The 144,179-nt window shown below is 47.3% G+C and overlaps 1 protein-coding gene across 1 annotated transcript; it reads left to right on the top strand.

Moving 5' to 3' along the window:
- The first annotated feature begins 26,140 nt into the window (after window positions 1-26,140).
- On the top strand, window positions 26,141-92,139 carry LOC141072622 (uncharacterized). The gene is made up of 5 exons (XM_073559910.1): window positions 26,141-26,353; window positions 58,176-58,381; window positions 70,488-71,340; window positions 71,982-72,162; window positions 90,964-92,139. The coding sequence occupies exons 2-5, from the start codon at window positions 58,336-58,338 to the stop codon at window positions 91,165-91,167; spliced, it is 1,284 nt and encodes a 427-aa protein (XP_073416011.1). The 5' UTR covers window positions 26,141-26,353; window positions 58,176-58,335; the 3' UTR covers window positions 91,168-92,139.
- Window positions 92,140-144,179: the final 52,040 nt, after the last annotated feature.

The raw sequence follows: 144,179 nt of genomic DNA, 5'->3' as shown, positions 1-144,179 counted from the left end.
AAGGTGGGAGAGACAGACCCCAAAAGACTGCAGAGAAAGGAGAGAGAGACAGACCCCAAAAGACTGCAGAGGAAGGTGGGAGAGACAGACCCCAAAAGACTGCAGAGAAAGGAGAGAGAGACAGACCCCAAAAGACTGCAGAGAAAGGTGGGAGAGACAGACCCCAAAAGACTGCAGAGAAAGGTGGGAGAGACAGACCCCAAAAGACTGCAGAGAAAGGAGAGAGAGACAGACCCCAAAAGACTGCAGAGAAAGGAGGGAGAGACAGACCCCAAAAGACTGCAGAGAAAGGTGGGAGAGACAGACCCCAAAAGACTGCAGAGAAAGGTGGGAGAGACAGACCCCAAAAGACTGCAGAGAAAGGAGGGAGAGACAGACCCCAAAAGACTGCAGAGAAAGGAGAGAGAGACAGACCCCAAAAGACTGCAGAGAAAGGTGGGAGAGACAGACCCCAAAAGACTGCAGAGAAAGGTGGGAGAGACAGACCCCAAAAGACTGCAGAGAAAGGAGAGAGAGACAGACCCCAAAAGACTGCAGAGGAAGGTGGGAGAGACAGACCCCAAAAGACTGCAGAGAAAGGTGGGAGAGACAGACCCCAAAAGACTGCAGAGAAAGGAGGGAGAGACAGACCCCAAAAGACTGCAGAGAAAGGAGAGAGAGACAGACCCCAAAAGACTGCAGAGAAAGGTGGGAGAGACAGACCCCAAAAGACTGCAGAGAAAGGTGTTAGAGTCAGACCCCAAAAGACTGCAGAGAAAGGAGGGAGAGACAGACCCCAAAAGACTGCAGAGAAAGGTGGGAGAGACAGACCCCAAAAGACTGCAGAGAAAGGTGGGAGAGACAGACCCCAAAAGACTGCAGAGAAAGGTGGGAGAGACAGACCCCAAAAGACTGCAGAGAAAGGAGGGAGAGACAGACCCCAAAAGACTGCAGAGAAAGGAGGGAGAGACAGACCCCAAAAGACTGCAGAGAAAGGTGGGAGAGACAGACCCCAAAAGACTGCAGAGAAAGGGGGAGAGACAGAGCCCAAAAGTCTGCAGAGAAAGGTGGGAGAGACAGACCCCAAAAGACTGCAGAGAAAGGTGTTAGAGACAGACCCCAAAAGACTGCAGAGAAAGGGGGAGAGACAGACCCCAAAAGACTGCAGAGAAAGGAGGGAGAGACAGACCCCAAAAGACTGCAGAGAAAGGTGGGAGAGACAGACCCCAAAAGACTGCAGAGAAAGGAGGGAGAGACAGACCCCAAAAGACTGCAGAGAAAGGTGAGAGAGACAGACCCCAAAAGACTGCAGAGAAAGGTGAGAGAGACAGACCCCAAAAGACTGCAGAGAAAGGTGGGAGAGACAGACCCCAAAAGACTGCAGAGAAAGGAGAGAGACAGACCCCAAAAGACTGCAGAGAAAGGTGAGAGAGACAGACCCCAAAAGACTGCAGAGAAAGGTGGGAGAGACAGACCCCAAAAGACTGCAGAGAAAGGTGGGAGAGACAGACCCCAAAAGACTGCAGAGAAAGGTGGGAGAGACAGACCCCAAAAGACTGCAGAGAAAGGTGGGAGAGACAGACCCCAAAAGACTGCAGAGAAAGGTGGGAGAGACAGACCCCAAAAGACTGCAGAGAAAGGAGAGAGACAGACTCCAAAAGACTGCAGAGAAAGGTGAGAGAGACAGACCCCAAAAGACTGCAGAGAAAGGTGGGAGAGACAGACCCCAAAAGACTGCAGAGAAAGGTGTTAGAGACAGACCCCAAAAGACTGCAGAGAAAGGGGGAGAGACAGACCCCCAAAGACTGCAGAGAAAGGTGGGAGAGACAGACCCCAAAAGACTGCAGAGAAAGGTGTTAGAGACAGACCCCAAAAGACTGCAGAGAAAGGGGGAGAGACAGACCCCAAAAGACTGCAGAGAAAGGAGGGAGAGACAGACCCCAAAAGACTGCAGAGAAAGGTGGGAGAGACAGACCCCAAAAGACTGCAGAGAAAGGCGTTAGAGACAGACCCCAAAAGACTGCAGAGAAAGGTGGGAGAGACAGACCCCAAAAGACTGCAGAGAAAGGTGGGAGAGACAGACCCCAAAAGACTGCAGAGAAAGGAGAGAGAGAAAGACCCCAAAACACTGCAGAGAAAGGAGGGAGAGACAGACCCCAAAAGACTGCAGAGAAAGGTGGGAGAGACAGACCCCAAAAGACTGCAGAGAAAGGAGGGAGAGACAGACCCCAAAAGACTGCAGAGAAAGGTGGGAGAGACAGACCCCAAAAGACTGCAGAGAAAGGAGAGAGACAGACTCCAAAAGACTGCAGAGAAAGGTGAGAGAGACAGACCCCAAAAGACTGCAGAGAAAGGTGTTAGAGACAGACCCCAAAAGACTGCAGAGAAAGGTGTTAGAGACAGACCCCAAAAGACTGCAGAGAAAGGGGGAGAGACAGACCCCAAAAGACTGCAGAGAAAGGAGGGAGAGACAGACCCCAAAAGACTGCAGAGAAAGGTGGGAGAGACAGACCCCAAAAGACTGCAGAGAAAGGAGAGAGACAGACTCCAAAAGACTGCAGAGAAAGGTGAGAGAGACAGACCCCAAAAGACTGCAGAGAAAGGTGTTAGAGACAGACCCCAAAAGACTGCAGAGAAAGGTGGGAGAGACAGACCCCAAAAGACTGCAGAGAAAGGTGGGAGAGACAGACCCCAAAAGACTGCAGAGAAAGGTGGGAGAGACAGACCCCAAAAGACTGTAGAGAAAGGTGGAGAGACAGACCCCAAAAGACTGCAGAGAAAGGAGGGAGAGACAGACCCCAAAAGACTGCAGAGAAAGGTGGGAGAGACAGACCCCAAAAGACTGCAGAGAAAGGAGGGAGAGACAGACCCCAAAAGACTGCAGAGAAAGGTGAGAGAGACAGACCCCAAAAGACTGCAGAGAAAGGTGAGAGAGACAGACCCCAAAAGACTGCAGAGAAAGGTGGGAGAGACAGACCCCAAAAGACTGCAGAGAAAGGAGAGAGACAGACTCCAAAAGACTGCAGAGAAAGGTGAGAGAGACAGACCCCAAAAGACTGCAGAGAAAGGTGGGAGAGACAGACCCCAAAAGACTGCAGAGAAAGGTGGGAGAGACAGACCCCAAAAGACTGCAGAGAAAGGTGGGAGAGACAGACCCCAAAAGACTGCAGGGAAAGGTTGGAGAGACAGACCCCAAAAGACTGCAGAGAAAGGTGTTAGAGACAGACCCCAAAAGACTGCAGAGAAAGGAGGGAGAGACAGACCCCAAAAGACTGCAGAGAAAGGTGGGAGAGACAGACCCCAAAAGACTGCAGAGAAAGGTGGGAGAGACAGACCCCAAAAGACTGCAGAGAAAGGTGTTAGAGACAGACCCCAAAAGACTGCAGAGAAAGGTGGGAGAGACAGACCCCAAAAGACTGCAGAGAAAGGAGGGAGAGACAGACCCCAAAAGACTGCAGAGAAAGGTGGGAGAGACAGACCCCAAAAGACTGCAGAGAAAGGTGTTAGAGACAGACCCCAAAAGACTGCAGAGAAAGGTGGGAGAGACAGACCCCAAAAGACTGCAGCAGTAATTGAGGTAAAAGCATTAAAGTACTGACTCAGAGGAACTGAAACCAATGCACAATTTTTCAGGCCCATTTACATTTTTCACTTTTTGTTTCATTGCAGCCATTTGGTAAATTCAACAAAGTTCATTTTTTTCTCATTAATGTATTGTACACTCTGCACCCATCTTCACTGAAGAAGCAGAAATGTAGACATTTTTGTAAATTTATTGATTACCTGATATCTACAATGAGGCCAAGTACATCACCTTCAGCATGCTGCTCTTCTGCAGCGTCTGGATCTGTGCTATCCCAGCGCATCTGAGCAGTACGGGGAAGAACATGGTCATGGTACAGATATTCTCTATATTGGGCTGTATATTCTTCCCCAAATGCTCCAATATTATCATGAGGCCGGAGATGAACAGTAGGAGACAGTTCCTGGAGAAACACTCCTTCATGGACGGATCATACGTAGGTCATTCTTAACAACATTGATTTATCATCTTATATTGTATCCTATACAAATACATGAATTATATAGAGCAGAATCCAGAATATTAGAAAGTGGTTAAGTTTTGTGTATTCCAGTAAATGGGGCGGCTTGGGTGAAATTGGAAAATCAGAAGTTACTGAGGCACATAAGCATCAGAAGTGGTGGTGCTCCATGCTGAGAAGGTGATGTATTGCTTAGTAGATGAGGGACCTTTTCTTGTCTAATTAACTTGCCACATTATCTCCTTTCTCTTCCTATCTCCTCCGCTGCCGGGGTGGGCCGTGTACTGGGTGCTATAGAAAGGATTAGCGGCACATTTTCCCAATATGTCGTCTGCAAAAGAAATATATAGAAAGATAAGTGAATGAATGATTGAATACATGCATTTTGGAAAACGTCTGGCTGTCCGCTTTACATTTCTCACCTGTGTTTGGAAAGGCTCCTAATAAAGTGATAATTCGAAGATCCAGTCTGTGATTCTGATATGTGAATTGTTAATACTGAGCTCCACCAGTTGATCATTGTCAGCCTTTTGCGGTTATTATTCCGCCTCTAGAACGTAGCGCCAACTATTTCTTTGTATGGAATTATATTTTAAAAAATATGACAGGGCTGTGCAGTCCGCATCCAACTGCAGCTACGCCGCCTCTTCCTCCTCTTCCTCCATTTCATTCTCCACCACCACTTCTCCCGATTATCCAACATTTGTAGCCTTGAATTTCAGCAGGTTGCGTTGCCACAAATTAGGTATTGGTCTCTTCGTTCATTCTGTTTTTGCTGACCCCTGAAGATGAGCATTGCCGCGTAAGATTAGTTAGTGTGATCAGACACTATACTGGCCATTGCCACTACCTTCCTCGAGTGGGGGTATATTTCATAAAGAATTGTTGCTCAATTCACAGGACATGCGCTATGAAAGGAGTGTGAGCTCAGCGCACCTGGAGCAACGCTGCAGAAAGCGTGTTTGCATCGTGTGCCAGGGTTGTCGTCGTCTATGTCGGGTCTTTCTGCGTGTAGCCGGTGCCGCTTCATCCGGGGCGCTCTGCAGTGTATTATTGGAGTGTGACAATGGTACGTCTGGACAAGAGATGGGGGAGACGGGAGCTACAGATGAATGTAGATTGTCCATGAGATGCTGGGTGTTAAAGGGAACCTGTCAGCAGGATTGTGCTCAGTGACTACAGACAGTGTCAGCTCGGCGCCGTTACACTGATTACACTGATACCTGGTGAATATATACGCCTTTTGGTTGTTGTTTAAATTTTATTTTCCATTTTCACTTAATCAGATTCTCATGCTTAGCTGCGGGGTTGTGGGCGGGGTTGTAGGTGGGGCTGTGGGTGGGGCTTTATGTGATTCTGCTTACATATTCATGTGTATGTCTTCTGACAGGTCACTGATCCCTCACTGACCTGCCCCCTTTTTTACATAATGAATATTATATATATTGAAAAAAAAATCACCTGCAGCAGGTAGGCGCCTGCACTGCAGTATGATCGCATGTGTAATGTGCAGCTAATGCTTTTATTTCATGATATAAATAAATTCATTAAAAAAAGTGTCTCAAGATGCCACCAGCCACGCCTGCGCAGTAGAAGTTATCGACGATCCGACAGCTGCTACAGTGCAGGAGCCAGTGGAGCCCTCTTGATAGAGAAAAAAAAAAGCCTCCTTCAAGAGGGCAACGCCGGCACCTGAGCAGCAGCAATTCATGATAGATGCTAGTGCACAGGCGCCGGTGTTATGATTGAGTCACCGAGGAGGAAAAAACAAAACACAAGCTCAGCCCAGAAAATTAGAGAGGTTGGAAACTAGCGGATTGTAGACCCCTAATCCTATCACACAACTAGCAGTAGCCGTGGAGTGTTCCTACGGTGATCCTAGACATCTCATCACAGCCGGAGATCTAAATAAGCCTAAAGAGAGAAAAGAGAAAAACTGACTGCCCCAGAGCAGAACCGAAAGCAATAGGCAGCCCCCAACATATAATGATGGTGAAACTAGATGAAAACACTAACACAGATAGAAAGATAGGTTGAGCAAACGATGGGGTCCAAGCTAACTAAAAAGGACAGGACTGAAAAGCTGCTGTCTGCAATCCGAGAAAACCCTGCTAAAAATATTACCAACACAACTGATAAGCAAAAAGGACCCTGAAGTCACTAGACTTCAAACCCTATATCAGCACTCAGAATATTCTGAAAGCAGAGCAAAAGAGAACACTGATCAAGGAATAAGAATCCAGCACACCCCCGGCTGGGGATGGCTGAACTCAAAAAAACAAGGTAAACAAAACCAAAACTAATAAGTTCAATAGCAGAGCAAAAACTTATCTTTGGGAAGCAGGAATCAGACTGGTCTCCAAGAATCCAGCTGAAAAATCACCAGCCACTCAGAAGGGCGTCGGCTGCCTTGTATCCAGTCTGAAGTTCCTGTTACCCAGTCACAATCCACCTGATCAGGTGTTTGGTTTCTTTCATCCAAATCAGCCTCACTACCTTCCTTCACCAGAAGAGGGAGATCCTCGGACACAAAAGGTGAATGAACAGATGAGCTCACAACACGCCGACATATAAATTAGAGTTAGGACTGTCCAAACTATGGTCACCGTGAAGTGGTGGGAAGACTTTTGCACTTTTTAATCAAAAAGCATGTTAACTAAGTACTGTATATTATTTTCATGCAGTATGCTATTTATTTGCTGCAGGGTATTTTATTATTATGTTTCTTTCTTTTTTTCTGTTCAGTAGTCAGTGTGAATGTGCTCGTACACGCTGCATGCACACCAGTTTATATCACAGTTCATACCATTGGTTTTTTTCAGTCTGTTTGATCGTGCACATATAAAGCTGTGACCTGCCTTTCCTTGAGCTGAGCATGATATTGATGTGGTCTCCCATGGCTGTGTCCAGTAGTTGGGCCCAATCCCTCTCAGCTCTTATCCACATGCATGTCAATTGACAAACGGTAAGGTTTTTAATATTAGAGTTAGGACTGTCCAAACTATGGTCACCGTGATGGAGTGCGATAGCTTTTGCATTTTTTTTTATCAAAAAACATGTTGATCAAATACTGTATATTATTTTCATGCACAATACTATTTATTTACTACAGAGTAGTTAATCATTATGCTTCAGTCTTTGTTTTTTCTGTTCAGTGGCCAGTGTGAACTTTAAATTACATGCACACCAGTTTGTATCCCAGTTCATACATTTGGGTTTTTTTCAGTTTGTTTGCATCATGTGAACATAAAGCTGTGGCCTGCCTTTCCTTGATGTCATGATCCCAGTGCAGGTTTTTGAGCTGCACGTCAGGGGTTAATGTCTGGAGCTCAGTGCAGGTTTTGACCTGCACACCTGGGGTTAATGATTGTGGCCTCGCTTTCGTTCAGGGAGAGCTTCTTAAACCGCTGGGAAGCTCCAATCCTGTCAGTTATACTTCTGCCTTTGGCCTAGTGTTTTGACCCCGTGTGCCTGTTGTCTTATTGCTTGCTTATATGGTTCTGACCCGGTTCTGTCCCCCGTTGTGAGTTTACCTGTTGATTCTGTACTGTATATCTGCTTCTCTGGTTTCTGACTTCTTGGCTACGTCTTGACTATCTGTTCTGTCTAGCCCTTTGGTAATTTTCCTGCTATCTCGTGCTTTGACCCCGGCCTGATCTGGTTTAGTTTTCTGTTTATGCCTATTAGTAACTTTATTCCGTAGTTACCATTTTCCTGCAGCTCCTAGCTCTCTGAGGTTTAGGCCACGCCCCCAGCAGTCATGTGCTTCAGGTCCTGCGGGTCTGAAGCACGCATCTTCTCTGCTGCTGCCCACTCCACAGGTATCTCTGAGCACAGTTTGTCTTACTCAGGACACGCGCACTGGCACAGTGAGCAAGTGCAGAGCGGTGTTCCTGACATTATAACTGACCGTAAACTTTTTTTTCTCACTTCTGCAGCATGGACCCAATGCATGCCTTATCTGAGCAGGTGAAATGCTTGACTCAGTTGCTGCAGAAGCTTAGTTTGGAACACCAATCTCTGGCCCAGTCCCAACGGCAGGTTGCGAACTCAGTTCAGGGGGCGCTTTCCGCAGGCGGGGAATAGAGATGTCATTTTAGCCCCACCCGAACCCCTGGTTAAGTTACCAGATACATTTACTGGTGACAAAAATGAATTTAAAGAGGGCTGTAAACTCTTTTTCTCCTTGAGACCCCGCTCCTCTGGGGATGAGAAACAGAGGGTGGGGGTGGTTATGTCCCTGCTTAGGGGGTCCCCACAAGTCTGGGCATTTTCTCTTTCCTCTTCTGCCCCAGAAAGAATGACTGTGGATGCATTTTTTGAGGCCTTAGGGCTTATTTACGATGTGCCAGATAGAGTGCGTTTGGCTGAGGACAAGGTGATGAGTGTCTGTCAGGGGAAGCACTCGGCAGAGTGGTTCTGTTCTGAATTTAGACGTTGGGCAGCTGAGATTTCTTGGAGTGATGCAGCCCTACGGGGGCTGTTCTGTAGAGTCCTGTGTGAACGTCTGAAGGATGCCCTGGCACTCCATCCTCTACCTGACTCCCTGGAGGATGCCATGACCCAAGCGGTTCGCATGGATCGCAGACTGCGGGCAAGAGGTGTTATGCAACTTGAAACATCATTATTCTCCAGTGGACTTGAGACCCGGACTCCTCCAGTGACTATGGAGGTGAGCGCTGTCACCTGTGATGAGAAGGAAAGAAGACGCCGCTGGGAGAAGCAGTTGTGCTTCTATTGTGGGGAATCTGGACATTGGAAGAAGGACTGCCCCTCCTGTCCGTCATCCAAGGTGGCGGGAAATGACTAGGTCTGGGTAGTAGTCGAGAAGGCTACCCAGACCTTCAGGTACCTTTTTCCTCACTTGCAAAAATTGTGCTTCGGGTGGAACTGGAACTTGGTGATGGTCTTGTTCAGACTACCGCTTTTGTTGACTGTGCCTCTGCTGTTAACCTGATTGATGCCCGGATGATGACTCTCAATAAGATAGGGACAGTCAGGCTTCAGGATCCTGTTAAACTTGTGGCAATTAACTCGTCTTCTCTTACCCAGGACGGTATCTGTTTCAGGTCTGAACTTTTTTCTCTGAAAGTGGGTTCCAATCATGTGGAAAAATTAACTTGTATTGTGTTAGATAACTTGCCTGCAGGACTGGTACTGGGGATGCCTTGGCTACAACGCCATAATCCTACCATTGATTGGGTGACGGGAGAGATCACTCAATGGGGATGTAAAGATAAATGTTGTAACCTGGGGCCTCTTGTTAACTCTGTTAAAACCGTGTCTGTGTCGTCTGTCGGTCTGGAAGGTGTTCCGGAGTACCTGAAGTATTTCGAAGACGTATTTTCCAAAAGTGAGGCTGAGGCGCTGCCACCACATAGACCCTACGATTGTGCCATTGATTTAGCACCCGGAGCCAAGTTACCTAAGGCTCGATTTTTCAATTTGTCCGGGCCTTAGCGCCAAGCCATGAAGGAGTACATAGCTGAGAGTCTCCGCAAAGGGCATATCAGGCCTCCTGTGTCACCCGTGGCAGCAAGATTCTTCTTTGTGAAGAAGAAAGATGGTGGTTTGCGGCCGTGCCTCGACTTTCGGGAACTGAACAAGATAACGGGTAGGAACACTTATCCACTTCCCCTCATCCCAGACCTATGTAACCAGTTATCTGGGGCCCAATGGTTCTCCAAATTAGATCTCCAGGGGGCCTACAACCTGATAAGGGTTCGGGAAGGGGACGAGTGGAAAACTGCGTTCCTCACATCAGAAGGACTCTTTGAAAACCTGGTTATGCCATTTGGGTTAACTAATGCACCCGCTATTTTCCAGAACTTTATCAATGTTGTGTTTTCAGACCTGAGAGGCCATTTTGTTGTCATTTATTTGGATGACATTTTGGTGTATTCCCCAGACAGTCAGTCTCACTTACAACATCTACAGACAGTTCTCCAGAGACTCAGGGAGAACCACTTGTTTGCTAAATTGGAAAAATGTTCATTTTTTGCACAGGAACTGTCTTTCTTGGGGCTGATTGTATCTTGTGAGGGGTTTCGTATGGACCCTAAGAAGGTGCTGGCGATCACAGACTGGGTTCAGCCTTGTGATCTCAAGGGGCTCCAGCGCTTCTTGGGATTTGCGAATTATTACCGGAGATTCATTAAAGGTTTCTCTCAAGTGGTTAAACCACTCACAGTTCTTACCCAGAAGGGGGCTGATGTAAAAAATTGGTTGGAACTCGCTAAGGAGTCCTTCTCAGCTCTTAAGAAATGTTTCATGTCCGCCCCGATGTTGGTCCAGCCAGACCCATCCAAACCATTTATTGTGGAGGTGGATGCTTCCGAAGTAGGGGTGGGGGCAGTGTTGTCCCATGGTCCAGCCACCCTTACTAATCTCAAACCCTGTGCCTTCTTCTCCAAGAAGTTCTCATCCGCCGAGAGAAACTATGATGTAGGCAATAGAGAACTTCTTGCGGTCAAGCTGGCATTCGAAGAATGGAGGCACTTTTTGGAAGGGGCAGCTCACCCTATCACTGTTATCACTGATCACAAAAATTTGGCATACCTGGAATCTGCTAAGAGGCTTACTCCTAGACAAGCCCGTTGGTCACTTTTTTTTTCTCGCTTTCCGTTCTCCATTACTTTTCGACCAGGGTCCAAAAATGTTAAAGCGGATGCCCTGTCCAGAAGTTTTGACCTGGTGTCTCCCCCCGAGCCGCCGTCCTCCATTCTTCCCCCAGGGGTGGTAGTGGCGGGGTTCTCATCAGAGTTGGAACAAGAAATTTTGAGGGCTCAGGCCCTAGCTCCGACGACTAGGCCAGGGGATAAATTGTTTGTTCCAGATTTATTGCGGCCTAGACTTCTGCAGGAGTTTCATGAGTCTAGGCTGAGTGCTCATCCCGGTATCACGGCCACTAGAGAGGCAGTAGCCAGGGTTTTTTGGTGGCCTTCAATGGGGTCCGATGTCAAGAAATTCACTGCTGCTTGTGGAGTTTGTGCCCGCTCCAAAAGCTCACATAAACGGCCGGCTGGGGAACTCATACCTTTACCGGTTCCTGATAGGCCATGGACTCATCTCTCCATGGATTTTATTACCTGTCTTCCACCTTCCAGGGGCAATACCGTGATCTGGGTGGTGGTGGATAGGTTTTCAAAACAGGCCCATTTAATTCCCTTGGCAGCATTACCCTCAGCAGAAACATTGTCATGGTTGTTTGTGCAGCATGTGGTTCGGTTGCATGGGGTACCCCTGAATGTGGTGTCTGACAGAGGTGTGCAGTTTGTGGCCAAATTTTGGAGGGCATTCTGTATGAAATTGGGCATCTCACTCTCCTTCTCGTCGGCATATCACCCGAAGAGTAATGGTCAGACAGAATGCAACAATCAATCCCTGGAACAAATTCTCAGGTGTCTGACCTCCGCCAGACAGGAGGATTGGTGTGATGCGTTACCGTTGGCGGAATTCGCTTTTAACAACCGGGTGAGTCAGTCCACCAACATGTCCCCATTCCTAATCAATTATGGGTTTAATCCTCATTTTGGGGAGTTTTCACGGGTGGATTCCGGTTGTCCAGGGGCAGAGGGGTCCGTCCAACGGTTAAAAAACCTCTGGGCTGAAGTCCAGTGTAATATCTCTTGGGCCCAGGGGAGGTACAAATATTTTGCTGACAAAAAGAGGGCCCCGGGACACATGTTTCTGGTGGGGGAGAAGGTTTGGCTTTCCACACGTAACATCAACTTGAAGGTACTGTCAGCTAAATTGGGACCAAAGTTCATTGGTCCGTACGAGATTGTGGAGATAGTCAACCCAGTGGCATATAGGTTGCGTCTTCCCGCCTCCTTAAAGATATCCAATGTGTTCCATAAATCTCTGCTGAAACCCGTGGGGTCTGTCAAGGAGGACTCCGAGTCTGTTGTTCCTCCAGTGTTGGTGGAGGGTCACTTGGAGTATGAGGTCGGACATATTGTGGACTCTCGGCGGGTGCGCCGCTCTTTGCAGTACCTGGTCCACTGGAAGGGATATGGACCGGAGGATCTCTCATGGGTCCCTGCTCACTCTGTACATGCAGATAGCCTGGTTCGGGCTTTCCATGCCAAGTACCCGGGGAAGCCTGGGGGCCAAGAGGCCCCCCGTTGAGAGGAGGGTACTGTCATGATCCCAGTGCAGGTTTTTGAGCTGCACGTCAAGGGTTAATGTCTGGAGTTCAGTGCAAGTCTTGACCTGCACACCTGGGGTTAATGATTGTGGCCTCGCTTTGGTTCAGGGAGAGCTTCTAATACCCCTGGAAACTCCAATCCCTGTCAGTTATACTTTTGCCTTTGGCCAAGTGTGGTGACCTCTGTGTGCCTGTTCGTTGTTATAGCTTGTTTATATGTTTCTGATCCGGTTCTGTCCCCCGTTGTGAGTTTACCTGTTGATTCTGTACTGTATATCTGCTTCTCTGGTTTCTGACTTCTTGGCTATGTCTTGACTATCCGTTCTGTCTAGTCCTTTGGTAATTTTCCTGCTATCTCGTGCTTTGACCCCGGCCTGATCTGGTTTAGTTTTCTGTTTATGCCTATTAGTAACTTTGTTCCGTAGTTACCATTCTAGGAGCAGCTCCTAGGTCTCTGGATTTTAGGCCACGCCCCCAGCAGTCACGTGCTTCAGGTCCTGCGGGTCTGAAGCACGCATCTTCTCTGCTGCTGCCCGCTCCACAGGTATCTCTGAGCACAGTTTGTCTTACTCAGGACACGCGCACTGGCACAGTGAGCAAGTGCAGAGCAGTGTTCCTGACACTTGAGCTGTGCATTATATTGATGTGGTTTCTCATGGCTGTGTGTCCACTAGTTGGGCCCAGTCCCTCTCAGCCTTTATCTACATTCTTGTTACTTGTCAAACGGTAAGGTTTTTAATATTAGAGTTAGGCTTGTCCCAATTACGGTCACCGTGAAGTGGTGGGATAGCTTTTGCAATTTTTTTTTAATCAAAAAACATGTTGACTAAGTACTGTATATTATTTTCATGCACAATGCTATTTATTTATTGCAGGTTCATTAATCATTCTGCTTCTTTTTTTGTTTGTTTCTGTTCAGTGGCCGGTGTGAACGTACGATTACATGCTGCATGCACACCAGTTTATATCGCAGTTCATAGCTTTGTTTTTTTGCTGTTGGGATCAGTGATCTGTCAGAAGCCATACAGATGTGTACCTAAGCACCACATAAAGACCCCCCACAGGCCCACCACGAAGCACGAGCAGATCATTAACTCAAAACTGTAAATAAAGATTTAACAACAACCACAAGACGGATTTAATCAATAAAGGTATCATTTTAATCAGTGTAATGGCATCAAACTGACAATACTCGGCACAATCCTGCTTAGGCTACTTTCACACATCAGGTTTTCGGCGTCAGGCGCGATCCGGCGTCGTGCCGGAACGCCGGATCCGGCAAATGTTTTGTAAAACCTGATGTGCCGGATCCGGTTTTCTCCCGGATCCGTCTTGTTCTTGACAGACAAAACCGGATCCGTCTCATCCGGTTCATCCGTTTTTCTATACATTTTTCGACGGATTACGCCGGATCTGGTTTTTAAAATTGACCCTTGTGGCCTTCCGAACGGGATTGGCTACTGGAAAACTATATATAGCGTGTTCCTACAGCCCTTCTTTGACAGGTTGTAGAGGAGAAAGTGCAGGTTGGAGAGAAGAGCAAGTTACTGGCGAAGATGGATGTTGTCATTGGAAATATTTTGAAGAATTTGGCGGATTTTATAGCGGAGGCGAATCGTTTGAGGGTGATTGTTCTGGAGAAGGAGAGAGCGAGACAGCAGCGCATCAGGCATCGTAGACGACGTTTGTGGATCCACCCCATCACAGCCAAGAGAATGACGCGTGGGGTCTATTCTACACTCTGCATGGACCTTCGACGAAACCCGGAGAAATTTTTTGGATATGTTCGGATGAAAATGGAGAATTTTGATTACTTGGTGGAGCGCATTGCACACCTCATAAGAAAAGCGGACACCTATTGCCGCTTCTCTGTTTCACCCGCAGAGCGTCTGATGGTGACTTTAAGGTAAGCCACATTTATTGGATGTGATCGCATCAGAGCACACTTTCACTGCAATCTTGTTGGTGGTAGTTTGTATCTCCAAGTGTTATAGCTCAGTTTTGGTATGTAATGCTGTGATTTAAAACTATTTATTGTTTTTTAATTCCCCACAGATTTCTTGCAACTGGAGAATCCCTTTCGTCACTGCATTTCCAGTACAGACTTGGGATTTCCACCATATCTGGAATAGTGAAGTACACATGCCGTGCACTGTGGGACTCCTTAGCTGAAGAGTTTTTACCAGAGCCCACAACAGAGAGGTGGATTGAAATTGCTGACAAGTTTCAACAGATATGTCAGTTTCCCAACTGATTGGGCGCTGTGGACGGGAAACATATCCGCATTGTAAAGCCAGCCGGATCGGGATCGGAATAATTCAATTACAAGAAATATTTTTCCATTGTCCTCATGGCCATCGCTGACGCGGAATACAAATTTATTGCGGTTGATATTGGGGCCTATGGCCGCTCCAATGACTCTCAAGTTTTCAAACTGTCTGCCATGGGGCGTAAACTGTATGGAAACACCTTCCAGTTCCCACCACCTAGACCGCTGCCGCAAACAGCTGGCCCACCTATGCCATTTGTCTGTGTAGGGGATGAAGCCTTCCAGCTGTCAGAACACCTTTTGAAACCGTACTCTAGCAGAGGATTGACAAGAACAAAACGCATTTTTAATTACCGCCTCACAAGAGCAAGAAGAATGGTTGAATGTACCTTTGGTATTCTGACAGCCAAATGGCGGGTCCTATTGACTGCGATCAACCTCAAGACAGAAACTGTGGACGAGGTGATCAAAGCGTGCGTGGTACTCCACAATTTTGTTATCTGCAAGGAACCCATTTCCATTGAGGACACCTCTGAAGAAACCACCTTGCAAGATTACCATGACATTACCACTAGAAGTTCTGTGACGGTTTCAGTAATGAGGGACAATTTTGCACTATACTTTATGTCACCTCAAGGCAGAGTACACTGGCAGGATGACAGAGTGTGAAAGATTTGTGCCCTAACCAAACTTCTGTACCAACAGCAGGCCCGGATTGGCAATATAACCAACCGGGCATTTTCCCGCTGGGCCGCGGGTGGCCGCTTGCCAGCTGCTGCGGCCACTGTTGCTCCACCGCCGGCCCTCTGCGGGCATGGCGGTGATAGTTTCAAGTTCCTCCCGCACTGCAGGGAGATAAGCCGCCACGCCCCCCCCGGCCTTAGCATGAGATGAGACCCCCCCCCCAGCGTCGCACTCGCTTGCCTGCTCGCTCTGTTCCCAGGACCTGTGATGAGGTCACATGAGGGGAGGAGTCAGGGGTCACATGATCAGGAGCCTTTGTCTAGACCCCCGATCATGTCACCCCTGACTCCGCCCCTCCTGTGACCTCATCACAGGTCCTGTGCGCTCAGCCTTGCCTCTACCGTCTGCAAGACTCTGCTTTGCTGTTGTCATGGTGCTGGTTGAGGTAAGTATGTGTGGGGTCAGGATTTACAGTGTGGATGTAGCAGAGCTGTGTGTATGAGGTGTACGGAGCGGAGCCGTGTGTGTACGAGGTGTACGGAGCAGAGCCGTGTGTGTATGAGGTGTACGGAGCGGAGCCGTGTGTGTACGAGGTGTACGGAGCGGAGCCGTGTGTGTACGAGGTGTACGGAGCGGAGCCGTGTGTGTACGAGGTGTACGGAGCGGAGCCGTGTGTGTACGAGGTGTACGGAGCGGAGCAGTGTGTGTACGAGGTGTACGGAGCGGAGCCGTGTGTGTACGAGGTGTACGGAACGGAGCCGTGCGTACGAGGTGTACGGAACGGAGCCGTGTGTGTACGAGGTGTACGGAGCGGAGCCGTGTGTGTACGGGGTGTACGGAGCGGAGCCGTGTGTATGAGGTGTACGGAGCGGAGCCGTGTGTACGAGGTGTACGGAGCGGAGCCGTGTGTACGGAGCGGAGCCGTGTGTACGAGGTGTACGGAGAGGAGCCGCGCGTGTACGAGGTGTACGTAGCGGAGCCGTATGTACGAGGTGTACGGAGCGGAGCCGCGTGTGTATGGGGTATACGGAGCGGAGCCGTGTGTGTACGGAGTGGAGCCATATGTGTACGGGATGTACGGAGCGGAGCCAAGTGTGTACAAAGCATACAAAGCGGGCTTTTCCCACGGACACAGGAGTACACGGCGGAGCCCCGAGGAGTGATGTGCTGGAAGCTGACCGGAAATGAGATAATTTCTTGAGGAGATTGTGACGGAACTAGGAATGCTTCAGATCCATCACCGTGTCCTCCTCCGACAGCGCAGACAGCAGGATCGCCTTGGAATCGGGGATGCCGGCCATGTGAGCGGATCATGATAGGTCCTGCACCGGGAGGCTCAGGTGGGCACTACAATGGGAGCCGGGCTGCTATAGTATCTTTGTAGAATCTTTCTTTATTTCTTTCTCTCTTTTTCTTTCTTTCTCTGTTCTTTCATTCTCTGTTCTGTCTTTCCCTCATTTTCTTTCTCTCTCTGTTCTTTCTTTCTCTCTCTGTTCTTTCTTCCCCTCTTTCTTTCTTTTTCTTTCCTCTCTTTCTCTCTGTTCTTTCTTTTCTTTACTTCTTTCTTTCTCTCTGTTCTTTCTCTGTCTCTCTCTGTTCTTTCTTTGTCTCTCACTGTTCTTTCTTTCTTTCCCCTTTCTTTCTCGTTCTCTCTGTTATCTTTTTTCTCTCTCTCTCTCTGTTTTCTCTCTTCCTTAGTGCCAGTCAGTGTGCCCATAATGCCAGCCACTGTGCCCTCAGTACCAGTCAGTGTGATCAGCAGTGCTAAATGGGTGCGATTAGGTGTGGACATGGGTGTGACTAGTTGTGAAATGGGTGTGGCTGGGCGTGGCCAAAATTTGCAGCGGCGCGCTGTGCGCGCCGCAGTCTTTGTCCATCTTTCCCTTCTTCAAAAGTTGGGAGGTATGATAGGGGCAGCTATGACCAGGGGGTCTGGTTGCCCAATGGATAGCAGTTCTGCCAGGAATTCTGTAATCATGCATACAAAAGGGGACAGAGCTTTGGGAGGAGTACTGCAACTAAAAGCAATAAATAGGACTGAACTGAAATACTGGGCACAGCTGTGACTACGTTATATAGTCGTGTTAATCTCTCACTTCTTGTAACCTACAAGTGTACAAAGATATTATATAGTCACCATGTGACTAGTGGGCCTGTGTAACTTCAAATGCCAGGGCTGAATTTTAGTCCCAGTCCGGCCCTGACCAACAGTATATACCTTTGCCAACCAAAGTTGGCTATCTTGTCATGGTCTCTATTTTTAGCTTTAGGCCACAGGTGTGTACCTGGTTGTGTTTTATGCAAAGTATTTCACCTTTTAACAATAGTTGTGTACATTGTTAGGAAATCACCAACAATAAACACAACTTTTTCGGTGAAATACTTTGCTTCAAACACAACCAGGAACACAACTGTGGCAAAAAGCTAAAATTTACCCACAGTTATATACCTGGTTTTGAGAACCTTTTTACCTTTGAAATACCCTGTATTTAACCTTTTTATTAAACATATTTCGCAGCAGAAAGAAATGACAGACAACCAGTGTAAACAATAATTTAACTTTTATTTAAAATATTTTTTTTTTGTAAACTGTTTTAAAAGTTAAAAAAACTTTTTTAATAAAGGTTTGAAACCAACTGGGCATTTTTATTACAAAACACATCAAAAATCTGTGTACTGTGGGGTGGAAATACTGCTGGAGGGGCTGCGGGACACTTCGACACTGGGAGTGTGGAGAGAGGACTGGGATCGTGGTGGGGAAGGAACAGTTAGAGGTGAAGGTGTGGAAAAAACTACAGAATGGGTGGACATGTGGGAGGCAGAAGAGGTGGTGGGAGGTGGAGTGGAGGGTTGGGCAGGGACTGTAGGAGCAGATGATGTTGATGGCAAGTTGTACGGGGAAGGAGTTTGGTACGGGGCAGGTTGCTGGAAGTGGGCAGGTTGCTGGTACTGGGGAGGTGGATGGTATGTAATAGGAGGGGGAGGATGGAAAGTGGCTGGAGGGGGTGCAGATGTAATAGGAGGGGGAGGATGGAAAGTGGCTGGAGGGGGTGCAGATGTAATAGGAGGGGGAGGATGGAAAGTGGCTGGAGGGGGTGCAGATGTAATAGGAGGGGGAGGATGGAAAGTGGCTGGAGGGGGTGCAGATGTAATAGGAGGGGGAGGATGGAAAGTGGCTGGAGGGGGTGCAGATGTAATAGGAGGGGGAGGATGGAAGGTGGCTGGAGGGGGTGCAGATGTAATAGGAGGGGGAGGATGGAAAGTGGCTGGAGGGGGTGCAGATGTAATAGGAGGGGGAGGATGGAAAGTGGCTGGAGGGGGTGCAGATGTAATAGGAGGGGGAGGATGGAAAGTGGCTGGAGGGGGTGCAGATGTAATAGGAGGGGGAGGATGGAAAGTGGCTGGAGGGGGTGCAGATGTAATAGGAGGGGGAGGATGGAAGGTGGCTGGAGGGGGTGCAGATGTAATAGGAGGGGGAGGATGGAAAGTGGCTGGAGGGGGTGCAGATGTAATAGGAGGGGGAGGATGGAAAGTGGCTGGAGGGGGTGCAGATGTAATAGGAGGGGGAGGATGGAAAGTGGCTGGAGGGGGTGCAGATGTAATAGGAGGGGGAGGATGGAAAGTGGCTGGAGGGGGTGCAGGTGGAGGAACTACTGTGGTGGGAGGTGGAGGTTGGGAGGTAACGTGCTGGAGAGCAGCGTGGCATGAATGCATTACATGCATCTGCTGGGCAGGAGAGAGCGTTTCCATGCGCTCCACAACAGACCTGAAAAAGGTGTGGTTTGGCGAAGATCTTGCTTCTGAATGCATGGTTTACAGAAGTGTCTTCACCTCCAGAATGCTGGAGTTGATCTGCTGATAGCCTGCGGAGATTTGCTCTGACAAGACTTTTAGACAGTTCTGGAAAGATGCATTCAGATGCAATAACTCTGGCGCATAAGTCTTTTCCTGACCCCTCTGCCGCTGCCGCCCAGTACCCGCAGGTGTACTAGAGGTGGCAGGAGCAGAAGGGTGGGGTAAAGGGAAAGCGATCTCCTCACCAGCAGCTTCATGTAATGTAGGCGGCCACGATGCTCCTGTGCTGGTGGATGGGACAGATGGGTCGAATGTGTGGGAAGGCTGGGAAGGTGCAGATGTACCGGGGCGGTCGAAGTGTCCCTCGGTGCCGGTCTCCTCAGGGATCGCCTCAGAAGGGTCCAATCGTGCAGGCTCCCGAGTGCTGCTCACCGTGCTGTGGAATAAAGAGAAAAAAAAACAATTAAAATACTGACATGGTATGGCCCTGGCTGAAAAAAAAAAGTTACATCTAACATTTTTTTCACATGTGGTGTGTAATATTTACCTTCTGGTGACCATTGTTTCCCGGAGGAACGACAGGGCTTGTGCGTACTTGTACTTGCTCCTGCGTCCTCCAGATCCACTCGGGCCCCGCATCTCTTTATTGAACTCCTTCTTGAAACGATCCCTCACAGACCGCCACCGATTCACAATTCTGTTCCCTGAAACGAGAAAGGACAAAGTGGTTAGTATACAACATCAGTGTTTCCCAAACTCCAGTCCTCATGGTCCCCAGGGGTCATGTTTTCAGGATTTCCATAGTAAATAGAAATCCTGAACACATGATCCGTGGGGACCACGAGGACTGGAGTTCAGGAAACACTGGTTTAAATCAAGCAACCGGTACTGTATATACTTACGCTCTTTAATCTGGGCCCGAACATCGAGGTCCTCCCAGCGGCCCACAAGGAGCGAACAGATTTCCTCCCAGAGTCGTCGGGTAACGATCAGGTCAGCGTGGCGGCGGTCAGCCATATTCCAGAGCGGCTCCCTTTCTCTGACGAGATCGATGAGGTGGTCCACATCAGTCCCTCCATCCTCACCGTCAGAGTCGGGAGCACGCTGTGAAGGCTGTTAAAGAAAAAGACAAAAATAACATAATTAGCCTCCACAAAAGAAATGAAATAAAAAGTGCAAAAAAACAAAGCAAAAATATTTATACTTACACGCTGGTGACCGCCGCGTTGCTGTCGCCGACGACCCCGGGAGGCACTGCGAGGACCTCTTGGCCGAGCACCAGATTGGGAAGACTAGAGAAGAAAACAAAAAATGTTATGTCTTTGGATGTAGGCATTTGTTTGCTGTGTGTGGTCTGCAGAACATTGTTTTCTATGTGTTGTGTGTAGTGTGATGTTGTGTTTGTGCGTTTGATGCAAAAAACTTACCAATTGTGAGCCCACTCCAGGCATCTGTCCACCCCTTCCTTCTTCTTCTGGGAGCTCCTCTTCATCTTGTGATTCCTGTTTTGAAATAAAAGCCAATGAATAGACATATATTACAGAGATGATGGATTTTTTAAATAAAAACTTACCGTCAAACGCTGACGATGCGAGGGAGGGCTCCCAGAAGAAGATGTGCTGTCTTCCTGATGGCCAGACTCCATGCCTGTGGGTGGTGTTCCTGCTGCTGCTGCTGCTGCTGCATCTATTGGGCGGCTGTTGAATAAAGAGAAACAAAGGGCCAATGAATATCTTGATATTCCATGGCCCTAGTTTGGAGGAATGGGGGATTTGATAATTACCGTCTCTCATCTGCTGCTGGACTCCCCTCCCGTTGTTCAGCATGCTGCTCCATTTGGGGTGGTGCTGATGGTGCTGCTGCAGATGTCTCCTGCCTTCTCCTGCTCCTGGTTCTTGGCTTGGGTGGCATGTTGGGTGTGGCTGAGGGTCCCACTGTCTTGCTTTTATATATGTCTTGTGGGCAGAGCTACTGAGCATGCTCAGACCAAAAAAAACGGATCCGGCCACCGGATACGGCTGTCGCCGGATCAGGCGCATTGCGGCGCTCATAGGCTTTCATTGTATGAAAAAGCCGGACACGCCGGATCCGGCGTGTCCGGCTTTTTCGCCGGAGACAAAAAACGTTACAGTAGCCGTTTTTTCCAGACGCCGGATCGCGTCACATTGCCGAATCCGGCGAAAATCGGATGAAACGCATGGCCATCCGGCTCGATCCGGCTCTAATGCAAGTCAATGGGGGGGTAACCGGATCCGGCATTGCATTTCGCCGGATCCGGTTTCTGTCAAAAGCGCCGGATCGCGCCTGACGGCGAAAACCTGATGTGTGAAAGAGGCCTTACAGGTTCTCTTTAATGGTATATGTGTTTCTATCAGTGTGGTAAGTGGGTTGTCCCGGGTGAGGATGTGATGGAAATACATGAAACATATAGATTTCACTTGTATGTATACTAACAACTGTAACAACCCTGCTGGCATCACTGCATGGCCTCCTATCCCCCGCACACCAACTTACTCACTGCTCCAGGCCATGCTGTGAATTCTGTCTGTTGCCAGCCCTGTGCTCTGTGCCTCTGCTCTCCTGTATGTTTCCTGACTGTGTGTATAGGGGGCGGCGCCAGAACTCTCTGGTTCTTATGCAGTCAGGGTGCACCTGTGTAATCTGTCCCTGACCAATCACCTAGAGCCATTGACTATTTAGTTCCACCACTCCCACTAACCCTTGCCTGTGCAATGTCTATACTCAGTATCTTGCTGCTGAGGAAGCCAGGCCCTGTTCTGTGTATCTCCTTCTCTGGAGGTATACTCCTAGCCTTGCTTTGTGTTCTTTGTCTGCCCTCCAGGAGGCTGCATATCCTGGTCTCTGTGTCTTGGTCCTAGCTTTGTGTTTGCTTGTCCTTCCACCTGCCAGGAGGCAGAATATCCTGGTCCTTGAGTCTTTGTCCCTGTACCTTGTCTGAACTCTGTCCTACCCCTGCCTCCTTGTCTTTGGCTTCCTTCCCTGCTGTGTCTTTCCTTGTGTCCTCCCTGTCTGTGCCACTCCACCCTTGCAGCTCTGCCTGCTCCTCTCCTGCTGCTGCAGAACCTCTTGCTGCAGCATCTCTCCACAGACCTTGTGGTTCAGCTTTGCTCCACTCCTGCTGCCGCTGCAGAACCTCTTGCTGCAGCTTCTCTCCACAGACCTTGTGGTTCAGCTTTGCTCCACTCCTGCTGCCACTGCAGAACCTCTTGCTGCAGCTTGTCCTCAAATACCTTGTGGTTCAGCTTTGCTCTGCTGCTACAGAACCTCTTGCTGCAGCTTCTCTCTGCAGACCTTGTGGTTCAGCTTACTCCACACTCCTGCGGCTCCGCCAATTCCACTCCTTCCTGCCTGTATCCATACCTGCACCTCCTGTGTGAACAAGTCCAAACCTGTTCCTTCATATTCCACTCCTTCCTGTCTGTGTCAGTACTGGTACCCGCTGTGTGAACAGGTCTCTACCTGTTCCCTCATATACCGTGCCTGCTTGCCCTGTGTCTCTAAGCCGTGCCTGCTTGCCCTGTGTCTCTAAGCTGTGCCTGCTTGCCCTGTGTCTCCAAGCCGTGCCTGCTGGCCCTGTGTCTCCAAGCCGTGCCTGCTGGCCCTGTGTCTCCAAGCCGTGCCTGCTGGCCCTGTGTCTCCAAGCCGTGCCTGCTTGCCCTGTGTCTCCAATCCGTGCCTGCTTGCCCTGTGTCTCCAAGCCGTGCCTGCTTGCCCTGTGTCTCCAAGCCGTGCCTGCTTGCCCTGTGTCTCCAAGCCGTGCCTGCTTGCCCTGTGTCTCCAATCCGTGCCTGCTTGCCCTGTGTCTCCAAGCTGTGCCTGCTTGCCCTGTGTCTCCAAGCCGTGCCTGCTTGCCCTGTGTCTCCAAGCCGTGCCTGCTTGCCCTGTGTCTCAGCCTGCCTGTTAGTCACACCTATCCAAGTGACTTGTCCCTGAGTGGGATCAGCAGTCACAGTCAGACACCCCCCTGGAGTGGCACCCGACAGCTATCTGCCGCACAAGCTTGACCTCACCATCAGAGGCTCCAGCGAAGACCGAGGTAGCCGTCATAGTCACGCCCCTTCCAGGGTAGTCTGGTTTGTGGCACAGTGGGGCCACAACCCCACGGCTCACGCCATTCAGCCAAGGCGCCAGCGTGACAACAGCTAATATGTACACTATAATCCAGGGGTCCTCAAACTACGGCCAGCGGGCCACATGCGGCCCACCAAGGACTTTTATCCGGCCCCCCAGCCAGGCCGACATTGAACTCATGAACTGCACTGCCCTGTAATCGCGGGTGGGACCAGGCGCCGAGGAAAGGTGTTACGCAGCCTTCCGTATGCAGCAGAGCACAGTGACATCATGCCGCATGTGTGCCTGTGTATAAAGAAGACTGAGACGAGCGGGCGCCTCTTCAGTGCAGCGGGGGACGTAGGTGAGTACTTTTTTTTCTTTTTTTTTAACGCCGGGTCCTATTGGGGACATTTACCTGCCTAATGGCGACATTTACCTGCCTAATTGGGACCTGTGCTGCCTAATGGGGACATTTACCTGCCTAATTGGGACCTGTGCTGCCTAATGGGGACCTGTGCTGCCTAATGGGGACCTGTGCTGCCTAATGGGGACCTGTGCTGCCTAATGAGGACATTTACCTGCCTATTGGGGACCTGTGCTGCCTAATGGGGACATTTACCTGCCTAATGGGGACCTGTGCTGCCTAATGGGGACCTGTGCTGCCTAATGGGGACATTTACCTGCCTATTGGGGACCTGTGCTGCCTAATGGGGACATTTACCTGCCTAATGGGGACCTGTGCTGCCTATTGGGGACATTTACCTGCCTATTGGAGACCTGTGCTGCCTAATGGGGACTTGTGCTGCCTAATGGGGACATTTACCTGCCTAATGGGGACCTGCGCTGCCTAATAGGGACCTGTGCTGCCTAATGGGGACATTTACCTGCCTATTGGGGACCTGTGCTGCCTAATGGGGACCTGTGTTGCCTATTGGGGACATTTACCTGCTAATGGGGACCTGTGCTGCCTAATGGGGACCTGTGCTGCCTATTGGGGACATTTACCTGCCTATTGGGGACATTTACCTGCCTAATAGGGACCTGTGCTGCCTAATGGGGACCTGTGCTGCCTATTGGGGACACTTACCTGCCTATTGGGGACTTGTGCTGCCTAATGGGGACCTGTGCTGCCTAATGGGGACTTGTGCTGCCTAATGGGGACATTTACCTGCCTAATGGGGACATTTACCTGCCTAATGGGGACATTTACCTGCCTAATGGGGACCTGTGCTGCCTAATGGGGACCTGTGCTGCCTAATGGGGACCTGTGCTGCCTAATGGGGACCTGTGCTGCCTAATGAGGACATTTACCTGCCTATTGGGGACCTGTGCTGCCTAATGGGGACATTTACCTGCCTAATGGGGACCTGTGCTGCCTAATGGGGACCTGTGCTGCCTAATGGGGACATTTACCTGCCTATTGGGGACCTGTGCTGCCTAATGGGGACATTTACCTGCCTAATGGGGACCTGTGCTGCCTATTGGGGACATTTACCTGCCTATTGGAGACCTGTGCTGCCTAATGGGGACTTGTGCTGCCTAATGGGGACATTTACCTGCCTAATGGGGACCTGCGCTGCCTAATAGGGACCTGTGCTGCCTAATGGGGACATTTACCTGCCTATTGGGGACCTGTGCTGCCTAATGGGGACCTGTGTTGCCTATTGGGGACATTTACCTGCTAATGGGGACCTGTGCTGCCTAATGGGGACCTGTGCTGCCTATTGGGGACATTTACCTGCCTATTGGGGACATTTACCTGCCTAATAGGGACCTGTGCTGCCTAATGGGGACCTGTGCTGCCTATTGGGGACACTTACCTGCCTATTGGGGACTTGTGCTGCCTAATGGGGACCTGTGCTGCCTAATGGGGACTTGTGCTGCCTAATGGGGACATTTACCTGCCTAATGGGGACATTTACCTGCCTAATGGGGACATTTACCTGCCTAATGGGGACCTGTGCTGCCTAATGGGGACTTATGCTGCCTAATGGGGACTTGTGCTGCCTAATGGGGACCAGTGCTGCCTATTGGGGACATTTACCTGCCTATTGGGGACCTATGCTGCCTATTGGGGACATTTACCTGCCTATTGGGGACCTATGCTGCCTATTTGGGACATTTACCTGTTTATTGGGGACCTGTGCTATCTATTGGGGACATTTACCTGCCTTTTAGAGACCAATGCTGCCTATTGGGGATTCTTGCACCACATCAGTCTGAGCTTGAGGTAAAAGTGGAGTTCCACCAATATGGGCACTGGTGAGGCAGCATTGATGGGCGCTGATCAGGCTGCATTGATGGGCACTGGTCAGGCTGCGTTGATGGGCACTGATCAGGCTGCATTGATGGGCACTGATCAGGCTGCATTGATGGGCACTGATCAGGCTGCATTGATGGGCACTGATCAGGCTGCATTGATGGGCACTGCTCAGACTGCATTGATGGGCACTGATCAGGCTGCATTGATGGGCACTGATCAGGCTGCATTGATGGTCAGTGCAGTCTGTATGTCTCTGTGTGGGCAATTTTATTGCTGGTATATTGTTTTTGTAGCGCTGTATATATGTTGTTATTTTACTAATAGCAATTTTGAATCCCTAGTAAACAATGATGTCAAGAAAGAGAAAAAATTGACTGACACAAGTGTAGGATATTCGAAGAACCCAAAAAATCGTCAAGTTTTATGATTTAACTTTACTTCTTCATTTTTAATATTGTATTTGTTCCTATTTTGTTTTACTACTTCTAAATAACATATGTGCAGTGTGCACAGGAATTTGTTCATAATTTTTTTTAAACTATATTCCGGCCCTCCAATGGTCCGAGGGACCGTGATCTGGCCCCCTGTTTAAAAAGTTTGAGGACCCCTGCTATAATCGATAGCTTAAGATGACTGTCACAGACCAGACAACGCCTTGGGACTTCTCAGAGGTGAAGAGGAACCGAAAACAAGATGTCTCAACTTGCAGAAAAGGCGACAGTAATACATTAATTGCTTAATCAGCCTGGTGCTATTCCTTAATCAAAATATTCCATGTATTTAGGTAACTAATAACAGAGAAGCTTGACCATGTGATCATTAAGTGTCCTCCCCTTCTATATAAAACTATAAAAACCTAATAAAGCCTCAGTATTGATGGAATGTTCTTCTGTCACCTTGGTGTGCGGTGTCATTCTTGAGCGCTCCAATACTTAGCCTAATTGGGAACGGACGCAGCACATACGGGGATAGACTGCCCCATCTGACGCCTGAACGTGGGGCTGTGGGCGAAACACACGGGGACCCTGCTGACCGGAGAGACGGGGTGTCGGTCGTGGTCTCGGCTCACGGGACGGAGACTGCAGCTCCATCATAAGGTAAGAAAATTCTGTAATCTTGCCCGAATGTCTCCTGTGACCATCCCAGGTTTATACCTCTTGCCGGTCAGGTGTGGTCACCACCGCATTCCCAGGTAGTGAGATTGCTCAGCTTCTAGGGAGAGTCTTTGGGCCTCTTGATAGCACGAAAGCCCTTTTCAGGGCTACCAGCGGTGTATACTAGGTCAGAGTAGAGTAGGGAGAGTGAGGTACTCGAGCAGGGACAGTTTACAGGAGCCGTCACTAGCTCCATAATACCACCAAAAACATGGCTCTTTCCAAAGCTGAAGACACACAACAAAGTCACAGTGCCGGGCGGGAGAGATTGTGTATTAGGTAGGGAGAGGTGAAAGTGATCTTCCAGTGTCCATCTTAGGCTAGATTCACATTAGCGTTTTTTTGCGCAGCGCATCGGGCGCATAAAAAACGCAAAGAAAAACGCAAAACAAACTCGTTCCCATAGGCTTCAATGTGTTGTTTTTGCGCATTCCGTGCGCAAGCGTTTTTTTGCCGAGACAGGGCGCACCAAAAAATGCAACGTGTTATGTCTGGCGCGCCTGGCGCGAAAGACAAAAAAACGCATGCGCACGAAAACGCAAGTGTGCGCAAGACCATGCGCATGTCATGTTAAACATAGGTGCGCAGTGCGCATGCGCACAGGTGCGCACGATGCGCTGCGCACAAAAGCGCTAATGTGAAACCAGCCTAAAAACAGTTCTTGTTAGAGGCAAAGCAATATTTTTCCAGCACTCAGAGTACTAGCATTCTGTGCCTTTTTTTAAAGCATCGGTCTATTTTCCCCGCTGTTTTTGGGTTAGTGCCCTACACAAAGCAGTAGTTCAAGCATTTCCTACTGCCTGCTACCAATCACGCACCAGGCCATTTTCCCCGCTGTTTTTGTGGTCTCAGCCTACTTTCTGCAGTCCACATTAGTCCACTCAAAAAGGCGGAAGCAGAAGTCCATACATTATCAGAGGTAATTTACAAAGAAGAGAGAAGATATAGGCCACACATTGGGGATCACCCAACATAGGATTTAGCAAAAATTGTAACAATCTTTATTTAGACACACAAACCAAAACACCCAGTCGTTAAAAACATTAAAATGGGTCACACATGTGACATGAAAATCTAGGCTCAAAATAGAGCCAAACCCTCATGGCTCCACATTCCGCATGAAATAACTCAATAGAGAACCAAATGTGCATATAGATAGCATACCACAATATAAAGGCTTTGCATAAAGACTAGTTCATAAGAATGAATGAATGCACATACCATAAATACAAATGATGACAAATGGTCACAAATGAGTTAAACAGCATGTATTGTGCATACAGATAAAGATGATATAACCCCTTCCTGACATCCGACGTACTATCCCGTCCACAGTACCCGGGCCCGTATGACCGTGGACGGGATAATACGTCGGGCCCTTTAATGCGATACCGCGACTTAAGTCGCGGTGATCGCATTAAAATTCCAACGCCATCTCACCTTACAGAAGATGGCGTCGGCATCCCGAGCTGCGATCCCGCCCCCCCCGGCATCCAGATCGCTGTGATTGGCTGTTCAATTCTGAACAGCCAATCGCAGCGTTTCTCATTGTTTCAGCCAATCAGCTTGGCTGAAACAATGATGCCCTAGGCTGGGATCGAGTACCGATGTACTCGATACCGGCAAAAAGCACCCGGATTGGCGCGATCGCCTATCTAATCGATCTCGCCAATCGCAGTGCACAGCGGCGCTGTATCGCCGCTGTGCCCTGCCAGTACCGGCCCGGATCGGTGCTATATTAGCACCAATCCTAGGCTGGAGACTGCAGGAGCTGGCTGGCGCGATCGATTAGATCGGCGATCGCGCCAACCACAGGGCACAGCTGCGGTCACCATGTGACCGCTCTGTGCCCTGCTGGTGACCTGGACATGACCTGCCTAGTAATTGGAGCTGTGAGCTCCGATTCTAGGCAGTTGCCATGGTTACCAGGCAGATCAGGGATTGGTGGATCAATGTAATCATTCGATCCCACCAATGACAGGTCACAGCAGCGATGTGACCCCTCTGTGACCTGCCCCTGACCTGCCTCTGACCTGTCTGACCTGTCTGCAGGGGTCCTCACTCTAGCTGAGGATTCCTGCAGAGAGGTCGGACGCAGCAAGAGCTCCTGTGCTGGGTATTGTGGTGCCACAGCTTGTAGCATCACAATCCCTACAGAATAGAAAGAAAAAACCGCCAACAGTAAGTGTTCCTGATCCCTGATCCCCTGCCCAATCTATCTTCACCCCCCGATCTATCTTCATCACCCCCATCCCTCCACCCTAATCCCCCATCCCCCTTCCCCCTATTTTTACCCCCCTCCACCCCACTTTTGCGCTACCTCCGTGCGCAGCCGCCGAGCGTTGATTGGTGACGCCGTTCACCGATCAACACTTGAGCTCGCTTTTTTTTCCTTAGCCCCTCCGTACACACATCCCGCAGCCGCAAAACTTGGATAAGTGACACAGTTCACTTATCAGAGTTTGTGCCTGCCGTTTTCCTTTTTTTTTTTTCCACCCCCCCTTGCGCCACCCCGTGCGCACATCCAGCAGCCTAGTTTTGATAAGTGACACTTATCAGCTAGGGCCTGCTGTTTTAGACTTTTTTCCACAGCTTTTTCTTTACAGAAAGTTTTTACACCAATCACTCCCCCCCTCACGTACACATACAGTTTTCAATAAAGTGTACACCCAAGCACCATATTTACACAAAAATGTCATCAAATTCATCCCAACAGCGCTATTCAATGGAGGAGGCATATGCTATACTTGCCTCCGACACTGATAGCAATTTGGATGAGGATCCGACTTTTCTTTATTTTTCGGATTCTTCATCCTCTTCTTCTTCCTCTTCCCCCTCCTCATCTTCCTCCTCGGGTCCTGCGGAACCGCCACGCAGACGCTCCAGGACAGAAGATGAGGCAGTGCCCACCATGCCCGCAGCTGACTCAGTGCTCCCCGTATGGACCTCGCCCCCCGAAAATTACGAGCCACTGATTCCTGATTTTGTGGCAGAATCAGGAATCAAGTTTGACACCACCGGCCTCACAGAAATTGACTTTTTCAAAGTCTTTTTCTCTGAGGATTTTGTTAACCTCATGGTGGAGCAAACTAATTTGTACGCTCGTCAATTTTTGGAGCAAAACCCGCGTTCAACATTTTCAAACTGGTCTCCTGTAGACGCAGTTGAAATGACGCAGTTTTGGGGCCTGGTCCTCCATATGGGGATACTGAAGAAGCCGGAAATTCGGCAATATTGGAGTGTTGATTTTTTATACAATACTCCAGTGTTCCGAATGGTCATGGCCCGGACGCGTTTTGAGGCCATCCACAAATTTCTGCATTATACTGATAATGCACAGTGTCCTGCACGAGATGACCCCAACTTTGACCATCTTTTCAAAATTCGGCCGGTCATCGAACACTTCAACAAAAAGTTTGCTGACGTGTACGTGCCCCAAAGGGACATCTGCGTGGATGAGTCCTTGGTTCACTTCAAGGGAAGGCTGCGATTCCGTCAATACCTGCCCAGTAAGAGGGCCAGGTATGGAATCAAACTCTATAAGTTGTGTGAGAGTATCTCAGGGTACATCCACAAGTTTAGAGTTTACGAAGGGAAGGCGCCCGGATTGAACCCCTCTGAGTGTCCTCCTTTCCTGGCAGTGAGTGGGAAAATTGTGTGGGATTTGGTGCACCCACTGCTGGATAAAGGTTATCACCTCTACACTGAAAACTTTTATACCAGCATCCCACTCTACAAATCCCTCTCTGAGCGACGTACCACAGCCTGCGGTACTGTCCGCAAAAATCATAGAGGCCTCCCGAAGACGCTACTTGGGCAGATGCTCCAAAAAGGTGAGAGCAGAGCCCAATGTAGCGACCACCTGCTGGTGGTCAAGTACAAGGACAAGAGAGATGTCCATCTCTTGACCACCATACACGGTGATGGCAGTACCCTCTGCACTGTACGGGGTACCTCCACACAGGTCCGCAAACCGACATGTGTAGTGGGGTACAACAACAACATGGGGGGCGTTGATCTCTCCGATCAACTCCAACTGTACAATGCATTGAGGAAGGCCAAGGTGTGGTATAAAAAGCTGGCCGTGCACATCGTCCAAATGGCAATGCTCAACGCATTCCTGCTGTCACAATGTGCATGCCCCAGCGATACGTCGTACCTTCAGTTCCAGGAGGTAGTGGTTAAGGCCCTGATGTTTGGCGCTCAGGAAGGAGCGGGCCCCAGTACTTCTGGAACTGAAGGTGCTCGTATTGTCCCAGGAATACGCAGGGACACCACTTATCAATGCGACACCTGCCCCGAAAAACCTGGCCTATGTATGAAGTATTCCTTCAAATTGTACCACACCTCCATGCACTACTAATTTACATTAGATTAGTTGGGGGCACATCTAGATTTGTTCTTTGGGGATCTAGTATCCAAAATGATGTCACATGTGGGTTTTTTTCCTGTTTAGGCACATCAGGGGCTCTGCAAACGGAACATGACGCCAGCAGACCGTCAAAGTCTGCATTCCAAAATAACACTACTTCTCTTTCGAGGCCCGACGTGTGCCTAAACAGTTTTTTCCCACATGTGGGGTACCAGAGTACCCAGGACAAATTGGATAACGACTTTTGGGGTCCAATTTCTCCTGTTACTCTTGGGAAAATTAAAAATTGGGGACTAAATGATCATTTATGTGGGACCAAAACAGGAATTATATTTTCACGCCCGGGCATTATAATCTTTAGTGAAACACTTGGGGGTTCAAAGTGCTCACCACACATCTAGATAAGTTCCTTAGGGGATCTAGTTTCCAAAATGGGGTCACTTATGGGGGGTTTCTACTGTTTAGGAACATCAAGGGCTCTGCAAATGGAACATGACGCCCGCAGACCATTCCATCAAAGTCTGCTTTCCAAAATGTCATTACTTCCCTTTCGAGCCCTAACGTGTGTCCATACAGTAGTTTTCTCCCACACGTGGGGTATCAGGGTACTCAGGACAAATTGGACAACAACTTTTGGGGTCCAATTTCTCCTGTTACTCTTGGGAAAATTAAAAATTGGGGACTAAATGATCATTTATGTGGGAACAAAACAGGATTTTATATTTTCACGCCCGGGCATTATAATCTTTAGCGAAACACCTGGGGGTTCAAAGTGCTCACCACACATCTAAATAAGTTCCTTAGGGGGTCTAGTTTCCAAAATGGGGTCACTTGTGGGGAGTTTCCACTGTTTGGGCACATCAGACGCTCGTCAAACGCGACATGGCGTCCGATCTCAATTCCAGCCAATTTTAGGCTGAAAAAGTCAAACGGGGCTCCTTCCCTTCTGAGCCCTGTCATGTGCCCAAACAGTGGTTCACCCCCACATATTGGGTATCAGCGTACTCAGGACAAATTTGATAACAACCTTTGGGGTCCAATTTCTCCTGTTACCCTTGGGAAAACAAAATATTGGGGACTAAATGATCATGTTTGTGGAAAAAATATGATTTTTTATTTTCACGCCCGGGCGTTATAAACTTCTGTGAAGCTCATGGGGGTTCAAAGTGCTCACCACACATCTAGATAAGTTCCTTAGGGGGTCTAGTTTCCAAAATGGGGTCACTTGTGGGGAGTTTCCACTGTTTAGGCACATCAGACGCTTGTCAAACGCGACATGGCATCTGATCTCAATTCCAGCCAATTTTAGGTTGAAAAAGTCAAACGGTGCTCCCTCCCTTCTGAGCCCTGTCATGTGCCCAAACAGTGGTTCCCCCCCACATATTGGGTATCAGCGTACTCAGAACAAATTGGACAACAACTTTTGGGGTCCAATTTTTCCTGTTACCCTTGGGAAAATAAAAAAATTGTTGCTAAAATATTATTTTTGTGACTAAAAAGTTAAATGTTCATTTTTTCCTTCCATGTTGCTTCTGCTCCTGTGAAGCACCTGAAGGGTTAATAATCTTCTTGAATGTGGTGTTGAGCACCTTGAGGGGTGCAGTTTTTAGAATGGTGTCACTTTTGGGTATTTTCTGCCATTTAGACCCCTCAAAGTGACTTCAAATGTGAGGTGGTCCCTAAAAAAATGGTTTTGTAAGTTTTGTTGTAAAAATTAGAAATCGCTGGTCAACTTTTAACCCTTATAACTTCATAACAAAAAAATGTTGTTTCCCAAATTGTGCTGATGTAAAGTAAACATGTGGGAAATGTTATTTAGTAACTATTTTGTGTCACATATTTCTCTGTTTTAAGGGCATAAAAATTCAAAGTTTGAAAATTGCAAAATTTTCGCCATATTTCTGTTCTTTTCATAAATAAACGCAAGTTACAGCGAAAAATTTTTACCACTAAAGTGAAGTACAATATGTCACGAGAAAACAGTCCCAGAATCGCCTATATCCGTTGAAGCGTTCCCATGTCGCACTGTAGATGGCGATGTCGTCCAGGTAGGCACAAGCATAGTCCTGGAGACCATCCAGAAGCCGGTCAGCCAGCCTTTGGAAGGTCTCCGGGGCATTCTTCATCCCGAATGGCATAACTCGAAACTGGAATAAGCCGAACGGGGTGACAAATGCCGACTTGGGAATAGCGTCAGGCCTAAGGGGAATCTGTCAGTAGCCTTTGCATAGATCTATGGTGGTCAAATACTTTGCCCCCGCCAGCCGGTCTAACAACTCATCCACACGCGGCATGGGGTATGCATCCGTCACTGTTTTCTCATTGAGCTTACGATAGTCTACACAAAAACGTGTAGTCCCATCCTTCTTGGGCACTAACACTACGGGGGATGCCCAGGGACTATCTGACTCTTCAATGACCCCTAAATGCAGCATCTCTTGTATCTCTTGTCGCATCCCCGCTCGTACAGACTCAGGGACGCGGAAGGGGTTTTGTCACAGGGGGATCTGATCCTGGGTCTCAACCTTGTGTTGTGCCAGGCGAGTGTACCCCGGTCTCCCCGAAAGCATCCTCTGTCGCTGCCTCAACAACTCCTCCGCCTGCTGTCTCTCCCAGGGGCCTAGGTCTTCACCCAAGTGTACCTGGTCCCATGTTTTAGACTGAGTCCTTTCCCCTAAGATATCCGGCAAGGGAAGTCCGGCTATATCCTCTGCTTCAGGTGCACAGATGGCCACTACCTCTTCAGGGCTCTCCGGGTAGGGCTTCAGCATATTCACGTGGAACATGCGGATAACCCTGGGGTCATCACAATCGGCGACATTATAGGTTTTGTCGGTTATTTTCACCACTACCTGGTAGGGCCCCTGCCATGCAGCTTGGAACTTGTTCTGCTTAGTGGGCTCTAACACCAGGACCTTCTGTCCTATTTCCAAGGTGCGCTCTCTGGCCCTCCGATGGTACCATACGCGCTGGCGCCGCTGGGTCGCCTGCATGTTCTCACGTACAGCCTGGGTCAGCTCCTGTAGGCGGTCCCGGAATTCCAGCAAATAGGGTACAATAGGTACCCCTTCTATGAGGCCCTCCCCTTCCCAGTGTTCTAGCACTAAGTCTAGGGGTCCCCTTACCCGTCTCCCATATACCAGCTCGAATGGGGAGAACCCCGTGGTTTCTTGGGGCACCTCCCGATAGGCAAACAGGAGGTGTGGCAAGAATTTCTCCCAGTCCCTGTAGGTCCTGGTAAAAGTCCTAATGAGCTGTTTTAATGTCCCATTAAAGCGTTCACACAACCCATTGGTTTGCGGGTGGTACGGGGCCCTTCTAATGGACTTTACACCGCACAGCTTCCACACTTGGTTGGTCACCTCTGCTGTAAACTGGGTACCCTGGTCCGAGATAATCTCCCGGGGAAATCCAACCCGTGAGAAAACCTGGAGCAGGGCGGCCGACACCGTCTCTGCCAGTATGTTAGGTAACGCAACCGCCTCTGGATACCGTGTGACATAAATCTACCACTGTCAATATATACTTTTTCCCTGACGGACTGGGTTTGGCTAACGGCCCTATCAGATCGACCGCTACTCGGCTAAATGGTTCCTCCACAATGGGGAGGGGGCGTAATTTGGCCTTGCATCGATCCCCCCTCTTGCCAATGCGCTGGCAACTGTCACAGGTCTGGCAGTACTGACGAACATCATAGGTTACCCCCAGCCAAAAGAAGTTTTGTGTCAGACGATGCCTGGTGCGACTGACGCCGAAGTGCCCGGCCAAGGGTATGTCATGAGAGATTCGCAGTAACTCCTGCCTATACTTCTTGGGAACTACCAGCTGTCGTTTTATAGTGGAGCTCGTCCCTGTGTGGTGCTGCTCTGTGATCCGGTAGAGGAGTCCCTGCTTCCATACAAACTGTTCCCCTTCCAGTACCCCTCTCCCCTCCTGTGCCTTTCCACGATATCCCTCCAATGAAGGATCCTCAAGTAACTCCCTCTTAAATTCATCTGGGGTGGCCCAAGAAATGTGTCTGGCTATGGGAATACGTGTAGGGCTGGGATGTCTTACCTGGGCCTCCTCTGAGTGTGATTCTGCCTCCACAGCTCGAGCTTGTCTCCGGGTGGTCACAGGATATGTCTCAGCCAGAGGGGCAACCGAGAATGCAGACAACATAGGCCCCAAGTCGTTTCCCAGCAAGACGTCTGCAGGCAAATCCTCCATCAAGCCGACCTCAACAAGGCCATCCCCGACTCCCCAGTTCAGGTGAATCCTGGCAGTGGGTAGTCGATGTATAGCTCCCCCTGCTACACGGACTGCCACTCTCCGGTCCGACTTCTCTTGGTCCCGGACGAGATGAGGCTTCACAAGGGTCAAAGTTGCCCCGGAATCTCTTGGTCCCTGCATACGCTTCCCATTGACCCACACGACCTGTCGATGCTGTTGTCGATTATCTGCCCGGGCTGCCTGCACGGGGACTACTTCATGCAGCACTTCCTCCATCTCTTCCACCCCTTGGTTAGTCGTAGCCCCCAATGCCGGGTCAGCTTTGCCTTGGTAGCAGTGTACAGCAGTCCGACTGAAGGTAGCTGTTCCCGCCTTTGGCCACTGGGTATGCTGAGTCCGGTTGGGACATTGTCTTTGCAGGTGGCCCAGCTGACGGCAGGTGTGGCATCGCGCCCCAGGGGGACTGTGGTGGGCCGGGTTTCTAGCTGGTCCCCCTTCAATCTTCGGTGGTTTGGGGCCCTCCAGGTCCATTGGCGGGCCCCTAGTAACCATCTTTGATCCGGACAACTGAGGCCTCCTGGCATCATGATGTTCATCGGCCAGACGAGCGGCTTCCTCCAGAGTCGTTGGCCGCCTGTCCCGAAGCCATTCCTGAGTCTCGGGGGTTAGTCCATTAAAGAATCGTTCTAACAAGAAGAGCTGGAAGACGTCCTCCTTAGTGGTTGCTTGGCTCCCTTGTACCCACTGTAGCAGTGACCACCGTAATTTACAGGCCCATTCAGCGTGGGTATCGGTTACGCGTTTTATAAGTCCACGGAACTTTTGGCGGTATGCCTCTGGTGTCAGCGCATACCGGGCCAAGATCACTTCTTTGATCTGCTCATAGTCCATACAATCCTCATCAGGTACCGTGCGATAGGCGTCCGCTGCCCGGCCTGTCAGCTTGCTGGCCAGAATCTGAACCCGTTCCTCTGGCTTTACTTGATGAAGGGCACACTGCCGCTCAAAGTCCTGCAGAAAGCCATCAATGTCTTCCTCTGCCTACCCCAACTGTCGGAAGGCATTATACTAGATCTTTTTGTGGCTTACTGTTGAAGGTACCTGGTCGAAGGCCAGAGCCCCCCTGCTCGCTGACTCTCCTCTCTCCGCTCTGCCATCTCCATCTTGGCCAGCTCCACTTTGGTCCGCTCTGCCATCTCCATCTTGGCTAGCTCTATCCTGGTCCGCTCGGCCATCTTTTCCTTCAGATCAGTACGCACAACAGCCATCACCTCTCGTATGATCTCTACTGCAGGGTTCGGGCCATAGAACGCCAGTCTGTTCTTTACCTCCCTCTGGAATTCAGTCTCCTCCATGTTCACATTGGGGGGCGCTGCACTGTCGTGTTCCATGATGGCTGCTATCAAATCCGCCTTTGTTTTGTTGCTGGCTATCAACCCTCGGGCTTCCACCAGATCTTTTAATGTAGTCCTCTTTAACTTCTGGTAGTTGTTTTCCATTCATTCCTTTCCTCCTGTAGAAGGGGTATCATATCCCGCTGACTGCCACCAGTGTAACGGGATCTTCCTATCTCGGTTAACTCTTTCAGTACCACCCCGTGTTTCCGGAGGTCCACTCTGCTTTGGCTGGAGTCGGAATGAAGGACGCTGGCTGGAATTCCTTGGTTACATGGGTGCATATAAAAGATCACTGCTTCTCCATTTCCAGTCTGACAATACTTTACTCACAGGACACAGAATATATCACACAGATACAGAGGGCAGGCAATAGAAAAGCGGCAGGCCAGACATACATTACAATAGCCGCAGGTGGCCGGAGACTGCCGATATTTACTGTGGGAATTACAAAGGTGGGGGGGGGGCGGCTGGACACAGTCTGTGGGCTGATGCATTAGGGACAAGAATCTTCCATGGAACCTATTATACATACATATAACTGCACAACATATGCTGGGTGCTGAGTGGTTCCGTAACACGTAACAAGCGGCTTACCGGCTGTAGGCCTCAGCTCCTCCCTTCTCGCGCGCTGTCATCTCTTCCCGCGCGGCACTTCACTTCCTTGCGCTCTTTGGCAGGCTCCGCCCACGATGGCCCGCCGCTTTGGTTTCCCACGCGCGCCAATCAGCGGGATAATGGCGGCAATGGCGCCAACAGTCCACAGTACACAAAACAGTCTCTGGCACACAGGACCCGGGGATACCGGGCTCCGTAATCCTGTTAGTGACGCCAAAATGGGTCGCCCTCCCAGGGCTGTGGGGTACTCGGTACTGGGCCGGTCTCTCAGAGGGAGGTGTCACAGCAGCAGTGACCCGATCCGTGGCCCTGGGCACCCATGTAAAAGGGGCATGAGTGGTGAAATAAGGTTTATGAGTGATTCGTTACGCGACCTGTGGTGTTATGAATGGGTCACTGAGGAGAAAAAGACAAAACAAGCTAAGCCATAGAAAACCACAGTGGTTGGTAACTATGCAGATTGCAGAACCCTGATCTTACCACACAACTAGCAGTAGCCGTGGAGCGTGCCTACGATGACCTAGACGCCTCGTCACAGCCGGAGAACTACATAAGCCTAAAGCAAGAAAAGGGAAAACTAACTGCCCCAGAGCAGACCCCAAAGGAATAGATAGCCCCCACACATGTATTGACGGTAAAACAAGATGAAGGCACAAACACAGGCAGGAAAATAGGCTGAGCAAATGATGGGGCCCAAACTAACTAGACAGGAAAGGGAAGACAAGTCACTGTCTGCAACCTGCAAAAAACCCTACAAAAATAATGTCCAAAACTTCTGATAGCAAAATTAACCCTGAAGTCACTAGACTTCTCCCACTATATCAGCACTCTGAAATATTCTGAGACAGAGCAAAAAGAGACTGAACTAGTAAGGGACAAAAAGCCAATTGGCAAAATACTGATAAATAAGAGTGGAAATTCAGCTCAGCCCCCAGCCGGGGCTGGCAGACCACACAAAAAACTGAATAGACCAACAAAATCAAGTGTGAACATTAGCAGAAAAACTTAGCTTTAGATGACTGGAACAGAGCTGAAAACCAAGAGCTGACAAGCCAGAAGGAATCACCAGCAACTGAATAGGGCGTCGGCTGTCTTAAAGGGACGGTGCCATCCCAAAAAAAATTTTTCAGCAATTGAAAAAATGTAAAGAATTAATGTTTACATTTTCTTAAAAAATATTATCATTTGTTTTTAATTTTGTAAAATATGAAAAATAATTTTAAAAAGTTTGGCATTTCCACTTGTTAACACTAGGGGGAGCAGATACTGAAATTTGGCACAAAAACCTAGTGTACAACTAGCTCACATTACTGTCCTGCAGTAATTATGGGCATACAGTGTCCATGATGTTTGATTTTGATATATGACCATGCCCTAAAATGGACACTGTATGGGCGGAATCTGCTGACATGGGTGTGGTGTCACTCCTCTCCTCCCCTTCTGGGTGTTTACTAAGGGAAAAGAGAGCATGACATTTAGGAACACAGTGAGCAGCCATTTCGATGGGGCCTGCAAAGTTACTGACTGTCTTTTCATGTAAAGTCTGGATCAGAACAGGTCACCAATCAGCAGAAATGTTTCCTGGATTTCTGTGGAGCAGACAAGCAGATGGTCCATCCATGTGTATAAAACACAGCACTCTATGTACAATCCCTGGCACTGAACAGGGTGCCCCCCCATAACCCAGCACACTGCTCTCCTGAAATAATCTGTGCTGCTGTCACCCTGCTCCTTCCTCCATATATCAGGCCCCTGTCGCCTCGCTTTCACACATCGCCAGGACAGGATCTGAGGAGAGGAATGGGGTCTTCGGTCACCGAGGATGGCAGGCAGCAAGGATTCTGGGAGCAGGGTGACAGCAGCACACAGTATTTCAGGAGAGCAGTGCGCTGGTCTATGGGGGGCACACAGAGAGATATATGGTAGAGGGAGCAGAGTGACAGCAGCACAGAGTATTTCAGGAGAGCAGTGTGCTGGTCTATGGGGGGCACAGAGGGAGATATATGGGGGAGGAGCAGAGTGACAGCAGCACAGAGTGTTTCAGGAGAGCAGTGCGCTGGTCTATGGGGGGCACAGAGAGAGATATATGGTAGAGGGAGCAGAGTGACAGCAGCACAGAGTATTTCAGGAGAGCAGTGCGCTGGTCTATGGGGGGCACACAGAGAGATATATGGTAGAGGGAGCAGAGTGACAGCAGCACAGAGTATTTCAGGAGAGCAGTGTGCTGGTCTATGGGGGGCACAGAGGGAGATATATGGGGGAGGAGCAGAGTGACAGCAGCACAGAGTATTTCAGGAGAGCAGTGCGCTGGTCTATGGGGGTCACAGAGGGAGATATATGGTGGAGGAGCAGGGAGACAGCAGCACAGAGTATTTCAGGAGAGCAGTGCGCTGGTCTATGGGGGGGTCACAGAGGGAGATATATGGGGGAGGAGCAGGGTGACAGCAGCACAGAGTATTTCAGGAGAGCAGTGTGCTGGTCTATGGGGGGCACAGAGGGAGATGTATGGGGGAGGAGCAGGGTGACAGCAGCACAGAGTATTTCAGGAGAGCAGTGTGCTGGTCTATGGGGGGCACAGGGGGAGATATATGGGGGAGGAGCAGGGTGACAGCAGCACAGAGTATTTCAGGAGAGCAGTGTGTTGGTCTATGGGGGGCACAGAGGGAGATGTATGGGGGAGGAGCAGGGTGACAGCAGCACAGAGTATTTCAGGAGAGCAGTGTGCTGGTCTATGGGAAGCACAGAGGGAGATGTATGGGGGAGGAGCAGAGAGACAGCAGCACAGAAATCCAGGAAATATTTCTGCTGATTGATGGCCTGTTCTGATCCAGACTTTGCATGCAAAGACCCCATTCCCCTCCTCAGATCCTGTCCTGGCGATGTGTGAAAGCGAGGCGACAGGCGCAGTCCGGGGTGACACTGGGAAGCAGGCTGGGGGGGAATGAAGCCATACAGTAACTATAAAAATGAGACCCCTCTCTTCAGCTGCCTCACCAGCCCTCCAGAACCAGAACCACCCTAGAATGGGTCCCCTTTTAGCAGATCACAAATAATACCGCCATATACTTCACAGACAATGCCACCATATAGATCATACACAATACCACCATGTAGATCACACATAAAACCAGCAGGGTGACAGCAGCACAGAGTATTTCAGGAGAGCAGTATCACACGGCAGAGAATTAGATACACGGCTCAGCAGACAGTATCACACAGGAGAGGATTAGATACATGGCTCAGCAGACAGTATCACACAGGAGAGGATTAGATACACGGTTCATCAGTCAGTATCACACAGGAGAGGATTAGATACACAGCTCAGCAGTCAGTATCACACAGGATAGGATTAGATACATGGCTCAGCAGACAGTATCACACAGGAGAGGATTAGATACACGGCTCAGCAGTCAGTATCACACAGGAGAGGATTAGATACACGGCTCAGCAGTCAGTATCACACAGGAGAGGATTAGATACACGGCTCAGCAGACAGTATCACACAGGAGAGGATTAGATACACGGCTCAGCAGACAGTATCACACAGGAGAGGATTAGATACACAGCTCAGCAGATGGTATCACACAGGAGAGGATTAGATACACGGCTCAGCAGTCAGTATCACACAGGAGAGGATTAGATACACGGCTCAGCAGGCAGTATCACAGGAGAGGATTAGATGCACGGCTCAGCAGTCAGTATCACACAGGAGAGGATTAGATACATGGCTCAGCAGTCAGTATCACACAGGAGAGGATTAGATACACGGCTCAGCAGGCAGTATCACACAGGAGAGGATTAGATACACGGCTCAGCAGGCAGTATCACACAGGAGAGGATTAGATACACAGCTCAGCAGATGGTATCACACAGGAGAGGATTAGATACATGGCTCAGCAGTGAATATCACACAGGAGAGGATTAGATACACGGCTCAGCAGGCAGTATCACACAGGAGAGGATTAGATGCACGGCTCAGCAGTCAGTATCACACAGGAGAGGATTAGATGCACGGCTCAGCAGTCAGTATCACACAGGAGAGGATTAGATACACGGCTCAGCAGTCAGTATCACACAGGAGAGGATTAGATACACGGCTCAGCAGTCAGTATCACACAGGAGAGGATTAGATGCACGGCTCAGCAGTCAGTATCACACAGGAGAGGATTAGATACACGGCTCAGCAGTCAGTATCACACAGGAGAGGATTAGATACATGGCTCAGCAGGCAGTATCACACAGGAGAGGATTAGATACACGGCTCAGCAGGCAGTATCACACAGGAGAGGATTAGATGCACGGCTCAGCAGTCAGTATCACACAGGAGAGGATTAGATACACGGCTCAGCAGTCAGTATCACACAGGAGAGGATTAGATACATGGCTCAGCAGGCAGTATCACACAGGAGAGGATTAGATACACGGCTCAGCAGGCAGTATCACAGGAGAGGATTAGATACACAGCTCAGCAGTCAGTATCACACAGGAGGGGATTAGATACACGGCTCAGCGGGCAGTATCACAGGAGACAGTATTACAGATATGCCCACACTGGTGAAACTTCCAGCCCCCCCATTATACACTAGACTATGGCTGTATATGTCACTGTCCTCAGACAGCCATAAAAGCAAAGGTGTCAGATTACCGGAGATCACTGGGGCTGTGAGTGAGGAGGCAGAGACAGAGCAGGAGGACAGTGGAGCTGGAGCAGGAAGCACGGTGCAGAAAGTGGAGCTCAGCAGATAGCACTGGGCTACAGTAAAATGGCGCCCAGCCACACCTACAGCAGTGAATGGTGCAGCCCACAGGGGGTGCCCAGTTCACTGCTAATGAGGCTGCAATGTGGGGTCGGGAGCCGTCCGCAGTCTCCTATGTCCAGGGACGGCCATATTCGCAGACTGTATGAGTCCTCCACAGATCTGCAAATCAAGATGGCAGCACCCAGTGGCTACATTAAAACATTATTACAAACAAACCATAAATCCTAGTTAGTACAAGATTTGCTGAAGCAACATGTTTTGTTACTTACTCTTTTTTTGCAAATTATATAAAATTGCGGCACCTTCCCTTTAAATCCAATCTGAGAATCCTGAGATCTAATCGTCATCCTCATTCTCAGGTGGCAGATCTCCACCGATCAAACCAGCCGCACCGCCTCCCGACACCACCAGAGGGAGCCCAGAAGGGGAACCAGGGAAAGAACTCACAACACTGTGGTGTTCGGCAATGAAGGTGTTAAGCCAACGCTGCAGACAGATCCTCTGGGACAGATGGTGTAGTGCAGCATAGATGGTGTAGCTCCCCACAGGCAGGGCTGTTGGTCCCTGGGCAGTGTAGATAGATGTTGGGGAAGACGGTGCAGTGTCTGGCACAGAGATGTAGCAGTGCTGAAGAAGGTGTAGGAAGACGGCAAGGACACAGCGGAATGTAGTTTCTTTACCTTTACTTGTAAGTGCAGTCCAGGGTGCAGATTACAGATGGCACAGGAGCTGATTAGTCTGGAAGCAACTTAGGAATCTCTCTGTCAGATAGGTTGTGTAGTCTCCTCTATAGCGCTTCCTTGAGGTACATGCAGTACTGTATTACCCTGACGTTCCTCCTTCTTCCCTTTTGGGTCTACCTCGTATGGCAGACAGATGTAGCCCTCTATCTCTCTTGGCTCACACGTCGCTGTTGTGCCTCCGAGTCTTAGTTGGGAATCGAGCATTTACAGCTTCCTGTTCCTCTGGATTCTGTTGCAGGACCTTCAGTATCCATACAACTGTGGAGACCAGGCTCCAGAGCATGCGCTATCACTGGGAGGGAGCTCTCTATCCTCAGCTCAACCTCCAGCTTCTCTTCACATGTTTACACTCATTGCCCTCCTCACACTAACTGACTAATTTCCCTTCCTGGCCCTCAGAGAGCACTCCTCCCCCAATTCTGGTTCAGAGCTCCCTCTGCTGGCCTGGAATGGGAACTGTGTTGCATGACATGGTTAACTGCTAGAGAGACCCTTCATCGCTTCCAAGCCTGACATCACCCTCCCTGGAGGAAGGCAATGCCAGTGTGGCGACCATACTCCTGGGGGCGCCACAGCACCAATCCCGTGAGCGGTGATCAGGCTATTATCGCTATGTTACTATGCTACTATTAGCGTAACCATCCCAATGCTGTGTCTCTTGAAACAATCACTGCATAATCTTTGAGTGCCCGGTATGGTGGTATGGAGCCAGATTTCACAATGGGTGATACTAATGCTACAGTGGGGACACCTAACCCAAGTTTCATGTCTGTGCAGTCTGGATGGGCTGGAGAGGAGGAGGTGGAGGAGGAGGAGGCGAGTCAGCATGAGGAGAGGATGGGTACTGTTCCTACTGTTGTAGACACAGAACATTTACCTTTTTGCAGCTTGGCTCACATGGCACAATTCATGTGTAAGTGTCTGTGGCAAGACCCTTGCGTGATACACATTTTAAATAACGGTCCCAATAACTTTCTGGAGCGCCCTCACTCGCCAGGGCCGTGGGGTATTCGATACCGTGCAGGTTGTTCTTCTCAACGGGAGTTGTCACGGCAGCAGTGACCCGGTCCGTGGCCCTGGGGCTCCATTGCAAAAGGGGTTGTTTCAGTGTGCTTATGGTGGTGAAAGTTTATAAGCGATTCGTGACGCCACCTGTGGTGTTTGGCAAATGTTAAGGCGACGCTGCAGACAGATCCTCTGGGACAGATGGTGTGGTGCAGCAATGATGTTATAGCCCTCCACAGGCAGGGCTGTAGTCCCAGGGCAGTGTAGGTGAAGTGACACTTAGATGGTGTAGTGTCAGGCGCAGGAGGGATGTAGCAGTGTCAGGCAGGCTGGCGCAGGAATAAGTGGAGGACACCAGGGCATGTAATTCCAAAGCTTCACTCACAGTCTGTTGTGGTACAGGTGCCCGCATCCGTGCCGTGTCCTCCGGGTCTGGAGCTCAGCCAACTTCCAGGCAAGATGAAGTTCTCCTTTCCAACACTCCGCCAACATATGTGCCTTTTCTGAACGTCTCCCTCTTAGCACCTTTTAGTGAAGTACTCACAGTACTGAATTACACTGGAGTTCCTCCTGTCAGATGTTCCTATGAACTCTACTTGTACGGCAGACAGCTGTAGCCCGCTTCGGGGACTCCTTGCTACTAAGTCCCGGCTCACACACGTTGCTGTTGTGCCCCCAAGTCTGGTGTGGGAATAAAGTGGTCACTACTTCTATTTCTCCGGTGTCTGCTGCAGGACCATTAGTATCCATACAACCTCGGGGACCGGACCCCGGCCTTGCGCTTAGAACTTGGGAAGGGTTCTCCTCTAACCCTGGTCCTTGTTTTCTTATTCTCCTCACGTTCCGTATCAATCCTTTCTTTCTTATGGAGAGTCAGGCTTTCTATCAATGTTCCTTTCTCGTGCCAGCGGACCCAGATTAATGAGGTCGGCTGCAGCACTTCCTTCATCCATCTCACTCAGGGGATCTCCTTTCCCAGACTGACCTCGTCAGACTCCTGTGACTAACTAACTCAATCCTATCCTTTTCCCGCTCTTTTAGTGCAAACTAAACTCCACCCGCCTCCCAGCACGCTTCGTGTTCCAAGCAGGGAGCCACCAAAGGGTGCTTAGCTACACTACTGTGTTGTGTGGGATGCAGGTGTTGGAGTGTGGTCAGGTGTCTCCACCTTACCTGGATAGTGGGGCACCACACCTAAGGGGGAGGTGCAGTACCTCTGTGGCAACTGAACCCTCAGGGGCGCCACATTTCTATCACAGCCCCTACACTCCGTTCACTCTCACTTTGCTGAAACTATACTCTCCCTATGCTGTCTCCAGCTGCAATGTGCACAAGATGGCACCGGCAGCTTTTAAATATTCCTTATGACCCTAGAAGGCCAGCCAATCACAGTAATGCCACACCAAAGATGCCGCCGACATTACTGTGATTGGCAAGCCAGCCCAGCATGTTCATTGGCTGCAAATAAAGCGACTTGGGGATCCTAGTTAATGATAAACTTACCTGGAGCAGCCAGTGCCAGGCAGCGGCTGCCAAGGCAAACAGGATCATGGGGTGCATTAAAAGAGATACACATGATGAGAGCATTATACTGCCTCTGTACAAATCCCTGGTTAGACCACACATGGAGGACTGTGTACAGTTTTGGGTACCGGTGCTCAGGAAGGATATAATGGAACTAGAGCTGGTACAAAGGAGGCAACAAAATTAATAAAGGGGATGGGGGAGCTACAATACCCAGAGAGATTAGCAAAATTAGGATTATTTAGTGTAGAAAAAAGACGACTGAGGGGCGATCTAATAACAATGTATAAGTATATAAGGGGCCAATACAAATATCTCTCCGAGGATCTGTTTATACCAAGGAAGGTGATGGTCACAAGGGGGCATTCTCTGCGTCTGGAGGAGAAAAGGTTTCTCCACCAACATAGAAGAGGATTCTTTACTGTTAGGGCAGTGAGAATCTGGAATTCCCTGCCTGAGGAGGTGGTGATGGCGAACTCAGTCGAAGGGTTCAAGAGAGGCCTGGATGTCTTCCTGGAGCGTAACAATATTGTATCTTACAGTTATTGTTAGGTTCTTTAGAAGGACGTAGATCTGGGGATTTTATTCTGACAGAATTTTATAGGCTGAACTGGATGGACACGTGGCTTTTTTCGGCCTTACTAACTATGTTACTATGTCAACATGCTGGGCGCGTCACTCGAATATACCGAGGCGAATACCTAATTACTCACCGAGTAACGAATAGTCCGAATACCATACTATTCGTGCGAGCAGCAACTAGTGCCAAATGTATTCGCTCATCAGTAGTATTTATCCATCTTTCTGTGCGTGTATTTTATCTGCTATGTGTGAACATCATCATCCCATTTTGCAAGATTTTTGTTTGGTATTGATATTGTTCCTGTTTTTTTTCTTTTTTTTTTAAATGTTCTAAGCTTTCTCTTTCACTTCTGTTTTATGGTCTCTCTGTTTAACATAGGGTTGTTTATCTTGCATAGTAATGCCTGCTCTGGTCTTGTGCTAATTGCCTAATTATTCAATGAGTCCAATTGGTGCTAGACCCTAGCACAGACTTCCTATATATTCAGATATGGCAAGGGAAAGCATGTGTGCTAGGTCACGTGTGCAATACATTTTTAAGTGCATCTTCAGTTATACGTGGCAGTTATATGTGGCAGTTATACATGGCAGTTATACATGTCAGTTACGTGTATCTGCCAAGTATAACTGACATGTATAACTGTCACGGATAACTGATATGGATAACTGCCATGTGTAACTGCCATGGATAACTCTCACGTATAAATGCCATGTATAACTACATGCACTACTGACCCCATTCCCTCACATCTCCTCCAGTCTCTCTCTCCAGTTGTCACTACTCACCTAACTACAATCTTCAATCTCTCCCTCTCCTCTGGCATTTTCCCCTCCTCCTTCAAACACTATCACTACTCTATTATTGAAAAAACAATCTCCCGATCCATCCTACATAAATAACTACAGACCAGTCTTCCCTTCATCTCTAAACTCTTGGAATGTCTGGTCTGCTCCCGCCTTACCCTTTACCTCTCCAGTCACTTCCTCCTAGATCCCTCACAATCCGGCTTCCGCCCGCTACATTCAACAGAAACTGCACTCAAAGTGACCAATGACCTTCTGACAGGAAAATGTAACAATGACTACTCTCTGCTCATTCTTCTCAACCTCTCTGCAGCTTTCGACACTGTTGACCACCATCTCCTACTCTCTAGGCTCCAGTCAATAGGCATAAAGGACACTGCTCTCTCCTGGTTCTCTTCCTATCTCTCCGACCGCTCCTTCAGTGTTCTGTTTTCTGGCTCCACTTCATCTCCTCTTCCTCTCGCTGTCGGGGTACCTCAGGGCTCAGTCCTTGGCCCCCTTCTCTTCTCTCTCTACACGGCCCCAATTGGACAGACCATCAGCAGATTTGGCTTTCAGTACCATCTTTATGCTGATGACACACAACTATATACGTCATTCCCCGACCTTACCCCTGCAGTACTACAGAACGCCAGTGACTGTCTGTCCGCAGTCTCCAACATCATGTCTACTCTGTGTTTGAAAATCAACCTCTCCAAAACTGAACTTCTTCTGCTCCCACCATCTACTAACCTCCCTAAATCTGACATTTCCCTCTCCATTGGTGGCATCTAGGGATGAGTGAGCACTGAAGTATTAGGACTCGCTATACTCGTACCGAGTATACCCTAATACTCGAGTATTCGGTAAGAATAGCGAGTCCAATGATAGTCAATGGAAAATGCGAGTAATTGTCTGCTGGACCCGTCAAAGCGGTCTGGGGGCTGAGGAAAACTCTAAAAAATGTGTAAATGTTTAAAAATGTATGCTGTAAACAAATGTATATAACATGGGGGCACCTGGTCAGGGGCTGCACGAGTGGTTTTACATCACTGCTTCACTAGAATGCACAAGCACTATTTGAAGTCCTTTGATTTTTTTGCCGGAAGAGCGGGACTCGTACGCCACTTACGCAGTGCCAGTGATATATCAGAAGAAGTACCGTAAGAGCGAGTGATGATGGAGGCAATCTACTGACAGCTAAGTGTGTAAGTGGTGTAAGGAGAGCAATCTGCCCTAGGGGCTGTGTTATGGTTAACGCAGGAAGAAGCCACCCATCATCATCATCACAAGGGATTCACAATTATAAAGCTTGGACTACTGTCCTTGTTGTGCCACTGCCCAATGTGTAGGCATAGACATAGTGTCTTCAAAACATTAGCCTTAGGGGCTGTATCATAGTTGATGAAGGAAGCAAGGCAGGTCTGAAGGGCCAAACCATTATGATAAAGCCAGGACTAGTAGCATAGAGGTGGCCGTGCCCACTGTCCAGGCATAGCAATAGTGTCTCCAAAAATTAGCCCAAGGGGCTGTATCATGGTTGATGAAGGAAGCAAGGCAGGTCTGTAGGGCCAAACAATTATGATAAAGCCAGGACTACTAGCATAGAGGTGCCCGTGCCCAGTGTCCAGGCATAGCCATGGTGTCTCCAAAAATTAGCCCTAGGGGCTGTATTTGGATGAAGGAAGCAAGGCAGGTCTGAAGGGCCAAACCATTATGATAAAGCCAGGACTACTAGCATAGAGGCAGCCGTGCCCAGTGTCCTGGCATAGCAATAGTGTCTCCAAAAATTAGCCCAAGGGGCATGATACCATGGTTGATGAAGGAAGAAGGGTCTCACTCTCATCACAAGTGCCTCCTATGGGAAATATTAATTAAAGTAAAATTGTTTTTACCTTATTGACCATGAGGTACATGTGTCAGAAGCAGGTTTTGAAAACGTGTAAGAAGAGGAAAAGGGGCTTGTATGGGAAGGGAATGGGTTGGATGTGATCACCAATTTAAAAAAAACCTGTTGGGTGACTTTAGGTTGGGATACTGTCATCTGGAGGGCTTGTTGCGAAATCCAGTCCTTGTTAAATTTTATCAGAGTCAGCCTGTCTTCATTCTCTGTAGTCAACCGTGTGCGTGTATCTCTGATGATTGCCCCAGCGGCACTGAAAACACGCTCTGACATCACACTAGCAGCAGGGCAGGCCAGCACCTCCAAGGCATAGAAGGAGACAGGGTCGGTCTGGCCAACTATGCAGCTTGGATACCAAGTAATTAAATAGAACAGAGCATCAAGAAAGATGCAAGTATGGTCACTTAGATAGTCGCTGACCATCTTGTTCAACTTCTCCCTCCTTGACATTGCTACTGTTCCAGCTAGTCCTTGCTGATGAGCTGGTTTATTGAAGATGGCCCAGTTTGTGGACTTTTTACCACCACCTCTTTTGGACATGCTTGGTGTATCTCTCCCCATTAATGCATGCTGCTGCATAGAGCTGGTATCTCTGCTAGCAGTAGTGTCTGAGGGTGCTGTTGTCATCAAATTATCGACAATGGCCTTCTTGAAGGATTCCATTGTGAAACCCCTTGGTGACTGCAACAGTAGCGAAGGAAATTTGTCCTTGTACCGTGGATCTAGAAAGGTGACCGACCAGTATAGGTTGCTATTGAAAATGTGGATTACACGAGAGTCTTGGCACAGACAGATATGAAGTGTGCCATGTGTGCCAAGCTGCAAAGAGGCAAATGTTCTGTGACCCCAGAAGGAGGAACAATACCCATCCTCTCCTCACACTGACTCTTCTCCTCCACCTCCTCCTCTTCAGCCCACCCATGCTGGACAGACATGAAGCTGGGGTTGGGATTCCCCTCTGTAGCATGAGGTGTCCCCTCAGTGCCATTGAAAAAGAAGTACTCTCCCTCCTCATTTTCATGATGATCTTCATCCCCAATGTTACCTGATCATATTGGCTGGGCTGGGTAGGATCACCAATTGTGAAATCTTGCTCCATACCCAGCTGCTGGGCACGCAAAGATTCCATTTTTTGATTCTGCAGCAATTTTTTTCAGCAGACATAGCATAGGGATGGTTACGCTGATAATAGCCTGATCACCGCTCACAAGCTTGGTGCAGTACTAAGTTATCAAGCACCTCACAAATATCAGCGATCCACACCCACTCGACAGTTTTTATGTGTCTTGGCTGAGTCTCAGTGTGACAGGCATGTTTAAGCTGGTATTCAGAAAGTGCCCTTTGTTGCTCACTTACCCTTGCCAACATATGATACGTTGAGATCCACCATGTTGGCAGGTCGCAAATGAGTCTGTGGTTTGGCAAATTAAATTGCTTTTGAAGCGCTGCAAGACCGGCAACAGCGGTTGAGGAGTGGCGGAAATGGGCGCAAATACGGTGCACCTTCTCAAGTAGGTACGGCAAGTCAGGGTATGTTTTTCTAAATTTCTGCACCACCAGGTTCAGCACCTGAGCCATGCATGGCACGTGTACCAGCTTCCCGAGCTTTAAAGCCGCCACCAGGTTACGCCTATTGTCGCAGACAACCAGACCAGGTTGGAGTTGCAGTGGGGAGAGCCACTGATCGGTCTGTTGTTTTAGTCCTTGCCACAGCTCTCTGCTGTAATGTGTGGTGTTTTACCTAAGCAGATCAGCTTCAGCAGAGCGTGTTGCCACTTTGCCGATGCGCTGCTGCACAGCTCCCAACTTGGGAGTGATGTGGAGGGTTATTCAGCATAGGATGACGAGGAGGAGGAGGAGGAGGAAGAGGGGAGACTGGATGTATACGATGAGGCGGAAACCCTGATTGAGGTTGGGCCCGCTATTCGTGACGTGGGTAGGATATGTGTTGATGGTCCAGTTTGAGACTTTGGTGAGAGTACGCTTTAGATTGTTTAAGACATGCTGGTGTAACGCGGAGAGGGCACACCGGGAAAAATAGTGCCAGCTGGGAACCAAGTATAGTGGGGCAGCCAAAGCCAAAACATCACGGAAAGACTGTGTCCCCACAAACTTCAACGGCAACATCTCCACGGCTAGCAACTTGGCAATGTGTGCGTTCAGTATTTGTGCTTGTGAGTGCGTGGCTTGGTATTTACGCTTCCTTTCATACATCTGGGGCATGGACAATTGGACACTTTCCTGGGGACAAACAAGTGGATGAGCTTGTTGTGGCCTGTGTCTGTGCAACCGCAGCTTGTGAGCAAGAGGTATGTTGATCACCTGCTTCCTGCCCAGCAGATTGGAAAGGACATATCACAGGTGACATGGTGGTTTGACCTGCAGTCGCAGACACTGATTTGGTACCATGTTGTTCATCCAACCGACTAGGGTGCTTGGCTGCCTTGTGTTTCTGCATACTGGTGGTGCTTTGGTTGCCTTTGCCCTGGCCCCTGCTCAGCTTTGTATGGCAAATGCTACAGATGGCAACATTTGGTTCAGAAGGACTATCGGAAAAAATTTCCAGACAGCGGCTGAACCCACCCTTGCCTTGACTTGGGGCACAGAGGGATTGCTCTTGGCATCAGTTGACACACTTTGCACTCTGCTCAAACCAGTAGCCCTTGGTGCCTTTGTTGGTGCTACGTATCCACCTTCTTCCTCTGTGCTGCTGTGCTGGCTATGCATGCCAGCGGTTCAGGTCGGATCAGTGGTCTCATCATCGACCACCTCGCCATCCATTTCTTCCTCCTTCCATGTTCATATTCATGACTGGCCAAACAGCAACTATGTGTCATCACCATCATGCTCCCTTCCAACACTCCGCCAACATATATGCCTTTTCTGAACATCTCCTCTATAGCGCCTTTAAGTGTGAAGATCTCCTAGTACTGAGTTACACTGGAGTTCCTCCTGACAGATGTTCCCAAGAACTCTACTTGTATGGCAGACAGCTGTAGTCCCGGCTCTCTATCCAAGTTGCTGTTGTGCACCCAAGTCTTAGATGGGAGTAGTGCATTTACAGCCCACCGGTGTCTGCTGCAGAACCATTAGTGTCCAAACAACCTCGGGGATCGGGCCCCGGCCTTGCGCTTAGAACTTCTAGGCAGGATTCTTCCTCTAACCCACGTCCTCTCTGTTCCCTTTGACTCCTTCGTTCCGTACTCTCTCCTATGGAAGATCAGGTTTCAGTTCAATGTCTTTCTCCTTCTTTCCTTTCCCGTGCCAGCTGGCTCAGATCACTGAGGCAGCTGCAGCACTCCTTCCTCCATCCCTCTTCCAGGGATCCCCACTCCTCTCCGAGTGGCTTCCTCTCTCCGACTCTCCCAGTCACTGACTGACCGACTGACTGAAATTCTAAACCTTCCCGCTCTTTTATGTATTCTCAACTCCACCCACCGCCCAGCACGTTTAGTGTTCCAAGCAGAGAACCACCAAAGGTGCTCTGCTACTCTCTAAGCAAGGAGCCGCAATGTGGCTTTGCTGAACTACTCTGTTGTGTGGGATGCGAGTGTTGGAGCGTGGTCAGGAGCCTCCAACTTACCTGGATGGTGGGGCACCACACCTCAGGAGGAGGTGCAGTACCTCTGTGGCGACTGAGCCTCAGGGGCACCACAATAGGATGACCCAGCGTTCTCTGCATTGACAGTAGACTGTTTTGTCATGGACGAGTGGGTGCTTCTAGAACATTTTGTTGAGGCCTTTTCAGCCATCCAAGACAGTATCTGCTCTTGTCCTTCTGGCTTCCAGACCCGTTTATGTTCCAGACCGGGAAATTTCACCAGGAACCTAGATGCATCAACCTTCTTCAATCTCCCAGACTCTGTGCCTTGTTGGGCACCAGCGACCCCACGTCCACGTCCCTGTCCTTGCACAGCAGCCTTTTTACGAATTTTGGATTTTTCTGCAATAGTTGCAGATGTTCAGATGCAGATATTGCGAACAAGGAGCAGTTAGTGCTTTGTAGAAGGTAGCACTACAGCCTAGCACTGCTTTGTGTTATACAAACAGCACCACAGCAGCACAAAAATATTGCTCTGATGTTTATGGTGAGATTACGCACCCAGTAACCACACAAGACAGCGGTGCTGCCACCAAAAAATTGCCCTGAGGCTTAAGGCGAGATTACGCACCCCAGTCACCACACAAGACAGCGGTGCCGGCTGTGTGTCAGTTGTGCAGTACCGTGCGGGCGTCCTATTCGCTGTGAACACAGCACCGCAACAGCACAAAAAACCTGCTCTGCAGGGGTAAATGAGACCCCAAAAATATCTGGGAAAACGGTCACTACTCAGTCCCACCCTGACCTTATACTTTCAGCTCTGAAAAGAGCTTTTGGGTTTTACAGAGGATTTCTGGATAATTTGCACAAACAAACCCAACTCTCCCTACACTAGCTGTGTTCTGCATGCAATGTGCAGAAAATGGCGGCAGCAGGGCTTAGATGGAACCAGGCTATGACTCACAGGCTATGATGCTGGGCGGCCAGCCAATCATAATGCTGTCCACAACCAAGAAGGCTGCAGCATTACTGTGATTGGCAAATGCTGGGCGGGAGATCCGACTAGTGCGAGGCGAGTAGTGAAATACTCGCTATGTTCCGAGTACGGCGAGTACTGAATACCCACGAATATGCTCGCTCATCCCTAAGGGTGAGTAATATCCGGTCCACATCCGGTGGTGGTGGCTAACTGGCTGGAAGCATTATCCGCTATCCAACAACCGTTTCACACTACTCTGGATTCAATAGTGTTATGGTGCGGTCACCTAGAAACTGGGACAGGAAGGTCGAGCGCGCAGATGTGGGTCTTTGCTGTGGCCCACTTTCTGCTTGACCACGGCCTCATCCTCTTCATGCACCATCAGCATCACGTCCACTGCCCCATCCCTTGCCCCTTGCCTTGCCCATTTTAAAAGGACTACTGAAAGATTTCAAAACCTCAATACAAATGAATTTCTTGTGAGAAAAATTAGATGTGATCAATATGCCTGCAAAGCAAACAATGTTCCACCACAGATACACCAGGCCTCAGCCTGAGATAACAGACAGTATTCAAGTTTTATCATTTCTTGGATACAAAAGACTGCTGGATATAAAAACTGTGACAGTCAGGCCCAAAATAGTAAACCAATGTTAAATGGCCAAACTTTCACCACGCACAGATAACAGCTGGCATGAAGATACCAAACCAAAAAATGGGTGGCCTTTTTTTTTGGCCTAAATACTGCTTGATTGAAGCAAAACTAACAGCCAGGCAGAAAAGAGAAAAAAGCTGTAAAATGGCCAAAATTTCAGCATGCACAGATGGGTCGCCCCGCGGCTCGCCCAGGGCAGTGGGGTACTCGGTACCGGGCCGGTGTCAGGGGGATGGTGTGTCATAGCAGCAGTGACCCGGTCCGTGGCCCTGGGCCCCAATATCAATGGCGGTGGTGTTTGTTTGTAATGTAAAGTTCGTGACGCCATGGTATTTGGCAAGTGAGATGTTAGCCAACGCTGCGTGCAGATCCGCTGGGGCTGATGGTGTGATGCAGCTTAGATGGTGTAGCTCCCCACAGGTGAAGCTGTAACCCCAGGGCAGTGTATAAGTGATGGGCACGGTGATGTAGCAGTGCCGACAGGATATGAAGCAGACACAACACAGCGGGGTGCAATTTCAGTACCTTTACTTGGTAACTGCAGTCCAGGGTCCTGATTACAGATGGTATTGGAGCAGGCTAGCCTGGAAGCAACTCAGGGATTCTCTCTCACAGACGGGCTGTGCAGTCTCCTTAATGGCGCTGTGTGTGTGAAGTACTCCAGTCCTTAGTTACTCTGAAGTTCCTCCTGTCAGATGTTCCTAGAACTCTCCTTGCATGGCAGACAGCCGTAGTCTCTCTCTCTCTCTGGGACTCCTCTCACTCTCTGAATCCCTGGCTCTCCATCCGTTTCGCTGTTGTGCCTCAAGTCTTTGCTGGGAGCAGGGCATCTACAGCCTCCTACTCCTCGGGTATCTGTGGCAGGGCCGTTAGTACCCGTACCACCATGGAGACCAGACTCCAGTTCTGTGCGCTCTCAAGCTGAGGGAGCTCACCTGGTGCAGCTCAACCTCCAGCTTCGTATTCTCCCGTCTGCACACTTCACCCTCCGCAGACTAACTAACTCTACTTCCTCCTGGCACTCAGGGATCACTCCTCCCCTCAAACCTGGGTCAGAGCTCCCCCTGCTGGTCAGGAGTGAAACTGTGTTGTATGCATGGATTGACTGTGAGAGAGTCCCATCATTGCCTCCAAGCCTGGCATTACCCTCCCCTGGAGGAAGGCAAAGCCAGTGTGGCGACCGTACTGCTGGGGGCGCCACACAGATATGATATATGCAATGCTCTATATACACACATACAGTGCCTGCAGGCCTTGCACTGATGTGTGTACACTCCCCTGCCTGCCTAACACTGGAACCTATATACTTCGGAATTTGTCCTTACAAGGACTGTTGGTTTAGCTGGATGTCAGCGTTTAGGATGGTAGACCCACACTAACTAATAAATCTCCAATTCTGACCCTATCATGGCAGCCGCTCTCCCTACAGTCTCTCAATTCTGAGCTGAATGCGCCGAGCAGGGCGGCGTCCGGTCTCTTATACCCCTGATGATGCTGTGTGGCCAGCCAATCACTGCACGACCACAACAAAGATGGCTGCAGCATTTCATGGCCTGGCAGACAATCCCTGCAGTGTGATTGGGTCTCTTAAGTCTCTAAAGTGCTGGGTGGAGACCCGAGTTCCCGCCGAGTAATCCCGGAAATGCTCGGTGCTCGCCGAGTACACCGAGTACAGTGATACTAGGGCGAGTAACGAGTAGTGGCGAGCACGTTCACTCATCACTATTTCTTGCTTCATATCTCGAACTTCTTCAATCAGCAGGTCTAAGGCTTTAGAGATGGTTTTCTGGATAAAAGAGTGCAAGATTGAGAGTGAGTCTTGGGTAATGGTGTCTTGATCGCTGACATTTTAGTCATATGAGATCCCTTTTGTTGCTTTGCTGGGTTCTTTTGAAGAAACTAAGGTCTTGTTGGATGTGGCGGAGTGTGCAGCAGGGACTTTTTTTGATAAACTTCTCAAATTTTCCTCTAATTTTTTGTAGGTTAGTGATGGCTTCTTTGGAAGAACCACCTCTGATTTTGACCATTTTGTGAAAAGATCGTAGATATGTTGCATATGACTGAGTTCCTAGTAGAGTTGTGAGAAATCACATGGTACTATTAGTATTAAGCAGTATCACTGTGGAGGGGTTGATATCCGAGATTCTCTACGATAATTAAAGAAGCACTGCCGTGAAAATTTTTATCCTCTTAATCTATTGCAACCATCATATTATATGGCACTATGTACTTGTGAGTGAAGAAAGGCATCCCCTTTAATGTCACCTCCCTTTAAGAAGTGCTAAAGAAAATATGTAATGATTCTTGGTACTGCTACACTTAATGTATTACCACTGCTTGCTTTATTGGTACTGCCACATCATAAATGTGTTACCATGCTGTAAGATTGTAATATAAAATATTGTATAATGTTCGGCATATTTATGTACAGATTAGGGTAAGCTGTGCGTCCTTTGGGTTCCATAGAGGAGGGCATATTAGTATAGAGTTCCTAGATATGGGTAAGTGTAGTTCTGTAGTTGGCCACTAGATGGGGGCATACTAGTGGGCCTAGTTAGGTATAGCTGATAGGAAGTTCATAGAGGGTTAATTGTAGGAGGAGCTGCTATGGGTTAAGTAAGTGTAGGAGATAGGAACAGGTTAGAAGGGCAAGGACGCCCAAAGTGTCCACAAGGGCTTTAGACCCAGGATGACATAGCAGCTACGAAACTTTCTGTTGGAAGAGAAGTGCACGGGCACAGTCAGGTGGGTGCTGGATGAGACCCAGGCACCCCGAGAGTTACGGTATTCCACGGCAGCAAGGAAAGGAGAGAATTACGTGGTCCAAAAGTCGTGCCGGGCGCAGAAGTTTCACAATGTGGCAGATCTTAAATAGGGCTGAAGTTTGTAAGTCTGGGGCGAAATGGATGAACGGGATCCCTATGACTTGAGGTCCTACAGAAGTGATGCTGCGGTACCGCCTAGGGCGCTACTACCCCATAATGTGTGTGAGGACAAAGAAAGCAGGAAAGGGAAAGTGCAGGACGAATGCTGTGTGGACTGTGATGTTACTGATGTGCCCGGGACCGTTGGAAAAGTAAAATCGCTTGTTTGGCATCTGAACCGGTATCTGTGTCCGCTCTTTCCACCCTGTGCAGTGAAACTGAGTGTACAGGAGCTGTGCAACACCGCAGTGGAATCCCTGACGATGAACTGGAACCCCAAACAGGTACGCCGGTAGAAGCTGATAATTTTCCTGTGAGAGGAGGCCAGGACACCAAGGCCCTGGTGTCCTCGGCCACGACTACCGTCCTGGCCCCTTCATACATACTTATAATTCAGGTGTGATGCTCACCTGGTACCGTCTCTGGTGAGCAGGAGTAGAGAGCAATGGCAGCCACTATGCTGCTTTTCTTTAAGATGGTGGCAGATAGACTGTGACATCCTGAAAGACTGGCCAGCGTTACACTCTCCGAGAGAGAGTTTGGCCGGAGAGGGAACGCCCCACGTTGCTCTCAATACATAGAGCGGCTGTGTGAGTGGAGCTGCACCTTCACGCTCAGTTCTCTTTGAGCGGTGCCACATGGTGGTATGACTGCGAAGCCCAATAATTCTGTGACTCTCTAGAACTCAGCGAGGGCGATTTCTCTGGGTCAGCTTTTGGGCGCCCATTTTGGTCGAGCTCCAGATGAATGTGGATCCATGAGCAGGTATGCAGAAAGACTGCGCAAAAAGTCACGGTAGGCTGCCGCTTGGCTCCATGGGGCTGGATCTGACATCTCCGGCCTTGATATCTCCAGGTTGGCTAGGACTAGGAACTGCGAAACAATAACTGTTTTTATGTTTACAAACTGCTTTATTCCCCCCCCCCCCTATAAAAAATAAATAAATAAGTCTCCTATCGCTGTAACTGTACTGACCGAGAATCTTATTTCTAGGTAATTTATATCACAAAATTTACACTGTAAAAGCAAAACCCACAAAACTATGTGTGAATTGTATCTTTTTCTCCATTTCATCCAACTTGGAATTATTTCCCCATTTCTCAGTATATTTATTGGTAAATGTAATGATGTCATTTAAAGCAATATTTCATCCGTAGAAACCCATGGAGTTAGAATTGATTGTAATATTAAAAAAGTTATTTAAGAATGCGATGTGGGTCAGGGTGTGTGCACACGTTGCAGCTCTGCTGCGGATTTTTACAAGCGGATTTTGCTAAATCTGCAGGTAAAATGACCTGCGTTTTACCTGCGGATTTTGTGCTAATTTCGTCTGCGTTTTTGCACCTGCGGATTCCAATAATGGAGCAGGTGTAAAAACGCTGCAGAATCCGTACAAAGAATTGACATGCTGCGAATTCAAAACCGCTGCATATTCGCGCGGATTTTTCCGCAGGGTGTGCACAGCATTTTTTATTTTACATTGAATTTAATGGTACTGTACACCGCAGGAGAATCTGCTGCGAATTCGCAGGGCCAATTCCGCTGTGGATCTGCAGCAGAATCCGCAACGTGTGCACAGACCCTTAAAGCTGAGAAGTTGCCTTGTGGATAAGAGTTTTTGTGCTTCGTGATGGCACCAAAATCCATCTCTGACAATGGGAAGCGCAGCTTGCTAAAGATTTGACATTATTCTTTAAGAATCAGCGTATGACTCTGACACAAGGGAATGTAAGTAAGTCTTCATGATCTCATGAATTTTCCTTGTTGCAGAAGAGTTTACAAATCTCACAACCAGGACAACTAGAAAAATCAACTTCAGCTTCAAACATTGTCACAGAAATCTACTGATCCAACCCCAGGACATTATACTGCTCTTATCCCAGAATTCTACGGATCACTTTCCAAGGTCGCCACAAACCACAAGAGAACAATGAAGTCAGCCAGAAAACTGATTTCCCTTAAAGTGGAACATCCAGGTAAGAAGATATTTTACTTTCCTCTCAAACAAAAAATCAGAGAAATCAAAATAACATTGTAAAGATGAGTTAGGAATCCTCGTAATTGTTTCTAAGTTTATGGAAATGTGGCATAAACAGCAATGTTCACATGGCCATACCGGCCGCTTGGCGAATCTGCTGGGCCGGTCTGTCATTGGACCACATTAACTGAGACAATGACCACAGTATGAGCGGTATTGTTAATAGATGTGACAGAGTTCAGAGACACTGAATCCATGCTCCACCACTAATGCCACCACTTACTCCAGCAGGCTGCAAGCTTCTTGCCAGCCTGCAGCCTGTGGGAGGCCGAAGCCAAGCAGGGGACATTGAGTGGAAGATGCTGTCACACCATCAAGTGATCCATGTCCACTCTGAGACAAGACATATGTGGAGATGAAGGTTTGAAATTTTCTTGAGAGGTAGAGCTGTAGGGAACACTGCATGTGAGTCTGTGCATGGTGTTTGTACTGCATGTGAGTCTGTGCATGGTGTTTGTACTGCATGTGAGCCTGTGCATGGTGTTTGTACTGTATGTGAGCCTGTGCATGGTGTTTGTACTGCATGTGAGTCTGTGCATGGTGTTTGTACTGCATGTGAGCCTGTGCATGGTCTTTGTACTGTATGTGAGCCTGTGCATGGTGTTTGTACTGCATGTGAGCCTGTGCATGGTCTTTGTACTGTATGTGAGCCGGTGCATGGTGTTTGTACTGTATGTGAGCCTGTGCATGGTCTTTGTCCTGCATGTGAGCCTGTGCATGGTCTTTGTACTGTATATGAGCCTGTGCATGGTGTTTGTACTGCATGTGAGTCTGTGCATGGTCTTTGTACTGTATGTGAGCCTGTGCATGGTGTTTGTACTGCATGTGAGCCTGTGCATGGTCTTTGTACTGCATGTGAGCCTGTGCATGTTCTTTTAACTAACTGCATGTGAGCCTGTGCATGGTCTTTGTACTGCATGTGAGCCTGTGCATGGTCTTTGTACTGCATGTGAGCCTGTGCATGTTCTTTTAACTAACTGCATGTGAGCCTGTGCATGGTCTTTGTACTGCATGTGAGCCTGTGCATGGTCTTTGTACTGCATGTGAGCCTGTGCATGTTCTTTTAACTAACTGCATGTGAGCCTGTGCATGGTCTTTGTACTGTATGTGAGCCTGTGCATGGTGTTTGTACTGCATGTGAGCCTGTGCATGGTCTTTGTACTGTATGTGAGCCTGTGCATGGTCTTTGTACTGTATGTGAGCCTGTGCATGGTCTTTGTACTGTATGTGAACCTGTGCATGGTCTTTGTACTGCATGTGAGCCTGTGCATGGTGTTTGTACTGCATGTGAGCCTGTGCATGGTCTTTGTACTGTATGTGAGCCTGTGCATGGTGTTTGTACTGTATGTGAGCCTGTGCATGGTCTTTGTACTGTATGTGAGCCTGTGCATGGTGTTTGTACTGCATGTGAGCCTGTGCATGGTCTTTGTACTGCATGTGAGCCTGTGCATGGTGTCGGGATCCCTCAGATTACTCTTTCATCTGAAGGACCGATGTTCTTGGGTGTGAAGCATCATATGTCTCTAATTAAATCAGCTCCGTGGAGAAGAACTACACAGACACCAGCTGTATGGTACAACTCAGGATGCCTCCAAGACGCCTCTGGCTTATCAGTTAGGCTTCCGTCTTTTATAGTAAAGAATTTAAACATTTTACAGACATGCGCAGTACAAATGATTTTACAACTTGTTTTAGACAAAGAAAGTCATTTAGGCGAAAAAGCAGAGGTATTTGACCTTGGTTCACAAGGGAGATGTCTGAGACATCTCCTCGAAGAACAGATAAGGTTTTAAACAAGAGAATGCAACATAGACAGAACTCAATTTAACTCCTTCAGTTCCTATCATTCCCCCCTTTGACATCTTCATTTTCCACAATCTGGAACACTGGATCCTGCAACAACAGCGGATAGTGGCTCGTTCACCAGGTACTATCCCAGGCCGACGGGTTGCCCAAGGGAGACAGGTCTTCTACCTTCTCCATCCCCCAGATACTGAAGCCACGTCCATCATTGCAAGAGTACGCTCCTTCATGCCAGAAATGAGATGTCAATCTAGGACTCAAAGGAATAATAGTTAAATTCTTGTTGTTTACAGTCAAACTTCCTTATCTATTTCTACATCTTTTCTTGCATACAGAGATACACCAAAAAACAAGTTTCAATAGCACATATATTACAAAGATACAAACAACAATGATTTTGGACAGCAACGGTGGTGTTCAATATATCCAATATATCCCATATTTGGTCATCTAAGTAATCTGTAGCCCTGACTAATTTAGCCCACATTTGAGTAATCATAGGATAAATAAAAATAGAGCTGACAATTTTATTAGCCACACTCATCTGCACTATATGTGGTCTCCCAGAGGGACGAGGTGTATTGTCAGCAGCTCTTTTGTACAACGTGTGTTTAGGTATGCTCTGAGTATTCAACTGGTCATTCGGAATAACAAAGGTAGCTGGAGTCAAACGACCCAGAGTACAAGCACCTTTTACCCCTACTGGCAACCATTTATATGCATTGTCTCCACATACCCAGAACATGTCACTAGGTAGGTCCCATAGGGCTGAATGTTGTAATACCAGTCTATGAACTAAATCTATGAACGCAGATACATTCTGAAGCATACACCAATTTGGAAGTTGTCCTAAAGGGCTACAATACCCTACATCGGGATTTCCACAGGTGGGAGTTCCTTTCTCATATCCAGATGACTCGTTGCAAGGTATATTACCTGAAATATTAAAACAAGTTTCATTATTGCCCTGGGGAAATAAATTGGAATACTCCCAGGACGTGTTATGCAACCTTCTTTCTAGCAGTATTGGTTTGAAGGCATCAGTAGAGTGGGAAGTTACATTAAAACTAACTTGTAGGCCATACATTGGAATTTGCCCCAGGTAGGTTAATCGAGTTCTATTCCTGGGTACCCAAGCCCCCCCTTTATATGCCAGATATTGAAGGTATGTATTACTTCCTGAAAGATTACCCTGCCACCAAGGGTATCCTACCCATCCCACAATAGGTATACCAACAGTTGTGTTCCATAACTTCACATTATTTGTGGCATTATTAGCAAGTGTATCAGAACAACTGGTCCAGGCAAATAATTCCTCGGGTGGCATAGGAATAACAAGGAACGGAATACTAGTGGCCGATACTGGTGAATGTGTGCAGATCCAGCAAATGATTTGACCAATCATTCAGTAATTTTTCATGATGTTGTATAAACTTATTATTCAAGGACATTGGAGAATTTAGATTGTCCCACGCAGCTACCATTATTACAGATAATGCAACAAAACCAAACCAAAACATTATGCACTCTTATGCTTTGTTAACTCCTGTGGCTAGTTTGCAATGCGATGCGTGGATCCAGGTTGGTCGTCCTTCCAACTTAACAGAAGTAGGCGTTGTTAGGAGTACTTGGTAAGGTCCTTGATATCGGGGTTCAAGGGTCTTTCTGGAGTGTTTCTTGACATATACGTAATCACCAGGTTGTAGACAGTGATTCCTTCCACACTATCTGGATCTGGAGTGGAAGAGAAAACTAGAGAATGCATTTGAGTTAAATGCTTTTGCAACTGGATTACATAACTTGTCAAATTATCCACATTGAGTGTTAAGACCTGTGGGTAGTACAACCCTGTGTTCGGTGGTCTTCCAAACAGTATCTCGAAGGGTGACAGTTTAGTTTTCCCCGTGGGTGTGTACCTTACTGAGAATAATGCTAATGGGAGACACTCTGGCCATGGTCTATGGGTCTGCTCCATGGTTTTCTGTATTTTCAATTTCAGTGTCCCGTTCATTCTTTCTACCTTCCCTGAACTCTGTGGGTGGTAGGGTGTATGAAATGCTTGTTCTACACCTATCATTTGCATTACATTTTGCATTACCTCAGCAGTAAAGTGTGTACCTCTGTCTGATTCAATTGTTTCAGGGACACCGAATCGTGGTACTAGTTCCATCACCAGTTTCTTTGCAGTGGCTCGAGCTGTAGCCGTTTTCACCGGGTAGGCCTCTGGCCATCCAGAGAAGAGATCTACACATACTAGGATATTTGCATACACTCCTACCTTGGTAGCTGTATGTCGTCAATCTGCCGTCTCTGAAACGGGTAGAGAGGCCTAGGTGTCGCTTTCTTAGGGACTTTTACTGTTTTACCTGGGTTGTGCTGTGCACAGATGAGGCATGATTGTACAAGTTTCGCGGCTGCGCAACTGAAGCCAGGAGCGATCCAGAAGGCATCTACCATGGCACACATGTGACTTTTTGAGGTGTGATTGGGGCCATGTGCTGCTTGCGCCATGATTGGGAACAGGGACTTTGGTGGGCACATTTTATCCTTATTCTCCCATACTCCATTTGAGTTCAGCTCAGCTCCCAGTCTCCCCCGGTGTACCTTCTCTGTTTGGGCAGCCTTTTGCTGGAGGGATTTCAGGACATCTAGACCCAATGTGGCTGGAATACGCTGACTCCCCGCCACCGTCCACTGCTCTCTCTAGGCCGCCTTGTGCTATTTTAGCAGCCTCGTTCGCCCTTCTATTGCCCTCTACCTCCACGGAGTCACCTTTGTGTGTGCTTTTACCTTGACAATGCCAACCTGGACTGGTAACATCAATGCCTCCATCAATTGTTTCACCAGCTCTGCATTTTTAATGGGCTTCGAATCTGTGAAAATGTTAGCGACTTTACCTGCAGCGGCTCTACACGCCTCAGTGAGTGCCTTCAACTCTGCCTCCTGCGCCGACATGTGAGGAGAGAGTGGTTCCGCTCGGATTACCTCATGTGAGGATACTACTGCATATCCAGTGTAGAATCGTCCATCCTGGTGGTATCTGGGGCCATCTACAAAAAAGAAACTCAAAGTCTGCATTAGGAACAGGTTTTTCATGAATGTGTGCAAACCCAACTGTCTCCTGACTCATCAGTTCTATGCAGACATGTTCATGCGTCATGTCAAAGTATCCTTCCTCACTTGCCAATACGGTCACCAATTCCCCCTTTTCTGAATCCACAGGCAGGAGGGTGGCTGGATTCAGAACGTTACATCTTTTGAGGAGTGACATACTCAGGAATTAGTAGAGCACACTCAAGTCGGAGCTGTCTGGCCATAGACAGATGTTTTGGTTGAACTTGTAGGAGTATGGCATGGATGTCATGTGTCATCTCACATGCCTTTCCTATTACGTCTCCACTTTTTTCCTTGTGCTCCAGCATACATGACAGGTCGTTTTATTATCCTTGTTTGCTCAATTTCTTTAGCTACCTTAAGGAGGTCTTTCGGATCTACATGTCTCCATTCAGGTCTGGCTGTCTGTACTGCGTCTCGTAAGTCTTTGTTCATACCGTCAATGAATGCATTCACCAGTATTCTAACATCAAGTGGGTTTATGCAAATGTACCCCATGTCTGCCCATTTCAGCTGTAACCGTCCAAGGTATATCTCTACTCTCTCTCCTCTTTGCTGTGTCACATTAGTCAGGAGTACAGACTGCTCTGATTGTTCCACTGCAGCCCATTGTCTTAGTGACTCACAGTACGTCTCCCCAGATCGTGCAGATTTATCATCCATGCCCCAAGCCTGATTCTTTGTCACATCTGTATGTGTCTTAATTATATGATCTAGTGCGTCACCTGCCTTTAAACTCATCAACCTCTCTAGGTCTGCCCAGGTACACTTATATGTCTGCTGTACTTCCTTTATGTGTCTGTAAAACGGGAATGGTTGGTCTTCAGGGGCAGGCAGCTGCTTCAGCAAAGCTAGCTGGTCAGAGGGGCTCCAGGGATAATACACCTGTATCTTTCTTATTCTAGTCACACTTCTAGGTCCTGATGGGGTTGGCCGTCTGATGTCTACTGTCAGCTTACTCCTCAAGGGCCAATGTCCCTACTACCCACTATCCACACTATTATGTCAGCTTCTTATGATCTTGTCTGGATAGGATTTAGTGCAATTCTCTTAGGTCAGTAGCACAGGTCACACAAGTAGCTATTCAGTCTGGGTTTGTCTGAGTCTGACCACAGTGTTTACAAGTCCATCTGTTTTGTCTGGGTCTCTGGTTACACTTTGTCAATCAAACATTCATAATACACCTTCCACACTGCTGCACATTCTCAAGCATCATTTATTCACTTGCTATTTTCTTCCCTTGTCTGTGCCTTTTTGTACATCCAAACATTCACACTCTGGTATTTTTGCCTTTTTCAATATTTGTCCCACTTGTTTTACTGCTTCCTTCCTTCTCTGTCTCTTGTAATTTGACACAATTTGCTATACAAATCAATCACACAACTAGAAGCAGGTTCAAACACATTAATGACCAAGCAATCACTTACAATTCCCTTCTAAATTAGGCACCATATCTTACTTTTAACTTCCAATCTTCAATTAAGTACTGTTGCTTTAAAATGCACAAATCTTTCAGCGTGTACCTTACGGATAGAATTACAGAGAATTTTGAGCACAGCTCACACTCAGCAGAGATAAGAGCGAAGGGAGAAGAAACTGCGCAGCTCCATCCTTCCCCCCTCCCGTCAGAATGCAGCGTCGTCCTTCACAGAATTCTGTAGTTCTTTAGACTTATCAAAATCAATTTCTACAAAGAAACTCAAAATCACGGGATTTCACCGTAAGGGCAGATAACTGTATAATGAGATTAACCATGCCTTGCCCTTTTTCTGGCCAAATGCATTCAGGAAACTTTACAATGCAATGCCACATATAACACGAACTATATCATTACTCAATTCATTCAGTCTCAGATGTAGATTTGAAATATCTATAACGCATCTGTCCGGGATTCCACCACAACTAGAAAGGTCACAAATCTCTTGACACAAAAATGATGTGTGATGATTCATTCATACGTGCTCATTCACTGATTTTTTTTTTTTTTTTTTACTCAATTACTCATCTCTCATCTTATTCAGAGGTTCTCATAGACATATATACAAGGATTCACACAGCCTGCCTATCTTGCACTTTGGATTTGATTAATACTTTTTCCAGGTTCTTTGCTGCACTACTTCCATATCTATCCTCAATTATATCACATAACCGATTTCCTTCTTCAGGTATCTTTCCCTGACTGTTCCCCATCTTATCTTTTATTCTTATCCTGTCTCTCTTGTTGTCTTCCTGTTAGTCCCCTGCCTTAGGTGGTGTATTGGGTAAGCTCAAGACTAGGCTCTACTATACCTCGTTACCTTCTTCCTAAGGTGCTAACAGGCTAAATGGAGTGTCTGTTCCTCGGTGTACTACGTGTTTCGTGTACTTATATGCTATGTAGCATCCGAACAGAAATACTCCCACAACACACAGGATTGTAAATAAAGTGTCCATCTATCGGGGTTCTTCAGTCATATCCTGTCACAGGCTCATTTCACGGTCCTGTGCTCATTCGGTCACACTCTTATCTGTCACAAGGTTTATTCGTAAAGGGTGTTGATTTAAGCTTAGGCGGTGACCTCCCCGAAAGGACGCTGTCACATGGCCCAGTTAGGCAATATCACCACTCTTTGAACGAATACCTACTGTGCAGCTTATTTTTCTACTTTCCACAACCTTTCAAATCAAAGTAGCCATTCAACAACCTCCTCTATTCCTAGTGCGGAACCGTCTATTGTGAAAAACTTGTCCGTCCGGGTTGCGCAGTATGAACTGTTCACCCAGCCTTATATTCCGTAATGTCAGACCTCTCCCATTTTGATTTGCATCAGCTCTTTTTCTAAAAATAGCTGTGCACACACAGAACCTACAGTAACCTCTCATTCGAGCAGAAATTACATATGCGTGTCACACCCGATTTCCTCAGAGTTCTTATATGGACCTGATTTTACGGCCCCCTCCTCTACTAGATTCCCCTTTATACGGACCTTAGTTATAATGATAGATTATGAAGAGCAGAGAAGAGAAAAATTGATCTCTTACCTGGCCAGGTGTTTAGGTCTGCTGTTCACAATTTCATCAGTAACTGGAGTGGTCTGTAGATCGGGTAGTCTTGGAGAGGTGCCTATATCAGGTCCCTGTTTCGGGCGCCAGGAAACTGTCGGGATCCCTCAGATTACTCTTTCATCTGAAGGACCGATGTTCTTGGGTGTGAAGCATCATATGTCTCTAATTAAATCAGCTCCGTGGAGAAGAACTACACAGACACCAGCTGTATGGTACAACTCAGGATGCCTCCAAGACGCCTCTGGCTTATCAGTTAGGCTTCCGTCTTTTATAGTAAAGAATTTAAACATTTTACAGACATGCGCAGTACAAATGATTTTACAACTTGTTTTAGACAAAGAAAGTCATTTAGGCGAAAAAGCAGAGGTATTTGACCTTGGTTCACAAGGGAGATGTCTGAGACATCTCCTCGAAGAACAGATAAGGTTTTAAACAAGAGAATGCAACATAGACAGAACTCAATTTAACTCCTTCAGTTCCTATCAATGGTGTTTGTACTGCATGTGAGCCTGTGCATGGTCTTTGTACTGCATGTGAGCCTGTGCATGTTCTTTGTACTGTATGTGAGCCTGTGCATGGTGTTTGTACTGTATGTGAGCCTGTGCATGGTCTTTGTACTGCATGTGAGCCTGTGCATGGTGTTTGTACTGCATGTGAGCCTGTGCATGGTTTTGTACTGTATGTGAGCCTGTGCATGGTGTTTGTACTGCATGTGAGCCTGTGCATGGTCTTTGTACTGCATGTGAGCCTGTGCATGGTGTTTGTACTGCATGTGAGCCTGTGCATGGTCTTTGTACTGCATGTGAGCCGGTGCATGGTGTTTGTACTGCATGTGAGCCTGTGCATGGTGTTTGTACTGTATGTGAGCCTGTGCATGGTCTTTGTACTGTATGTGAGCCTGTGCATGGTCTTTGTACTGTATTTGAGCCGGTGCATGGTCTTTGTACTGCATGTGAGCCTGTGCATGGTCTTTGTACTGCATGTGAGCCTGTGCATGGTCTTTGTACTGTATGTGAGTCTGTGCATGGTGTTTGTACTGTATGTGAGCCTGTGCATGGTCTTTGTACTGTATGTGAGCCTGTGCATGGTCTTTGTACTGTATGTGAGCCTGTGCATGGTCTTTGTACTGTATGTGAGCCTGTGCATGGTCTTTGTACTGTATGTGAGCCTGTGCATGGTGTTTGTACTGTATGTGAGCCTGTGCATGGTCTTTGTACTGTATGTGAGCCTGTGCATGGTGTTTGTACTGCATGTGAGCCTGTGCATGGTCTTTGTACTGCATGTGAGCCTGTGCATGGTGTTTGTACTGCATGTGAGCCTGTGCATGGTCTTTGTACTGTATGTGAGCCTGTGCATGGTGTTTGTACTGCATGTGAGCCTGTGCATGGTGTTTGTACTGTATGTGAGCCTGTGCATGGTGTTTGTACTGCATGTGAGCCTGTGCATGGTCTTTGTACTGTATGTGAGCCTGTGCATGGTCTTTGCACTGTATGTGAGCCTGTGCATGGTCTTTGTACTGTATGTGAGCCTGTGCATGGTCTTTGTACTGTATTTGAGCCGGTGCATGGTCTTTGTACTGCATGTGAGCCTGTGCATGGTGTTTGTACTGTATGTGAGCCTGTGCATGGTCTTTGTACTGTATGTGAGCCTGTGCATGGTCTTTGTACTGTATGTGAGCCTGTGCATGGTGTTTGTACTGTATGTGAGCCGGTGCATGGTGTTTGTACTGTATGTGAGCCGGTGCATGGTCTTTGTACTGTATGTGAGCCTGTGCATGGTCTTTGTACTGTATGTGAGCCTGTGCATGGTCTTTGTACTGTATGTGAGCCTGTGCATGGTCTTTGTACTGTATGTGAGCCTGTGCATGGTGTTTGTACTGTATGTGAGCCTGTGCATGGTCTTTGTACTGTATGTGAGCCTGTGCATGGTGTTTGTACTGCATGTGAGCCTGTGCATGGTCTTTGTACTGCATGTGAGCCTGTGCATGGTGTTTGTACTGTATGTGAGCCTGTGCATGGTGTTTGTACTGCATGTGAGCCTGTGCATGGTCTTTGTACTGTATGTGAGCCTGTGCATGGTGTTTGTACTGCATGTGAGCCTGTGCATGGTGTTTGTACTGTATGTGAGCCTGTGCATGGTGTTTGTACTGCATGTGAGCCTGTGCATGGTCTTTGTACTGTATGTGAGCCTGTGCATGGTCTTTGCACTGTATGTGAGCCTGTGCATGGTCTTTGTACTGTATGTGAGCCTGTGCATGGTCTTTGTACTGTATTTGAGCCGGTGCATGGTCTTTGTACTGCATGTGAGCCTGTGCATGGTGTTTGTACTGTATGTGAGCCTGTGCATGGTGTTTGTACTGCATGTGAGCCGGTGCATGGTCTTTGTACTGTATGTGAGCCTGTGCATGGTGTTTGTACTGTATGTGAGCCTGTGCATGGTCTTTGTACTGTATGTGAGCCTGTGCATGGTCTTTGTACTGTATGTGAGCCTGTGCATGGTGTTTGTACTGTATGTGAGCCTATCCATGGTCTTTGTACTGTATGTGAGGGAAAGCTCTGGGTCTACCTTAATAGTGCATGGGAGGCTGTGAAAAGAGATAGGATGAGAACGCTATTGGAAATCTAGGTCTTGTAGTAAATATTATTTTCGTCCAGGCAGGGTAATAATAGAGACCCCAAGATGATAAATGGGAAGGGGCCATATTGGGCCTGCCTGCTTTCAAATACCTGGGATGAATTTCAGCCCCTAAATTTTGAGCACTGTGTTATGATGTCAAACGTTTTGTTTCTGTTGGATCTGAATTCTTAGCTTCATTAACCCCTTAACGACCAAGGATATTTCAGTTTTTGATTTATTATTTGCCCGCCTAGCTGAAGTTTTTATTGATACCATTTTGGTTCAGATATGATCTTTTGATTGGCCATTACTGCATTTTATTGCAATGTCGTGGTGACCAAAAAAACATAATTTCGGCGCTTTTAATTTTTTTTCTTGTTACTATTTAGCAATCGAGTTAATTCCTTTTTTATATTGATAGATCGGGCGGTTCTAAAATATACAGTATGTACCGTATGATTTTTTTTTATTGTTTTATTTTGAATGGGATGAAAGGGGGGTGATTTAAACTTTATTTTTTTTTTCATATTTTTTTTTTTACATTTTTTTTTTACTTTTTGCATGCTTCAATAGTCTCCTTGGGAGACTAGAAGTTGCAGCTGTCTGATCTCTTCTGCTATACACAGGTGATGATTAAATCGCCTATGTGTAGCAGAAATGCTCACTTGGTATGAGTGCTGACCATGGGGCATATAGCAATCTGGAAATGACAACATTAGAGGTCTGCTGCAGAGCTCTGGTTGTCATGCCGGCCCATCGGTGACCTACGATCATGTGACGGGGTAAGCGCGAGTTAAATGCCACTGTCAGGGATTGAGAGCAGCATTTAACTAGATAACAGCTGTAGGTGCATTATGATTCCACCCACAGCTGTTGCAGGCACATGTCAGCTACATAGATCAGCTGACATGTGCCTGGAAAGGTGAGTACTCTGCGCTGGAGCCCGCATCAAACAAAGGGAGTCCGACATTGGCGTACTATTACGCCCAACGTCGGAAAGGGGTTAATGTGGCTAAATGTTTTATATTTAGATGTACACTCTTGAAATGATCTGAAATTGGTGAAAAAGATGCTTTTATACAATGTTGGAAAAAATCTGCTGATCATACCATACAGAAATAAATCCAACCATCAATTGCGCATCGGGGACTGATTCCACTTGCCCAATTTTATTTTTTTTTTCATATTCATACATAGTTACATAATTACATGGGTTGAAAAAAGTCCCCGGTCCATCAGATTGAACATTTCTCCATTAATTGTTCATTTTGTCACAAAATTAACCCACAATGTTCTGTACCTTGAGGAAATCATCCATGAGGTAACCTAACCCTAACCCTAACCCTAAGGAAATCATCCATCAGTTATTGTTTGGAGACATCCCTGTATTCTTTGTGTTCAGCTTTTACTTTGAGATGAATTCATGATTTGATCTAAAGTTTAATGGCCCGGTTCCTCCTTTTCAGAGACTCTCTTACTGACCATCGGAAAAGATGGAACCATGAGAATCGGTCTGCCTCCTAGAGATCCTCAAGACGACTATAGTCATAGAGCTGCAGTTGTGGGAAAACTTGGAAATGCAAGCCATGTAACCTGCAGTCCTGAAGGGGAACTGTTCTGTGTCCGCGATAAAGACCTTTACAAGGGGCCAGTTCAATCAAAGGAAGGTGTGGATTGGTTTTCTGAAGCCAGAAGAGTCGGAAGATGTGAATGGAGTGAATATAAAATTCTTTTCTTCCATCCAAACGGAGAATTGTATGGAACAACCAAAAGTGGAGATTTCTACAAAGGTCCACAGCCAGACAATGAAAATATACCCTGGATGTATGGACAAGCCACCCTGATTGGGACCAGTGGTTGGGAGAAGTGTGAAGCTTTATTCTTTAATGAATGTGGTGATCTGTACGCAGTGACCAAACAAGATATTATTGTGAAGTCCAAGCCACCAACTCAAGAGTCATACTTCAAGGATTGGATGCAGACAGTCACCGTGGCCGGAAGAGGCGGCTGGCACGATCTGACACATTTCATGTCATTTTGTCCCGGTGGAAATCTGTGGTGTGTAGATAAAGGGAAGGGAAATATTTACAGCGGATCCTTACCAAATAATGGTACATATTTGGAGAGTGCTGAGAAGTTAGGATGTTACTACAATACATTTCCTTATCTAGCTTTCACAAAAGACAAGACAATCGGCAAAATTATCAGCTTTGAGTTTCTTCCTGAAAAAGCAAAAACGTCTGCTGAGAATCCAGAAGTGATTGAGGAGCGAGTCTACGATAACAGGACGAGCAGCTCCACGCTAAAACACTGCTTCACGTGAGTATTGCCATGTGTCTGTCAAAGGCTAAATATAAAGAACGGCATATATAAAAATCACTCCAACTATGAACATAATCTTTAGTAACAGCAAAAAGTAGCAAGAGCGGCCTGGGCCAGCTCATTTGGAAGAACATCCATACTTTCACAGAGTAGAGACATTTCTCCATCCCAGACCTCTTCCTGTGCCGGCATGGACGGACCATTACTGGAGAGCTGAGGGTCTATTGTGAAAAGTGCATAGACCCCTTTGTAATGAAAATCAGAACATGTAAAAGTTGTGATTTCCGATATTGAGTGTATTGTCCTGGAAGCCGGCCGGATTGTGGCATTGGATACGGGGCGGAGTGACTTTCAATGAATAGTAATAATTGCATGCCATGCGCGCACCCTCCACACTGTATGCAGCGAACTTTACCTTTATCTTTTTTAATTACCGTAATTATATTTAGAAAAGTTTTTATTTTTCTATGTGTAATATGATAAAAAAGGTGATTTGGGCGATAGGCGCAGTGTACTCCTGAACAATACTTGCTGCGCACTAAATTGTGAACGGTGTTCAATGAGCCGCTAGGTTTAGGGTGAAGGTGAAGCCAAATTTATTTTGGAAATCACAGCAGATTTGTGTTATTCTGTCTCAGGTTTGATAAAACAGAAAAGTCATCCAGTTCCTTCTCCCAAGAACACGGATTCAAAATTGAAACCGGAATGTCAATCAAGTTTAAAGCTGGGATCCCGTTTATTGCCCAGATTGAGACCGGAGTGACAATAAATATAGGCACAACCCACACCTGGAGCTTCACGGAAACCAACGAGACCGAGGTAAGTGAGCGCCGTCTGCATGGGGGCAGCTAAATCTCTACCGGCTCTGGGCTCTGTTACTAATTACATGTAAATATCACATAGATTTCTATGTATGATAATAACACAGAAAAGCCTTAAAGAGGTCCATATACCATGGGCCAAGTTCTGCTCTCTTACAGTAGTAATGTCTGTTTTCGTGGCCCTCATAAAGCAGTAAAATTCTGTTTTGTTCTCCCTTAGAGGAATAAATTTCCCATATACAGTGGGGAAAATAAGTATTTAATCCTCTGACAATTTTCCAAGTTTTCCCACCTACAGAGAATGGAGAGGTCTGTAATTTTTTATTGTAGGTACACTTCACCTGTGAGAGACAGAATCTAAAGATAAAAAACAGAAAATCACATTGTAGGATTGTTACATCATTAATTTGTATTTTATTGCATGAAATAAGTGTTTGATACAATAGAAGAACAGAACTTAATATTTGGTCCAGAAACCTTTGTAATTACAGAGGTCAGATGTTTCCTGTAGTTCTTGACCAGGTTGCACACCGTGCTGCAGGGATATTGGCCCCCTCCCCCATACAGATCTTCTCCAGATCTTTCAGGTTTCGGGGCAGTCGCTGGGCAACATTGAGTTTCAGCTCCTCCAAAGATTTTCTATTGAGTTTAGGTCTGGACACTGGCTAGGACCAGGCTCCAGGACCTTCCAAAGCTACTTACAGAGACGCTCCTTAGCTGCCCTGGCTGTGTGTTTTGGGTCATTGTCATGCTGGATGACCTAGACACGACCCATCTTCAATGCTCCTTCTGAGGGAAGGAGTTTATGGGCCAAAAGCTTGCGATACTTGACACCATTAGAGATGAGTGAACCTGAATGGTAAAGTTTGGCGTCCGTACCGAACACCTACTGTTCGGGCACAGACACCGAACATGGACTTCATCAGTAAGTCTGTGTAATTGTTCAGGTTCGGCCCCTTGAACACTAGGTGTTTGTTGCGCTGTCACGTGCATGACAGCGCAGGAAACACCGCTCTGAACAGTGAGAGGCGTCAGCTGATGGGAGCTGTAGTCCCATCAGCCAACACCAGTGACCGGAGGTAAACTTTATACCTCCGATCACAGCTACATGCTGTCTTTTGCAGACCGACGGTGATGATTTTACCGCCAATCAGAAGCGGTGTTCGCCGAGGTGTCATGCACATGAGAGCGTGGCAAACAATGGGTGTTTGGCAAGTGAATGGAGTCTGGGCTCAGGTCTGTGTACTGTTCTAGTACCCGAACCCGAAATTTTTGTAACTGTTCGGCTGAACCCGCCAGACCCGAACATCCAGGTGTCCATCTATCCTTAGACACCATCCATTCTCCCTTCAATAAAGTGCAGTCATCCTGTCCTCTTTGCATAAAAGCATCCCCCAAACTTTGATGTTTCCCCACCATGTTTCAAAATTGGGCAGTGTTCTTGGGGTTATACTCATCCATTTTCTTCCTCCAAACATGGCAAGTGGAGTGGATACCAAAAAATCTGTTTTGGTCTCATCTAACCACATGACCTTCTCCTATGCCTCCTCTAGATCATCCAGATGGTCCTTGGTGAACTTTACACAGGCCTGAACATGTGCTGGCATGAGCAGAGGGACCTTGTGTGTCCTGCAGGATTTTACTCCATGACGGCGTAGTGTGTTATTAACGGTAATGTTTGAGATTGTGGTCCCAGCTTTCTTCAGCTCATTGACCAAATCCTCCCATGTAGTTCTGGGCAGATTCCTGACCTCTCTCAGAATCATCCTTACAAGAGATGAGCGACTTTGCCTTTTTTCGGGTCGAGTTGGGTTTCGCGAAACCCGACTTTCTCAAAAGTCGGGTCGAACGAAATCGGCCGACTATAGGGAAAAGTCAAGGGTCCGACTGAAATACGAAACCCAATGTAAGTCAATGGGGAAGAAAAGTCGGCAGTGAGAGGAGGACAAGAAACACACCTACAGTGCCCATTTGAATGCCAAAAGCATAAATTCTTATTACTGAAGCTTGTCAACCTTAATTAACTTCATAATACTAGTTACGCACTGAAAAATGGAGGTTATTTGGCTAAAGTTGTGGGGGGTAGGGCTGGCTCCAGGTTTTCATGTGCCCTGGGCGAAAGAGCGCCCCTTTAACACATACCACAACTCATGCTGCTCCGATACGGCAGAGAAATAGTGGTATAGTACAATGAAAAATACTTCACTTCTTACATCTCATGACTGATATCCATTTTAAATTCTCCAATAGCTCCAAAAACGGACAGTATATAACTCCATACAGTATTATGGGCACCGCATAGTGCGCTATACAGAGTAATGAGGCCCATATATTTCTCCATATGGAATCATTGATCCCATATAATGTTTGAAACAGTATATGATGAGCTCCACATAATGCTACAGTATATGTTGGTCCCCATGGATGAAGCTCCACTGTCTTATGGGCCCAAATAATGCTCCATACATAATGGGCCCCATTTCTAATGCTCTAGTGTATAATGGGTCCTGTAAATGCTGCTCCAGTGTCTGATGTCCACCTTTGGAATGTTCCAGTGTATGGTGGGCCCCATCTATCATTCTCCAGAGTATAGTGCTCCCCAAAAATTGCTGTCCCAACATTGAAAACAATTAAATAAGTCTCCTCGCTAGGGAATCCCTGTACTAGTCTGGACTCCTCGTCGTCCCCATCTTCCATCTCACTGCACTTGGCTGTTTAGGCAGAGGGCGTACAGACGTGATGTCATTGCGCTCTCTGATCAGAATATCACTGTCAGGACACGCGGAAGACGTCATGACGGTGGAGCAGGGAGAGGTAAGTATCTCAACCTTGCAAGTGCTGTGATCCTGAGCAAGCAGGGGGGCCCACTCGTTGGCGACGGCACTGGCACAGGGCCCCTGATAGTACGGTGGTGTGTCTGACGGCGGGTGGGCCGAACCTGCACTTTCATCTGCAGCTTCCTCTTTATCACCGTGTAAGATGGAACAGTATATCGGAAGGGTAACCTGAGTTTCATCAGGGTCAGATTCTGGCCGTGTAGAGTGCGAGGGGAATGTAGTGGTCTGGGTCAATGTACCAGCAGAATCATCGAGCAGTGGCTGGGCATCAGTGCACTTGTGTCACCCCCAGGAGTACGGTCGCCACAGTGGCATTACCTTCCTCCTAGGGAGTGTGATGTCATGCTTGGGAGCAACGAAGGATCTCTCTAGCAGGTTAACTGATTGGGCGGCGTTATTCCCACGAGTCACGACCCTCCAAACAGCGTCCATGAAGGCAAAGTGTTTGTTTTACGGGAGCAGTATGGTTGCAAAGCTGAACCTTAAAGGAATGTCCAGAAGGGCACCACCAGGAGTGGAGCCTGCAGCGTAATTTGACTCAACATGGGCAACCTCAGCCATCCAGCAACAAAAAAGATGCACACATTGCAAGCTTAATTCCGTTAACGAACGAGACTCCATCATGCCCTGCAGTCCGAGTCCGGTTTACTAGAGGGACACGCGAGGCTCTGGCACGTGAGATTGGCCAATAACTGGTGTGTCATGCCCTTACATGTCCTTGGCTGCATGTGCGCTACACTGAAAGGGCCAGCGTTTGTCGCTTACAGGTGCAGATAACCCGCTGAACAACGTTAGTGATGGGGATCTGGGATTACAATTATTACCCGCGAACGATGATTTCCCAGTAAGTGCAGGTCAACCGCAGTTCCGGAATTAGGCCTAAACGGCATTCCTGAAAAAATGAAAAACTTACGTGTGCAAACCACAGGTGCTGTAGCTTGCATAACAGCTCGCCAGCCGTTCTCAGGCCCAGTATGGATTACATGTGATTGCACAAATGTGAGAAAGGGTACCGAATCCCCGGATAACATGTATGGATAGCATAGTGTACACATTCAAAATATATGTCTATAGATCAGGAGGCAGGCTCAGACGGTGTCAGGCCCAGTATGGATTTGACGGCCCAGACTACACAGCGGAGGAGCAGGGAGAGGTAAAGATTGCAAATACTGGGGCCCTGCCCAAGCAAGGGGGGCCCACTCGTGGGCATCGGTACTGGCACTGGGCCCCTCATAGTACGGCGGTGTGTCTGACGGCGGGTGTGCACCACCACCGTCAGAGACACTTGATTGCACTATGAGGGACCCTGTGCCAGTGCCCGCGCCCAAGAGTCGGCCTACCCACCTGTCCAGGGCAACGACACTCGCACGGTTTCATGCGCGAGGTGGTGACCCCAGCCATGGGGGGGGGAGGCAGCACAGTTAGGGAGTTTTAGAAAGTGGCATATGTTGATGTTGGACATTCAGCTGATGCAAAAGACGAAATTGTTCAAGTCCCAGGTAGAGGAGGATCAAAGCAAGCCATTTTTCTGTCACTCTATGTGTCATCAGGGGAAGGTGGGACAAAATCCTTGGAAACCCATGCATGGTTCATTTTAATGAAGGTTAGATCATCCACATTTTGGGTTGACAGACGGGTCCTTTTTTCTGCCAGGATTGATCCAGCAGCACTGAAGACTCTTTCCGATAGCACACTTGCAGCTGGGCAAGCGAGCTCCTGTAAGGCATATTGTGCCAATTCAGGCCAGGTGTCCAGTTTAGCGGCCCAATAGTCAGAGGGGAATGACCTGTGAGGGAGAACATCGACATGGGAGGAAAAGTAGTTTGTAACCATAGTTGACAACTGCTGTGTCCTGTCATCGATGCAGTATTACCAGTCGCGTGAGCGGGACTTGAAAAATCACTCCACAACATGGTCATGAAACCCCTGTCTCCAATGCCACTTCTGATGTGTGCACCACGAACACCTCTGCCAAGCTGCCCCTGGTCCCTACGGCTCGTGTGAGAACCATCACCGCTGCTGTGTGCTGGGAATGCCTCAACCAACCGGTTTACCAGAGTAGCTTGTTTGTTAGCCAATATTAGGTCAAGGTTCTCCTGTGGCATGATGTTTTGGAATTTGCCTTTATAGCGTGGATCCAGGATGCTGGCCAACCAGTAGTCGTCATCGTTCATCATTTTGGCAATGCGGGGGTCCCTTTTTAGGATCTGCAAGGCAAAATCTGACATGTGGGCCAATGTTCCCGGTGTCAATGATGCAGTGCGACTGCTTGGTGGAGGAGCACTTTCTGGCAAATCCACATCCCTCCAGTCACGCACAAATCCTGTACCAGACCTTGCCACGCCAACATTTTCTCTGGACACACGAGAAGCATCCTCCTCCCCTAAATAATAATCCCCATCATCACCCTCCTCCTCCTCTTCCTCTTCTTCCTCCACCTCGTCCAGGAGAGGTCCCGGAGCAGACAATGGCTGACTGTCATCAAGGATTTCCTCCTCCTCTTCCTCTTCGTCAACCTCGGCTGCAGACGCCTGCTCCTTAATGTGCGTCAAAGTTTGTATGAGCAGACGCATAAGTGGGATGCTCATTCTTATGATGGTGTCGTCTGCACTTACCAGCCATGTGCATTCCTCAAAACACTGGAGGACTTTACAGAGGTCTTTCAGCTTTGCCCACTGCACACCTGTCAACTCCATGTCTGCCCTCAAAGTGCCTGTCCGGGTATCCTCCCACAAATGCATTACGACCTGCCTCTGTTCGCACAGCCGCTCAACCATGTGCAGGGTGGAGTTCCACCTTGTTGCAACGTCGATAATTAGCCGGTGCTTGGGAAGGTGTAGCAATCGCTGCAGCTTCTGCATACGACTGGAGTGTATGGGCGACCGGCGGATGTGCGAGCACAGTTTTTGAACCTTCTGGAGCAGGCCTGTTAACTCTGGATAATTATTGAGGAAGCACTGCACCACCAGGTTCAAGGTGTGAGCCAAGCAAGGTATGTGGCTGGGTTTTGAAAGGGCTATGGCAGCCACAAAATTACGGCCGTTATCGCTGACTACCTTGCCTGCCTTAAGATGTAGACTGCCCAGCCATGACTCAGTTTGTTGCTGAAAGTAGTCGGCCAGTACCTCCGCGGTGTGTCTGTCGCCCAAACACATCATCTTCAACACAGCCTGCTGACGCTTTCCACTAGCTGATCGATAGGGGGACACCTCGTGTGCAACACTGGCAGCTGCGGATGGAGTGCTGCTGCGACTGCGCTCTGGGGACGAGCTTTCGCTTCTAGAGGAGTAGGAGGAGGAGGGTCGAACACCTACAGCCAACTGTTTCCTATACCGTGGGCTAGGCAGCACTGTCCCACCACCGCTGTCCCCTGTAGACCCTGCATCCACCACATTAACCCAGTGCGCAGTGATGGACATGTAATGGCCCTGGCCATGCCTACTGGACCATGCATCAGTTGTGAGGTGCACCTTTCCACTCACTGATTGCTTGAGTGCATGGACAATGCGGTCCTTCACATGAAGGTGGAGGGCTGGGATGGCTTTGCGAGAAAAGAAGTGGTGACTGGGTAGTTCATAGCGTGGTACTGCGTAGGCCATGAGTTCGAGGAAAGCTGCGCTTTCCACCAACCGATAGGGCATCATCTCTAACGAGATTAGTTTGGCAATGTGGGCGTTCAAACCCAGTGTACGCGGATGAGAGGATGAGTACTTTCTTGTCCTACTCATAGTCTCTGGCAGGGTGAGCTGGACTTGAGAGATGCCTATGGTGGAACTAGCGGTGGACAGGGTGGACTGAGAGAGGGTTGATTATGGTGATGGAGTAGGTGTTCTTTCTGATGGCCTAGATTCAGTCTTTCGTTGATATAACATTGTGAATTCGACAGCTTTGGCCTTGCAACGACACATCAACATTTGCTGCTGTGCTAACCGGCGGGCTTACAGTGGGGGAAACAATGTAGCATTGCTGACTACCTTCTTTGGTAGCATTTGCACATGTGGTACTTGAGGTTTGGTGTTCCGTCCACGCTTGCAAGTGCATGGTGGTTAAATGTCTAAGCATGCAACTGGTATTCAAATTTTTCAGATTTTTCCCTCGGCTAAAGGTCTTTGTGCACTTCTTACAGATAACCTTGGCCTGATCATGAGGATTTTGTTCAAAAAAGTGCCACACTGCACTCTTCCTACTATGGAACACATTTTGCGTCCTTGCACGCTGTGCTATTTTGACTGTCTGGCCAAGCAGTTGAGCAACTTTTTGGCTTTTTGTAACCCGTTTTTGGACTGCTCCGTGCCTGCCAGATAACAGCTGTTGCGATGTCGATGCCTGCTGCTGATACTCCTCCTCCTCTTCGGAGCTATTGGCAGCGGCACCCTCTTCCCTCAATGGATGCCAATCTGGGTCAACAACTGGGTCATCCATCACCTCCTCTTCAATGTCATGTGCACCTTCCTCTGTGTCACCGTGTACAGTGGTATAGTATGTGGGAAGGGGCACCTGAGTCTCATCAGGGTCAGAATCTGGCTCAGTACACTGCGAGGACAATGTCGTGCTCTGAGTGAATGTACCAGCAGAATCATCTATCAGTGGCGGTGCATCAGTGCACTCCATGTCAGATTCATCTTGGCCTGGGTAATTCACCATTTCACTTGATAACCCAGGTATGGTATGTGAAAACAGCTCCATGGAGTAATCTATTGTGTGGCCTGCCGCATCCTTCAGTTTTGGTTGGGGTGAAGGACACAAAGAAAGGTGTGGTTCATGACCATGAGCCTCCAAAGACGACTCAGTGCTTTTATTGTTTAAAAGTTCAGAAGAGGAGGCGATAGAGCTGGAGGCCGAGTCAGGAACGTAGGCCAAAACTTGTTCCTGAAGCTCTGGCTTTAAAAGCGGTTTACCTACTCCCAGAAAAGGGAGCCTTCGAGGCCTTGTGGAGCCAGACGATGACGCAGGCTCAACACCTCCTGCATTAGGTGTTGTTTTGCTTTTGCCACTACCATCAGATCCAACACCAACACCATCACTAACAGCTGGCAACCCCCGCCCACTAACACGGCCTCTTACACCACACTTCCTCATTTTTTTTAAAAATGTACCCACAATTCCACCAACGATATGGAACTGTAAAACAAGGTACAAGGTGTATATAGGACAGGGGAGAATTTAATTCTCCTACCACTTCTGGACACTGACGTATTGTGTGAGGCCCAGTGTATATCACACCGCTGTGTGACAGGATGAATTTGGCTGGTGTGTAAAATGTGATATATGACGGGAGAAATGGATTGTCCTTACACACTTCTGGACACTGATGTATTGTGTCAGGCCAGTGTATATCACACCGCTGTACGGTGTGAAAAAATGCACGCTCAGTACCTCACCAGGACAAAAAAAAAAAGATTGCTTTTAAAAAAAGCAGTTTGCAGAGCAGTGTGAAACCAGCAATGCAGCTACCAGGTAGCCTTATAAGGCAGCCTAACAACCAACAGAGCTGATCCACCAAAATATAGCCTCCCCTTGCACTGCACAGTGACTGGTGTGTTGTACAGGCCAAATTGCTAGCAGCAGCTGCTGATTTTTTTTCTTCTTCCCTGCCTAACGCTACAGAATCTTCAGCAGCAGCAGCAGCAGCTCTCCCTATACTGAGATCAGCAGAAGTAAGATGGCGGTCGGCGTGCACGCCCTTTTATACCACCTGTCACGCCCTCCAAAGCAAGCCAATCACTTGCATGCCCTTCTCAAAGATGGTGGGGACCGCTGCCTATGTCATCACGTTGCCCACAGTGTCCATTCTTCTTCATTGGCTGAAAAAGGGCGCTGAAGCATCTTTTGAAATGCGACTTTGGCGCTAAAGTTGCCGACCTCGTGGCCGACCTCACACTGAGGTCAGGTTTCGTTTCATGAAACCCGACTTTGGCGAAAGTCAGCGACTTTTGAATTTTTTCGACCCGTTTCGCTCAACTCTAATCCTTACACCATCAGGTGACATCAGAGGTGTATCTAGGCTTCCTGGCACCCGGGGCCAGAATTTGGTTCGGTGCCCCCCCCAGCACACATGAGACTTGCACTCTTAGCCATGTACCCACGAGCTGCTCTCGCTAATGCTCTCAATGTTCAGTAAAAAACTGTAAGCAGGAAGAGAAGCTCGTCGTCACGGGGCCATAACTATGAAAATCGCATATGAGTGAAGTGTCCGTGTGATGACTGCTGGAACCTGCAGAGCTGAGTCCTGACATTGCAGCTTCTGAATTCTCACAATGAATGCACTGCACACTTTTAGGATTCTCCCTTGCCGATGTACAGTCATGTCAGCACAAGTATGTGATTTATATACTTCTGGCCACATTCCGACTAGACGTGCCCGGCCTCGCTCTGTTCATTTTCATTGAGTGAGGCCACACATGTCTAGTCAGCATGTGACCGCATGTATGTAAATTACCGGCATGAGAGAATCCTGACAGCGTTCAGTGAGCACTGTGAGAATTCAGAAGTCTGCAGTCACATAGAATGTCTGCAGACTCAGCACAAACCTGGAGCATCCCTGTAATGTTCCTAACAAATAAAAACATGAGAATTAGTCAGTAGCACAAATAACATTTACATCCAGGTACCTTATAGATGACGTCGTCTCTGAAGTCATTCTCCTTTTCTTCTTCTTGTCCAGACCCATGATGAGTTTTCTCATCCACATCTCGTCTCTGCAGACTTCCATCTTCTCCGGTCTTCTGCAGCAAATCTCCACACGATGCCCTTAAAGATAGAAGTGTTATTATAATGCCCCTAAATACAAATATCTGCAATATACTGTCCCCTCACACTATTCCCCTCCCTCCTCTAACATCCCTCTGTTCACCATACTGTCTCATCATATATTTACCCCATCACTCTCTATACTGTCTGCTCACACATACCCCTGACTCCCCATACTGTGTCCACATACATTAACCCGTTCGCTCCCCATACTGTTTCCTCATACATACTCTGTGTCCTCAAATCTCCCCACACACATTAAATTCCCCATCCACACTCCAAATCCCTCAGACACATTAAATACCCCCCCATCCACACTCCAAATCCCTCACACACATTAAGTAACCCCCATCCACACTCCAAATCCCTCACACACATTAAAACCCCCCCATCCCCACTCCAAATCCCCCACACACATTATGTACCCCCCACTCCAAATCCTCCACACATTAAGCCCCATCCCCACTCCAAATCCCCCACACATTAAATAACCCCCCATCCCCACTCCCAAATCCCCCCACACATTATGTACCCCCCACTCCAAATCCCCCACACATTAACTCCATCCCCACTCATTATCCCCCCAAACAATAACCCCCATCCCCACTCATTAATTCCATCCCCACTCATTAACCCCCCGTCCCTACTCCCAAATCCCCCACACATTATGTACCCCCACTCCAAATCCCCCCACACATTAAACCCCATCCCCACTCATTAACCCCCCCACACACATTAATTCCATCCCCACTCATTAACCCCCCACACATTAATTCCATCCCCACTCATTAACCCCCCACACATTAATTCCATCCCCACTCATTAACCCCCCACTCAATAACCCCCATCTCCACTCATTAACCCCCATCTCCACTCATTAACCCCCATTCACACTCATTAACCCCCCCACTCAATAACCACCATCCCCACTCATTAACCCCCCACACATTAACCCCCCACACACAGTAACCTCCATCCCCACTCTTAACTCCCCCACACAGTAACCCCCATCCTCACTCATTAACCCCCATCCCCACTCATTAACCTCACTACACATTAACCCCATCCCCACTCTTTAACCCCCCACACATTAACCCCCATCCCCACTCATTATCCCCACTACACATTAACCCCATCCCCACTCATTAACCCCCCCACTCATTAACCCCCATCCCCACACATTAACACCACCCCATCTCCCATCTTCGGTGGCTCTTCAGCTCCACATTGGAGCACACTTACCACCAGCGCTGAGCGTTCGCTCTGGGTGCCGGGGAGTGACGTCAGCAGCGTGATCACATGACATGTCACGCTGCTGACGTCGCTCTGGCCCGGCGGTCAGAGCTGCAATTGCACTGGCGTCTATACAGACGCCAGTACAATTGTTCCATGGGAGCCGGCACGCGCACCTTCTCTGCGCCAGCTGTCAGCTTGACAGCTGACACAGAGAACCGCCGACTCTCAGGCCGGGGGGGCGGCAGAGCGCAGTCGCGAGGGAGGACACTGCGGACCGCTGCATTAGGCGGCCCGGACTGCGCCCCCTGCCGGCTGCGCCCGGGGCAAGTGCCCCGGCTGACCCCCCCCCTAGATACGCCCCTGGGTGACATCTTGCATGGAGCCCCAGACCGAGGAAGATTGACAGTAATCTTATGCACCTTCCATTATCTAATAATTGTGTGAACAGTTGTTGGCTTCTCACCAATCTGCTTGCCTATTATCCTGTAGCTCATCCCAGCTTTGTGCAGGTCTGCAATTTTGTACCTGGTGTCGTTAGACAGCTCTTTGGTCTTGGCCATGGTGGAGAGGTTGGAGTGTGATTGAGTGTGTGTACAGGTGTCTTCTATACAGGTAACGAGATCAAACAGGTGGAATTACCACAGGTAATGTGTGTAGAGTGGGAGGCTTCTTACAGAAAAATTATCAGGTCAGAGAGACAGAATTCTTCCGGACCGGACCACCCCCGGCACATTAACCCCTGGCACACTGCGCGATGTGCTGCACTGATCTGAGGGCCTCCTTCCCTGCAGGCCCCCGGATCCAATATGGCCGCGGGGGCCTGCAGGGAGGCGGCTTCCTCAGTGCCTGCAGAGAGCAGGCACGAGAAAGCCTGCAGCAGCGCCTGTCAGATCGCTGATCTGTCACAGCGCTGTGTGAAGTGTCAGATAAGCGATCTGACACATGACAGTGATGTCCCCCCCTGGGACAATGTAATAAAGTAAAAAAAAAAGTATAAAAATAATTTATAAAAAATCGCTAAATAAATTTAAAAAAAATATTCCGTAATAAATTCATTTTTTGTAAATAAAAAAACAAACAATAAAAGTACACATATTTAGTATCACCACGTCTGTAACGACCCGCCCTATAAAACTGTCCCACTAGTTAACCCCTTTAGTGAACCTCTTAAAAAATAAAAAACGAAGCAAAAAACAATGATTTATTATCATACCACCAAAGAAAAAGTGCAATAACGCGCGATCAAAAAGACGCATATAAATATCCATGGTACCGCTGAAAACGTCATCTTGTCCCACAAAAAATGAGCTGCTGCCATACAGCATCATCAGCGAAAAAATAAAAGTTATAGCTCGCAGAATAAAGCGATGCAAAAATAATTATTTTTTATATAAAATTGTTTTCATTGCATAAAAGCGCCAAAACTTAAAAAAACTACATAAATGAGGTATCGCTGTAACCGTACTGACCCGAAGAATAAAACCGCTTTATCAGTTTTATCAGACACGGAACGGTGTAAACGCACCCCCCAAAAGAAATTCATGAAACGCTGTTTTTTGTTCATTCTGCGTCCCAAAAATCGGAATAAAAAGCGATCAAAAAATGTCACGTGCCTGAAAATGGTACCAATAAAAGCATCAACTCGTCCCGCAAAAAATAAGTCCTCACATGACTTAGTGGGTCAAAATATGGAAAAATTATAGCTCTCAAAATGTGGTGATGCAAAAACTATTTTTGCAATAAAAAGCGTCTTTTAGCGTGCGACAGCCGCCAAACATAAAAACCGCCATAAATAGTAAATCAAACCCCCCGTTATCACCCCCTTAGTTAGGGAAAAATAATAAAATAAAAAAAAATGTATTTATTTCCATTTTCCAATTAGGGTTAGTGTTAGGGTTAGGGTCAGGGCTGAGGTTAGGGGTGTGTTGGGGTTAGGGTTGGAGTTATAATTGGGGGGTTTCCACTGTTTGGGCACATCAGGGGCTCTCCAAACGCAACATGGCGTCTGATCTCAATTCCAGCCAATTCTGTTTTGAAAAAGTCAAACGGCGCTCCTTCCCTTCCGAGCTCTGCCATGCGCCCAAACAGTGATTTACCCCCACATATGGAGTATCAGGCTACTCTGGACAAATTGCAAAACAACTTTTGGGGTCCAATTTCTCCTGTTACCCTTGGGAAAATAAAAAATTGGGGGCAAAAATATCATTTTTGTGGAAAAAAAATGATTCTTTCATTTTTATGGCTCTACGTTATAAACTTCTGTGAACCACTGGGGGGTTCAAAGTGCTCACCACACATCTACACTGTGTGCAGAATTATTAGGCAAGTTGTATTTGATAGGATTCTTTTTATTATTGAATAACAACTATGTTCTCAATCATCCCAAAAGACTCATAGATATCAAAGCTTAATATTTTTGGAAGTTGGAGTGGTTTTTTTTAGATTTGCTATCTTAGGAGGATATCTGTTTGTGCAGGTAACTATTACTGTGCATAATTATTAGGCAACTTAATAAAAACCAAATATATACCCATCTCACTTGTTTATTTTCACCATATAAACCAATATAACAACACAAAATGTAGAAATAAACATTTCTGACATTCAAAAACAAAAGAAAAAAAATCAGTGACCAATATAGCCACCTTTCCTTACGATGACGCTCACCTTCCTTCCATCCATAGATTCTGTCAGTTGCTTGATCTGTTTCCGATCAGCATTGCAATGTGCCGCAGCCACCACAGCCTCCCTGACACTGTTCCCAGAGGTGTACTGTTTTCCCTCCCTGTAGATCTCACATTTTATGAGGGACCACAGGTTCTCTATGGGGTTCAGATCAGGTGAACAAGGGGGCCATGTCATTATTTTTCCTTCTTTTAGACCTTTACTGGGCAGCCACGCTGTGGAGTATTTGGATGCATGTGATGGAGCATTGTCCTGCATGAAAATCATGTTTTTCTTGAACGATACCGACTTCTTCCTGTACCACTGCTTGAAGAAGGTGTCTTCCAGAAACTGCCAGTAGGTCTGGGAGTTGAGCTTCACTCCATCCTCAACCCGAAAAGGTCCCACAAGTTCATCTTTGATGATACCAGCCCATACCAGTGCCCCACCTCCAACTTGCTGGCGTCTGAGTCGGAGTGGAGCTCTCTGCCCTTTACTGATCCAGCCTCGGGCCCATCCATCTGGCCCATCAAGAGTCGCTCTCATTACATCAGTCCATAAAACCTTAGAAAAATCAGTCTTAAGATATTTCTTGGCCCAGTCTTGACGTTTTATCTTATGTTTCTTGTTGAAAGGTGGTCGTTTTCCAGCCTTCCTTACCTTGGCCATGTCCCTGAGTATCCCACACCTTGTGCTTTTTGATACTCCAGTAACGTTGCAGATCTGAAATATGGCAAAACTGGTGGCAAATGGCATCTTGGCAGCTTCACGCTTGATTTTCCTCAATTCATGGGCAGTTATTTTGCTCCTTTTTTATCAACACGCTTCTTGCGACCCTGTTGGCTATTTGCCATCAAACGCTTGATTGTTAGGTGATCACGCTTCAAAAGTTTGGCAATTTCAAGACTGCTGCATCCCTCTGCAAGACATCTCACAATTTTTGACTTTTCAGAGTCCGTCAAATTTCTCTTCTGACCCATGTTGCCAATGGAAAGGAAGTTGCCTAAGCACACCTTATATAGGGTGTTGATGTCATTAGACCACACCCCTCATTACAGAGATGCAAATCACCTGATTTACATAATTTGCAGTTGGCTTTCAAGCCTATGCAGCTTGGAGTAGGACAACATGTATAAAAAGGATGATGTGATCAAAATACTAATTTGCCTAATATTTCTGCACACATCTAGATAAGTTCCGTGGGGGGGTCTAGTTTCAAAAATGGGGTCACTTGTTGTGAGTTTCAACAGTTTAGGCACATAAGGGGCTCTACAAATGCGACATGACACCCGCAGACCATACATCAAACTCTGCATTCCAAAACGTCACTACTTCCCTTCCAAGCCCCGACGTGTGCCCATACAGTAGTTTTCTCCCCCATATGGGGTATCAGCGTACTCAGGACAAATTGGACAACAACTTTTGGGGTCCAATTTCTCCTGTTACCCCTGCAAAAACAAAAATTTGGGGACTAAAATATCATGTTTGTGGAAAAAATATAATTTTTTTATTTTCACGCCTGGGCGTTATAAACTTCTATGAATCACTTGGGGGTTCAAAGTGCTCACTACACATCTAGATAAGTTCCTTAGGGGGTCTAGTTTACAAAATGGGGTCACTTGTGGGGGTTTCCACAGTTTAGGCACATCAGGGGCTCTCCAAACGTGACATGACACCCGCAGACCATTCCATCAAAGTCTGCATTCCAAAACGTCACTACTTCCCTTCCAAGCCCCAACGTGTGCCCATACAGTAGTTTTCTCCCACATATGGGGTATCAGCATACTCAGGACAATTTGGGTAACAACTTTTGGGGTCCAATTTCTCCTGTTACCCCTGGAAAAATAAAAATTTGAAGACTAAAAGATCATGTTTGTGGAAAAAATATAATTCTTTTATTTTCACGCCCAGGCGTTATAAACTTCTGTGAAGCACTTGGGGGTTCAAAGTGCTCACCACACATCAAGATAAGTTCCTTGAGGGGTCTAGTTTCCAAAATGCGGTCATTTGTGGGGGTTTTTCACTGTTTTTGCAGATCAGGGGTTTTCCAAATGCGACATGGCGTCCGATCTTAATTCCAGCCAAAAAAGTCAAATGGCGCTGCTTCCCTTCCGAGCTCTGCCATGCGCCCAAATAGTCATTTACCCCCACATATAGGGTATCAGCGATCTCAGGACAAATTGCACAATAACTTTTGGGGTCCTGTTACCCTTGGGAAAATAAAAATTGGGGGTGAAAAGATCATTTTTGTGGAAAAAATATGATTTTTTAATTGTACCGCTGTACGTTATAAACTTCTGTGAAGCCCTTGTGGGTTCAAAGTTCTCACCACACATCTAGATAAGTTCCTTGGGGGCGTCTAGTTTCCAAAATGGGGTCACTTGGGGGGGTTTCCACTGTTTAGGTACATCAGGGGCTCTCCAAACGTGACATGGCGTCCGATCTGAATTCCAGCCAAAAAAGTCAAATGGCGCTGCTTCCCTTCCGAGCTCTGCCATGCGTCCAAATAGTTGTTTACCCCCACATATCAGGTATCAGCGTACTCAGGACAATTTGCACAATAGCTTTTGCAGTCCAATTTCTCCTGTTACCCTTGGTAAAATAAAAAAATTGGACCTGAAGTAATTTAATGTTCAATTTTTTTTTTTATAAAGCATTCAAAAAATTCCTGTGAAGCCCCTGAAGGGTTAATAAACTTCTTGAATGTGGTTTTGAGCACCTTGAGGGGTGCAGTTTTTAGAATGGTGTCACTTTTGGGTATTTTCTATCATATAGACCCCTCAGAGTGGCTTCAAATGTGATGTGGTCCCTAAAAATAAAATGGTGTTGTAAAAATGAGAAATCGCTGGTCAACTTTTAACCCTTATAACTTTCTAATAAAAAAAAATGTTGGTTCCCAAATTGTGGTGATGTAAAGTAAACATGTGGGAAATGTTACTTATTAAGTATTTTGTGTGCCGTATCTCTGTGATTTAAGGGCATAAAAATTCAAAGTTGGAAAATTATGAAATTTTCAAAATTTTCGCCAAATTTCCGTTTTTTTCACAAATAAACTCAAGTTATATGAATTAAATTTTCCCACTAACATGAAGGACAATATGTCACGAGAAAACAATGTGAGAATCACCGGGATCCATGGAAGCGTTTCAGAGTTATTACCTCATAAAGGGACAGTGGTCAGAATTGTAAAAATTGGCCGGGTCATTAACGTGCAAACCACCCTTCGGGGTGAAGGGGTTAAAGAAAAATTGTTAGGAGACATTCTGTATTACTTGTATATAAGGCAAAATTAAAATAACATAAAAAATGAAACCACTACCTCCTCCTGTACAAGGACTGATAACACCTCTATATACAGCTGATAACACAGTATCCACCATTCACAATAGTTGATGTCACAGCTCACCTCCTCCTTCTCCTGTATAATGACTGATAACTAGAGATGCTCGCTTTGGATTATGATCACCAAATTTGCAATATTCACCTATTTATTTGTTTCATATTCGTCGAACAAAGCCGAATGCCATTACAGTCAATGGAAGTAAAAAGAAAACCGCATGCACACCTTCCAATTGGGCCCAAAAGCTGCCAAAACACATCAAATGATGAGAAGACACCAGGAAAGTGGCCTCAATTCACCCACAGCACCAATATTAGAATGGCATGGCAGTTACAGCTTTGACTTGATCGTCACAGTCAGATGAGGTGGGTGAGGGATCGGTGTAGGCTCCTGTGCTGGGAGCCCTGATACCACATGCATCACCTCTACCTGCTTTCATGCTGAGCTACAGGTGGCACAAATATCAGTTTTGTAGACTACCATTGTCAGAAAAATTTAAGGATAGTAACACGGGTTGTTGAGTCCAAGGCAGTGGAGGCCTGACGGTCTCGGAGGCCTACTGCTACAGGCACCATGAAGGAGACCCAACCAGGAGTGTTCACATTTCCAAAAATTATTGGTAGACACCACAGACGTGGTGGCATCAATATCACCACAGTAGAAATAGTAAAATAGGGACCGACAATTCTTCCACTACACCCAACCCAGCAGATGGACACCCAACCAGGAGTGTTCACATTTCAAAAAATGAGGCCCTGACACTACTGAGTGGCATCAATATTTCGCGAGAGTATAAATAGTGAATGGAATTCCACTGTGTTGGCACATCACATATTCAGTAAACATAAAAGGAAGCACACTGTAGCGCTATAGCATACAAATGTGATATAAGAACATTGAACTGCATTACTGCACTAGAAATATGAAAAATTAAGAATGCTTAGTGCATAAATTCATGTGTACCTGGCAGCCAGGATAAGGCGATTCTCGTTTGCCAGGACCTAATGCCAATCCTCTCTCAGACAGTCTACATCTCACCCCTCTACATCGCACCCCTCCATTGAGATTGAGACTGTAGTCTAGGAGAGGATTCACATTAGGTTTCATATTTCTAGTGCAGTAATGCAATTCAATTTTCATATTTCATATTTGTATGCTATAGGGCTACAGAGTGCTGACTTTTATGTTTATTGTATATGAGTTGGCGACTCCTAGGTAAGCACCTGTTCACACCTGATTTATGTTTGGATGTGACTGTCAGGTTTTTTTTATATTTGTATTAGCCTTCTGACTGAGCACTCTGCCCCTTAGCCTCAGGCAGTTTTAATTGCCACAGGATCATACCCCTCCATTGAGATTTAGACTTTAGTCTAGGAGACAGGAGAGTACTGCAGAAATTCTTCTGTAACCTTGGCCAGATATGTGCCTTGCCACAATTCTGTCTCTGAGCTCCTTGGCCTGTTCCTTTGGCCTCATGATTCTCATTTGGTCTGACATGCGCTGTGAGCTGTGAGGTCTTATATAGACAGGTGTGCGCCTTACCAAATCAAGTCCTATCAGTGTAATTACACACAGCTGGACTCCAATGAAGGAGTAGAACCATCTCAAGGAGGACCACAAGGAAATGGCCAGCATGTGACTTACATATAAGTGGGCAGGTCTTTTCTTGGTTTCTCTCGCTTATAGCAGGAAGATAAGACTCTGCCTACAGTCCCGCCCCAGAGCATGAGCATCTTATTAGCTGAAAACTTCTAACACTAATTACACAAGAACCACAAGACGGATTTCTTCACCCCATGTATTATTTTAATCAGTGTAACATCGGCAGCATGACGATACCTGTCGTTTACTCAGCAAAATCCTGCTGACAGGTTCACTTTATGTATTAATTAATTTTTTCCTATAAATGCATATGTTTCTTACTGAATGAAGAGTATCTGATCTGACCATTTATGGTTATCTCTTTATACAGGTGACATTTTCATCAAGCTCCCAGGTGGATCTGCCTGCTGGTAAAGCCATACGAATGGTGGCTTCTGTGGTGAAGGCCAAACTGATTGTGCCATATCGGGCAAAAGTCTGCACCCTCTTTGGATTTGAAGCTGAAATTGAAGGCACGTGGAATGGAGTTTCACTCTATAATCTGATGGTTATACAAGAGGATTATAATGGATAATTACTGCCAATAAACTGAGAGCAGAAATATGGCCGCTCATTAGAGGAGAGGCTACAGATCAAATGACTCTGCACCATGAAAAATTATTTTAAATTACTATCACTAGAAAACATTTAAACGATACAAAAATTATTAAATAACTTCTGCATTCAATGGAACCTGTCACTAGACTCATGCCGCCCATGCCTCGGTCAGCATAGTCTGGCTGCATGATTGCATCCAAGAGCGACTTTCTCTGAAACTTTGCAGATAAAACAAAGTTTTAAAAGCCAGCCTGGGTCTATAGGGAAAGATGTGACTACTCCGGTTTATCCCGAGCCGGCTTCTCCCTACCCAGCTCCAGATGATTGACATTTCTATCCTAGGTGTGTACAGGTGGTGCGGGCAGCATAAATTTACTGATAGGCTCTGTTCTGTCTCCGACATCTAATTCATAGTCTCTGATTATTTGCTTGCTAATATTTGCTGTAATTTACATAGACTGTATTTGTTTTCAGTATTTTGGCTCCCTCTAGTGACCAGAGTCATAGCCACAGTCTTGTGTTGTTTTACCTTCACTTTCGATGTCTAATCTTTCCCTCCCTTTGCCATGCATTATGGTAAGCTTTGCAGTGCATTCTGGTAGCTTTACAGTGCATTATGGTAGCTTTTGCAAAGCATTGTGGTAGTTTCTCTCCAGTTCGTCCATTTTCCTTCAGCCTGCATTCAGGAAGCATCTCATCTTTCCTCTCCCCTTGTGATTGCATCGCTGGTATGTACTCATGCTTTCTGTAGCTAATTCCTGTCTTATTTAGCCTAGTTTAATCAATCCTGCGCCCTGGTCAACTATTAATGTGCAATGTTCATTCACAGTGTACTATGTATGTTATGTATAATGTATTTCTACTATGCCCATTTACTGATTGCATGTATATTGTATTGTTTCAGTTTCACTGCGCCAATATATCAAGTTCAATAAAAGCACAGACTCAACATACAGTCTCCTTATTGGACCCTGATATAGCGGTTTAGCTGCCTGTATAAGCTGCAAATAAAGTCTGCCTTATTCAGTGAGGACAGAACAGGTTCTATTTAAATTAAGGCAATCCACGTGTAATACAATAAAACGAGTGGGTAAGAGAAAGTTAAAAATTCTGGAATACAGTCTAAATAACAAATCTTTTATTGTACTAATAACTCTTCATGTTCTAAATCACCAATAAAAAAAATTCTCCGAGCTGCACCATTGCACTACCAGACTCCTATAGCCCTTAAAGCCCCCAATATGCCTCCAATTTTATAATGGCGGCTATATTTGAATTCCATATGGATCCTACAGAAAAATTCAGTACCAAGTTCCATAATACATTGTTTTTATAGAGGTATAAAGGAGCAATCAGACACAATCAATTTCTGCATCAATCTTCTCCACTTGTCTGATGGTTTCTAGATGAGTGTCCTTCCCTTCTATATTACTCTCTTGTATTTAATATATAAATATTACAATGAGAAAAAGAAGCAAAGTACAAATAATTGTACAAGAAATTCTACACTGGTCAGCCAGATTGGATGGATATTACTTCCCATCCTATACTCGATGTCGTTCGTACGTTAGACCATCTATATATGCACCTTCACATTCCACCAACAGGAGCTATTTTGTCCTCCCAATCCACATCTGTAGACATTAATATGGAGTCTGTCCCGTTATATAACAACTTTCGCTCTGTTGTCTGTAAAGGTTGTCCGTTCAAAAAGACTATCTCCGAAAGACTTCTTGATGCTTGTCACTCTGTCATGCAGGTCTGAAAGAAACCCCAGTCTTTACCTTATAATTCCTAGGTTGGAATCTTACAAGTTCCCATGAGCTTTGTCCATGAAATAGCTGTTAGTCACAGGAGCAAGCCTTAGGCAAGGATATGGGTCGCCCTCCCAGGGCTGTGGGGTACTCGGTACCGGGCCGGTGTCAGGGGGATGTGTCACAACAGCGGTGACCCGGTCCATGGCCCTGGGCGCCCAAGCATTGGGGAGATGTAGTTAATGGTAGGATAGTTCGTGACGCCACCCGTGGTGTTTGGCAAGTAAGGTATTAGGCCAACGCTGCATACAGATCCTCTGGGACTGATGGTATGGTGCAGCAAAGATGTAAAAACTCCCCACAGGTGGAGCTGTAGTCCCAGGGCAGTGTAGATGTAATCGGCACGGGGATGTAGCAGTGCTGGAAGCGTAGGGAACAGACAAGACACAGCAGTTGTAGTTTCTGTACCTTTACCGAGTATATGCAGTCCAGGGTCCTGATTACAGATGGTATTGGAGCAGGTTAGCCTGCAAGCAGATCAAGATTCTCTCTCAGAAGAAGGGCTGTGCAGTCTCCTTCCTAGCGCCTTGTGGTGTGAAGCACTCCAGTACTTAGTTACTCTGAATTGCCTCTCTTCAGATGTTCCTAGAACTATACTCATATGACAGACAGCTGTAGCCTCTCTCGGGGACTCCTCTCGTGAGTCCTGGCTCTCTATTCAATTGCTGTTGTGTCCCAAGTCTTTGATGGGAGCAGGGCATTTACAGCCTCCTACTCCTCTGGTATCTGTGGCAGGACCGTTAGTATCCGAACCACCGTGGAGACCAGGCTCCAGTCCTTGCACTCTTGCCGTGAGGGAGCTCTCCACCCGGAGCTCAAACTCCACTTTCCTCCACACGTCTGCACACGTGGACCTCCTTCAACTAACTGACCACTATTCCTCTTGGCCCTCAGGGAGCACCCCTCCCCTTAATCCTGGTTCAGAGTTCCCCCTGCTGGCCTGGAGTGGAACTGAGTTGCATGCATTATGTTAACTGCTGGAGAGACCCATCACTGCTTCCAAGCCTGGCATTACCCTCCCCTGGAGAAAGGCAAAGCCAGTGTGGCGACCATACCCCTGGGGGTGCCACATTCCTCCCTAGTGAAAGTCAGCACTCCCGGGCTGAACAAGAAACATGAAAAACAACATATATAACATATAAACAACAATAATTGTACAAGATTTGAAAAAAGGTAAAAATGTACAAAAACCAAATGTTCAAAAATGGTCCTATGATGACAAATCCAACATCAATGTCCATGGTCCATTCCTGGCAAATGGTGAACTATTTATAAATAAAGTTTTTGACCACACACAAGTCCTGTGGTTCAGTGTCCATGAAACAAAATTGGTAACGTCCAAAGAGAACTCTTACAGGTTACCTGTAGGTACAAAACTTAGAAAACAGTTACATATTTACATTCAATTTCAATATTCACATTTACTTTAGATGCAGAACCTAACTGGCAGTACACCCTGTGTGGTACAAGTGGACCTGCATAACACTGGTACTGTAGTGGGCCTTACTGTTTGTCTGGTTCTAACTACCGGTGTTGTGTGCACTGCTCTAGATACGCTCCTAGTAATTCTACATGGCACAGGGATACATGATTGTCTAGGAACTCTTCGACTCACCATAGGCACTACAGGTTAACCACTGGCAGGGCGAGGGTTCTCTGGCTCCACTGCTGGTGTGGCAACTGCTGCCTGATTTTCCTGATCTTCAGTGTTTTCTTGAGTCCTATTTTCCTGTGCTACCACTTGGGGAAATAACAACACTGGTACCACTACTGCATCGTTAACTCTAGTCCAATTCACAGGGAACTCTCCAAGCACCGTGCTGACCTTCTTTTCTTCCTCTACGTGTTGGATGTTATCTGGTTCCTCTATTCTTTTAACAAGTCAGGACATAACTTCAAATGATCACTGGATACTGCTGCTGAGGTCTCTCCTCCATCTTTACTAACCAGGCATACTTTGGTATTATCAAAGTTGGAGGGCAGGATGGTATAAGGTTCAGCCTCCCATTGATCATCCAGCTTGCGTAACCTCCTCTTCCTTTTTAAGACTTGTTCTCCCGGCGAAAAAGGAACAGCAGGTGCATTTTGATTGTAAAGCTTCTCCTGCTTCTGTCTTGCCTGGGCCAGACTCTTCTCCACACACTCCTGTACTCTTCTGTACTGTTGCTGCCTCTCCTTGTCCCAGTCAGCATCTGGCGACGTTACTTCAGGCGTCAGGACTCCGATGTCCAAATCCACAGGCAGCCTACCCGGTCTTGCTCTCATCAAGTATGCTGGAGTACAGTTGGTAGAGTTCACTGGAATATGGTTGTAAAGGTGTACCAGATCTGGCAACTTTTCGGGCCACAGATTCCTCTCCTCCAAGGGCAATATCTCCAGTAGGTCAATCACTACCTGGTTCATCTTCTCGCACATGCCATTGGTCTGTGGGTGATACGGTGTTGTCCGGATCTTCTTACAATCATACAGGTTACAGAATTCATGAAACACTTCTGCCTCGAAAGCTGGACCTTGATCAGTAAGCACTCTCTCAGGGTACCCATGTGGTCTACAGAAGTGCAGTTGGAACGCTCTGGCTGCCGTCCTGGCAGTTTGATCTTTGACAGGCACAACTACCAGGAATCTTGAATAGTGGTCCACAATGGTAAGGGCATAGAGGTAGCCTGACCTGACCTGCTTGGAACCAGCTTCACATGGTCTAGGGCCACCAACTCAAGTGGCTGTTTGGTGATGATTGGCTGTAGGGGAGCTCTCTGGCTGTCTCGATCCTTTCTGCGCAGGTTACACTGTCCACACTCCCAGCACCACCTCTCAATGGCTTTCCTCATGCCAGTCCAGTAGAACCTCTCTCGGAGTAATACTTCCAACTTCTTCCATCTGAAGTGTCCAGCTCCATTGTGGTTTGCTTCCAGGACCATGGATGCCTCTCTTTGGGACCATCACCTGCCAGACCAGCTCATGACTGCGGGCATTGATACTCCTCCGACACAGCTTCCCTTCATATATGAACAGCCGACTTTTTTCCTTCCACAACTGCTGGGTTTCTTCAGGAGCATTCGAATCTGGGCGTGAGTCAGCTTGTAGCTGTAGCTCTTTCACCAGGTGGACTGCAGGGTCATTATCTTGCGCTTCTGCCCAGTCATGATGGGGCAATGGATTCAGGGTGACTTCCTTCAAGCCAGGCCGCCGGTCTCTCACTCCCTGAGCACGTTGGGCAGCCAATGGCCGGTGGAAGGGAGGCAACTCTAACTCTTCAAGAGCCTCAGGGTCTTCTCCTGCATCTGGCAGATTAGGCATCCTGGATAGCGCATCCGCATTGGCATTCTGGTGCCCTGCTCGGTACTTGATAGTAAACTCGTACATAGACAGCCGAGCCATCCACCGCTGCTCCAGGGCACCCAGTTTCGCAGTGTCCAGGTGGGTCAACGGATTGTTTTCCGTGAAGATTGTAAACTTGGCAGAAGCCAGGTAATGCTTGAACCTTTTGGTGACAGCCCAGACTATGGCCAGGAACTCCAGCTTGAAAGAACTGTAATTATCAGGGTTCCTCTCAGTGGGACGCAGCTTCCTGCTGGCGTAGGAGATCACTCTCTCTTTTCCATTCTGTACCTGTGACAGTACTGCTCCTAATCCCACGTTGCTGGCATCCGTGTACAGCACAAAGGGTTTGTCATAATCTGGGTAGGCCAGAACTTCGTCACCTGTGAGGGCCACCTTCAATCTGGTGAAGGACCTCTCCAACTCTTCAGTCCATTCAAACGTGGAATTCTTCTGCTTGCCTTTCTTGGACTGCCCCACCAGGAGATTCTGCATAGGAGTGGCTATTTCAGTGAAGCCTTTGATGAACCTTCGGTAGTAGCCTACCAGTCCAAGGAATTGGCGTACCTCATGGAGGTTGCTGGGCTTCTTCCAGTCCCGGATGACTGTGACCTTGTCAGGATCTGGTGCCACACCTTCTGCACTGACCACATGACCGAGGTACTGTACCTTAGACTTCAGGAGGTGGCATTTGGAAGGCTTCACCTTCAGGCCAAAATTGGACAAAGCTTCAAATACTTCAGCCAGGTGTTCCAGATGCTATTCATAGGTCTTGGAGAAAACAATGACATCATCCAGGTACAACAGGACCGTGTCAAAGTTCATGTGTCCCAGGCAGCACTCCATCAGCTGTTGAAATGTCCCTGGAGCAGTGCAGAGCCCAAATGGCATATAATTGAACTCACAGAGACCCATTGGAGTAGTAAATGCGGTTTTCTCCTTGTCTGCCTCTGCCACGGGAACCTGCCAATTCCCACTGGTGAGATCCAAGGTGGAGAAGTAGTTAGCAGTTTTAAGTGCAGCCAATGACTCCTCAATTCTGGGTAATGGGTAGGCATCTTTATGTGTAATACTGTTAATTTTCCTGTAATCAACACACATTCTCATGGTACCATCCTTTTTCTTTACAAAAACTATTGGAGCTGCCCATGGGCTACAACTGTCCCTGATAACCCCTGCCTCCTTCATCTCTCTCAACATACTCTTAGCACATTGGTACTGTGTTGGGGGTATAGGTCTGTACCTCTCCTTGATGGGTGGATGGTCTCCAGTAGGGATATGATGTTACACCCCTTTTGCCTGCCCAAAATCTAGTGGGTGTTTGCTGAATACCCGCTCATACTCTTGGGTCACTCTGTAAACCCCTTTTCTCTGGTATGAAGGTGTAGAGTCAGTTTCCACCTGCAGTTGCTGGCACCACTCTTCTAGCTGCTTCACAGAGCCATTGTCCTCCACCTGATTGGATGAGACCAAAGGCTCTGCTGCCTGCAATGAGTTGTTATTAACAGTGAGCAGTTTAGCAACTGTGGCATACCGAGGTATTGTGGCTTCCTCCTCCCAATTCAAAAGACGTACAGGTACTCTCCCTTTTTGTACATCAACCACCCCTCTGGCTGTCAGGACAGTGGGCCTGCTTTCGGAGTATACTGGTTCCACCAATGCCTGGTAATCCTTCCCTCTAAGGCCTATAGCTGCCCGACACCAAACCAACATTTCACTCCTGGGGGGTATTGCAATGGGGAAAGCATCACTCACTCTGACGCTGCCAATCTCTCCGCCAGAGACTTCTACCTGTTGTCTTTGCATCAGGGCTCGGATCTCCTTCTGCAGGACTCGTTGTTCACCGGAACCAGCAGTCTCAGCCACCTGTTGCAACAGCACAATAACCTCGGACAGACAGTTTTCAATTACATTTGTGCCAAGAGTCATCATGGGATTACATTCACGTCGATCAATATCAACAATTATCAGACCTTGTGATTTTAGCTCTACCCGCCCCACTTTAACAATAATTTCCTTGCATCCAATCTGCGGCAAGGTATTACCATTACTAGCAACTACTGTTAGTTCATCAGTTGGGCCACGGGTGAGTTCAGAATCAGCCCAGTACCTCTTGTACAAAATGTACGGCATAGTGGTCACCTGGGAGCCAGTGTCCAGCAAAGCGTTCATGGGGATGCCGTCAATCACCACTGGAAGGATCGGTCTCCCTCCCACATCCTTGGCTCTCCAGTTCCTCGGGCCTGGTGATCCTACTCCTGGGGTTGGCCCTCTGCCCCAGGGGTTGCTCGTTTAAAGGACAGTACCTTGCAAGATGACCTGCCTTGTAACAGCGGCGACAGATGGGACGACCGTCCTGGTCATAGCGATCGTTGCTCCTTCCTCGAAGTGGCGGGGTTCTCCTCCTCCGGAGCCACAGGACATCCTCTGGACTGGAAGCAAGCTGGACCTTTACTTTAGAGGACTCCTGCAGGGACTGCATGGTTCTGGTGAGTGCACCCATGTCCTCGGTGGGTACTGGACAGGAGTCCTTCAATGAACTGCTCCTTCAACAGTTTATCTTCCTCCTTTACACTGTCAGAATCAACTTGCTTAACTGCTCACAGCGCCTCCTGCAGGTTGAGGGTATAGTCCCTGATACTGTCTCGCGCCCGCTGTTTACAGCCAAAGAACCGCATCTTGATTTCAGCTGCATTACGGTTGTCAAAGGTGCTTCTCAGCTTGGTTAGGACCTTTGCAACAGTCTCTTTATCGGTGGCCTGCCAGGCCTTCAACTCCCTCAGTGCTGCACCCGTTAGCTGTCCAATCAGGATATTCACTTTCTGGTCTTCAGACAGAGGGTAAACTTTAAACAAGCTGCATAGTCTTTCTTTAAATTCACTCAGGGTATGCGACTCACCCGAGTACTGCGGTAGCCAGGCTGCTCCCGGTATGTAGGGCATGGACAGCGGCATTATGGAGACCGCTGCGGTATTAGCGGGAGCACCCCCCGCTCCATCGGCGTTATCGTCAGACATCTTCTTTCCCCCCTAGTTAACGTTAGCTAGGCTGGGGGATTGGGGTGAGCTCACAGGCGGCCGCTTCACGGGCCCGACACTCCGGGCTGTAGGCCTCAGCTCCTCCCCCTCTCGCTCGCTGTTCTCTCTTCCCGCGCGGCACTTCTCTTCTTCGCGCTCTGCGGCAGGCTCCGTCCACGAAGGCCGCCCCTCTTTCTTCCCGCGTGCGCCAAGCAGCGCGGCAATGGCGGCAACTGGTGCCAAATTCACACAGTTCACAATCACAGTCTATGGCACACAGGACCCGGGGATACCGGGCTCTGTAATCCTGTTCGTGACGCCAAAATTGAGTCGCCCTCCCAGGGCTGTGGGGTGCTCGGTACCAGGCCGGTGTCAGGGGGATGTGTCACAGCAGCGGTGACCCGGTCCGTGGCCCTGGGTGCCCAAGCAATGGGGAGATGTAGTTAATGGTAGAATAGTTCGTGACGCCACCCGTGGTGTTTGGCAAGTATGGTGTTAGGCCAACGCTGCATACAGATCCGCTGGGACTGATGGTAGGTTGCAGCAAAGATGTAAAAACTCCCCACAGGTGGAACTGTAGTCCCAGGGCAGTGTAGATGTAACCGGGACACGGGGATGTAGCAGTGCTGGAAGCGTAGGGAACAGACAAGACACAGCAGTTGTAGTTTCTGTACCTTTACTGAGTATATGCAGTCCAGAGTCCTGATTACAGATGGTAACGGAGCAGGTTAGCCTGGTTGCAGATCAAGAATCTCTCTCAGAAGAAGGGCTGTGCAGTCTCCTTCCTGGCGCCTTGTGGTGTAAAGCACTCCAGTACTTAGTTACTCTGAAATGCCTCTCTTCAGATGTTCTTAGAACTATACTCGTATGACAGACAGCTGTAGCCTCTCTCGGGGACTCCTCTCGTGAGTCCTGGCTCTCTATTCAATTGCTGTTGTGTCCCAAGTCTTTGATGAGAGCAGGGCATTTACAGCCTCCTACTCCTCTGGTATCTGTGGCAGGACCGTTAGTATCCATACCACTGTGGAGACCAGGCTCCAGTCCTTGTGCTCTTGCTGTGAGGGAGCTCTCCACCCGGAGCTCAACCTCCACTTTCCTCCACACGTCTGCACACGTGGACCTTCTTCAACTAACTGACCACTCCTTCCTCTTGGCCCTCCGGGAGCACCCCTCCCCTTAATCCTGGTTCAGAGCTCCCCCTGCTGGCCTGGAGTGGAACTGTGTTGCATGCATTAGGTTAACTGCTGGAGAGACCCATCACTGCTTCCAAGCCTGGCATTACCCTCCCCTGGAGAAAGGCAAAGCCAGTGTGGCGACCATACCCCTGGGGGCGCCACAGATATCCGAACTAGTAAGGTCAGTCATATGAGAAACAAATCCAGGGGCAGAGTCAGGAAATACTGTATTCACGTGTTGGCCCTAGATGATCAGTAAAAAGCAGAATCAGACCAGCTAAGAACAGAACAAAGAATAATAGAGACAGATGTAGACAAGGGTACAATCCTGGTCAAGAGACACACTAAAAAACAATAGCTCACAACGCCCAGTAGTGTGCGGGAAGTATAGGTATGGTGCAGCGCTGCAAATTGGCCATAGCAGGTTTGCAGCACATAAAATCTCAGCCAAACCAGTGTTCCTGGAGGACAGCACAGAACTGCCCAATGATATTGGCCATGATGTGTCCTCCATCAACAGTGCTGTCCTCCATCAACAGTGCTGCCTTTGAATTTGGTGAGACCAGGCAACAGAAGCGGACTCCCCAAGGGAGTGACTGGAGAAATATTGGAGCCAGAGGAAGATGGCGCGACAGCAGTGGTGGCAGCATCCTGTGGTCCAGATCCGACCACTGCCTGGAAACAAGTCTTGAACCCAGGCCGCAGCCTTCATTCCTGGGGATCTTGTGTACTGTGGCAAGGCAGGATCCAGGAACATAGGCTAGTCAGAAGAGAGAAGGAGGTGAGCCAGGGTCAGGGCTGGAGAAATGCTTGCCTGCCTGCTATCCGCAAGGTACCAACAGTTGCAATCCGGGGTTGTGATCATTACATACGACCAGCAGTGGAGAAGTGGGGTCCATCGAAAAGTTTGGGACCCATCATCACATTTTGTTCATCCATTGGGCAGTAGAGACGGAACACTTGTCTCGAAGCCTGCAAGAGCTGACGGTCTGAAATAGGGTCACAATGGAGGGGCAACATCACTGGTATGTGGTGGATGTGATCCCAGAAGGAAGAGAGCAGGATGAACCCTTCTAGAGGAATGAATGGGCCTGGAAAAGGCTCCTCGAGGTGGATCAAGAAGGAGCTACAAAAATCCCCCAAAAGATTGTACTGTCCTTGAGGTTCCCCACCTCCTATGCGGGAGCAGGTCACCCATTTCTATATGTTGAGGGGTCCGTCACTACTGGAATCCGGTTCACTTACAGTCCAGGCACCTGAGAGTCCCCTCAGCCTCCCAAGGAAGGAAAAGAAGCAGACACCTGAAGAGGATTTCTGTATTACCTTTGTTATAATTTTTTCCTGGCTTTGTACTTTCTGCAAAGCCTTTATGAGTGTAGAAGTACAACTATACTTTAAAAATGATTAAATGAGGTCCACCAGTTTTTGCCTTTTGGGGGTCTATGGATGACCATCCTTATAATTTATTCCTGGTTTTTACTTTGTGCAAAGCCTTTAAGAGTAAAAGAGTACAGCAACTGCAATTTAAAAATATTTGAATGAAGCCTGCCAGTTGTTGCCTTTAAGAAGTCTATAGATGACCATCCTTATATTTTTTCCTAGGTTTGCACTTTCTGCAAAGCCTTTATGAGTGTAGAAGCACATCAACTACACTTTTAAAATATTTGCATTAAATAAATTTATTTGTATGCAATTACTCATCCATATAGTATTCCGTGTTCTGGAGTACATTTCAGTGGTATATAACTCTCCCAAAAAGCGTTCAAAACTTTTTTTGGTATTCAATTACTCATCCATATAATTTTAAGTGCCCTGGGGTACATTTCGGTGGTATATAACTCTCCAAATAAAGCTTTCAATTTTTTTTCGGTATTATATTGCTCATCCATAGAGTATTACTAGTGATGAGCAAACAGTGAACTATTCGGATTTGGGAAAATCGGCACGAATAATTTCTAATATCTGTGTATTCGTACCAAATAACAAATCCTATGCAAGTCAATTGGAAAGCCGAATATTTTTCTGCTAGACCCACAAACAGGTCTGGGGCCTGAGAAAAAAGGTGAAATGAATGGGAAAGAGATAAAACTAAATGGGAACAGCATGGAGACGATGCCGGCATGCCTTTCTGACTCACATATGGTATCCGGGAATAATGTCAGACTATTGCGCCGGTATTACGATTTATAAAAGACTTATCAACTCAAACCTACATTTTTTAAAGGGAAAAATGCTAAGAAATGTTTATTCCTTCATAATTACATGTATATAATACAAAATAAAAATTAAAAAAAAATTATACCTCCCCTTTAGCATATGTTCACGCAGAGCATTTTGGCTTTAGTTTTTCCTTTATCATCTGTGAGGGCTCTCACTCCTACATTTGGGAGGTCCCTCCCTCATGCCAAATAGTTAGCAAGATAGTGGAATCCATATTCCCCATCGCTTTACATTGTCATTTCAAACAGGCCCATTTGAATTTTGTGCTATGCCCACCACCACCGCCATGTCCCCCGCCATGTCATTATGCGGCCCTCGCTGACAATTAACAGAGGGCCATCAGGTGCTGTGAAACCTGCGTTTTGTGAGCTCCACGGCACATATTGGCCCCCGGATCCCAATGGAGCCGCTGTCATAGCGGGTGAAGCCGCTGTAGGGTGAATATAATACAGGAGTTGGGGAGCTGTATGATCAATGTCAGGAAATTGGATTCTACCAGACACCAAAAGAATTAGAATTAAATTCTGAATCCAGTGTAACAAGCGAGGGCCTGTATTGTGCTCAGTCTGTCTGGCCTGAGACCCATGTCAGGAACATGTACAAGCCTCATGTTACATGGAAGCAGCCTCCTCAAGGGAAAGAGCCAGGAGCGCCATTGACCAATCTGCACAAGACCAAGCACTTCTTCTGGAAACTTCCCATCCAGGCAGAATGGATCTTTTGTAGAAAAATGGGGAATACCCAGCTCACCAGTAACCACCGAAGAACCTTGGAACTGCGTGTAGACAGACGTGGAATCAACCATAGAAAAGAAAAACTATGTAGTTCCAGCTGCGTAAAAAACTTTGTCTTCTTTATTGAGTCATATTAAAATAGACATATGTCAAATGTCAAAGTGCTCTCCAGAAAAGCTGCCTGAGACACACAGGATAGGCTACGCGTTTCCATCTGAATGATCTTTGTCAAAGCCATACTGATACCTCCATATGCCTCTCTATATAGGGAGAATTCACCAATGAAAATGCATTTTAAAGTCACATGACATATTGCAAAAAGAGAGAAAAAAATATATAAGAAAATTGAAGAAGAGGAAAAAACAAGAAATCCTATGAAATAAAAACATTACACCTAATATACATAGAGGCCACCTAAAAAAAGGGCAATCGCTTTAACAATAAGGTAGCATTTAATCGTTGCGCTTATTGAGACCGCTCGGGAATCTGGTATTGAGACGGTTTATCCAATAAGCTTCTCTAGTGAGAAGACGCCGCCTGGCATCACCTCCACGAAAAGGTAGAGTAACTCGTTCTACGCCCGGCACCTGAAAATGTGTTGTGCTTCTGCCAGGAAGGACAATGAAATGTTTGGAAGCAGCTGATACGTTTCTATCCAGATCACTTGTGTCAGTAATGTCATACAAGGGCTTTCTAATATGAGCTTTTCATTTTCTGGACGTGCATCAAACATATGAGAGTTTGCAAATTTGACAATTCATCTTGGAAAACTCTAGTCACAAGCGCATGTCTACAGGTATTGCAACTATTCGAGCCGCACTTGGAATAACCCGCACAATTGAGCCAATTCTTATGCGTTTTTTTGTTGTAAAAACATACTAAGGCGATAGTTTATTCCCGAGGGTGGGCGCCCGTCTGGATTCCACATTAATACCTGTATGTAAAACTTTAGCTAATTTTTCATCCTCGTATAATATCGGTAAATATTTATTCAAAATTCCCTTGATTCGTGTGAATTGTGGGCTATACCGGAAACAAATATATGGTTTATTGCTCAAGTCTGGATTTTGATTTTTCTTAGCACTGGGCATTAGAGTTGAGCGACTTTTGGTTTTTTAGGGTCGAGTTTCGTTTCGTGAAACCCGACTTTTCCAAAAGTCGGGTCGAGCAAGATCGTCCGATAATAGGGAAAAGTCGGGGTCGTCCCGAAACACGAAACCCAATGTAAGTCAATGGGGAATAAGAGTCGGCAGTGAGAGGAGGACAGGAAACACACCTACAGTGCCCATTTGAATGCCAAAAGCATCAATTCTTCTTACTTAAGCTTGTCAACCTTAATTAACTTCATAATACAAGTTACGCACTGAAAAATGGGGGTTATTTGGCTAAAGTTGTGGGGGGGGGAGGGCTGGCTGCAGGTTTTCATGTGCCCTGGGCGAAAGAGCGCCCCTTTAACACATACCACAACTCATCATGCTCCGATACGGCAGAGAAATAGCGGTATAGTACAATGAAAAATACCTCACTTTTTACATCTCATGACGAGGCCCATCTATTTCTCCATACAGAATCATTGGTCCCATATAATGTTTGAAACAGTATATGATGAGCTCCACATAATGCTACAGTATATGTTGGTCCCCATGGATGAAGCTCCACTGTCTTATGGGCCCAAATAATGCTCCAAACATAATGGGCCCCATTTCTAATGCTCTAGTGTATAATGGGCCCTGTAAATGCTGCTCCAGTGTCTGATGTCCACCTTTGGAATGTTCCAGTGTATGGTGGGCCCCATCTATCATTCTCCAGAGTATAGTGCTCCCCAAAAATTGCTGTCCCAACATTGAAAACAATCAAATAAGTCTCCTCGCTAGGGAATCCCTGTACTTGTCTGGACTCCTTGTCGTCCCCATCTTCCATCTCACTGCACAGTATTTCAACTTTGCAAGTGCTGTGATCCTGAGCAAGCAGGGGGGGCCCACTCGTTGGCGACGGCACTGGCACAGGGCCCCTGATAGTACGGTGGTGTGTCAGATGGCGGGTGGGCCGAACCTGCACTTTCATCTGCAGCTTCCTCTTTGTCACTGTGTAAGATGGAACTGTATATGGGAAGGGTAACCTGAGTTTCATCAGGGTCAGATTCAGGCCGTGTAGCGTGCGAGGGGAATGTAGTGGTCTGGGTCAATGTACCAGCAGATTCATCGAGCAGTGGCTGGGCATCAGTGCACTTGTGTCGCCCCCAGGAGTACGGTCGCCACAGTGGCATTACCTTCTTCCTAGGGAGTGTGATGTCATGCTTGGGAGCAACGAACGATCTCTCTAGCAGGTTAACTGATTGGGCGGCGTTATTCCCACGAGTCATGACCCTCCAAACAGCGTTCATGAAGGCAAAGTGTTTGTTTTACGTGGGCAGTATGGTTGCAAAGCTGAACCTTAAAGGAATGTCCAGAAGGGCACCACCAGGAGTGGAGCCTATGGTTAAATTCGACTCCACCTGGGAAACCTCAACCATGCCAGCTACAGAACAGATGCACACATTGCAAGCTTAATTCCGTTAACGAACGAGACTCCGTCATGCCCCGCGGTCCGAGTCCGGCTTACTAGAGGGACACGTGAGGCTCTGGCACATGAGATTGGCCAATAACTGGTGTGTCATGCCCTTACATGTCCGTGGCTGCATGTGCGCTACACTGAAAAGGCCAGCGTTTGTCGCTTACAGGTGCAGATAACCCGCTGAACAACGTTAGTGATGGGGATCACTGATTATTACCCGCGAACGATGATTTCCCAGTAAGTGCAGGTCAACCGCAGTTCCGGAATTAGGCCTAACCGTCATTCCTGAAAAAATGAAAAACTTACGTGTGCAAACCACAGGTGCTGTAGCTTGCTTAACAGCTCGCCAGCCGTTCTCACGTCCAGTATGGATTACACGTGATTGCACAAAGGTGAGAAAGGGTACCATATCCCCAGATAACATGTATGGATAGCGTACACATTCAAAATATATGTCTATACATCAGGAGGCAGGCTCAGACGGTGTTAGGCCCAGTATGGATTGCACGTGATTGCACAAAGGTTAGAAAGGGTACCGTATCCCCAGATAACATGTATGGATAGCGTACACATTCAAAATATATGTCTATACATCAGGAGGCAGGCTCAGACGGTGTTAGGCCCAGTATGGCTTGCACGTGATTGCACAAAGGTTAGAAAGGGTACCGTATCCCCAGATAACATGAATGGATAGCGTACACATTCAAAATATATGTCTATACATCAGGAGGCAGGCTCAGACGGTGTCAGGCCCAGTATGGATTGCACGTGATTGCACAAAGGTTAGAAAGGGTACCGTATCCCCAGATAACATGTATGGATAGCGTACACATTCAAAATATATGTCTATACATCAGGAGGCAGGCTCAGACGGTGTTAGGCCCAGTATGGATTGCACGTGATTGCACAAAGGTTAGAAAGGGTACCGTATCCCCAGATAACATGTATGGATAGCGTACACATTCAAAATATATGTCTATACATCAGGAGGCAGGCTCAGACGGTGTCAGGCACAGTATGGATTTGACGGCCCAGACTACACAGCGGAGGAGCAGGGAGAGGTAAAGATTGCAAATGCTGGGGCCCTGCCCAAGAAAGGGGGGCCCACTCGTGGGCGTCGGTACTGGCACTGGGCCCCTCATAGTACGGCGGTGTGTCTGACGGCGGGTGTGCACCACCACTGTCAGAGACACTTGATTGCACTATGAGGGACCCTGTGCCAGTGCCCGCGCCCAAGAGTCGGCCTACCCACCTGTCCAGGGCAACGGCACTCGCACGGTGTCGTGCGCTAGGTGGTGACCCCGGCCATGGGGGGGGGCAGGCAGCACAGTTAGGGAGTTTTAGAAAGTGGCATATGTTGATGTTGGACATTCAGCTGATGCAAAAGGTGAAATAGGTCAAGTCCCAGGAAGAGGTGGACCAAAGCAAGCCATTTTTCTGTCACCCTATGTGTCATCAGGGGAAGGTGGGACAAAATCCTTGGAAACCCATGCGTGGTTCATTTTAATGAAGGTTAGATCATCCACATTTTGGGTTGACAGACGGGTCCTTTTTTCTGTCAGGATTGATCCAGCTGCACTGAAGACTCTTTCCGATAGCACACTTGCAGCTGGGCAAGGGAGCTCCTGTAAGGCATATTGGGCCAATTCAGGCCAGGTGTCCAGTTTAGCGGCCCAATAGTCAAAGGGGAATGACCTGTGTGGGAGAACATCGATATGGGAGGAAAAGTAGTTTGTAACCATAGTTGACAACTGCTGTCTCCTGTCACTTTCCATCGATGCAGTATTACCAGTTGTGTGAGCGGTACTTGAAAAATCAGTTCACAACATTGTCATGAAACCCCTGTCTCCAACGCCACTTCTGCTGTGTGCACCACGAACACCTCTGCCAAGCTGCCCCCGGCCCGTATGGCTCGTGTGAGAACCATCACCGCTGCTGTGTGCTGGGAATGCCTCAAGCAACCGATTTACCAGAGTTGCTTGTTTATTAGCCAATATTAGGTCAAGGTTCTCCTGTGGCATGATGTTTTGTAATTTGCCTTTATAGCGTGGATCCAGGATACTGGCCAACCAGTAGTCGTCATCGTTCATCATTTTGGCAATGCGGGGGTCCCTTTTTAGGATCTGCAAGGCATAATCTGACATGTGGGCCAATGTTCCCGGTGTCAATGATGCACTGCGAGTGCTGGTTGGAGGAGCACTTTCTGGCAAATCCACATCCCTCCAGTCACGCACAAACCCTGTACCAGACCTTGCCACGCCAACATTTTCACTTGCCCCACGAGATGCATCCTCCTCCCCTAAGTAATCATCCCCATCATCCTCCTCCTCCTCCTCTTCTTCCTCCACCTCGTCCAGGAGAGGTCCCTGAGCAGACAATGGCTGAATGTCATCAAGGATTCCCTCCTCCTCTTCCTCCTCATCAACATTGGCTGCAGACGCCTGCTCCTTAAGGTGCGTCAAAGTTTGCATGAGCAGACGCATAAGTGGGATGCTCATGCTTAGGATGGCGTCGTCTGCACTTACCAGCCGTGTGCATTCCTCAAAACACTGAAGGACTTTACAGAGGTCTTTCAGCTTCGACCACTGCACACCGGTCAACTCCATGTCTGCTCTCAAAGTGCCTGGCCGTGTATCCTCCCACAAATGCATTATGGTCTGCCTCTGCTCGCACAGCCGCTCCACCATGTGCAGGGTGGAGTTCCACCTTGTTGCAATGTCGATAATGAGGCGGTGGTTGGGAAGGTGGAGCAATCGCTGCAGCTTCTGCATACGAACGGAGTGTACAGGCGACCGGCGGATGTGCGCGCACAGTCTTCGCACCTTCTGGAGCAGGGCTGTTAACTCCGGATAATTTTTGAGGAAGCACTGCACCACCAGGTTCAAGGTGTGAGACAAGCAAGGTATGTGGCTGAGTTTTGAAAGGGCTATGGCTGCCACAAAATTACGTCCGTTATCACTAACTACCTTGCCTGCCTCAAGATGTACACTGCCCAGCCATGACTCAGTTTGTCGCTGAAAGTACTCGGCCAGCACCTCGGCGGTGTGTCTGTCGCCCAAACACATCATCTGCAACACAGCCTGCTGACGCTTTCCACTAGCTGCTCGATAGGGGGACACCTCGTGTGCAACAGTGGCAGCTACAGATGGAGTGCTCGTACGACTGCACTCTGTGGACGAGCTTTCGCTTCTGGAGGAGGAGGAGGAGGGTCGAACGCCTACAGCCAACTGTTTCCTATACCGTGGGCAGCACTGTCCCACCACCGCTGTCCCCTGTGGACCCTGCATCTACAACATTAACCCAGTGCGCAGTGATGGACACGTAACGGCCCTGGCCATGCCGACTGGACCATGCATCAGTTGTGAGGTGCACCTTTCCGCTCACTGACTGCTTGAGTGCATCGACAATGCGGTCTTTCACATGATGGTGGAGGGCTGGGATGGCTTTGCGAGAGAAGAAGTGGCGACTGGGTAGGTCATAGCGTGGTACTGCATAGGCCATGAGTTCGCGGAAAGCTGCGTTTTCCACCAACCGAAAGGGCATCATCTCAAACGAGATTAGTTTGGCTATGTGGGCGTTCAAACCCAGTGTACGCGGATGAGAGACTGAGTACTTTCTTGACCTACTCATAGTGTCTGGGAGGGTGAGCTGGACTTGAGAGCTGCATATGGTGGAAATAGCGGTAGGCAGGGCAGACTGAGAGAGGGTTGATGATGGTGATGGAGTTGGTGTTCTTTCTGATGGCCTAGAATCAGTCTTTCATTGATATAACAGTGGGATTCCCTGACTGCTGTGGCCTTGCAACGACACCTCAACATTTGCTGCTGTGCTAACCGGTGGGCTTACAGTGGGGGAAACAATGTAGCGTTGCTGACTACCTTCGTTGTGATCAGTTGCACATGTGGCACTTGAGGTTTGGTGTTGTGTCCACGCTTGCAAGTGCATGCTGGTTAAATGTCTAAGCATGCAACTGGTATTCAAATTTTTCAGATTTTTCCCTCGGCTAAAGGTCTTTGCGCACTTCTTACAGATAACCTTGGCCTGATCATGAGGATTTTGTTCAAAAAAGTGCCACACTGCACTCTTCCTACTTTGGCAGACATATTGCGGCCTAGCACGCTGTGATCTTTTGACCCTCTGGACAAGCTGTCCAGCAACTCTTTTGATTTTTGGAACCTGTCTTTGGAGTGCTCCGGGCCTGCCAGATAACAGCTGTTGCGATGTCGATGTCTGCTGTGGATGCTCCTCATCTGAGCTATTGGAAGCAGCACCCTCTTCCCCCCAATGGATGCCAATCTGGGTCAACAACTGGGTCATCCATCACCTCCTCTTCTATGTCATGTGCACCTTCCTCTGTGTCACCGTGTATGGTGGTATAGTGTGCGGGAAGGGGCACCTGAGTCTCATCAGGGTCAGAATCTGGCTCTGTACACTGCGAGGACAATGTAGTGCTCTGAGTGAATGTACCAGCAGAATCATCCATCAGCGGCTGTGCATCAGTGCACTCCATGTCAGATTCATCTTGGCATGGGTAATTCACCATTTCACTTGATAATCCAGGCATGGTATGTGAAAACAGCTCCATGGAGTAATCAGTAGTATGGCCTGCGTCATCCTTCAATCTTGGTTGGGGTGAAGGACACAAGGAAAGGTGTGGTTCATGAACATGAGCCTCCAATGACGACTCAGTGCTTTTACTTTTTACAACTGAAGAAGAGGAGGCGATAGAGCTGGAGGCTGAGTCAGCAATGTAAGACAAAACTTTTTCCTGATGCTCTGGCTTTAAAAGCGGTTTGCCAACTCCTAGAAAACTAAGCGTTCGAGGCCTTATGTAGCCAGACGATGACGTAGGCTCAACACCTCCTGCATTCGGTCCTATTTTGCTCTTGCCACTACAATCAGATCCACCACCAACACCATCATTACCAGCTGCCAACCCCCGCCCAATTCCACGGCCTCTTCCACCAGCCTTCCTCATTTTTGGTAGAAATGTAGACAAAATCCAACAAACTATATAGTAATGTAAAACAAGGTACAAGGTGTCTATAGGAAAGGGGAGATTTTGAATTTCTGCAGACACTTGTGGACACTGGACACTTTTGGATTGTGTGAGGCCCACTGATATCTGAGCGCTATGTGACAGGCTCGATGGCACAGCTGTGACCAAAGTGACTAGAGGATAAGGGAGATTTTGAATTTCTGCACACACTTGTGGACACTGGACACTTTTGGATTGTGTGATGCCCACTGATATCTGAGCGCTATGTGACAGGCTCGATGGCACAGCTGTGACCAAAGTGACTAGAGGATAAGGGAGATTTTGAAGTTCTGCACACACTTGTGGACACTGGACACTTTTGGATTGTGTGAGGCCCAATGAATATCTGAGCGCTATGTGACAGGCTCGATGGCACAGCTGTGACAAAAGTGACGAGAGGATAAGGGAGATTTTGAATTTCTGCAGACACTTGTGGACACTGGACACTTTTGGATTGTGTGAGGCCCACTGATATCTGAGCGCTATGTGACAGGCTCGATGGCACAGCTGTGACCAAAGTGACTAGAGGATAAGTGAGATTTTGAATTTCAGCAGACACTTGTGGACACTGGACACTTTTGGATTGTGTGAGGCCCAATGAATATCTGAGCGCTATGTGACAGGCTCGATGGCACAGCTGTGACAAAAGTGACGAGAGGATAAGGGAGATTTTGAATTTCTGCAGACACTTGTGGACACTGGACACTTTTGGATTGTGTGAGGCCCACTGATATCTGAGCGTTATGTGACAGGCTCGATGGCACAGCTGTGACCAAAGTGACTAGAGGATAAGTGAGATTTTGAATTTCAGCAGACACTTGTGGACACTGGACACTTTTGGATTGTGTGAGGCCCAATGAATATCTGAGCGCTATGTGACAGGCTCGATGGCACAGCTGTGACAAAAGTGACGAGAGGATAAGGGAGATTTTGAATTTCTGCAGACACTTGTGGACACTGGACACTTTTGGATTGTGTGAGGCCCACTGATATCTGAGCGCTATGTGACAGGCTCGATGGCACAGCTGTGACCAAAGTGACTAGAGGATAAGGGAGATTTTGAATTTCTGCACACACTTGTGGACACTGGACACTTTTGGATTGTGTGAGGCCCAATGAATATCTGAGCGCTATGTGACAGGCTCGATGGCACAGCTGTGACCAAAGTGACTAGAGGATAAGGGAGATTTTGAATTTCTGCACACACTTGTGGACACTGGACACTTTTGGATTGTGTGAGGCCCACTGATATCTGAGCGCTATGTGACAGGCTCGATGGCACAGCTGTGACCAAAGTGACTAGAGGATAAGGGAGATTTTGAATTTCTGCAGACACTTAGAATCATAGAATCATAGAATCGTAGAGTTGGAAGGGACCTCCTGGGCCATCTGGTCCAACCCCCTGCTCAAAGCAGGATTCGCTAAATCATCCCAGTCAGATGTCTGTCCAGCCTCTGTTTGAAGACTTCCATTGAAGGAGAACTCACCACTTCTCGTGGCAGCCTGTTCCACTCATTGATCACTCTAACTGTCAAAAAGTTTTTTCTAATATCTAATCTGTGTCTCCTCCCATTCAGTTTCATCCCATTGCTTCTAGTCTTTCCTTGTGCAAATGAGAATAAAGTTGATCCTTCTACAATGTGACAGCCCTTTAGATATTTGTAGACTGCAATTAAGTCTCCTCTCAGTCTTCTCTTTTGCAAACTAAACATTCCCAAATCCTGCAACCTTTCCTCATAAGACAGGGTTTGCAGACCGGTCACCATTCTGGTCGCTCTTTTCTGAACTTGCTCCAGTTTGTTGATGTCTTTTTTAAAATGTGGTGCCCAAAACTGGACACAATATTCCAGATGAGGTCTGACCAAAGAGGAGTAGAGGGAAATAATGACTTCACGTGATCTAGACTGTATGCTTCTGTTAATACATCCTAGAACTGCATTTGCCTTTTTTGCTGCTGCATCACACTGTTGACTCATATTCAGTCTGTGATCTATTAGTATACCCAAGTCTTTTTCACATGTGCTGTCACTTAGCCCTATTCCTCCCATTCTATATATGCTTTTTTCATTTTTATTGCCCAGATGTAGTACTTTGCATTTCTCCCTGTTAAAAACCATTCTGTTAGTTACTGCCCACTTCTCCAGTTTATTTAAATCTTTTTGAATCCTCTCTCTCTCTTCTCTAGTATTAGCTATCCCTCCTAGCTTTGTGTCATCAGCAAATTTAATCAGTTTACCCTCAATTCCTTCATCTAAACCGTTGATAAAGATGTTGAACAATACAGGGCCCAGGACAGAGCCCTGTGGTACCCCACTTGAGACATTCTTCCAACTGGATGTGCAGCCATTTACGACCACTCTTTGGGTCCGATCACTAAGCCAGCTATGAATCCACCTAACAGTTGCCTTGTCCATTCCATACTTAGTCATTTTTTCAATAAGGATTGTATGAGAGACTTTGTCAAATGCTTTGCTGAAGTCAAGATATACTATATCTACAGCATTTCCTTGATCCACCCAATCAGTGATACCATCATAGAAGGAAATTAAGTTAGTCTGACATGACTTATTAGTTACAAACCCATGCTGACTCTGTTTGATCACTTCATTCTTATCCAGGTATTGACTTAAATGTTGTTTAATAATTTGTTCAAAGATCTTTCCTGGTATAGAAGTCAGACTCACCGGCCTATAGTTGCCTGGGTCCACCTTCTTCCCCTTTTTGAAGATAGGAACAACATTTGCTCTTCTCCAGTCTTCTGGCACTTCTCCTGTTCTCCAAGAATTTTCAAAGATTATGGAGAGTGGTTCAGAAATTTCTTCTGCTATCTCCTTCAGTACTCTGGGGTGTAATTCATCTGGACCTGGAGACTTGAATTCATTTAGGTTAGCTAAGTGTTTCCTCACTATCTTTCTGTTTATAGATATCCTGGATTCTTCTATTCCCTTAATAGGACAGTGAATAACAGTTGGTGTTACATTTCCTTTCTGAGAGAAAACAGATGCAAAATAGGAATTTAAAAGTTCAGCCTTCTCAACATCCTGTCTTACCATTTCATCATTTTCATCCTGTAAAAATCCTATAGCATCTTTGACTTTTCTTTTACTTTTGACATATCCCCAAAATCCTTTATTATTGCTTTTGACATCTCTTGCAAGCCTCAATTCATTTTCAGCTTTAGTAATCTGATTTGTGCCCTGCAGATTCTGCAGACAGCATTATATTCTTCTTTAGATATGCCTCCCTCTTTCCATTTTATAAACATTTTTTTCTTCCTTTTTAGCATGTGCTTAAGTTCTGTGTTCATCCATCCTGGTTTCCTTAAATGCTTCCTATTCTTCCCTCTTTTCGGAATTGTTAACAACTGTGCTTTGAGAATTTCATTTTTCAAGATTTCCCATCCTTCCTGGACATTTTTGTCTTTAAGGATATCCAGCCATTGGATCCCTCCAATTATCTTTCTGAATCCCTTAAAATCTGCCTTTCTGAAACCTAACCTTGACGTCTGAGTCTTCACAGGTCTTCCGCCTCTAGTTATCCAAAATTCTAAAATAGCATGGTCGCTACCTCCTAGGGTTCCAGCCACTTTTACCTCCTCAACCATTTCCTCCCTGTTTATAAGGATTAGATCCAAGGTAGCAGTTCCCCTTGTTTTCTCCCCTACCTTTTGGAAGATAAAGTTGTCAGCAAGAGAGGATAAGAATTTCCTTGACCTGTTAGTTTTGCCTGAGAGAGATTCCCAACAAATGTCTGGATAGTTGAAATCTCCCATGACAACTATGTCATATTTTTTGGAGAACTTGGCCATTTGATGCATAAAGAGTTCATCCATATCTTCAGCTTGCACAGGCGGCCTGTAGTAAATGCCTACAATGGTGTCCTTTCCATTGTTCTGTCCTTGTATTCTTACCCAAACAGTTTCCACAGAACTCCCAGTCTCTGAAGCTTCAATCTCTGTGCAGATATACGCATTTCTAACATACAATGCAACACCCCCTCCTCGTTTATCAAGTCTGTTTCTTGCAAATAAGTTGTATCCTTCTAGTCTTGTATTCCAATCATGTGTATTGTCCCACCAAGTTTCAGTGATTCCAATTACATCATATTTCTTTTCCTGTGTTAGTAGTTCCAATTCTCCTTGTTTGTTGCCCATGCTTTGTGCATTAGTATAGAAACATTTTAGTTTGTGATTGGTTTCTCTTTCTCCAATATTTTTATTAATTAGATTCTTTCGTCTTTGTTCTTCCTTTCCACTTCTATTAGCAGTGTTCTCAATAGCATTTGTCAGGTGTATGGCTTTTTCTGGTCTTTTGCTTCCCTTCCCATGTTGTTCTAGTTTAAAGCTCTCCTTACAAGTGTAGCAAGGCGACGTCCAAATACATGCTTTCCAGTCTTCGTAAGGTGCACCCCATCTCTAGCAAGTAGTCCATCGTATAAGTAGTTCACTCCGTGATCAAGAAATCCAAATCGTTGCTGACGGCACCATCGACGTAGCCAGTTGTTCACCTGCAGAATCTTATTCCACCTCCTTGTTCCATGGCCATCCACTGGGAGGATGGAAGAGAAGACCACCTGCGCTCCCAGTTCTTTCACTTTCTTGCCTAAGTCTTCAAAGTCTCTGCAGATGGTTTCCAGGTCGTTTCTTGCGGTGTCATTTGTCCCCACATGTAGTAGCAGGAATGGGTAGTCATCTGTAGGTCTGAAGAGTCCTGATATCCTGTCAGACACATCTTTAATTTTTGCACCTGGAAGACAGCACATTTCTCTTGAAGTTATATCCGGTCTGCAGATAGCGGCCTCTGTTCCTCTCAACAGGGAATCCCCCATGACCACCACTCTCCGTTTCTTCTTCACAACATTTTTCTTTCTCCATCCAGGAGGACTCTGAAGGCGTACAAGGTTGCTGTTTGTTGGCAAAGTCTTATCCTGATGTATTTCTTCATCATTTTCCTGCGTGAGAGCCTGGTACTGGTTCCTGAGCAGTATGGGTGCTGACCGCCTCCTGATCCTCCTGCTTCTCTGGGTCACATGTCTCCATTCCTCTGTTTCTTCAGGTGCACTTCGAATTTCTTCTCTTTCTGTAACATGAAGAGATAATTCTGCTCTGTCCAAGAACTCTTCACCTTCCTTAATGATCTTCAACGTAGCCAACCTCTCTTCGAGATTTTGCAACTTTTCCTCCAACAGGGACACAAGCTTGCATTTGTGGCATGTGAAGTTTGGCTTTTCCACTGGTAAGTCTGTGAACATGTAGCAAGAAATGCAGCTCACCAAATGGCTCCTGGCCTCTTCCATCTTGAGATTTCTTAAAAACGATGAAAGATGAGCCAAAATTCGCGCGCCTTCCGATTTCCTCTTTTCAGCTGCAACGGCCAAAACCCAGTGATCGTTGAGCTCGCGGAGACTCTTCACTTATCCCAGAAGGCACTGGGAATATGCAAATGATCTCCTCAAGACTCTTCCCCTGGTTTTCCGATTTCCTCTTTTCAGCTGCAACGGCCAAAACCCAGTGATCGTTGAGCTCGCGGAGACTCTTCACTTATCCCAGAAGGCACTGGGAATATGCAAATGATCTCCTCAAGACTCTTCCCCTGGTTTTCCGATTTCCTCTTTTCAGCTGCAACGGCCAAAACCCAGTGATCGTTGAGCTCGCGGAGACTCTTCACTTATCCCAGAAGGCACTGGGAATATGCAAATGATCTCCTCAAGACTCTTCCCCTGGTTTTCCGATTTCCTCTTTTCAGCTGCAACGGCCAAAACCCAGTGATCGTTGAGCTCGCGGAGACTCTTCACTTATCCCAGAAGGCACTGGGAATATGCAAATGATCTCCTCAAGACTCTTCCCCTGGTTTTCCGATTTCCTCTTTTCAGCTGCAACGGCCAAAACCCAGTGATCGTTGAGCTCGTGGAGACTCTTCACTTATCCCAGAAGGCACTGGGAATATGCAAATGATCTCCTCAAGACTCTTCCCCTGGTTTTCCGATTTCCTCTTTTCAGCTGCAACGGCCAAAACCCAGTGATCGTTGAGCTCGCGGAGACTCTTCACTTATCCCAGAAGGCACTGGGAATATGCAAATGATCTCCTCAAGACTCTTCCCCTGGTTTTTGTGGACACTGGACACTTTTGGATTGTGTGACGCCCAATGAATATCACAGCGCTATGTCAGAGGCAGAAATTGGCTAGTGTATCACAAACTACAAGGTGTATGTAGAATTGGGCAGAATAGGAATCTCCCTAGAGTGCAGGTCTGTAAGAACGGAACATGTCCTCGTTTTATTCTCACAGAGTGACACACTGATAGCTTCACTGTGGCTGTGATAACAGCCGTTACACGGTACTGTGTGAGGAGCGTACACCGCTGTATGGTGTGAAAAAATGCACGCTCAGTACCTCAGCAGGACAAAAAAATTGGGATTGCTTTTAAAAAAGCAGTTTGCGGAGCAGTGGGTAAACAGCAATGCAGGAATGTCAGGAAGCCTTAGAAGGCAGCCCAACAACCAACACCACTGATACACCACTATATAGCCTCCCCTTGCACTGCACACACAGTGACTGGTGTGTTGTACAGGCAAAATCGCTAGCAGCAGAAGCAATTTTTGGTTCTTCTTCCCTGCCTAACGCTCTCCCTACAAAATCATCATCAGCAGCAGCTCTCCCTATTCTGAGATCAGCATGAGTAACATGGCTGTCGGCGTGCACGCCCTTTTATACCCCCTGTGACGCCCCCCAAAGCAAGCCAATCACTTGCATGCCCTTCTGAAAGATGGTGGTGACCTGTGCCTATGTCATCACGTTGCCCTCAGTGTCCGTGGATCCTGATTGGCTTAAAAAGAGCGCAAAACAAACTTTTGAAACGCGACTTTGGCGCGTAAGTCGCCGACCTCGTGGCCGACCTCATCCTAGGGTCGGGTTTCGTTTCATGAAACCCGACTTTGCCAAAAGTCGGCGACTTTTGAAATTTTTCGACCCGTTTCGCTCAACTCTACTGGGCATAATTAATTCTGTGCGACTTTTTTCTGCACAAGATTTTGCGCTCTATTTAGTGTCCAGTATAGATACTTACGATTTTTTAATTTGTCTGAAACATGTTTGAATTCATTTATTAAGTCTGAATCTTGGCTACAGTTGGGTTTAATTCTAATGTATTCGCCCACCGGAATTGACTTGATAGTATGTTTATTATGGCTACTGGTACCATGAAAAATGGTATTACCACTAAGTGGTTTATGGTGGGTCTTGGAAGAAATAATTTGATCAGTTACTCCAGTCAATTCCAAATCCAAAAACGATATTTTTTCAGCATCATATTTATATGTAAATATGATGTTATAGTTATTGGAATTTAAATAATGGACAAAGTCTGGTATGGCAGATACATCTCCACCCCACAAATCACCAGGCCCTGATGGCATTCACCCTCGGGTATTAAGGGAGTTAAGTAATGTGATAGACAGGCCTCTCTTCCTTATATTTAAAGACTCTATAGAAACAGGGTCTGTTCCTTTTGATTGGCGGCAAGCAAATGTGGCACCAATATTCAAAAAGGGGTGTAAAAGGGAACCTGGAAACTATAGGCCGGTAAGCTGAACATCTGTTGGGGGTAAAATTTTTGAATGGTTTCTAAGGGATACCATTATGGAATATCTCAATGTTAATAAATGTTTAACTCCATATCAACATGGATTTATGAAGGATCGCTCCTGTCAGACTAACCTGATCAGCTTCTATGAGGATGTGAGCTCTCAAATGGACCCAGGAGAATCATTGGATGTCATTTATCTCGACTTCTCTAAAGCATTTGACACTGTCCCACATAAAAGATTGGTAAGTAAGATGAGAAAGCTCGGGCTAGGGGAAAATGTGTGTAGATGGTAGGTAGCTGGCTTAGTGATAGAAAACAAAGAGTGGTTATTAATGGGGCATCCTCAGATTGGGCCAGGGTTACTAGTGGGGGACCACAGGGGTCTGTATTGGGCCCCCTACTATTTAATATATTTATTAATGATCTAGTGGATGGCTTACACAGTAAAATATCAGTATTGCAGATGATACAAAACTATGTAAGGTAGTTATCACAAAGGAGGACAGTTTGCAACTACAGACAGATTTGAGTAAATTGGAGAATTGGGCTGAAAAATGGCAAATGAGGTTTAACACAGATAAGTGTAAGGTTATGCACATGGGAAGGAGAAACAGATGCTACAATTACTTACTAAATGGGAAACTGCTGGGGAAATCAGACATGGAAAAAGACTTAGGCATCTTAGTCAATAAGAAGCTAAATTGGAGTGCCCAGTGTCAGGCAGCTGCCACCAAAGCAAATAGGGTCATGGGATGCATTAGAAGAGGTCTGGGGACACGAGATGAAAACATAATTCTCCCTCTGTACAAATCACTCGTCAGACCACACTTGGAGGATTGTGTGCAATTTTGGACGCCGGTGCTCAAGAAAGACATTACTGAACTTGAAGGGGTTCAAAGGCGGGCTACTAAAATGATAAATAGAGTTGGTTCTCTACAATACCCAGAAAGGTTATCAAAATTAGGTCTATTTACTCTAGAAAAGAGAAGACTTAGGGGAGACTTAATATATATGTACAAGTATATCAGAGGGCAATACAGAGATCTCTCCAATGAACTGTTTGTACCAAGGACTGTGACAAGAACAAGGGGGCATTCTCTTCATTTGGAGGAAAGACAATTTCTGCACCAGCATAGAAGAGGGTTCTTCACGGTAAGAGCAGTGAGGCTCTGGAATTCTCTTCCTGAGGAAGTGGTGATGGCCAACTCACTGAATGAATGTAAGAAAGGAATGGAGGCTTTTCTTGTGAGTAACAGTATAGAAGGTTACAAATAACAGAATATTATAGGTAGATGGCTGACCCAGCTTAGGGGACGGAATTTTTTTCCCTTTAGAGAAAATTGGCTTCTACTCTGTGGGTTTTTTGCCTTCCCCAGGATCAACAATGCAGAACAGCTGCACTAACAATAGGCTGAACTAGATGGACATAAGGTCTTCCTTCAGCCTTCAAAGCTATGTTACTATGTCACATAATTATTATTATTATTATTATTATTTATTGTTATAGCGCCATTTATTCCATGGCGCTTTACATGTAAGGAGGGGTATACATAAAACCAAGTGCAATAATGTTAAACAATACAAGTCATAACTGGTACAGGAGGAGAGAGGACCCTGCCCGCGAAGGCTCACAATCTACAAGGGATGGGTGAAAATACAGTAGGCGAGGGTATCATCAATGTATCTGCCATACCAAACCAAATGTTCCAAATATGGATTTGACCCTGAAAAGATAGATTGCAATTCCCAAAATGACATAACTAGGTTGGCTAATGAGGGTGAAAATTTAGCTCCTATTGCTACACCCGTTTTCTGTAAAAAAGATTCTCCATTGAATGCAAAAAAATTGTGTGATAACAAAAAACGCACCGCCTTTAAAACATAATTAATCAAATTGACAAAATAATTGCTGAATTTTTCCAAGTGAAAACATAATGCTTGAATTGCTAAGTTGTGAGGAAAACATGTCTACAGAGATACTACATCGCAGCATAGCCAGGTGTATGTGGATGACCAGATTTTTTCAGAAAAAAATTCTAAGATTTGTTTAGAATCCCTAATGTATCCCGGAGTTCTTTTGACCAGCGGTTGAAGTAATGAATCAACCCACTGGCATAGGTGTTCATTTGCTGAACCTATCCCTGATACAATAGGATGCATTGGAGGAATACCATCCTTTTTGTGGATTTTGGGGACCCCAAGTATAATTGGCAGAATTGGATTTTTTACCTCCAAAAACTCGGCTTGTTTATTAGTCAGAATCCACTGCTGCGGCCTGAATAGGTCTGTGGAGCAAGTTAACCCAGTCTCTTAGACATGATTAAAATGTACAGAAATGCCAATACCCCACCACCATTTTTTTGTAAGGAACAAATTAACAAAATGTAAGGGAAGTGACAGTTTAGAAAATAGACAGAAGTCTCATTTAGGAGCCTGGAAAAGTCAGCAAAGGTCTTTGTTCAGTAAAGTGATAACGAATATGTATGCCCTATCTAACTAACAATTCATGAACAGACATACAGTATATGCCGACAAGGGACAACTGAACGCTGCGCCGGGACAATGAACTGGACGTGGTCAGTGACTGTTGTGTCTGTGCAGCTGCAGGTTGTGGACAGGAGGCCTCAGCGCCTGCTTCATGGACAGCAGATTGGGAAGGACGTAACACAGGGGAAGGGCCAGTGGTTTCACCATCAGACACAGATTTTCGACCCAGGAGTTCCCCCACCTACTGGGGTGCTGTGTATATGAGCAGGATATGGCGTATGCTAACAGAGGTATTGTGTCGAATTTCCCTTTATAAGGGATGTGTGGATGTGGCGCCCCTGAGACTCGGTCGCCACAGAGATACTCTACCTACTCCTAAGTTGTAGTGCCCCCCCATCCAGGTAAGGTGGGAACTCCTGACCACACTCCACACCTGCATCCCACACAACAGGGTAGTTCAGCACAACCCCATAGGGGTCATCCTTTTCTCCTAGATTCCCTGGGAGCACCCCTGGTGGTTCCCTGCTTGGAACACTGGATGTGCTGGGAGGTGGGTGGAGTTAGATATAAAAGAGGGGGAAAGTGTAGAATTACAGGTCAGTCTGACGGGAGGTCAGTCGGGGAAGACAGTAAGTCAGGAGAGTCTGAGGACTGGTCTTAAGAGAAGGAGATCCCTGGAAGAGGGATAGAAGAACGAGTGCTGAAGCTGCCTCAGTGATCTGAGCCAGCTGGCATGGGAAGGGGAGAAGAAGGAGAAAGACGTAGAACTGTAATCTAGACTTCCATAGGAGAGAGAGGAAAGGGAACAGAGAGGACGTGGGTTGGAGTGAGAACCCTGCCTACAGGTTCCAGCGCAAGGCCGGGGCCTGGTCCCCGAGGTTGTATGGACATTTATGGTTCTGCAGCAGACACTGGTGGAGTAGTTGGCTGTAAATGCACTACTCCCATCCAAGACTTGGGGCACAACAGCAACACAGATAGAGAGCCGGGAGTGAGGCATCCCCGTAGCAGGCTACAGCTGTCTGCCATGCAAGTAGAGTTCTAGGAACATCTGTCAGGAGGCATTTCAGGGTAACTAAGTACTGGAGTGCTTCCCACTAAAAGGCGCATTGGAGGAGTCGTTGAGAGAGGCACATGTTGGCAGAGTGTTGGAAGGGAGCATTCCATCTTGCCTGGAGGTTGACTGAGTCTCTGCCCCGGAGGACATGGTACGGAAGCAGGCACCTGTGTGCACTACGAACTGTGAGTAAAGCTTTGGAACTACAGGCCTTGGTGTCCTCCGCTTATTCTCACACCAACATAACCAGCACTGCTACATCTGAGTGTCAGCACCTACACTGCCTGCGCCTCTCCTCCAACATCGCATCTACACTGCCCTGGGACCACAGCTCCACCTGTGGGGAGCTACACCATCTTTGCTGCACCATACCATCAGTCCCAGCGGATCTGTAAGCAGCGTTGGCCTAACATCTTACTTGCCAAACACCACAGGTGGCGTCACGAACTATTCCTATAAACCATTACATTAACCACCATTACTTGGGCGCCCAGGGCCACGGAACGGGTCACCGCCACCGCAGCACATCCCCCTGACAATGGCCCGGTACCAAATACCCCATAGCCCTGGGAGGACGACCCATGGGCAAGATTTATGAACTAGCACAACCACATACAAGACTTCTCCCGTGCTTCCTCCATACTCTGGAACTCTCTGCCGCAACACATCAGACTCTCACCATCAACGGAAACCTTCAAGAAGAACCTTCGAGAAACCTGTTCCGACAAGCCTACAGCCTGCAATGATCCTCGGTCTACTGAACCACCGCACGACCTGCTCTACCCTCTCCTACTGTATCCTCACCCATCCCTGTAGACTGTGAGCCCTCGGGGGCAGGGTCCCCCTCCTTACGTACTTGTGTGTACCTTGTCTTACACATGTTTATTATACTTGTCTATATTTCCCCTTTTCACATGTAAAGCGCCATGGAATAAATGGCGCTATATAAATGCATAATAATAATAATAACTAGCAGCATATATATAGAGCATGTTTCATTACTTGCTTGGCCTATGTCCCCTATATATATACAGTATGTGTATGTGGCGCCCCTGAGGGTTCAGTCGCCACAGAGGTACTGCACCTCCTCCTAAGGTGTGGTACCGCACCATCCAGGTAAGGTGGAGACTCCTGACCACGCTCCAACACCTGCATCCCACACAACATAGTAGTGTAGCAAAGCACCCTTTGGTGGCTCCCTGCTTGGAACACCAAGCATGCTTGGAGGTGGGTGGAGTTTAGTCTGCACCAAAAGAGCAGGAAGAGTTTAGGATTTAGTCAGTCTGACAGAATCAGTGGAAGAGTGAAGATCCCCTGAGTGAGATGGATGAAGGAAGTGCTGCAGCCGACCTCAGTGACCTGGGTCCGCTGGCACAGGAAAGAGACATGGATGGAAAGCCTGACTCTCTCCATAAGAAGGAAGGGTTAGTACGGAACATAAGGAGAGGATGATTAAGGATTAGGGTTAGAGCAGAACCATTCCCAAGTTCACAGCGCAAGGCCGGAGTCCGGTCCCCGAGGTTGTACGGATACTAATGGTCCTGCAACAGACACCGGAGGAATAGAAGTTGTCACCACTTTATTCCCACACAAGACTTGGGGGCACAACAGCAACGATAGTGAGCCGGGACTTGGTAGCAATGAGTCCCCGAAGCAGGCTACAGCTGTCTGCCGTAGAAGTAGAGTTCATAGTTACATCTGACAGGAGGAACTCCAGTGTAACTCAGTACTGTGAGTACTTCACTATAGGCGCAAAAGGGAGACGTTCAGAAAAGGCACATATGTTGGCGGAGTGTTGGAAAGGAAGACTTCATCTTGCCTGGAGGTTGACTGAGCTCCTGATCTGGAGGACACGGCACAGATGCGAGCACCTGTATGCACAACAGACTGTGAGTAAAGCTTTGGAACTACATGCTTGGTGTCCTCCGCTTATTACTGCGCCAACCCATTCAGCACTGCTACATCGCTGTGCCTGACACTACACTCTCTCCCTTAACACCTATCTTCTTCATCTACTCTGCCCTGGGACTACAGCCCTACCTGTGGAGGGCTACACCATCATTGCTGCACCACACCATCTGTCCCAGAGGATCTGTCTGCAGCGTCGGCTTAACACCTTCATTGCCGAACACCATAGGTGGCGTCACGAATCATTCACTCATAAACTTTATTCCGACATCACCCTTCACCCCCCTTTTACAATGGACGCCCAGGGCCACGGACCGGGTCACAGCTGCCGTGACACTTCCCATTGAAATCATCGGGCCCGGCTCCGAGTACCCCGCCTACCGTGGCGAACCCTGGGGGCGATCCATGCATGCCTGGGCTATATCCCCTATAAATATGTATAAATGTGGTAATAGGAGCACTTGGAGCAGTGATCCCTAAGTTGGAAGAATGGCTACAACAGATCCCAGGAGCAACATCTGAGCTCTCTGTCCAGAAAAGCGCAGTGCTGGGAACAGCTAAGATCCTGTGCAGAACCCTCAAACTCCCAGGCCTCAGGTAGAGGAACCGAGAATGAGAAAGGACAACAAAGACCATCCCTAGTGGGGGGAGAAGGAAGTTTTGTTTTTTTCTACGTGTGTGTGTGTGTGTGTTTGCCTGGTCTGTGGGGCGGCTTTTATGCTATGTTTGATCAAAAACAGTATTACTAAGAACTCTGTATTACTTAAATCCACTTTTACTTTTCACTTATTTAGTTACAGCAGGGTTTTGCTCATTTTGTCTCTTGTAGGTTTTGTATGCTTTATGGCCAATGTGAACATGCGTTTATATGCTGCATGTATACCAACTCAAACCAAGCTCAATTTTTGTGTTTTTTCTTTGCATTTTTGCATTCTGTGCAAGCCCGGGGTGTGGCCTCCCTCTCCTGAGCTGGAAATTGCTTCCCCTGACTGCTGTCCACTGGTTGGGACCCGGTCCTATTGTCTGCCTTTATTCACACACTGAAGTCAACTTTGACACATGGTAAGGTTTTTAATATTAGACAGTGTAGGGACCTCCCCGATCAGAGTCACCTTGTCGATGGTGGGATGGCTTTTATGCTATTTTTGATCACAAACACTATTACTAGGAACTCTGTGTTATTTAAAGGGAACCTGTCACCTCGTTTTTCAGCTATAAGCTGCGGCCACTGCCTTTTGGGGCTTATGCACAGCATTCTGTAATGCTCTAGATAAGCCCCCGATCTAACCTGTAAGATAAGAAAAATAAGTATTATACTCACCCAGGGGGGCGGTCTGGTCCGATGGGTGTCGCAGGTCCAGGTCCGGCAACTCCCATCTTCATGCGATGTCGTCAACTTTCTTGCTTCGTGTCGCACTCCTGTGCAGGTGTACTGATCTGTCCTGTTGAGGGCAGAGCCAAGCACTGCAGTGTGCAGGCGCTGCGTCTCTCTGACCTTTCCCGGCACCTGTGCACTGCAGTACTCTGCTCTGCCCTCAACAGGACAGATCAGTACACCTGCACAGGAGCTACAACATAAGCGCTCTCCCTGGTCTGAGTGCCCATCTGTGGATGTCGGGCACTCAGACCATCCTCATGGAGTCGGTTTCTAACCGTTTGTGCAGACACATGCACATTTGTGGCCTGCAGGAGGTCATTTTGCAGGGCTCTGGCAGAGCTCCTCCTGTTCCTCCTTGCACAAAGGCTGAGGTAGCGGTCCTGCTGCTGGGTTGTTGTCCTCCTACGGCCCCCTCCACGTCTCCTGGTGTACTGGCCTGTCTCCTGAAGGCACCTCCAGCCTCTGGACACTATGCTGACAGACACAGCAAACCTTCTTGCCACAGCTCGCATTGATGTGCCATCCTGGATGAGCTGCACTACCTGAGCCACTTGTGTGGGTTGTAGAGTCCATCTCATGCTACCACGAGTGTGAGAGCACAACCAACCTTCATAAGTGACCAAAACATCAGCCAGAAAGCATTGGTACTGAGATGTGGTCTGTGGGCCCCACCTGCAGAACCACTCCTTTATTGAGGGTGTCTTGATAATTGCCAATAATTTCCATCTGTTGTCTATTCCATTTGTACAACAGCATGTGAAATTGATTGTCAATCAGTGCGGCTTCCTAAGTGGACAGTTTGATTTCACAGAAGTTTCATTTACTTGCAGTGATATTCTCTGGCAAAAAATAGGAGACCACTTTCAAATGTTCAGTTTGTCTGATTTTAAAATGTAAATTGTTCTTTTAGTCTACAAACTTATGGCAATATGTCTCTGAATTTCCAAGCAATAAATTTTGTTTGTTTTTTTTCTAACAAGGCGAAATGGTCAAAATTTTTTAAAAAAAGTGCTTTCAGACCTCAAATAATGCGTATACAAGTTCATAATCATTTAGAAACAACAATACTAATGTTTTACCTCAGGAAGAGTTCAGAAATCAATATTTTGTGGAATCCCCATGATTGTTAATCCCAGCTTTCCTGCGTCTCGGCTGCTTTCCACCAGTCTCTCACTCGGCTTTTGGTCGACCTTATGCCACTCCTGGGACACATATGTCAGCAGTTCTTCTTTGTGTGATGGCTTGTGACTCTCCATCTTCCTCCTGATTACATTCCAGAGGTTTTCAATGGTGTTCAGGTCTGGAGAATGGGCGGCCATGACAGGGATTGATGTGGTGGTCTCTTAATTTTTGCCAGAGCTGTATATATATAGCTTTGTCCCCATACCCATAAAAGGAGGGGGCCCAGACACATATCTTGCACAGGGGCCCCAAGCTGTCAGTGTTCGCCCCTGGCCCAGGCACGCACACAGATATATATACAGCTCTGACAAAAATTAAGAGAAAACTTTCAAATATTTTCTCTTTATATTTTTGAGTAAAATGTAAATTGTTCTTTTATTCTATAAACTACTGACAACATGTCTCCGAATTTCCAAGCAATAAATTTTGTATTTTTTCTCTGACTAAGAAAAATGGTCAAAATTTAAAAAAGCAAAAACAGTGCTTTCAGACCTCAAATTGTCACGATTAGAGTTGAGCGAACTGGGTCGGTCAAATTCATAAGTCACCGACTTTCGCTAAAGTCGGATTTCATGAAACGAAACCCGACCATAGCGTGAGGTCGGCCACGAGGTCGGTGACCAGAGCGCCAAAGTCACGTTTCATATGATGCTTCCAGCGCCCTTTTTCATCCAATGATGGAGGACGCACACTGTGGGCAACGCGATGACATAGGCATCGGTCACCACCATCTTTGAGAAGAGCATGCAAGTGATTGGCTTTGTGTGGCGTCACAGGGGCTATAAAAGGGCGTGCACACCGACCGCCATCTTACTTCTGCCGATCTTAGCATAGGGAGAGCTGCTGATGATGATTCTGTAGGGAGAGCGTTAGGCAGGGAAGAATAAAAAACTGCTTCTGCTGTTAGCGATTTCCACTTACAACACAACACTTTGTGTGCAGTGACAGGGGAGGCTCTATTTTTGTGCATCAGCTCTGTTGGTTCTTTGTCTGCCTTATAAGGCTCCCTGATAGCTGCATTGCTGTTTTCACACTGCTGTGCAGACTGCTTTTTTAAAAGCAAAAATACTTTTCTTCCTCTTTTCTGCACAGTTACCAAGCGTTCATTTTTCCACACTTTTGTGTGCAGCAGTCCTACTTATTAGGCTGCCTGCGTCCATACTTGGTCTGAGAGCATCATTGTCAGCATCCGCAAATCTCTAGTGAGATCCAAATTCTCCCCAATGCTATATTCACCTAGTTCCTTGTGATACACCAGCGAATTTCAGCCCGTTAAATTGAGGTGTAATCTATAGCGGGCCGGAGATAATAGTTCAGCCTCCTAAAATCTCTAGGGAGCTTTCAATTCTCCCCAATACTATATACACCTTGTACCTTGTTTTACAGTACCATATAGCTGGTGGTATTTTGGGTACATTTTTCCAAAAATGCGGAAGTATGGTGGAAGAGGCCGTGGAAGTGGGCAGGGGTTGCCAGCTGGTACTGATGGTGGTGGTGCATCTGCTGGTGGCAAAAGCACAATAGCACCTAAGGCAGGAGGTGTTGAGCCTGCGCATCATCTGGCTCCACAAGGCCTCGAAGGCTCCCTTTTCTGGGAGTAGGTAAACCGCTTTTAAAGTTGGCGCTTCGGGAATAAGTTGTGGCTTACTTTGCTGACACAACCTCCAGCTCTCTCGCCTCCTCTTCTGAAGTTTCAAAAAATGAAAGCACTGAGTCGTCAGTGGAGGCTCCTGGTCAGGAACAACACCTTTCCTTGTGTCCTTCACCCCTACCAAAAGTGAAGGATGCGGTAGGCCACACAACAGATTACTCCATGGAGTTCTTTTCACATACCATGCCTGGGTTATCAAGTCAAATCGTGAATTCCCCAGTCCGAGATGAATCTGACATGGAGTGCACTGATGCACAGCCACAGCTAGATTTTTCTGCTGGTACACTGACCCAGACCACTACATTCCCCTCACACTCTACACAGCCAGAATCTGACCCTGATGAAACTCAGGTTCCCCTTCCCGCATACTATACCACCTTACACGGTGACACAGAGGAAGGTGCAGATGAAAGTACAGGTTCCTTGAGCAGGAGGGGGGGCATACTCATGGGCGATGGCACTGGCACAGGGCCCCTCATAGTGCAATCAAGTGTCTCTGATGGTGGGGGTGCACACCCGCCGTCAGACACACCGCTGTACTATGAGGGGCCCTGTGCCAGTGCCGTCGCCAACGAGTGGGCCCCCCCTGCTTGCTCAGGATCACAGCACTTGCAAAGTTGAAATACTTACCTCTCCCTGCGCCACCGCCGTGACGTCTTCCGCGTTTCCTGACACTGATATTCTGATCAGAGAGCGTGATGACATCACGTCTGTACGCCCTCTGCCTAAACAGTCCAAGTGCAGAGAGATGGAAGATGGGGACGATGAGGAGTCCAGAGTGCAGGGATTCCCTAGCGAGGAGACTTATTTAACTGTTTTAAAACTTGGGAGCAATTTTTGGGGAGCACTATACTCTGGAGAATGATATATGGGGCCCACCATACACTGGAGCATTCCAAAGGTGGACATCTGACACTGGAGCAGAATTTACAGGGCCCATTATACACTAGAGCATTAGAAATGCGGCCCATTATATATGGAGCATTATTTGGGCCCATAAGGCACTGGAGCATCATCCATGGGGCACATCATATACTGGAGCATTGTAAATGGGGCAGATTATATATGGAGCATTATTTGGACCAATTGTACACTAGAGCATCATCCGTGAGGCCCATCATATGCTTGAGCTTTCCAAATGGATGACATCAGACACTGGAGCAGCATTTACAGGGCCCATTATACACTGGAGCATTAGAAATGGGGCCCATTATACTGTATATGGAGCATTATTTGGGCCCATAAGACAGTGGAGCTTCATCCATGGGGACCAACATATACTGGAGCATTATGTGGAGCTCATCATATACTGTATCGAACATTATATGGGACCAATGATTCTGTATGGAGAAATATATGGGCCTCATTACTCTGTATGGCGCACTATGCGGTGGCCATAATACTGTATGGAGTTATATACTGTCCGTTTTTGGAGCTATTGGAGAATTTAAAATGGATATCAGTCATGTGATGTAAGAAGTGAAGTATTTTTCATTGTACTATACTGCTATTTCTCTGCTGTATCAGAGGATCATGAGTTGTGGCATGTGTTAAAGGAGCCCAGTGACACTCTTTGGCCCTGGGCCCACGAAAATCTGGAGCCAGTCCTACCCCCCCACAACTTTAGCCAAATAACCCCCAATTTTCAATGCCTAACTATTATTATAAAGTAAATTAAGGTTGACCAGCATAAGTAATAAGAATTGATGCTTTTGGCATTAAAATGGGCACTGTAGGTGTGTTTCCTGTCCTCCACTCCCTGCCGACTTTTCTTCCCCATTGACTTGCATTGGATTTCGTGTTTCAGTCGGCCTTCGACTTTTCACGATAATCGGCCGATTGCGTTCGACCCGACTTTTGCAAAAGTCGGGTTTCATGAAACCCGACTCGACTCGAAAAAAGGCAAAGTCGTTCACCTCTAGTCACGATCCATTTTAGGATCCGTGGCAGATCTGGATTCTCACATTAAAACTTTCTTCCTTTCAGGACATTGGGACATTGGGGGTTAATATTCCCCCCCCCCCCGGTGGCCGCTGGTGTAATTACATTGCTGCTGAATTTGCTAATGCAGAGGTGACTACTCCCACCTTCCTTTAAAAGGTCACCTGATGCATCAGCTGGCCGTCGATGTTAGAGGTCATTCTGCAGCGACCACTCTGGGAAAAGGAGCTTGCTGGGAGCGGTGGTGCCTCAGCTGTTCATAGTGTATATGGTGTCGTGATCCTGCTATGCAGTGCTTTAAGCAAAAATCTAAGAGTTGTATTTTTGTTACCCTGTTCCTTTTACTGTCCGTCTATGCTTACCTTGTGTTGTATTAGTACAGCGGTGGGACCAATGTCCTCACTTGCCAATTCCCTACTTAGGGATAGGTGCAGGGCAAGCGAGGGCTAAGGTATATCCTGCTCGGCAACAGGTTGAAGTAACCTGTATAGGAATGCTAGTAAGAGCAGGGCACATCCTCAAGAGAGTGCAGGAGGTGTCAATTTCCCTATTCCCTATCGCAGGGCCCACCATTGTAATTGTGTCCCTGGTGTTCCCTTGTTTGTTTGCTGACCGACCAATTTTTGGGTCGTATTGCACTGGTCAGTCACTCCATGACACAAATAATGCAAAGAAAACAAGTTCATAATCATTTAGAAACAACAATATTAATGTTTTAACTCAGGAAGAGTTCTGAAATCAATATTTTGTGGAATAACCATGATTTTTAATAACAGCTTTCATGCTTCTTGGCAGGCTTGCCACCAGTCTTTCACACTGCTTCTGGCTCAAAAATTTAAGCAGTACTTTGTTTGATGGCTTGTAACTATCCATCATCCTCTTGATTACATCCAAGAGGCTATCAATGAGGTTCAGGTCTTTCAAGTCTGGAGAATGGGCTGCCCATGACAGGGTATTGATGTGGTGGTCTCTTAATTTTTTCCAGAGCTGTGTGTATATATATATATATATATATATGTATATACAGTATATATATACTGTATATATGGGAAATAGCCCAGGCACACACACATATATGTGGGACATAGCCCATGCACACATATATATGTAGAGGACATAGCCCAAGCATACACACATATACAGTATATACAGTATACATGTGTGTTATGGCGCCATCTGCCCCAAGTCCCAGGATACTCACCGCGCTCCCCGGCGTGCACGCTGGGCTCCTTCAGGAGTATCTCCTCAGCTTCCAGCTTGGTGCAATGGGGATTTAATCTGCCAGGCACTTGCACACGGCTGCTTAGGGCATACGCTGCGGACGTGCGCATCCTCCGGTCCTTATGCAGCCTGACCCGGAAGTCCTCCTCCAAGTACAGGTGCAATAGGTATATCAGGCTGCTTCATGCTAGAGGAAGCGCCTGATTACTACTTTAGCATCTGTTCTGGGCCAGTGTTGGTTCCAGTGTGAGTGCACTTCTGATTTTCAGGTCCCAGTGTGCCTTTCTATGCACACTATGCTCTTCCTGTCCAGCATGCTTCCCTGTGTGCGCTCTGTGGTCTCGTGCTTCTCGTGCTTCTCTGTGTGTGCTCTGCGCTCTCGTGCTTCCCGGTTTTGATCTTTCCTGTATCCAGTGTGCTACCCTGTGTGTGTGGCGCCCTGCGTCTTTACCGCCACAAAAGGGTTAAATATGTACTGTTTTGCATGTGTTTTGTGAGGAATGGGAGTTATGCTTTCTCTGCTGGAGACCACAACACACACACACAATTTACCTCACTCCCTTACCTGTCTGAAGCTTAGAGCTTTGCAGACATACCCTAACTGGGAGGGGGAGGAGTCGAGAGTTGTTGTTTCAGTGAAGAAGAAGGAGAGAATAGAGAACGCTCTTGGAAGCCATGCCACGTGCTCCCTCCAGGAGTAAAGCTAAGAAGCATCAGGGAGTCAGCCCCTAGGCCATCCATGCATTCAGAGCAGGGTGGTAAGCTGAGAGACTGTGTGAGTTTATACAACCAACAGTAGAGTGTTTTCCCTGGGAAGACAGCAGCAAACTAGGATCAGTGAGGGATTGTGCAAGAAAGAACTGGAGCTTCACACAGGATCCAAGCTGCAAGTTGCCCGAGGAGGAAAACACAGTGCGTAGTGCTATACTGGAAGTTCTAGACTCCAGGAAGCCTTGATCCCAGAAGGGATTCGATTAGCAGGAAGCTTACACTGAGTCACAGCAGAGTGAAGGATAACTCCTATTCTGCAGGGCAGACTGTGACATGGTGAGAGTTGTAATATCTCCTTTGAACTGCTCCTGAAGTACAGTAAATGATAAAGTGACTTTCCTTGTCTCCTGCCTTATTACTCCGTGCTTTCTACTTCCATCAAAATCTCTGGGGGTCAGCCCTGGTTGGAGAGGGTTTAACATCTACCCCCCAGGGATCATCTGCAGTGCCGGCTACACTACAGTCGAACACTCCAACTGGCGTCACAAATCACTACATAAACTTTATTCCTAATCAATACGCCCATTTACATGACCACCTGGGGCCACGAACCGGGTCACTGCCACTGTGTCACATCCCTTTAAGATGACCGGCCCGGTAACCGAGTATCCCACGGCCTCAGGGGTGCGTCATTTTGACGTCTCGAACAGGATTCCATGCGTACCTAAAGTCCTACAGGAGCAACGACCTGCAGCAACTGAAGCGGTGAGTCGCAATGCTCAGGGTGCAGCAGCTGCAGCTCCCATATTGACTCTCACCATGCCTTATATACCGGGTACGATATGGCTGCCACAGTACACTGGCGAATCGCACACATTAAGTGACTTTAAAGGGAAGCTGCGCAGCATGTTTGAAATTTCCCCTATGTCAGAGGAGCAGAAAGTCAGTATACTTACAAGTCAGCTCAGTGGCGCTGCTCAGAGAGAAGTTACATCTTGGCCAGTGACTGATAAAAAGACTGTAAAAGACATTTAAAGGATACTTTTGACACCCGTACTGCTTCAGAAATAAAGATGTGATTTTTCAGCTGCAGACAGAAATCACAGGGCACTGTTAGTGACTATGCCTTAAACCTGCAGGAGGCGCTGTGGGCCATTAAACAAATTGATCCAGACAGTGTAAGAGATGAGAACAAAATGCTAAAAGAACATTACATTGAAGGTCTTCTGTCTGATTCCAGTAAGGCACAACTGCGCATGATGTCATTGCAGAACCCTGACATGGACTATGTTCAGTTTAAGGACAGATCCATCTGTATCTTTAGAGAATCTACCTATGTCTGCACTGAGCCAGTTAAACATCCAGCAGTTACATACCACCAGGGGGCAGTATCCTCACCCCAGGTGCCTGCAGTACAGCATGTGCAGATTCCAGTTGATGATTCTATTGCAGATTTACGACTGCAAGTAAAGGAACTGACTAAAAATAGCTGCTCTATGTAAAACTGTTCAGATTCTCCAGACTTGTTCCCTCACAGAGAGGATCCAACTAACCCCAAGCCGATCAAGGTATACCTATGCCTTAACAATAGTGGATCACTATTCCCGTTTCCTAGTAGTCGTTCCAGTGAAAGACCAAACAGCAAGAACAGCTGCAAAGGCATTCCAGAAATATTTCTGCAGACCCCCATGGCTACCCAGATCAAGTGCTGAAAGACAGAGGTCCAGCCTTTGAAGCAGTGGTCTTCCAAGAATTTTGCTCCCTCTATGGATGTAAAAAGATCAGAACTACACCTTACCACCCACAAGGCAATGGTCTTTGCAAAAAACTAAATCATCTGGTGATCAATTTATTGCAGATCCTACCACTGGAAGAAAGGAACCAATGGCCTGAGAAATTACCTGATTTGATCGAAATGTACAGCCATATCCCAACCAGCGCAACAGGATATGCCCCAGCTTACTTGATGCGAGCGCGGCCAGGTAAACTCCCCATCGACCGGGAAATGGGAGTCCTAACTCCTGAAACCATATCCAGCCAATTGGACACGGATTGGAAAACAGAAAGACAACTTCAGTATGCAACGTGTAGAGGAAAGTCTTGCTCAAGCTTGGCAAAAACAGGAAAGGAAATTTAATAGACATGCTGTGGCAACCCCCTTACCAACAGGTGAACAAGTGCTAAAGAAAAAGAGAAGAAACCACAAGTTAGATGACCAATTGGAGGCTCAGCCTTACACTATTCAACCATCTAGCTATGACAACAGCAAAGTGTGTACCATCTCCAAAGACGGTGGAAAAATGTGTAACACCGTATCCAGAGACAATCTGAAAGTATGTCCAGCACAATTGCGTGAAAGCGTTAAGACTAAGGAAGACTCTCAGATAAAAGAAAAGACTGATACAAAGATTCACACCCTTCTAGGTGAATTCCCTAGTTCTTGGCTATAAGTTTGTTAGCATGGCTGGTCTGGAGTCGGAATCTCCAGGAGTGGACCCTCTGGGCCGTGGCACTGAGGGGCCCTGGGCGAGCTGCCAGGTGGAACCGACCCCTATACAGGGACCGTTAGGAGCAGGCCCAGGGGTTCGAGTACCACGGTAGCGGTACCAAGAGGGGCGGCTCAGGATGGACTGGAGTAGGAGTGTGGGACTGAAGTGAAGGTGACAGGACAGAGCTGGAACACAGGAGACATGAGTGGAGTAAGATTGTAGACTGGAATGTGGGGGGATGGTTGGAGCAGGAACACAGGAGACAGGATTGGAACAGGAACACTGAAGGCAGGACTGGAGTAGGAAGGAAGGACTGGAGCCGGATGGAACAGGAACACCGGAGGCAGGACTGGAGTAGGACGGAAGGACTGGAGCAGGATGGAACAGGAACACCGGAGGCAGGACTGGAGAAGGACGGAAGGACTGGAGCCGGATGGAACAGGAACACCGGAGGCAGGACTGGAGTAGGACGGAAGGACTGGAGCAGGATGGAACAGGAACACCGGAGGCAGGACTGGAGTAGGACGGAAGGACTGGAGCCGGATGGAACAGGAACACCGGAGGCAGACCTGGAGTCGGACTGCGGAGTACAGCAGGGGACATGGATAGCAGGACGGCGAGGCTGCTGCAGGGAGCACACGAGAATGGGACTGGGAGACTGCAGAGAGCACGCGAAGAAGCGAGGCCCAGTGTGCTAGGAAACACACGATCAGGCGCCTCCCTCAGGGGGAAGTGAAGTGATATGCCCCTGTCTGGTCTGCCATTGGTCAGGAGGTGCTTCCGGGTCAGGGCATAGCCGGAGCACAAGAAGCAGAAGGGAGGTGCGGCCGCGGCCTATGGCGCATGCGCATTACATGCAAAGACGCCGTTGACCGCGCGCCTGTCAGAAGTGACCGCCGTGGCTGTTAGGCGGTGAGGGGCTGTGGCGTGGGAGCAATGGCCGGGTGAGTATGCAAAGACGGTGTGGGAGCAGAGGCCGCATGAGTATGTCGGAACGGCGTGACAAAGTTAACAACGCAGTGCTAGTTCCAGTGATGATGTTCCCACCAAGGTCCTTACCAGAGATACCAAATTGTTCTGGAAGCAATGAGTCGCTAATGCCAACCACTAACACTGTGCATGAGTAAGAATCAGAAAACTTGCCCACAGTCAGCAGTGAACCTGTTGTACCCATGGTAGGTTCAAAGATTCGTAGGAAGTCGTCTAGTATTCCTATCTTGTGCAGATCACAGCATAGCACACAGGGTCAAACCCCTTCTCGCTATAGAGATGATTTGTAAAATATTCTAAGATTAATAAGTTAGTTTTGAGTTGCACTTATATTGAACTTTGCCTTAGGTAACGTTACTAAAAATGTTAAAGAAATTGTGCCCACATGGACTAATGTGAGATTTCAGTAGTTATTATGCCTTATTCTACTACAAGAACTCTTGTAAAGACTCTTAAACTTGAGAAGAAAAATGTGTTTATCGTGCCTTGGCAGTAAGCCATCTAAAACAGCCAGTGCAGTGAATTTTCTATTATGGTCTGTTTGCCGTGCAGCTGCACTCAGGGATGATCCAAACAATCAGAAGTGGTTTTGGGCTGTAATCTACGACTCAACTCAGGTTAAGTGTTGTCATTTTGTTATATGCTTATGTTCTGTGTGTAGCCTGAGGACGTGCTACCTTTAACTAGGGGGAATGTGGCGCCCTGCATCTTTACCGCCACAAAAGGGTTAAATATGTATTGTTTTGCATGTGTTTTGTGAGCAATGGGAGTTATGCTTTCTCTGCTAGAGACCACAACACACACACAATTTACCTCACTCCCTTACTTATCTGAAGCTTAGAGATTTGCAGACATGCAACTAACTGGGAGGAGGAGGAGTTGAGAGTTGTTCTTTCAGTGAAGAAGAAGGAGAGAATGGAGAACGCTCTTGGAAGCCATGCCACGTGCTCCCTCCAGGAGTAAAGCTAAGAAGCATCAGGGAGTCAGCCCCTAGGCCATCCATGCGTTCAGAGCAGGGTGGTAAGCTGAGACTGTGTGAGTTTATACAACCAACAGCAGAGTGTTTTCCCTGGGAAGACAGCAGCAAACTAGGATCAGTGAGGGATTGTGCACGAAAGGACTGGAGCTTCACACAGGATCCAAGCTGCAAGATGCCAGAGGAGGAAAACACAGTGAGTAAGGGCTATACTGGAAGTTCTAGACTCCAGGAAGCCTTGGTCCCAGAAGGGATTCGATTAGCAGGAAGCTTACACTGAGTCACAGCAGAGTGAAGGATAACTCCCATTCTGCAGATCAGACTGTGACATGGTGAGAGTTGTAATATCTCCTCTGAACTGCACCTGAACTACAGTAAATGATAAAGTGACTTTCCTTGTCTCCGTCTTATTACTCTGTGCCTTCTACTTCCATCACAATCTCTGGAGGTCAACCCTGGTTGAAGAGGGTTTAACATCTGCACCGCCATCACCATCTACCCCCCCAGGGATCATCTGCAGTGCCGGCTATACTACAGTCGAACACTCCCACTGGCATCACGAATCACTACATAAACTTTATCCCTAATCAATACTCACCATTTACATGACCGCCTGTGGCCACGGACCGGGTCACTGCCACTGTGACACATCCCTTTAAGATGACCGGCCCGGTACCGAGTATCCCACGGGCTCTGGGGCGCGTCTTGTGTGCTCTGCGCTCTCTTGTATCCAGCGAGCTACCTTGTGTGCGCTCTGCGCTCTCCTGTATCCAGCGCACTTCCCAGTGTGCGCTCTGCTCTCTACTGTATCCAGCGTGGTACCCACTGTGCCCTCTCCTGTACCCAGCGTGCTTCCCACTGTGCGCTCTGCGCTCTCCTGTATCCATCGTGCTTCCCAGTGTACGCTCTGCGCTCTCCTGTATCCAGCGTGCTCCCCAGTGTGCGCTCTGTGCTCTCCTGTATCCAGCGCACTTCCCAGTGTGCGCTCTGCTCTCTACTGTATCCAGCGTGGTACCGACTGTGCCCTCTCCTGTACCCAGCGTGCTTCCCAGTGTGCGCTCTGCTCTCTACTGTATCCAGCGTGGTACCGACTGTGCCCTCTCCTGTACCCAGCGTGCTTCACAGTGTGTGCTCTGCGCTCTCCTGTATCCAGCGTGCTCCCCAGTGTGCGCTCTGCTCTCTACTGTATCCAGCGTGGTACCCACTGTGCCCTCTCCTATACCCAGCATGCTTCACAGTGTGCGCTCTGCTCTCTCCCGTATCCAGCGTGCTTCCCAGTGTACGCTCTGCGCTCTCCTGTATCCAGCATGCTTCCCAGTTTTTCATATCCTTCTCAGTCTCCTTCGAGCCAGCCACCTGGTACCAACAGTCGTGGTACTTTATCCCCCTGGGTCTGCCCCTGACGCTTCCTGTATAAGGGGTGGTTGCACTAGATCAGCTCGTTCAGGGTGGGTTGGTATAGCGACCTAGAGGGTCCACTCCAGGAGTTGTAACAATGTGTATGAAGATTAATTGGCTATTTGGGGATGATAGACTTCCTTTACATATCCTCATTCTCAGCAGCACATTGTCCTGTGTATGTGGCACCCCAGGAGTTTGGTTGCCACAATGACATTGCTTCCCTCCTGGGGGAAGTGATGTTATGCCTGGAAGCAAGGAAGGAATCCCTTTATCAGGTAGTTTCAGCATACAACACAGTTCCTGCTCCAGGCCAGCAGGGGGAGCTCTAAACCCGACTTCAGGGGAGCTGCTCTCAGGTCAGGAGGAGGAAGTTAGTGGGGAGTTAGAGCCTGAACAAGGAGACGAGAAGACGTGTGGAGAGAATCTGGGGACAGGAGGGATAGTTGAGGTCACCCCCAGGCTTGGGCGCCAGAGACCGGACGCCAGAGTTCGAGGCTGTGTGGGTACTAACATCCCAGCAGCAGAATCCGGAGGACAGAAGACCGCAGATCCCCTGTCTCAACTGAGACTCGACGACAGCAGCATGTGCGAGCCGGAGATGTTATATAGGAGCGATCCCTGAAGCAGGCTACAGCTGCCTGTCATGCGAGTGGAGTTCTACCTAAGTAGCAGACAGAGAGAAAGGAACTTGAATAGAGTTCACAGCAGCAAGTACCTCAGAGAACAGCCATTAGCGAGGAGGCCTCACAACCCACCTGAATAAGGAGATTCCCAAATTGCTTTCAGACTGACTGTCTCCAGAACCATCTGTAACCTGAGCCCTGGACTGTATCTACACAGCTCAGTAAAAGGTAAATGAAACTTCACTCTGTTGTGTCCCCTAATTGTTCCTGAATCACTCTTTATTTTTTCTCTGTAAATATCCCCTTTTTATTGGACGCACAGGGCCATGGACTGGGTCACCGCTGCCGTGACACTGTCCCTTTAAGAAGCAGTCCGGTACCGAGTACCCCACGGCCCTGGCAGGAGATCCATGTACACATGTGCTGCTGAGAATAATGCTTTTCTAAGTGAACAATACGATCATGTTAACGATTGTTCTGAGAACGTGACAGTGACACCGTGTCTAAACTGGCTATTACGTGACTGCCGATTGGCTTCATTTTCAGATCAGCGGTCGTTAAAGGCTGCAACTGACCAATGTAAAGGCAGCTCAGATCTAAGTGCCGCACAGCTCGTCTCTGCAGGCTGCCATCTTCTCCGGTCTTCTGCAGCACATCCCAACACTGTGCCACAGGAATAAAAATAACTACCCATACTGTTCCCTAAATTAGTCCTATGTTATGCCCCTAAATAATTATTTGCCCCTCGCTTTACTCCCTATGCAACCACACTGTCTACCCTAGTGAACTATGACAGCCCCCTCTAAGCGAATATGGAGCACACCCTCATCTCCTTACTGAGTGTCACCCCATGTTACACCTTATCTTTACCCAGCTTCCCCATACTATCTCTTCTCAGTAGCAAGCTCCCATGTTACCCCATTTTCTAAAACAAGCCCCCCATGGTTCTCCATTTTCCTTACAGCGCTTCTCCATATCGAGCCCCCCTATCCAGACATTTGTTGGGAATCTCTCTCAGGCAAAACTAACAGGTCAAGGAAATTCTTATCCTCTCTTGCTGACAACTTTATCTTCCAAAAGGTAAGGGAGAAAACAAGGGGAAATGCTACCTTGGATCTAATCCTTATAAACAGGGAGGAAATGGTTGAGGAGGTAAAAGTGGCTGGGACCCTAGGAGGTAGCGACCATGCTATTTTAGAATTTTGGATAACTAGAGGAGGAAGACCTGTGAAGACTCAGACGTCAAGGTTTGATTTCAGAAAGGCAGATTTTAAGGGATTCAGAAAGAGAATTGGAGGGATCCAATGGCTGGATATCCTTAAAGACAAAAATGTCCAGGAAGGATGGGAAATCTTGAAAAATGAAATTCTCAAAGCACAATTGTTAACAATTCCGAAAAGAGGGAAGAATAGGAAGCATTTAAGGAAACCAAGATGGATGAACACAGAACTTAAGCACATGCTAAAAAGGAAGAAAAAAATGTTTATAAAATGTAAAGAGGGAGGCATATCTAAAGAAGAATATAATGCTGTCTGCAGAACCTGCAGGGCACAAATCAGATTATCTAAAGCTGAAAATGAATTGAGGCTTGCAAGAGATGTCAAAAGCAATAATAAAGGATTTTGGGGATATGTCAAAAGTAAAAGAAAAGTCAAAGATGCTATAGGATTTTTACAGGATGAAAATGATGAAATGGTAAGACAGGATGTTGAGAAAGCTGAACTTTTAAATTCCTATTTTGCATTTGTTTTCTCTCAGAAAGGAAATGTAACATCAACTGTTATTCACTGTCCTATTAAGGGAATAGAAGAATCCAGGATATCTATAAACAGAAAGATAGTGAGGAAACACTTAGCTAACCTAAATGAATTCAAGTCTCCAGGTCCAGATGAATTACACCCCAGAGTACTGAAGGAGATAGCAGAAGAAATTTTTGAACCCCTCTCCATAATCTTTGAAAATTCTTGGAGAACAGGAGAAGTGCCAGAAGACTGGAGAAGAGCAAATGTTGTTCCTATCTTCAAAAAGGGGAAGAAGGTGGACCCAGGCAACTATAGGCCGGTGAGTCTGACTTCTATACCAGGAAAGATATTTGATCAAATTATTAAACAATATGTATGTCAATACCTGGATAAGAATGAAGTGATTAAACAGAGTCAGCATGGGTTTGTAACTAATAAGTCATGTCAAACTAACTTAATTTCCTTCTATGACGGTATCACTGATTGGGTGGATCAAGGAAATGCTGTAGATATAGTATATCTTGACTTCAGCAAAGCATTTGACAAAGTCTCTCATACAATCCTTATTGAAAAAATGACTAAGTATGGAATGGACAAGGCAACTGTTAGGTGGATTCATAGCTGGCTTAGTGATCGGACCCAAAGAGTGGTCGTAAATGGCTGCACATCCAGTTGGAAGAATGTCTCAAGTGGCATACCACAGGGCTCTGTCCTGGGCCCTGTATTGTTCAACATCTTTATCAACGATTTAGATGAAGGAATTGAGGGTAAACTGATTAAATTTGCTGATGACACAAAGCTAGGAGGGATAGCTAATACTAGAGAAGAGAGAGAGAGGATTCAAAAAGATTTAAATAAACTGGAGAAGTGGGCAGCAACTAACAGAATGGTTTTTAACAGGGAGAAATGCAAAGTACTACATCTGGGCAATAAAAATGAAAAAAGCATATACAGAATGGGAGGAATAGGGCTAAGTGACAGCACATGTGAAAAAGACTTGGGTATACTAATAGATCACAGACTGAATATGAGTCAACAGTGTGATGCAGCAGCAAAAAAGGCAAATGAAATTCTAGGATGTATTAACAGAAGCATACAGTCTAGATCACGTGAAGTCATTATTTCCCTCTACTCCTCTTTGGTCAGACCTCATCTGGAATATTGTGTCCAGTTTTGGGCACCACATTTTAAAAAAGACATCAACAAACTGGAGCAAGTTCAGAAAAGAGCGACCAGAATGGTGACCGGTCTGCAAACCCTGTCTTATGAGGAAAGGTTGCAGGATTTGGGAATGTTTAGTTTGCAAAAGAGAAGACTGAGAGGAGACTTAATAGCTGTCTACAAATATCTAAAGGGCTGTCACATTGTAGAAGGATCAACTTTATTCTCATTTGCACAAGGAAAGACTAGAAGCAATGGGATGAAACTGAATGGGAGGAGACACAGATTAGATATTAGAAAAAACTTTTTGACAGTTAGAGTGATCAATGAGTGGAACAGGCTGCCACGAGAAGTGGTGAGTTCTCCTTCAATGGAAGTCTTCAAACAGAGGCTGGACAGACATCTGACTGGGATGATTTAGCGAATCCTGCTTTGAGCAGGGGGTTGGACCAGATGGCCCAGGAGGTCCCTTCCAACTCTACGATTCTATGATTCTATGATTCTATGCTACCCCTTCTTCATACCAAGCACCACATGCCGCTTCTTCTCCATACCGAGCCCCTCAGCTAACTCTTCGACATACTGAGTACACAACTCTTCGCACCGAACCCACCCATTCTATGGACAATCATTTATAGTCTTTTGAAGTGTGGTTGTTATTTCTGCCTTTCTGTCGCAGGTTTTGTGAATGACTCATGAATTTCCCCCGAATTTCTTGGTTGGGTAACTTTATGAAGTTGTGTAGAATGTTTCCCTGTCTTCATGGACTTTTAACTCCTGATGAATCCTGTTGCCTATCTACTAATACGGTGTTACTCTCCTTATCACGGGACTTAATCGCTGAAAAATGTCATTAATTCATCAAGTTTGATTACATATTGCCAAAGGCAAATAAAGAAACTGCGAGAGTAAAGACCTAGATTAAAAATTAACTTTAATTGTGTCAATCTGTAATAAGGATAAAGTGCACTATATGTTCAATCATAGTGCGGCTGATGAGAATCCTGTGCAGCGATTGACTCATCTATTAAAGAGCTTCTCAGTAATAATTAACCCCAATTATGGGGCGTTCATCTTTTCTGTGTACAGTGTGGCCATTGTGGTGATGCGACTCAGTCTGGAGTCACACACAACGTCAAAAAAAATCGGTCCGATTTTGACGCTCCACAATCGCACAAATGTTTCCTGAACAGTGATCCGTCTGTCTTCCGATTTTCATGCGAGGATGCGATTTTCTCGCATCTAAGCTTCCGTTTGACATCCATTTGACATCCGTCTGCCGAGATTTTGTCGGAGGCTTGCAAAATGGACAAATAACGGTTTTTAAGGCCTGAAAGTAATTTAAATCATCATCCAGCCCTATATATAGTGGCTCTACAACAGGTGGGAGCCTCCCAACTTTGCAATAGAGTCTTTGATTGGATTTGGTTTGTTCTGCTTTGTGCTAAACATGACAGACAGGCTGACTTTTAACACCACTGAACGTGTTATTTTCAATTGGGATATATCCCGACGTTATGGGGAGCCATACCCTGTGATTGTGGATCCGAGGAGGCGGAGACGAATGTGGGTCCATCCGCTTTTGTGGCGAAGGATAACTAAAGGCCATTTCCACCGTCTATATTCATCTCTGCGTAGCCATCTGGACAAGTTCTTTCAATATCGTCGGATGAGCCTTGCTACATTTCATCTTTTGCTGAAGATTGTGCGCCCTGGGATCACGTTTCCAGTAACCAAAAAACAACAAAGGTCGTGACACATTTGATTTGGTGCCTTTAAGGAGATCTGTCAGTGGTGTTTAGTGTTGAGCATTCCGATACCGCAAGTATCGGGTATCGGCCGATACTTGCTGTATCGGAATTCCGATACCGACTTCCGATATTTTTTCAGTATCGGAAGTCGGCATCGGAATCGGAAGTTCAAAGTTGATTGACAGCCGAAATGACATCATCATGATGCGCGGTGTGTGCGCATCATGATGCGCCGTCATTTCGGGCCTTCCGGGGGGCTGTGCCGGCCTGCCGGGGGGCTGTGTGGACTGCCCGGGGTCTGTACCGGCCTGCCGGGGGGCTGTGCCGGCCTGCCGGGGGGCTGTGCTGATGTCCGGGGGTCTGTGCAAGCATCGTCCGATGGGACTATAAGTCCCATCTGGCGATGCCTGCTACCATGACAGTGATTGACACATTAGCCTGGAATTTCCCACGCAGCAATGGCATAAAGTGAGACTAGGGACTTTTTTTTTTTTAAGTGGCGGAGGAATACAGTGCGGAAGGATACCTACCTTCCGTCATTGGATTCCTGCAGCCCGTAGAGAACGGCAGCATCAACTGATGCTGCAGTTCTCTACCCAAGATCGTCGTGGGACACACTCGTGGACTGCTTCGGATCGTGGGTGAGTATTTTTGTGGTTTGTTATGTTAATATTTATTCCGTAAAAGACAATGGCTTCGGGGAACAATGTGACAAGTATTGGTAAGTATGTTACTCTATGTTATATGTACTGTATGTCTATGTATGTATTGTATGAATGTATTGTATGTAGTATGTATGTAGTATATATGTGGTATGTATGTAGCATGTAGTATGTATGTAGTATGTATGTAGCATGCATGTAGCAT

Source organism: Dendrobates tinctorius, unplaced genomic scaffold (genome assembly GCF_039654945.1).
Source record: "Dendrobates tinctorius isolate UK_male_01 unplaced genomic scaffold, ASM3965494v1 ptg000282l, whole genome shotgun sequence".
Lineage (NCBI taxonomy): Eukaryota > Metazoa > Chordata > Amphibia > Anura > Dendrobatidae > Dendrobates > Dendrobates tinctorius.
The sequence above is the reverse complement of the archived record's forward strand: the minus strand, read 5'-3'. Positions and strand labels throughout refer to the sequence as shown.

What these genes read in the sequence shown, in the direction of transcription:
- LOC141072622 (XM_073559910.1), top strand. Translation starts at nt 58,336, where the DNA reads ATGAAGTCAGCCAGAAAACTGATTTCCCTTAAAGTGGAACATCCAG. An exon ending in ACGCTAAAACACTGCTTCAC is followed by an intron (nt 71,341 to 71,981) that starts GTGAGTATTGCC and finishes ATTCTGTCTCAG; the next exon opens with GTTTGATAAAACAGAAAAGT. An exon ending in CGGAAACCAACGAGACCGAG is followed by an intron (nt 72,163 to 90,963) that starts GTAAGTGAGCGC and finishes CTCTTTATACAG; the next exon opens with GTGACATTTTCATCAAGCTC.